The sequence below is a fragment of the Populus nigra genome, chromosome 3, assembly GCF_951802175.1.
Source record: "Populus nigra chromosome 3, ddPopNigr1.1, whole genome shotgun sequence".
Classification (NCBI taxonomy): Eukaryota; Viridiplantae; Streptophyta; class Magnoliopsida; order Malpighiales; family Salicaceae; genus Populus; species Populus nigra.
In genome coordinates, this window is record NC_084854.1 from 6,009,672 (window position 1) to 6,153,850 (window position 144,179).

At 31.4% G+C, this 144,179-nt stretch overlaps 8 protein-coding genes across 11 annotated transcripts; 5 read left to right on the forward strand and 3 right to left on the reverse strand.

Moving 5' to 3' along the window:
- Positions 1-1,345: 1,345 nt before the first annotated feature.
- On the forward strand, positions 1,346-4,631 carry LOC133687987 (2-Cys peroxiredoxin BAS1, chloroplastic-like). The gene is made up of 7 exons (XM_062107350.1): positions 1,346-1,717; positions 1,866-1,940; positions 2,296-2,377; positions 2,471-2,550; positions 3,336-3,461; positions 4,033-4,146; positions 4,311-4,631. Exons 1-7 carry the CDS (start codon positions 1,520-1,522, stop codon positions 4,425-4,427), a joined length of 792 nt encoding a protein of 263 aa, XP_061963334.1. The 5' UTR covers positions 1,346-1,519; the 3' UTR covers positions 4,428-4,631.
- Positions 4,632-7,276: 2,645 nt separating this feature from the next.
- Positions 7,277-12,586, reverse strand: LOC133690295 (cytokinin riboside 5'-monophosphate phosphoribohydrolase LOG7-like). Its single transcript, XM_062110535.1, has 7 exons — positions 12,363-12,586; positions 11,149-11,246; positions 10,213-10,243; positions 9,765-9,864; positions 9,510-9,580; positions 8,074-8,217; positions 7,277-7,749 (listed from the first exon to the last, which is right to left on the reverse strand). Exons 1-7 carry the CDS (start codon positions 12,468-12,470, stop codon positions 7,654-7,656), a joined length of 648 nt encoding a protein of 215 aa, XP_061966519.1. The 5' UTR covers positions 12,471-12,586; the 3' UTR covers positions 7,277-7,653.
- A 36,562-nt stretch (positions 12,587-49,148) lies between these two features.
- Positions 49,149-51,507, forward strand: LOC133689971 (probable aspartyl protease At4g16563). The gene has a single exon (XM_062110091.1). It carries the CDS (start codon positions 49,304-49,306, stop codon positions 50,705-50,707), a length of 1,404 nt encoding a protein of 467 aa, XP_061966075.1. The 5' UTR covers positions 49,149-49,303; the 3' UTR covers positions 50,708-51,507.
- Positions 51,508-66,318: 14,811 nt separating this feature from the next.
- On the forward strand, positions 66,319-75,121 carry LOC133689262 (protein TRANSPARENT TESTA 9-like). 4 transcript variants are annotated; one of them, XM_062109064.1, is made up of 20 exons: positions 66,319-66,539; positions 66,926-66,977; positions 67,188-67,264; positions 67,348-67,481; positions 67,671-67,767; positions 67,962-68,019; positions 68,643-68,751; positions 68,834-68,954; positions 69,057-69,246; positions 69,812-70,071; positions 70,528-70,616; positions 70,721-70,776; positions 71,540-71,578; positions 71,802-71,942; positions 72,135-72,240; positions 72,357-72,428; positions 72,538-72,590; positions 73,000-73,156; positions 73,239-73,405; positions 74,606-75,121. In XM_062109064.1, the coding sequence occupies exons 1-20, from the start codon at positions 66,487-66,489 to the stop codon at positions 74,897-74,899; spliced, it is 2,325 nt and encodes a 774-aa protein (XP_061965048.1). In that variant the 5' UTR covers positions 66,319-66,486; the 3' UTR covers positions 74,900-75,121. The 4 variants fall into 4 exon arrangements, with proteins under 4 accessions (XP_061965048.1, XP_061965051.1, XP_061965049.1 ...); XM_062109067.1 differs by having other exon boundaries at positions 73,000-73,117; XM_062109065.1 differs by having other exon boundaries at positions 72,562-72,590.
- A 12,190-nt stretch (positions 75,122-87,311) lies between these two features.
- LOC133688136 (protein SMAX1-LIKE 3-like) lies at positions 87,312-91,145 on the forward strand. Its single transcript, XM_062107524.1, has 3 exons — positions 87,312-88,880; positions 89,412-89,649; positions 89,776-91,145. The coding sequence occupies exons 1-3, from the start codon at positions 87,688-87,690 to the stop codon at positions 90,943-90,945; spliced, it is 2,601 nt and encodes an 866-aa protein (XP_061963508.1). The 5' UTR covers positions 87,312-87,687; the 3' UTR covers positions 90,946-91,145.
- An 18,409-nt stretch (positions 91,146-109,554) lies between these two features.
- Positions 109,555-110,606, forward strand: LOC133689165 (uncharacterized). The gene has a single exon (XM_062108944.1). The coding sequence runs from the start codon at positions 109,778-109,780 to the stop codon at positions 110,441-110,443; it is 666 nt and encodes a 221-aa protein (XP_061964928.1). The 5' UTR covers positions 109,555-109,777; the 3' UTR covers positions 110,444-110,606.
- Positions 110,607-117,253: 6,647 nt separating this feature from the next.
- Positions 117,254-118,349, reverse strand: LOC133689020 (NDR1/HIN1-like protein 10). The gene has a single exon (XM_062108722.1). The coding sequence runs from the start codon at positions 118,104-118,106 to the stop codon at positions 117,441-117,443; it is 666 nt and encodes a 221-aa protein (XP_061964706.1). The 5' UTR covers positions 118,107-118,349; the 3' UTR covers positions 117,254-117,440.
- A 5,314-nt stretch (positions 118,350-123,663) lies between these two features.
- On the reverse strand, positions 123,664-124,741 carry LOC133688611 (NDR1/HIN1-like protein 1). The gene has a single exon (XM_062108152.1). The coding sequence runs from the start codon at positions 124,577-124,579 to the stop codon at positions 123,947-123,949; it is 633 nt and encodes a 210-aa protein (XP_061964136.1). The 5' UTR covers positions 124,580-124,741; the 3' UTR covers positions 123,664-123,946.
- Positions 124,742-144,179: the final 19,438 nt, after the last annotated feature.

Below are 144,179 nucleotides of genomic sequence, written 5' to 3' on the forward strand. Positions count from 1 at the left end.
TTAAGGGATGTTTAGGACTATGGTTATTATTATTTTTAAAAATAATTTTTACTTGAAAATATATTAAAAAAAATTATTTTTGACATCAATGCATCAAAATAATCTTAAAATATCAAAAAATATTAATTTTAAATAAAAAATAATTAATTTTTTTTTTTAAAATATAAAAATAAACAAATTGTTAGAGATATTTAATACGATAGGGTTTAAGAATTGCATTGTCAATAGGAATTCAAAAGCTAATTCTAGAGTAAGATTCATCTCCAGTAATAGATTTTATTTCAAAAAAGATCCATAAAAACTGTCAGACGAGTATTTATTATTTATTAATATTTTATTATATTTAGATTAACATAGATATTTAGATTAGTTTGTACGTATCTCAACTAATTTCATGAGTTTTAAAATTAACAATTATAAGCTTTTAATGACTCTAAATTTATGAAACTTAAACTAGTAATTTTTATAAAATAAATTTAAAATCTAACTAATTAAATTATATCTCGAGACTAGTAATGTTCTTTTTTGTTTTGAGCAGGAGTTATTATGCTTAACATGCTTATGATTTTATAAGATATTTTAACAATCTTTTAATAGATTTTAGAAAGCTTACCCTGACTGGTGGTTGATAAGTGAGTTTATTTTTTTTTTTAACGTTATTGTTTAATTAGGGTTTTAGAAAAGCACGGGAACTATTCTTTGCGATGTTGAAAACTGGTTTAACAATATCTGAATTTGTTTTTTAAATAATAATAATAAAAAAAGAGGGAGAACAAAATGAAAAGGTAAAATATATGAAAGGTGAGATGACAAAATTAGTTAATGTTTAGTATTATGATAGCAGTTGTTTTTTAAAATATTTTTTATTTAAAAATATATTAAAATAATATATTATTTATTTTTATATTAGTACATCAAAATAATTTAAAATTATTAAAAATATTAATTAAAAAATTTAAAATTTTTTAAAAATATTTTTTAAATATAAAAACAAACGCAGACATCATACCAACAATTACAATAACTTGCATTATATATTCCACCTCTATTTAGGAGTGCGGCCTAAATGAAGGTCAGTCAAAATTTATTTATTTTTATTAAAATTTTTTTTTTATGTTTTTTAAATTATTATTAAAAAATTAAAAAATATTATTTTAAAATTAAAATATTTTAAAAAATATTTTTTACTACAGTTTCAAATGCTTTCCGCATTTCAGATGGCCCAAAATGTGTGAAACGGGTAACCCACTTGCCCTACCCTGTGCAGTCCACAATGTACATAATAATAATAATAATAATAATAATAATAAATAGCATCTATTATTCCATTGGGTTTACTCTCTCATCTCATCTCATCTCTCTACTATAACTTAGTTGTAGTTTTTATCAAATCACTCATCATTTTTCCACCTTATACTTGCTTGCTGGCTTGCTTCTACCCGCACTCACACACCAAGTACAACTACAAGAGAAGGAGCCCTCCGCTCCGCTCCCTCCACCCCAAAAATAAAATAAAAAAATGGCCTGCTCGGCAACTTCTACCTCTTTCATCTCCTCTATCGCCGCCGCCAAATCCATGGCCACTCCTCTCTCTAAAACCCTAAATCTCCCCAACTCCTTCTCTGGTACACGGAAATCTATCCAATCTCCCGTCCTCCGCTCCATTTCCCTGACCCGCGGCTCTCATTCTGCAAAGTCCTTCGTTGTCAAAGCCTCTGTAAGTTCAAACATAAATAAATAATTCAGACTGGATCAATGATTTTTATGCCTTCAATTTGCGTTTCTATAGTAATTCTTTGTAAATGCTTCTCTTGTGTTTGATAATTAGTCTCTAACTAGGTTTGCTTTCGTTTTCATCTGTGTAGAGTGAACTTCCATTGGTTGGAAACGTAGCACCGGATTTCGAGGCTGAGGCTGTTTTCGATCAAGAGTTTATGAAGGTAGTTTGTGCTTACAATGCTGTTGAATATAAGGAGTTATTGTCATTTCTTTTTTAACCGACTTTTTTAATTAAATTTCTTAATGTACATTGAAGTATTGTTTGGTGAAATTTGGACTTGGAAAAACAGTTAATTGCTGCTTTGATCGTTGTAAAATCTTAACTGGTTAATTGTTAACTTGATTAACGATGATAATGTGTCAATCAAGCTAGTGGAGATATGTTTTATTCAGGTTTCTTTCTGAAAATCGTATTCTTTTAATGAATGTGAATTGATTTTGTTACCACCTTGCAATTGTGGTCATGTTTTGTTGTTTATTTTAAACTCTAGTTTGATTTGGTAATTTTGGTTTCAGGTTAAACTATCTGAATATATCGGGAAGAAATATGTGGTTCTATTTTTCTATCCATTGGACTTCACATTTGTTTGTCCCACAGGTTTGTTTTGAGCTTAGCAAATGTAATTTGAAGTTTCAATGAGTTGTGGATGCTAATTGTTCTTCAATTTTTTTTTGTCCCACTTGTGTGCAGAAATCACTGCTTTTAGTGACCGTTATGAGGAATTCAAGCAGATAAACACAGAAGTATTCGGTGTTTCAGTCGACAGTGTGGTATGTTCTTTTGTTTTTTCAAAATCAAGAAATAAAATCCTAGGAGTTGTATGACTTCGGCCTGAAACTTTGGTGGTTTTTATGTCTTCACTTGAAGTTTTCAACTTTATTTGATGATCTGGCTCTCACACAACACACATTTAGATAATGTCTGTAGATAATCTCATTGAAAGCTTGCTTGGATTAAAGCTTGGTTGCAGTGATTTTGCATGTATTTATATGTATTGGTTTCCTTAACAGAAATAATGCGGGCCTTGCTTACTAGAACAACTGAGAAAATTGCATGGCCTTTGCGTGTATTTTGAAACTGTATGACTCAAATCACAGCATTCTGAGTTGCTCAGCTGAAGTGAATATTGTGATGGACAAAACTTGGACTTGGTTGAAGAAGAAAATAGGAAGTGATATTTAGTGTAAAGAATCTCAATTTTGGTTCCTGTCATAAATCTATTGAATTTGGCTATAGAAGTTATAGTCTTCATATAATGCAATTGCAACCCTTTTGGTAGCAAGTTGGGTCATTACTGCTCAGTGGCTACTATTCCATAAGCTTTTGTCTGTTCTAGTAATACATAAACATTTGCGTTAATAACTGGAATTGTTTATTGATATTGATCACAGCTGATTTTCTGGACAAAATTAGTTCTAAGTTTGTTTATTGATATTGATCACAGCAAATGGAAGTATCCACTATCCATTTGCTGTATCACAGCTGATTTTGGTCTTGGACTGAAAATCGGAAATTGTTTATTGATATTGATTATGTCATGATACTTTCTGTGCAGTTCTCGCACCTTGCCTGGGTCCAAACAGATAGAAAGTCTGGTGGGCTTGGAGATTTGAAGTATCCTTTGATTTCTGATGTCACCAAATCCATTTCAAAATCTTATGGAGTGTTAATCCCTGATCAGGTATGAGGAGCTCTTTTTTTTTATTGTCATTCTAAAAGAACACAGTAATCCCCTTAGATTCTTTTAATGTGTGTACATGCACACATCCATGCATTAGTTGTGTTCTATTTATTACTGGCATGAATCAGTATGAAGCTAAACTATTGTGACTTGGGTCTAATGCACATTTAGTTCTCTATTGAACAGGAATCAGACTGTCTTGTTCATTCTCTTAGTGGTCCTATGGATCCTGAAGTTAATGCAGTGTGTAACTACATGCATGTACAGGCACACATCCGTGCATTAGTTGTCTTCTGTTTATTACTGGCACGATTCAGTACGAAGCTAAACTACTGTGACATAGGTCTCATGCACATTTAGTTCTCTAATGAATATTGAATGGGAATCAGACTGTCTTGTTCATTCTCTTAGTGGTCCTATGGATCCTGAAGTCAATGCCCATTGTCTGATAATGTTGGGAAAAGGGTTCTCATATTAAACACTATGGCCACTCAGCCTCTGCACGCTGCTTGGAGGATGAGCCCTTGCCTCTGCATTCCTTTTATTTATTTAGTTATGGTTTTAATTTCAGGGAGTTGCTCTGAGAGGACTTTTTATCATTGATAAAGAAGGAGTCATCCAACACTCCACCATTAACAACCTTGCCATTGGGCGTAGTGTTGACGAGACAAAGAGAACACTCCAGGTGATTTCACAAATACAGGGCAACAATATTCTAAAATCGGAAGATTTTGTAAATTAAGACTTGGTTTTATTAAAGATCTAAAGTGCCTTTGGGCATGCATATGTTCTCCTTCCATTCTGATTGATTTCTGTTTAATCGTTTTTTGCTTTTGCATTTTCGTGCAGGCCTTGCAGTATGTGCAAGAAAATCCAGATGAAGTTTGCCCAGCTGGGTGGAAGCCTGGTGACAAGTCCATGAAACCTGACCCAAGACTGAGCAAGGATTACTTTGCCGCATTATAGAGGGGGTTGCATTTACATTGCGAATTTCGTATCACTGTGAAGTGTGAATTAGGGAGATGTAAACGATTTTTACATATCATGTAATGTCTTTTTAGACATGCGAGTTTTTAGTATCAATTTTCGGAATAAGCGCCTCTCTGTGTTCTTCTTTTTCCTTGTAATGGAATGATATTGCAAAAACAATGGCTTCATTTCAATCCCCAATTCTAGTGTGCTTGGGTAGTATAATCAGCTTCTATCTCAATTCAACACACAATCACAACAGAATGAATCACAAAAGCATGAAGAATGGGGATGCTTTTCAGTGGGTTGAGATTTGGTTGTGCATGAGCTGACCCGCCGAACTCCAAGAACTCCGTTGGTTTTCATTTTCAGTCGACTGAGATTTGGGTGGGCTTAGCCAGCTTGCCATTGCCGAAGTCCTTTGCAACAGCCTTGGCAAACTTTGGAGTAAAATAGCTGTAAGGAATCTGCATGGAAACACACCTCAAGGCAATGCCATTTTTGTAATCTGGGTGTTATGTGTTAGGTTTTCTCCATATTATCATCGCAATGTCACCATCAATTGTTGCTTGGTTGATTGTCTATTTTTCATTGTCTGTCCTCTGTAATTAACAATACCAAGTGCCTTCAATTAGGTGGCCATACAATGGTTGACTGCTGGTGGTGTTTCGAAATCTGCTGTGTTTGTTTTTTAAAATAATTTTTTTTAAATATATTAAAATAATTTTTTTTATTTTAATATTAATATATTAAAATATTTGGAAATATAAAAAGAAAAATTAATTTAAAATAAAAAATTAGTTTTTTTTAAAAATATTTTTAAAATATAAAAACAAACCGTGAATAACGAAGATTGTAATAGACACAAGCAATTAAATGCAATCACACATTAACAAAAGAAGATCATGTGCCTCTCACTTGTAGACACAAGCTTGAATCACGGCTTCCTTAAATATATTTCTTTAGCTTTCAATCTCCCACAAAAACGGAGGGAACTACTCAATTTCCATGCTTAACTGAAATTAAAGAGAAACGGCTGGGGAATATTATTTAATCCAAATTTCAAGTGTTAGCTTAAGCTGAGAGTGAATTTAATTGCACCTCATTATATATCATTTCGATTTCAAATCCAGAAAAAAAAAAAATATTGCAAAGAAGACTTGGAATCTTAAAATGGGTTTCGTGTTATGAAGGATGTTGTATTTTTTAAATGGCTGTTAAAAAAAGATGGAAAACTCCATGAACAAGAAGCCGTTCCCTCTCAGACATTATCTGGTTTATCATGACCTAAAAGATCAAATATCCTAAAAGATACTCTGATAATGTGTCACTTAACGTCTTCAAATAATCCGAATCATTCTAGAGGATTGTTAATTGTTGGGAGAAACTCTTGGAGAGTAGTAAATTAATGCCCAGACATGAAGACATGCGAGATGCACTGCCTTGCAGAAAACTTCAAATTAGTCTCCCTTGTGTCGTAATGTTCTGATCTTCCACAAACTGATTATAAAATGAAAGAGAGTACTTTCTCAATATCTCTGGTTGGGAACTAGGGAGGGGGTGTTTCAACTATTTAAACTTTGATGATTCCATGTGATATAAACTAAATCATAGGAGAAGAAGAAAATTATTTGCAGAAGTAAACGGATGTAGTCGGGCTAGCGATAACAGGTGACTAGTTAGATGTGAGTGTGCCACAACTAAATAAGAATCTGTTCCAGACAGATTATATGGATGACCCGACAGATGTATTTATGGACTAGTAGAACATGTCTAAGCAAAAAAAAAAAAGATCTGGTCGCGCTAGACCATAATAATAGCTCAAAAAAATTATAACATTTTATTTGACAGTTGGAATATTATGCTCAAATTTTTATAGGAGTTTCTTGAAGTCGTTTTCCTTTTAGCAGCCACCACATTACTAAGCATACCGTCATATATTTAGATATTAAAAATCTCGTTGAGACCTTCAATTTTAACCGTTTTTGTGATTTTCTTTTTTATTTTTAGATTTTATATTTCTTTTATTTGTAATTCTAGATTAACTCGGTTACGAATTTCTGGTCTAGACATTGTAAATCTCATAAAGAGACAAATTTTTATTTTTATTTTTTTATTATTATTTAGAGAGAATAAAGTTGTGAATTTAAGGTTGATATTTAAATCCTATTTTGCCTATAAAAAATACATGTTTTTTTTAATTGTTATTTTAAACTTTTACCTACATCATAAATCCTAATCAGTGATCGGGATTGCATTCTTTCTTATGTGGGACAAAGGCTATATACATATAAGCCTTGGAAGAGAAAAGAAAACAATTGTTCACCAACATGGGACAAATCTTTATGATTGAATTTTGGTTTTTTTTCCCAACTCCATCAAAGAATTCTTAAGATTAATTTTGTATTCATTCATAATTGATTTTATAAATTTTAATATTTTAACGTATAGCACTCATCTAGAAAATAATATTTTTCAACAAAGTGTTTAACATAAAAATAAATAAATCTTATTTTTAATTAGTCCTTGAACATGCACCAATTATTTTCAACGTCACCTAATTCCCTCCGCAAAATGACAGTCTTGTTCCTTTCAGTCATGTCTAATATCAGGAGCCGCATGCATTTGCTCATAATTAAAACCTGAAGCATTATAGTGGAAAACGTGGGGTGGCAAGGAAAGAAGGTTCAGATAATCTGGCCACTTGGATGCCAGAAGCACTAGCCATTGGAGGGACCTTGATCCGATGCTTAAAAATGGTTAAAACGTGATCGTCCGTGTTCTGTTAATTTACTTTACAAACAGGAAAACAAATTGTATTGGTTCAGCTTTAATGGATTCTACTGTAGATAAAATGGCTTTTTTTCTTCTTTTAATTACTCGATCTGGTCAGTTTGACACTTTGACTACATAAAATACATAATACCATCCTTGTCGTCTAAAGATGGAAACAGAATTATAAAAAAGCCTGAATTGATTCCATTTCTTCCTTCCAAGTTTTCACAAAAGGGAAAAGGGGAGGAGCTCCTTTTCCATTACATTATATATATTGGATTTCGAGACATCAGAGCTGACTCAATGCCAAAAAGAAACCCAAAAAGCTCTTCTTCTCAAAGCTTGCTGACTTGTTGTCTACGGTATACAAGACCGTATATACCTGTATCACGCCGAGCAAGCAGGCAAAACCGAAGTCCATGTTGTATATACCCAAGCAAAGAGATTACTAGGCAACCCCAGATTCAGGCACGCAAGTCAGTCTGTCATCAACCTCCCCCCACACCAACTTGGCTGTTATTTCATCATGTTCTGGCACATAATCCTGAAGTAACAAAAAGTTACCCAAAAAACAATGAGATATGTATACAGAATCAGGATATGTGAATCCACCAAGTAATAAAAAATTACAGTGCCATTTATTTATTCATTTATCATATATATAGCACCCATTCTCGCGCACAAGCTGGGGCACCCTACCTCCCTTTCTTTTTTTTTCTTTCTTTCTTAAGATGTGATTTGAGTGGAACTTGACTCCTAAGACAGCAAATCACACTTAAACAAATATATATTGGAATGTTTAAGGAAGTCACCCTTCTGAATTGTCATGCAAAAAACCATGTTTTATGCAAGAGAAGGGAGCGTTTACCTCTAGCTGTCTGAACAATTGTTTAGCTGTGGACGCAGACACGATAATGCGACGTGCGGCAGGCGATATAAAGCCTTCATCAACGGCCTTGTCAATAAAAGACAGCAGCGAATTATAGTATCCATCTACATTCAAGAGGCCCACCTGCAAAAATAACATGAAAGACCCACCTGCTTAATTCCCTAATAAACTACATTTCACGATACCGAAACATCTTAATTTAAATACCAAATTAACCTAACCTTCTATTAAAGAACCCTTGTTTTGACCATCAGACCTTCACATTTTTTAAGTCTCTATTAGGAACTTTCTCCCATTCAGACGGACATCCTACCAATGAACACGCCATACAAAATTATATTGTTTGAAGATGGCATATCTTAAGCTAATCTTCCCATGTGAATCCATTGAAGGGCCACATGATTTGATTCAAAGCTACATTACTTCTCTATCACAATCCATAACATTTATTGACCAAGATGGCGTCAGGTTAGCTTTAGAAGCGTATGCAACAACCAGACAGCCGTGAACTCGAGAAACATGACATATCTGACACATTCCAAGCTTCCAGGCGAGCTAAAATATTTTAAGATATACAAAGAGTTGTAGAACTGGAAACATGTGACGCAACAATAACGGTTGCTGCTATGTTATGGGGAAATGATCTAAAGAATAAGAGAAAGTTGCTGGTCAGGGCATACTACTGTCTTAAATTCCCATCATTTTAGTTTGATAATTTTCTAGTAACATAAAAGTACAGCACCTTGAACTCCTTTCTTCATAAACAAGATATCTTTACGTTGTGGTTCATTGTTAACGAATTTCTATGAAATTTTAATCCTTCTTTATGCTGTACAAATATTAAATGGATTATCATGCTTGTTCATTGTTAACGAAGTTCAAAGAATTCTTTTTTATCCCTGGTTAAAAAGACACATGCCGCGCAGATGTTGGATACTTTCTGAAAATAGCCATCTAAATGTCCAATAAAAGCTAATGAACCTGACACATGGGCGATAATCATAGCATGTCATCTTAAACTGCGAATCAATGATTGTTCTAGTAAAATTCAGTTTGTTACCCATCCTTTTGTCTCTGCTAGTTTCTTAATCAAGCGAAGAAAAATGTTAATAAAAGCAATTAAAGATGAAACAGTGCATGTACTTTCAGATAGGTTTTTCTTGCAAGAGACAATTGCTAATAAAATGGAATCATTAAAATTTTGATGCCTTCGGAAAAGCATAATTGTAGCTCGCGCGTGTTAATCATTGTTGTTCTTGGATAAGAGAGTGTTGATCATTTTAACCAATCTTTTCTTCATAATGATTTCATGGTTTGACTTTCTGTTATGCAACGACAAAGGACGTTAATTATTTGGATCCGTCCCCGCAAATGATCATACTCGATAAAAAAAAAAGTAGGAGAAAAAATCTTACAGGTTTGTGATGGATATTAAGTTGAGCCCATGTAATTACTTCAAGTAATTCTTCTAGTGTCCCATAGCCCCCTGGCATTAACAAAGATCACAGTTATGAACATTGTGAAAAATTAATGTAATGCATGAATATATACAAGTCCAATTGCATGGGAATTCTGTCTTGATGCTTAATTTGTGATTGTGAGAACCTCTTAACACATTGCATATACTGTTCATCACATCCCATAAAATAGTCTACGTATCAAATCCTTACCAGGGAGGGCAATGAAGGCATCCGCTTGGCGAGCCATTTCAGCTTTCCTTTGATGCATATCAGATACAGCTCTAACCTCCCCGACAGGCTCTCCTGTTACCTGCAAAAAGATTGTATATATTACAAAATATTTAATACTTGTCATTAATCAATGCCTCGTTTAGTTTCACAGTACTGTTAGACTTCTTTTAAAAGCCAACAAACACACATCTACTTCTTAATATTTAAGTGTGTTAATAAACAACTGAGGAGCTTGGCTGAATGGACAGATGGGTCACGAAATGCAAAGACAGTGGCAGAACAAAACATACTAAATGTATCCAATGACATCATATTGTCTTATCATTGCATAATTTTACTGCCATTAACGAAGACAAAGCACATGATCATGTAAAACAAAACTGAGGTTTTGCTTTATACTAGGGTGTTTTAGTGTTTGTTTACATACCTCTCTGGGCATTAGGGACCTTGGGATAACTCTGCAAGATGAAAACAACCCAAAAACTGCAAGTCAGGAACAATATCCAAGCAACACAGGTTCAAAGAGAATAATGCATGTGAAGATTTTTTTGAAGGTCAGTGAGTTTTATTGATGTTAAGGAAGCAATTTAGTGGCCCCCAGGCAAGGTCATTTGACAACCTAAACAGGCCTTCAATCTTGTAACACTACTTACTACAGGGGTAGCGAGGTCTTTCTAAGAATCAAAATTGCAACTGCTTTCCTATTCATGAAAAAGAAGGGTGCTCCAATCACTGCCTTAAAGTTTGCATACTTTCTACCAACCTTTTCAGTCTCTTTCTCTCTAACAGGAAGACATGGTAGCATTACACTGACATTGCAAGGACCAAAACAGATCCACTTTATCCAACTCATGATCAAGGCTGCTCAAAAGGCTTCCCAAACATTAGTTAAACACTCGCTTTTACTGAATAGAACTCTAGCCATGGTCATAATAAGCACAAACCAATAATAATAAATTCAGGACCACGTCCACAGTTACTAGCTACAAAATTAACGTGTTCGAAACACAACTTTTTCATTCAAAAGAAGAAATTAAGAAAAGAAATTGTTAAATTCCTCATTTCTGTCTGGACCAGCATTTGATCCAATGATGTCTGGCTTTGAGTAGGTTTGAGAAATGGGAATTCCAATTCATTGGAAATTAGGAAATCTGCATGGCTCAAGAGGAAAAACTGACAGTAATAAACAAATAAGCAAAAGAATGTCTGTCAAACCCCATTTCAATGCACCAAAGGGGAAGGTAACTATTATAATGAGAAAAAATGATGCTTGTCTTGTGAAGCAGACTTCTTTTACTTGACATCCAAAGATGTAAAGATCGAGTAGAGAGAGAGAGGGGGGGAGGGAGAGGGAGGGACTAACCCTAGAACATGGCGCCCACCATCATGAACCGCCTGAGAAACAAGGCCCATTAACCCCACGCTCCCACCTCCATAGACCAAATCAATTCTTCTCTCAACCTTCAAGACTCATAGAAAACCAAACCCAGTTAACACGTGTCACAAATAACAATCATCAACACCACAAGATATTCATTAGTATGATTCAATAAATTAACCATGGAATTCATTATATGACAATAATAATCATAAGCTTCTAGTGGAACAAATAAAAACTATAAAGACCAGTGAGTGAAAAAAAAAATACAGGCAGGGAACCCCATAAACAAAAATCATGGAGTTTGAGTTTGTGAAGTAGTGCCCAAAGGGAACACGCTTAAAAGAGTCATGATATCAAGGCAGCACGTTTGGTTCCCCAGGGGATTAACCAAAGAATATTCATCTTGTTTTTATTTAGATTTTAATATTTTCTTTTTCTTGAAATTAAATTTACAGAACCAAAAAAAAAAAAAACAAAGGATCATGCAAGAAGGCTGCTCAACTGACAGGCAGGTTACAGCTAGCAGTCTCTCATGCCTAACATAAACCCTAAACCTTCTCTCCCCCAGCTAACTTCTCTAACAATCATAAGCCCACGTTGAAAGCTTGTTTTGTGGCAACTTGCAGACACAACACCACCACCACCACCACCACTCCCACACCCAGTACTTGAAGAAGGGGAAAAAACAAAGAAGTATATTTGCAGAAACATGAAGCAAAATCATTCAGGCTAATGGAATCAATAAATATACAAACTTTTTTTTCAAAAACAAAAGAAATAGACGATGAAAATATTGAAGAATCTAAAAGAGGGTGTCTTGTTGCGCACTAAAAGCCAAAACCAAGACCATAAAAAAAGATAATAACTTCAACCAAATTGCACGTTGAATGAAGGATTACCATTGAAATATTTTTATATATTCACCCAAAAGATTGAAGGAAAATTTTAGAATCTCTCCTTCAATGAGCAAAGTTGAATTTCTAAGACCCAGAAAGAGATAAGGGCGAAAAAAGAACACAAAAAAGAGGTGCAAAAAAGAAGAAATCGTCCCAAGTTGGGAATGGTCTAAAGAAAAGCTATTCGAAAGAAATGTTGAATGGTAGGGATGAATATGTGAAAAGAACCAGGAGAAATCCATTGTATCTGTGAGCTGATATGAAGTGTGAGTGTATATATACATATATAAATACAATTACCAGTTCCTTGGCCAACTCAACAGCAGCTTCCTGGTAGCTGGCTTTCTTGCCTGAACTACTCCCACAAAACACGCAAACCCTCTTAAACTTCGATTCAGTATCCTCCATCTCCCTCCCTCTCTCTCTCTCTCTCTCTCTCTGAGCTCTGGCTTTCTTAGTTTTCTCTCTCTCAATGATGGTGTGTTTGAAGAATGAGAGGGTTGAGAACGAGAACAAAGTGAATATTTGTTTAAATATAGAAAATTCCTCCCAAACTCACGTTAACCCCTTTAGCCGTGTTATTGGTAGGTATTTTTATTTTTATAATTTTCTTCTTGGAGAATAGGGAAAATTATATACTTGTAAGGGGTTACTTATTTGTTTAGCGAAATTTACGACTTGTATACCTTCTTCTTTCTTAATTTTAATATTGTTGTGTTTCTTTTAGAGATTATGACGATTCATAGTTATTAATTTAAATTCAATGATATAGATTAGGTGAAAAAACTAAATAATAATAAAAAATTATTAACTATATATTTATTTAATTTTAATTTAATAATTTATATTTCATAAAAATGATTATTAGATTTATTAAAAAAAAAACATGAGAGGATACAAAAATATTAATTGTCAAGAGGTTTTGAATTGTAGAATAACGTATGAACAAATCATATTGGTTGGGAGGTCAATATATCTATCTAAAAATGAGATTTGATAAAAATAACACTTCTTTTTGATAAATTAGTAAAAAAAAAAAAGAAAGACAAAATACCAAGCATTTAAATTTCTCTGGTTAAGGGGTGCAGTAAAAAATTGTTAAATAATATTAATTTCTCCAGAAATACTCTTTCAAGATCACTTTTCAACAAATCATGTTAATTAGTTGATTAGTGCAGCCTGACGATGGGATTATAAATCTAGTACGTTACTCAATTGATTAGTGATTTCAGGCAAAGATTTTGGTAATTTAAAATTGCATAGAATTGTTTTTTTTTTCTTTTTTATCTAGGGGCATGGTATATCTGATTTTGTTTCCTTATAAACTTTCGGTACATAATTTCTTTTTTATCAGTAGTATATAAGAACACAAAATTAAATTTTGTATGTGGAAATTTAATACTCTCATTTTTCGTTTATTTATTGAGAAATTCCTTTTTTTTATCATTTATATTTAAAAATTGTTAAAATTATTTTCAATCATTTCAAGTTTTTATGTTCATTTCCTTTCCAAATTTGGTTTTAATTTCTAGTGTTAATAAATAAAAAAGGGAAAGACTTGATATATCCAAAATAATCAACTTCTCTATAACACAAAGAATGCTAAGGACTTAGATGTGTCTTAATATATGCGCACCTAAAACATAAAATAAATAGTTAGTAAATGGATAAATAATTGTTTTAGAAAATTCGATGGACAATTCCAAGTTCAAAATAATAATAATAATAATTAAAAAATCTATAATACAAGCAAAATTGCATGATTTTCTTTCCAGCAATCTACGGGTAGCTTTACAATGAACTTCAAGAAAACCCTCGTCTAATTGAACTTTTTCGGGCAATAGGTTTTTACTATCCAACACAAAAAATTAAACATTGAAGAACCCCATGAAAATATAAAACAAACAAAATAAACATTGAATGAAAACAATGCTCAAAACTATATAAACATTAGATAAACTAAAAAAACATGAAAAAAAACAACACATCTATTATATTATTGCAGATACTAAATCTAGAATAATAAAATCATAATAGATAAATAAATAATTTTTTTGGTTAATAAAAAATCATTTGCTTATAAAAAAAACACTCTAATGAGAAAGTGGACAAGATTTTATTTATAAAATGTATTAATATTAACAAAACATTAAAAATGTTGCTAAATTATCACTATAGTTATACCGACAAAACATTATTTATTGAAATATTTTTTCTGTTTTTTAATTTATTCCTTTAAGAATTCAATTTTTTTAATTAAATTTCATCCTTCAATATTACATTATTTTGGAAATTGTGCTTTATAATTGTTTTCTATTTTTTTCTATTGAGTTATATACTAGTCACATGAGTTTAGTTTTTTTCCTTCTTAATTTCATCATTTAACATTAGATTTGTTGGAAATGGGGTCTTATAATTTTTTTATTTTCTTTTTTGGAATTTATCCTGATCTCATGACCCAGATTGTGGATTTAATAGGTTAACTTGGGATGGTTCATGTAATTGTTTTTTTTGTTGCTTTTTCTAATTGATTTTTTTTCGGATTCATCCTTCAACATTGAATTTGTTAGAAATTGAACTTTATAATTTTTTTTATTTTATTTCTATAGAATTATCATGATCTCATAAATCGATTCACATGTTTGGCAATTTGACCTTGTTATTTTTTAATTGGGCTTTATAATTTTTTTTAATTTTCTTTTCATGGAGTTTTCTTGATTTCATGAATCGGGTCGCGGGTTTAGGAGGTTGACCCGGATAGAGTCGGTTTATTTTTTTTATCATTTTTTAATTGAATATATTTTTTTAATCAATTTCATCCTCTAACAACTCAATCTTTTTTTTATTTAGTTTTTATTTTAATTTTCTCTTTCAACATTAGATTATATAGGGATTGAGTTTCATAATTGTTTTTTTAATTGCTTTATATAGAGTTATCTTAGTCTCATAAATTTATTTTTTTCTCAATTTCAAATTCATTTATAATCTATGTTCAACCTTAAAAAATATCATTAGTAAATATGAGCAAATAATTTCTTTTGTTTCTATAAAAAATAGAACTTTCTATTTTTTTTACCATTGTTATATATTAAATGCAAGATAAGAAAATGCAAGTCTACTCCATATCAAAATAAATAATGAAGCTTAATTACCAATCGACATAGTGTTGAATAATAAAATTGAAAAAAAAATCAATTAAAAAAAGGACACAAAAAATAACTCGAGCCAACTTAGGTTAACCCGTTAAGTATTATTCTCAAGTCACGAGGCTGAAATAACATAATAAAAAGTACACAAAATGCTTTCTATGGGATATCCTGATCTCACGATCAAGGTTGCATGTTTTGGTCTTTTAACCTTGGTTAAATCAAGTCGTTTTTTTATTTTTTTTTCTAAAATGTTATCTCAGTCTCATGACTCGGGTCACATGTCATTCAACATTAGATTTGATTTTTATTTGTTGTCCCCGTCTTATGTTCGGGTTGCAAGTTTGACGGATTAACCCAATTGACTTAGTTGTTTTTTCTCAGTTGACTCTTTCCCTTTAATTTCATCATTTAATATTGTGTTTGATTGTGAATTAGACTTCATAATTTGTTTTGATTTATTTTATATTAAATTGTCTCAGCTTCATAATCTAGGAATAATGTTCAATGAGTTAACTTAGGTTGACCTGACTTATTTTTTGTGTTATTTTTTATTGAAACTTTTACAAATTTCATCGTTCAACATTAAGTCCGATATAGGTTATTGAGAATTGAGTTTCATAATTTATTTTGATTTACTCTTTATGGGTTATCTCATTTCATGATCAAATCATGAATTTGACAGGTCAACTTAAGTTAAATCAAGTCATTTTTTATAAGGTTATATTAGTTTGATGACTCGAGTTATGAGTTTAATGGATTGACTTAGATCATTTTTATGTTATTTTTAATTGATTTTTTTTAAATCTTATCCTTAAATATTAGGTTGATTGATGATTGAAATTCATAATTTATTTTGATTTATTTTCCATTGTGTTATCTTAGTTTTATGACCAGGATCGTGAGTTTGACATGTTAACTCGAATCGTTTTTTTAAGTTTTTTTAATTAGTTTTATTTTTTAATTTTATCTTTCAACACTAGGTTGATTGGAAATTAGACTTCATAATTTAATTTGATTTGTTTTCTATTAGGTTGTCATAATCTCACAACTTGAGTCATGGATTTGATATGTTAACCCATGTTGATCAAATTCAATCAAATATGTTATTATCTTAATATTAGAAAAAGATGTCATCTTAAAATTATTTTTAATTAAATTATTTTTTACAGGTCTTATGAGTTGTTTTTGGTCCTATGCATAAAATCAATCAGGTTATATAAGATCAATCTCCACACAATTTATTTTTTTTTGCTAGAAAAAATATTAATAATATCTTAATATTTTTTTATATTTTTAAGAAATTTAATCCAACCCAGAGGACATCACAAATAAAAAATATAGATGAGTACTAAATAAAAGAAAATTTATAAAAGAACAATCACACTTCTACCGGGTGTTACCTACGAAGCTGAAAATATTGTTGATGGAGATCACCCCGTAAATAAATGGTTAAATATTTCCACGCGGCAAGTGAAAAAAGTTTCCTCATTGGATGAACCATCCACGTGATTGCGAGTCAACTTCTACCCCGACAAGTGGCTTATAATGGACCCGAGGTCTAAAAACAATGTCCGGAGACAATTTTATTATATTTGTCTCTCCTCCATGTAAACGCAAGATGAATTCAAAGAATTACAAACAAATCTTTCTTTGATATCTTGATACCATTTATTTTCTTTTAAATTGTGGCCCTACGTACCTCCATTGTTTTTTTAAAAAAAAACACACAAGAACATGCTTTTTATAAAGATTATGTTACGTGGATAGTTTTTTTTCCTCCAATTATAAGGGTATTTTCAAATCAATTTACAATGTCAATTGAAGCTAAATACATCTTGCACATTGATATAATGCATTTTAAAATTTTTAATAAACTTTGGTGGAGAATTATCTCAAGATTTGAATCCACGAAAATTATGGAGCAAAATTCCTTAGTCACAAACAACTTTTTAAAATTCTTTAGGCATTCTTTTCAAAAAAAATTAATTTGAAATTAATTTTTTTATATAATTTGAAATTATTTTGAAGTGCTAATATCAAAAATAAATTTTAAAAAAATAAAAAATATTATTTTAAAGCATTTTCAAATAAAAATCATTTTAAAAAAAAACCGCTACTACAGTTTAAAAAACTACCCTTATAAATGCAAAACCTTTAGTTGTATATTGTGATTTTTAATAAATACATATTCCAGGACATCCTTGTTCCTCTTTTTATATTGGCACTGATTATCCAGCTTGAATCTGAACGGTCAGATTTGCTACTTAAATTGTTTGATTGGCAAGTAAAATTCAATCCTTGACTGAAAGTTTCAGTATTTTACCTTCTTTTACGCTAAACTTTAGAAAACAAAGCACAGAAAGGCGTTTAAACAATTCTTTAGCCTTCGCCGCTTGTCTTATTAAGAAAGCATGCTGCTCACGTGTAAACTCCAGTTTTTTTGGGTTCGCCTACCACTTGATGAAAGCTTGCAAAATAAAATAAACAGGGGCAAATGGTTGGCATATTTAATCATTGTAGTGAATAAAAAATAGTAAGGTCTTGCAAAAGAAACCACGAGGCTTTAAAATTCTTACAATATGAGTCACTATTGAACCAAGCATAGTCTATTGTAGACGACAAAAGGATTTCTTGTTATCCTTTCAAGTCGGCTTTGAGTAATGGTGTTTAGAACGAGAAAAATTGCAAGCTTGTGTACCTAGTTTACAACGGTACGTTGCCCTTGAGTCATGCAAAACTATATATATATATATATATATATATATATATATATATATATATATATATATATATATATATATATATATATATATATCTTAAGCATCATTAATTAGTTTTATTTTAACAATATACAAAATTAATATTATATACATAATTAGTTTTATTCTAAAATGATGTTTTTTTAGGGGGGGATTAAAAACAAAAAAATAATAATTAATGGGTTAACTCGTCAAACTCATGATCTAAACCTTTAGCCGAGTCATGGCTAGGCCGGGTTTCAAAACATTATGGTTGCTACCTAATTTTTTAGCCAATATTTGATAAATTTTTGAAAAAAAAAAAAACAATGAGGGTTTTTTTCAAAGGAAGGGGGGCTATTTTTTTCAGTAAAGATAGATTTTTAGGGTTCCCTCCTTTTCCTTTAGCCGAGTCATGGCTAGGCCGAGTTTCAAAACACCATTACCTACCATAGTTTTTCAATTTATGTGTTGATAAAAATTGGACGAAAGCTTTTCAATAGAGATAGAAAAGAAAACAAAAAAATAATTAAACTTTTATAAAGATAACTAGATTTTTGCAACCATTTACCTCCTTTTGTTTTGAATATTGAAATAAAATTGAAAACAAAAAAGATGAAGGTTAACCATTCAACTAGATTTTTGGTTAAAAAGAAAAGAAAGATATGGATTGGAAGAATTGAAAATTTCAAGAAAGTAAGGATATGAGATATTCTTTCTATCACTTCTTGGATCCATCCCTCAATCCTTGCATGCCGAGAGTTCTTTCAATATGCTATATTGATGATTTATTTTCAAGCATTAATTTACATTAAACAAGGAAATTAAGTTGAAATATTTTAAATTATTTCATGAGTAAATATCAATATTTATTTATTTGATTTACCATAAACATCTACAAATGTGAAAAAGAAATCGAATTGCTTATTTATTCAGCTCACTATGATATTGCAATTCAATGACATCTTTTAACTTCTCATAGCAGTCAACTTTAAACTTATTAGAAATCAATCTCTTAACACAAATCTCAATATTATATGTCTTTCTATCCTGACCATACTCTTCAATATAAAACACATGTCAATTTATAAAATACTCGTTATAGCACTTCACCTTTCTTTCAGGATCTAAACTTAATAAATTTAAAGTAACACTACCATTTTCTCCCAATTGATAAACCTGATACATGAATTACAAATATTAACAATTAATGAGAAATGTATAACGAAATTAAGTATCCCAAGTGATAAGAATAATTAAATAGTCCTTACATGTATTCTAAACCACGTGAAAAATTATTCATTTTATAATTGAAAGATTTGAGTTTCAGTTAGCTGTGAGTTTTTAGACAATAAAAATTGATAATGTTGCCTATAAAGAATTCAACAACATATTAGTTTCTGATAGTATAAGAGATTATTTTTTCAAAAGAAATGACATGTTAAGTATTATACTCACTGAATAAAAGGTCTCAGTTCATCGCAGTTAAATAACATATAATTATGTGTTTGTCTGAATTCTATTTCTATCAAATATCTTCCATTCATAACATTTTTTAGGTACGGGTCATCCAGGATGGGAGAGTATTGACAAGTTCCCGCTCGAAGGCACTTCCCCACTGTCATCATGCCTTGGAACGTGGTTGATTCGTGTTCTTAAGTGATGCTCGAAATAGTATGATATAAATATTGAGATCTCATCAACAATATAAGCCTTGCATATCGAAGGCTCAACATGTGTCCTGGTTTTTACTTTTCTCTTAAGATTGAACAAGTACTTAAATAGAAATAAATAAATGTTTTAAATTAAAAAAAAAGATAATAGAATTTTAATTACGATGCATGTATAATCTCTAATGTCTTGAATGGATACATCCATTTATATTCGGTCGGGCCTTCAAATTTTTTCTCAAATGATAAATGTATAGGTAGATGTTCCATTGAGTTTAAAAACAATAGAGGAAATATAATTTTAAATTTGTAGATTGTCTGGATGATATTTCTTTCAAGCCTCTTCATGTGTTGTATTTGCAACTTATTGGAGCATATATCTCTAAAGAAATGACTAATCTCCATGAGTGCACCCCATATCCCATTTAGTAATAAATCCTGGTAAAATAATGGAATGAATATTTGCATAAATATGTGGCAGTCATGACTCTTCATTCCATATAATCTGCAATCCTCTAAGCTCACCAATCTAGATATGTTCGAAGCATATCCATCAAGAAAACACAGACTCTTAAGCCATTGGTAGACAAGTAATTATGCATTCTTGTTTAAGACGAAGCTTGCTTTGAGCTTTGTAATCCATGACCCATTATAAACCAACACCATGTTTTTACAGTGACAAAACATATATCCATTCTAGCCTTCATGTTATCCTTTGACTTCCCTTTCATGTTCATAACCGTGTTAAAAATGTTTTCAAACACGTTCTTTTCAATGTGCATGACATCAAGGTTATGATGAAAAATATTGGTTTTCCAATAAGAAAGTTTCTAGAAAATTCTTCACTTTACCCTATTATGAGTTATACCAAAACCAGGAAACTTCTGCTTACCATTGAAAACCAAACACAATGTCATTATATTACGACACCACGTCATACAATTCTTCATTCGATAGTAGCGACAGTGCAAAATTTCTTTCAACTCTACCAACAAATAAGTTATTTTTGTACTTGTGATTTGTTGGTGGCAATAAAAAAAAGTTGTTTTACCACCATTTGTTATTATGAAGGCCTTTGTTATTTTATATACAATATGGACATGCTAATTTTTCATGCGTGATCCAACTAGAAACCGTTCCATACACAGGAAAATCATTAATAGTCTACATCAAAGTTGCCTTCATCTGAAAATTATGTTTCCTCGATACATCATAAGTAAAAACCTTGCATGCATACAACTGTTTCAACTCATCAATCAACAATCATAGAAAAAAATCTATATTTCAACCTGGATTATTAGGATCGGGTATGACCATAAGTAAAAACATGAACTCTAGCTTTATACACATCTCTAGTGGCAAGTTGTAAATCGTAAGTATCGTCAGCCAATAGAAATAAGGAGCATCAAATGACTCGAATGGATTGAACCTGTCTGTACATAACTCAAGACGTATGTTCCTTGATTCCACTGAAAACCAAGAATGCAACCTATTAAAATGTTTCCAAACTTCACCATTAAAACGGTGCACCATCATTCCATCCACCACATCATGTGAATGATGTCATGCCATGTGTTCAGCAATCTTTGGAGACATGAATAACTATTGCAGTCTAGGTGTGATTGAGAAGTATCTAAGTTTTCTATGTGTGATAAGAATCCTTCTCCTGTTAGTTCTAGGTTTATAACGAGCATGCATACATGTTCTACACTCGGTCAACTCTGTATTTTCAAGGTAGTACAACATGCAGAAGTTTAGGCACATGTTAATTTTTTGGTATCCTAGGTTAAGGTATTTCATCATAGATATAACAACATAAAAGTTCTCTTTTAGCCTATTCCTTTAAGGTAAAATGCTCTCTTTCATTTTACAATTCTATCATAACCAGTCTCACTCAACTTATGATCTGACTTGATAGTGAACACCTATGCAACGACCGATAATTTACTGTGATTTATGCACTAATTCCATAATGGTTCGTAAAAATATTTTAAAAGATAAAAACATGGTAGCGTCTACATTAGGTTCTTTATCTATGATTGGATATTCATCGGCATGACCCTGATTCATTCTCATTCCATCCATTGTCATATTCCTATAAGGATTATGATTATCATTTACAACTTCATGTACATTTCTAGAATTAGAATTGACCTAATCATCATTTCTACTATGATCTCGTAAGGAACATATGGTTCTCTATGTGCAAACCAACACAAGTATTTCTCCATGAAGTTTTTTTTTGTAGAAGATGCATCATTACAACATTTGGATCAAGAAACTTTTTATTTTTACACTTCTTATATGAACTTCTAATACCGTCTCCAGTAATATTTCAAGGATTAAATAGTGCGTGATTAATAAAATTCTGAACCCCATTACAATAATCCATCCTAATCAACCCTTTAGGTGAATTTCGATACATCAATGAACAATCTACCGACATACTTTTTCTGTTGATGTTTTCCTTTATATTTGTCAATTTTTTGGTAGTGTTATTTATGTTAACTCTCTCCTTTTCTTCTATTTTTTAATTTTATTTTTGTCTATATTTTATTTTTTTATAGAGTAAATAATGAAAAATAGTTTCAGAATACTTTAAAATTTCTCAATTAAGCTTAATTTATTTACAAATTCATAAATTAATTTAAATTTCTAAGATTGATAGACCCACGGTATCCCATTAGTATTCATTCTCGTGGCCTCTCTTGTCTACGTGCTCACCTTCAATTCTCAAATTTTAAGAGAACAAAATCAACGAAGCAAAGGGGTGTCATCTAATCACTGGCACGGGGCGTCTTGAAAGAGCAAAATGAAGGTGAATTCTTTTTGCTGGCGAAACTATCAAGTTGTAAAGATTGCAGGCTCAGGACAGATATTTGCATAGGAAAACGCAAATGCTTCTTCGAGATAGATATGGGTTTTTTCCGCGTGACATTATAATCATTACCCTTTTGCTTGAATTATGCATTTTGATTGATTGACGTGCTCTTTTTTTTGTTTTGAAAGAAATATGAATTAATTTAATCAATAGCAAATAATGTCAGTTGATTTTATTTTTTTTCAAATAAAAAATGCAAAATATACAAGTTTTGTATTTCTGTGTTAAAATTCTAAAGTAGATACTGAAAATGATATCACACCCTTTAGTATTCTAATATTGTTTACAAAACTATAAAATTTAAGCTATTTGATGTGGTTTTGAATTGAAGTTGAATCTATTTTTTTTTAAAAAAATTATTTTTAGTGTTTTTAAATTATTTAGATGTATTGATATTAAAAATAATTTGTTTTAATAAAAATATATTTTTAAATAAAAAATACTTTAAAAAACAACATTCATCACATTTTCAAACACTTATAATTAATTAAAATATGCATGTACTCCTGCAATGAGAAAGAGAAAAGAATTCTATTCTATACTCAATGATAAAGGGAAGAAATTACTTTGTTTATAAAATTAGTGGAGCTGTTGTATTTATTTTCTTCAAAATAATCATTTTATTACTTAATTTCATAAAATAAATTTTCAATTGTAGTTGACAATCAAATTAAAAGAGAAATGATCACAATTTGAGAAATTTAAGATAATTTTAAATAAATTAATTAAAAATAAATTTTTTAATCCAAAAAACTACCGCTCGACTCTCCAACTACATCTTCAATGATTGAAATTTGAGAAGCAGGTTACACATCATTAACCTTTTTAAGTGTGTCATTTTCCACAACTATATTGAATGGTTACATTTTGTACGCCCAACAAACTTGTTCATAAAAAAAAAAAACCTTTCAAAGGATTGAAGAAGGAAAAAAAAACCTCCAAAATACATTAATTGCGATGGTGGTTCTCAAACATCACATGATCCCACATCAAGAAGTATTTGGAGAGGTGAAACCGAGAGATCATGTCTTTCGAAAACAGAAGAAAAGACGACATGTGGGGTCTCGCTCTCGCGTATCTTCCCTTGCCAAAATCTTGACTTGGGGCAAAACGAAAGATTGATTGGCTGTTTTAGTAGAATTGACTGTCCTTGTTCACTTGCTTCTAATTAAACCATGGCGGTTTTCCCACGGCATAATATGCTTGATCACATACATGTCCATTGTACCTAGATTTTCATCTGAAAATGATTAGCACACGTCGACAAATACAACTCCTAAATCCTCATATACTCAATAATTTTCCATATCTCATGAATATAGTCGCACTCAACTCTCCCCCTTTAAGGCCGATCGAGTCAAGTGCCTCTACTTTTAGCACGGATGCACGCATGTAAAACACCGACTGACCATCATTATATAGTAGCCTGGTTATAATTTATTACATGACTCTATATTAAAACAAAAATGTAACCTAACTAACTAATTACGTGTAGAATCGAAATTGAGAATCAGCACAAAACTTTAAATGAATTCCGAACCCAAATAGTAAATTTAATATAACAACATAGTTTTTCAATAATAATCTTGAAGACCAACAATTCCACGACCTAATTAAGAGATGAGATGCAAATAAAGATTAAAATCATGGAAGCCAGACTTTCTCATGCGTGAGATTTAATACTAGAAACGTGCCTGAATTTCTCTACTCAGGAGCTGGGTCCTGAATGCTGCTCTTCTTTGTTAACACCAGACGCAGGAGGAGAAATAAAGTCTGAGCTTTCATTGATGTGATGAGCAACTCCGACAATTGCATCCAAAGGATCACGTCCAGGGCCTGAGCTCTTATGCTGTTTACTAGCTTTTTTGCCGACACTGGCCTTCAAGGACTGCCACGTTTAATCCTTAATCAAAACTATCAGCGACGTGGAGAAATCTTTATCGTTTGAAGGCATTTTAATTGAGGGGGGAAAAAGAACGTGAAAAATAAAGATACGTGGGGCCCGAAGTGAAGTGGACACACGTGCTACCAGCCGCCGGCAAAATAACCGACGTGACCAGTGAGGGCCACCAGAGAATGCGTGTGAGAGTGTTGTCATTTTGTGGATCCTCTCGAATTTTAGTTTTTAACGAGTAGAGTTGAAGATATTGAGTATTTTCGTTTTCTCCACCGCAGCAGTAGCGGACATATCATAAACAGAAAAGTCCTGTCTGAAATTTTATTATTATTGTTGCTGTGTCAGTGTCATTGTGTTGTGTCTGTCAATTTCTCATATCTTTTTTTGATGGATGATCTCGAGATCTTCAATATCTTGGAACCTGACAGCTCCATCTTGACGGTTTAGGCGGTTGAAGTTTGAACACTTCTCTCTCTTACCTTGCCAGATCAGAATTATAGGCTGAACTCTGAAGGACTCTGCTTTGTGGAGACTGGAGTAACAAATATATTGCATTAGTGCTCTTTTTTTCTCTTTATCAAATAAATTAGTAAATCCCCTCCCGTTCTTGCGCAAATGTTTGGAAACTTTTATGGTGAAAATGAGCTTTACTGCGATATTTTATTTGTTTTTTTAGATTTATTTTGAAGAAAGATATTGATATAAACAAAGGAGAGAAAATAAAATCTTTTATAAAAAATAATAAATATATATTCATTTAAATTTTTTCACTCTTGATTGTATTTATTTTAAAAAAATAATAAGTCTAGAAAATAACTACTATGATACTACTGATTACTCCCTCCATAAACATCGTAAAGTTTATATACTTGTTATCAACTTTTACTATTTTTTTAATTAAGAGCTGTTTGACAACTTATCTATGTAAAAGTATCAAAGTTAGTGATAAATTAGTCTTGATGCCTGCGCTTTGCCATGGAGATAGACTATTTTTTTTAAAAAAATATGATATTCACATGCTCAAATGCTCAAATGTGGTAAAAACTAATAAAAAAATATTAAAAAATTAGTCATTAAAAATATGTAACCGCAATAATAATGACTAAATCAATCTAAGATATCTTGCCAATCTTGCGGTCCAAATCATAATATTAAAATAACTTAATAAAAAAAAAATATACAATTTTTTTAACTTTTTAAACCTCTAACCCAAGTTACTTGACTTAATGCATCCAATATGGACAAATCATGATATCAAATTCTCAATCAATTAAATGTTAAAAAATAAAATTATAAAAAAATTTCAATTATACAAGATAATTAAAAAAAATAGCATTGAAAAAAATAAGAATCAAAATCAAAATACAAAATAAATTTTATACTTGATTGAATGGTGAAATTAAAAAAATCAATTTAGTAAAGAAGGACAACAAAAAAATCAAAAGAATGATAGTCATAATTGATATATATATATATATATATATATATATATATATATATATATATATATATATATATATTGAAGGGTAAAATTAAAAAGAATAATAACTCTTACAAAATAACTAAGAAAAAATATTAGAAATCAAAATAATGACGATCAAATTAAAAATACAATACCATTATTTTAAATTGAAGGATGAAATTAAAACCAATAAAACTTTTACAAAATGACCAAGGTGAAAAATTAAAAATCCAAAAAATAAGAAACAAATTAGAATATATAATATTTGGTAAATTGGGATTGAAGAATAAAAAAAAAATCAAATTTCTAAAAAAGGGCCAATATAAAAAAATTAAAAATAAAAATAATAAGAATTGAAGTTAAAATACCAATAATCAAGAGGGTCAAGTTGTAATTTTCAAAGAAAAAAAAAGAAAAAAAGGTTTATTAGCAACAAACTAAACTACCACTAGAGACACACACCACATTAATAGAAAAAGGATATGGCAACTTTTCCAACAATACAACAAAAAAGTATTTTTAAATGCCGGGAGATGCAACACATCCTTTTTTTTCTTTAGCTAAATATCAAAGATTTTATAACTATAACAGAACCATTGTGAAAAGACTAGGAAGCTCCTTGACTCCAGTCTTGAGATTTCTGTTTTTAAGGGTATTTTAATCATATCATTATGAATTTTAACTGTTTATCATTTTTATATTTGATTGAATATCAAATTTTCTCTCAGTTAATATTATAATAACAAAAAAATTGTAAAAATATAAAAATACAACATGACACTAGATTTAAGTTTTTTTTTATTCCAAAGATATTTTTATTGTTTCACTTCACAATCAAAAAGAAAAAAAAACTTATTTGTTCAATCAATTTGATAATAATAAATGCAAACCTCTGAAAAATCTTTAATGTCATTGAAAGCTGATGAAATAGTAAAAGCACTGTTACACTCTTCCAGTAAACAATGATAATGGACCCGGGGGTTACAATACTTTTCCAATGAATTTTGGCTCCTTTTAATTATTGAGTACAAAATGTTATAAAAAAAACACACACAATAACTTTCAAACAAATACTATGCATATATATAAATCATACGAGGACAAATCGTATAATTGTTTTTTCATATAATAAATGATCTTTTTATTTTTAACTATTCATCTAATATTTTTAAGAACTGTATGGAATATTAATTACATGACACATCAATTTGTATGAGAATATATACATGTTTTATTTGAATGCACTATGTATTGTTCTTAATTTTTTAATTTTATTTTTTATCAAGACAAATTATAATTCTAATTAATTTATTCATATAATTTAGGCTTTTATATACAAAGTCTATAATTAATAAAAAAACTTATAAATTATAGTTATATCTTTTAAACAAAGAACAAATCTAGATTCTAAACTTTACATGTAAACTCAGCATCCTGCATTCTTGAAGGGAATTCTTGAAACCTTCGTAAATATATTTACTTTTAAGCTAACATTTGTTTTTAATTTATGCTTAAATTATTCAAATTCAATTTTGTTTTGACTCTAAGCCTTTTGAATTCAAAACCACCACAAACATCGAAGATTCATCATAACGAGCTCTAGTTGAGGAGGCCTGTCATGGTAATTCAGGATGGAAACAAAAATAAAAGAAAAATAAAAGTGGTTTAAAGTATCAATCCATCATTACACTCACTTATTTAGTTATTACATAAACTCTTTGAAGGGATTGTTTCTTTCTAACGCGAGGCAAACTTCCTTCGTCCCATTCAATACAGACAACTCCAATAGGACCACGTTTGACATTAGCTAAAGCACCTCCAATAGTAGTCTGATTTTTCTTGCTTTTCTTTTGAATTCTAATCAAAGGTATTTTGGTAGTTTAGGAAATAAAATTCAAGGACAAATTAGCGATTATCGTTACAAGCCTGATGTTTTCTTTTTATATATGATATTTAGAGAATAATTGTGTGTAAAATATTTTACACGAAAAAGATTTTAAGATGTTTGTTAAATAATAAATTTTAAAAATATAATAGTATTAAAATGATAATGATGTGTTGTGATAGCAATGATAAAGTAGTGGTGGAGTTGGAGGTGGTTGAGAGGTGATGACAATGAAAATAAGATGATGAATATGATTTGGTAGCGTGGGTGGGATGTGTTAGAGTATATGTTATTTAGCTAATCAAATTATTATATATGATATTAACTTTATTCATGTAATGAATATATTTTATTTATAATTTTATAAATTCATTTTTTATTTTTAATATTCTTTAAGTTTGATTAATGAGTCAAAAGTAAAAATGAGTTGTTCTCATAAGTTGAGTTATGAAGATTATCTAAAATTAATAAGTAGTTACTTGTTAAATGATAAGTACACTGAATTGATCAATATAAAAATTTTATATGGAGATATTATTTATGTCAACGAAAAAATTCAATTAATAGCTGTTTAAGTATGCGTTTGATATAATGGTAGCTTTTGCATTTGTAGTTTGAAAAAATAGATTTAAGAAAGTTATAAATTGTAATTTTTTCATAATCAAGGTTTCAAGCTAAAGTTTTTAGTGAAACTCATGCAAAACCGTAATGTTTGTTGATTAATTAAATATTTTAAAAAATATAAAAAAAACATAATTTCAAGCAAATGATCCCTAAATTTAAAATGATCGTGACTGCATGTAAAGTCAACATTTTGCCTTTTTCAAGGCAGTTCTTGCAACCTTTTTAAATATATTTTTAAGCTAAGATTTGTTTTTAACTTATGCTTAAGCTATTCAAATTCAATTTTTTATTAGTTCTAAACCTTTTGAATTCAAAAGCACCACAAACATGGGAGATTTAGATAAATAACTATAAATCTATCAAAATGAGCTCCACTCTAGTTGAGTGGACTTGTTAGAATAATGTAGGATGGAAATAAAGAAATAACAATTTTAACTTAATTTGATATTTTAGTAAAATAAACATAATTTCGAATCTAATTATTAGAATACATTGAAATTTTAACAAATAATTATAAAGATCCTATTATATATATAGGGTGAAGGTTTTATATCCATTAGAGGTTGGGAAACCTTCAAATAAGATATCTAATTTCCAGTTTGATATTTTTCTTCTTTGTTGTTTATAGATTTTTGTTCTATTTAGATTATGAATTTTAATTTAATTAATGTTTTATTAATTAAGATGTTTTTCTTTTCCTTAAACAACCTTGGAGGCTGTTTTATGGATTGAAAATTATTGTTAAAACTTATTTTATAAAATATCATAGATTTTCACTATTTCTATGCAGTGTTATAGTACTATAATTTATTTTGGAGCTTGAGAATCTTACTTTCTATACACACTATATGTCACTTCACTTCTATATCCCCAATCAATATATTGATTTGATTTGATTTTTGTAGACTAGATTCATATAATAATCAAACTTTGAAGCTGAAGTACAATAGTTGGTGTGGGTATGCATATTTCATTGGTATAATTAGTTGAGCCTATTTAGATATACAAACGGTGTGCTTGATTACAAATCTAGTAAAGTGATAAAAAGCAAACAAAACAAAAGTTGATTATTTATTTATTTATGAATCATCAAACGGGAAGTTACAAATCTACGCTGTTCACTTCGACTCACCATCGGTAACTTGATTATTTATTTATTTATTTTTGTGCTAAGAGGGTTAGTGGACAGCCAGATCTTAACTTAGATTTCATAATAAATAAAGATCAATTACAATGTTTCCTATTCTTGGCCAGATCTACGAAGGATTCTCTTGAGAGAAGATAATCCCGTGTATATAATTAAATAGAGATAACGGTAACGCAATTTACTTGAAAAAAACAAGATCAGCTGCTGCCAATGAAAATTCTATTCTTATCCATCAATGTAGGAATGTCAGACTAACATAATCAGATCGATTTCATTAAAATAAAAAATAAAAAATTCCACAATTGTTCTTTCAGACTAGCTAGATGGAAGCCCTGCTATCAGCTCGTACGTGGTTTGGCAGTTTAATTTGTTTAGCAACAATCATTTTGTATGTATTTACCGTGGCTAAAATTGTTTGCCATGTCTTCAAGAACATAGGTTCAAAGATTAATTTGTATGTAGGTACTAGCTATATGAGTTGATGAATATTACATTTTTCAAAAGTGGAGCTCTTAGTTTCGTATCCCCACTGCCACAAGAGCTTTTATTAAGATTAACAAAACCAGAATATTACTGAATATAAATAGAAATATCGATAGAAAAATTTCATCATTAAATTATGATAATCTTTATCGACTGAATTTTTCATTTTTATATCTATCTGTAAACACCGACATAAATATTTTCTTGGTATATATTGAGTGAATGACGAAGAGTATCACAGTAGGATTCAAAAAGACAAATTATACAGTAACGTGATATTTTTAACGACATAATGACCGATAAAATTACTGACAATTGAATGATTGCAATCGATTTCGAGCATTCAAACTCTGGAGTATGCGGTGATATTAGACCAACAGGTACAAGATCAGACAACCCATATTAATGATAAATAGGGCGGGATGCGCGACGTCGAGAATGACAAGTTTGCCTCCTGAGATGTGTTGAAAGGAAGGGGTTTTGAGTATAATCATAAATTTATGATTATAAGGTTCAAGAGTCGTCACCTAGTATTATGGTTACTAGGAAACCTATAATCTGCGAGATTTCGGGTAAGGGACGAGGTTAAGCAAAGAGAAGACACATCACTACCAACGCACCCTATCTGAGGTAAGATGTATTGTTATTTGATTGTTATTCTAAGTCACATTTTTTTCCATTAGTCTTATCTAAGTTTCAAAGCAGATCTCCCTTCGTGAGGAAGTCTTTACCTTATCGAGTTAAATCTTAATCATTCTAAGGTCTAAATTTTAGCATCGTATTTATTTTGCACTTTGTATCTTTAATACTTGAGGATCTACTTTACAATGTAATTTAATACCCCTAAATATTAAAATCTACATCTAAATCCCAACACTTTAAATATAAAGTGAACAAAATGATTAGGGAAGGATTTTTGATATTTTGGCTAAACCCTAACGTATAATCATAAACGGGTTATGATATCCATTTTATATTTTAAAACATAAGAAAGATGCAATTTTTTATATGAAAATATGCTTGGAAAAATTTTAGGATTCGACCTTATACATGAAAACAAAATATTTTTGTTTTTTTTCTTGAAATGAAAATTTGTTTTTAAAATTTTTGATTTTTTTGAAGTTTCGGAGGAAATCATGTATTTTTAATATTGGGTCTGTATCTTACATTGTAAATCTGCAACTTGATATTATACAAAATTGTTGGAAAAACATGTGAGGGAGCCCACAATATATATATATGGTATCTACCTAACCCAACCATCTAGGCTAGACCTATCAGGTTGGATCAGGCCAATAGGCGGCCCAACAAACTTGACCTCCCTCTCTTTATTTTTTTTTAATGGCCCAGGCTGAAACGGGTCCAGTCTAACCTAGCAACCATGTTAATTAATATGCCTTATACATGTAGAACCAACGTTCTGCATGCAATTGGTTGCCAATTTTGCAGCCAAAGAGGAAATAAGAAGGTTACTTGCCGTGAGGGGTGGCTAGCTGGTAGTTTTAGGAAGTCTGACGTGTCGGCAGTGGTAACGTTGGTGGTGAAGGCGTGATAAAAGAAAAGGGGGGAGACTGGCCGAGATAGGAGGAAAAAATCTGGGGGGGAAAGACTGATGTTTTCCCAACTTTATCCTTATATTTCTTGATGCTTAATACATGGAATCCACCCCTATTGATAGGGGATGGAAGAGGGATATTTTGTCTCTTTTAGGGATAAATCTTGGCCCTTGATTCATCTAGGAAGGATCTCAACCGTTGGCTCAAAGGTGCCGTCATGGCTTGAAAAAGTTGTTATAAAAAGACTAATTGGGCTGGCTACTTTGGGGCGGTGTCGTTGTGATTGCAGTGTCAATCAGCAGGAAAAAACCATACCAGAGTATAGTATAATGTTAGGCTATCATGGTGGTGTATGGTTTGTTCAATTTTGGTGAGAGATGAAATATTAAATGCCCCTAAAAAGTAGTCATTCAAGCAGCTTTTGCAGGTCAAAAGATGGGGGATAATGAACAATAACTAGAAGAGGCGTCATTTTGGACTTTTTAGGGTTTTAATTTGGGGGTTTGGTTAAAGTTCAATTTGACGTCTTTTTCAGAATTGTCTTTGAATGAGAGTTTCTTCAATTTAACCCCTAATTGACTTTAGAACTTTGATTTTCTTGTAATTTCACCTCTGATTTGAACCAATTGACTTTGTAAAAATTAAGTTTGGTCCTCTTAAATTCTAAAATTCTAAATTAAGCCCAATTTGGGCTGTCAAACTTAATTTTTCATCAATTAAGTCTCAAATAAAATAATTTGATCCATTTATAGTATAATTAAGTCCTTGCACCTAATTAAATCCTTTAAATGGACCTAAATTAATTGTTAAACACAATTAAATTCTTAATTTGATTCATGATTAAATCTAATTAGCTTATTAAAAATCTAATTATGTCTCTAGACTTAATTGTTATGTAGATTCGTCCAAAAATCATTTAATTTGACTTTAAATCTACATTGTTTCTCCAGTTTTAGTATAAAGGGGTAGGATTAGACTCCTAATTTGTCTAAATTTTTAGCTTGATTCTTCTGTATATTTGGAATCCTTGTTAGTCTGCTTCGGCCAAGTTACTAGTCTTCTTACTATTATTATTTATTATTTATTTTAAAAGAAAAAAGGGGGTAAATTTTAGGGAAATAACCCAAAAATAGGTTATAACAATAAATATGAACAACTTACTGCTACTTATGAGAAACTCCACTGATTGGTAATGAAGATGAAATCATAGATGGATGGTTCATCCACACCCCTCAATTGGGCCCACAGTCCCGGCAACGACCAACCTCCTTATCCTCCTCTAGTGTCGCCTCTATATTTATTATATTTCAATGTATAAATGTTTAAATTTTTAATAAATACTTTATTTTTATACTAATTTATTTTATTTTAATAATTTTTCTACTTCAATATATTTTTTTCAAAAAAAATATTTTTAAAATATTACTAACGGGGTTACCGACAACACAACTCTGTCGTTATATTTAAGAGAGTTGAAAAAGAATTATTACAAATGCCACTATTATTGATAGGGTTACCGATGGAACTAGACCGTTGGTATATTCTAAAGAGTTGGAAAAGAATTACTACAAATATCACTTCCACTATTAACGCACCAATAGAATTACATATGATATTCTGTCGGTGATATGTTATATTTATCAATGGATATATTGACATAATAAAGCGAGTAATTTTTTTTTTGATGAGTTTTGTCCATTTGTAAATTCATCAGTATATTTATTATCGACAGGCTCACTGACAGTTCAAAAATTATCAAAGAGAGTTGTTTTTATCCGTGAGTCTGTCAGTAACATATGTATTGATAACCTACTAGTGTAAATACCATCAGAAATTCCTATCGATAAAACTTTTAAATCTAGTTGTATAATAAAGGTAAAATAGAAAAAAAAATGAATTGTCAACCCATTTTATAATAATTAAGAATCCTAGTTGTTTTTTTAGAGGTTCTGAATAAAAGGTTGACTATGCTTAAAAAGAGAAAAAAATCACTTTAAAACATCATATTAAAGATAAGCGTCTTAGTGTTTGCTTTTAACTATAAAATGTACATATTGTGCTTAGATGCTAAGAGTTTGTCTAAACTAAAGAGTGGATTTGTTATTGATGTTAAAGGACCATATGGACCTAGAACAATGAATTTAGACATGAGCTTAGTTATAAGGCCTACTCCATATTTTTGAAGTATAAATGTTGGACACGAGAGGATGATGATAGTTAATTAGGCTTTAAGGCCTACTCCATCTTAGTGTCCTTTTTTTTCTTTCAAGATGAGCTTTAAGGCCATCACCCATATTTGGTAGGCTTTGACAGGGTCATGTTGACCCAACCCAAGTCCATTCACAACATCAAGGAGAAGTGATGCAGGAGGATTCTTTAGGAAAGTAGTTTGTTTTTTTAGTTATTTTTATTCCTATTTATTTTAGGATAATATTTTTCTTGTGGTGTTTTTGTTCTTCCTATTTAGTTTATGAATTCTTCTTATTCAGTTTAAGCCTAGGACTAATATAAATATGGTTGTTTCGTTTGTTTTTTAGGAGACTACTTGAAAATAAATATCCAATAATATAATTCCAAATTAATATTTTTGTGTGATGAACCTATTCGGTTGAATTCTATATTGCTTGTGTTAGCTATCTTTCTTATGATATTTTTGCTAACGTTAGTTAGTATCAAAACTCTATATTAATTGATATTAAAGTCCAACAATTCCTGGTGATTTTGGTTGGAGATCTTAGAGGACTTGAATTAGAGCTCAATAATTTCTTGTGTTATTGAATAATCATGGTTGTAAGAGATAGCAGAATGAAATGTGCTTGTGTATAAGGGGGGTGAAATGGTTCTCCCTAAAAAAAGAGACATTCAAGAACTAGTGATAGAAGATATGCATAGACATATTGCATAATTAACCTATCAGTTCGTGGATGTAAGTAGCCTAAGAGATCATGAAGATAGTGATCACAGATCCATGACCAGTTTTAAGAACTTGTTTCACAGGCACAAGCAGTGAAAACAACTTCTTGATTAGGATGAGTATCATTAAGATTTTGGTTATCTTATTTATGATGATATAGATATGGATTGATATTCTTTATCAATTTCTGATGTTTGTTATGTTGATAATGATAACATAAATAATGACAACAATAGTAGTTGTCATAACCTAATTCTCGGTTATTTCTTAAAATTCACTTTTATTTTCAAAATAAAAATAAAATAAAGGTTGGCAACATGAAGAAAGCAGACATAGAAGGATTCCAAAAAATACATAAAAACCAAGCTACAATTTTGGTGGAAATTCAAGGCCTAATTGTACCCGATCATGCTAAAAAATGAAGAAACAATGCAAATTGAAGGTCAAATTAAATAACTATTGGATGAATTTGCAAAAAAATTAAGTCCAATGACACAATTAAATTTTTAATAGGTCAATTTGATTTAATCATGAGCCAAATTGAATTTTAATTATGTTTAAGAATTAATTTGGATCCAATTGAAGGATTTAATGAAGTACAAGGACTTAATTATACTTTAAATGGGTCAAATTAATTTTATTTGGGGCTTAATTAGTGAAAACTTAACTTTAGGGTCCTAATTTAGGCTTAATTTAGAAGATTAGAATTTTAAGAGACCAAATTTAATTTTTACCAAGTTAATTGATTGAAAACAAAGGCTAAATTGCAAGAAAATTGAAGTTTTGGGGTCAATTATGGGTTAAATTGAAAAAATACACAACCAAAGACCAATCTGTAAAAGACCCAAACTATAGGGGCTTAATTGACAAAAACCATGGGTGAAATTGAAGAAATTGAGAGTTTAATGGTCAATTAGGGGTTAAATTGCATAAATCCGAGACCAAGGACCAAATGGCAATAGGCGTGGAACTTCGGGGTTCAAATTGAAGTTCATCAGGGGTACAATTGCACAAAAGTATAAGTTGATGGACTCAATTGAAGTAGGATAAAAATCCTTTATTTAACAAAAAATGGCGTCGTTTTTGCATTTAAAAAAATAAAAAAAATAAAGAGGACTAGACGACGCGTTGTCTGGTCACTGTTCATTGTCTTCCTCGAGAATGCTGCTCTGGTAACTACTTTGCAGGTACGTTTAATGCCTCGTATGACCATCAAAATAGACCACACATGAACTAAGATGGTCACCTGCAATCCCTCTATCTTCTAGTATGGTCCGTTCAGGCTTATTATCATCACAACTGCTTCGATGTCGGCCTAAAGAGGCCAACTCGGGCAGCCTTTCCTGCATATTTGACAACTCACGATGCACACTTTGAACCAACGGTTGGGATCCTTACCAGCTGAACCAAAGGCCAATATTTGTTACCATTAAAGACAAAATATTCCTCTTCCGCCTCTTATAAATAGGGGTGCATTTCATGGCCTGGGCCAGAAGAAAATTAGGTCCAAAGTCGGCAAAAAAAATCAACCATTTTCCCCGGTTTCTCTAATTTTTCTCTCTTTCCTCTCCCTCTCTCTCTACCATGGCCTTCGACCCCACCATTCCTACCAACTTCGTTTCATCATCGTCTCCATTACTAGCGGTCGCCTAAACTCCTCACTAGCGACAAAGCAGACACCGCTGGTCCCTCTCTCTCTCTCCTGCAGATTTTCTTCTCCTTTTTTCTTCCAGCTCTGCCACCTGTAACCAGTTCTAACCGCCGGCCTAACCACTATGCCCGGTACTCTTGTCCTCCGCCTGTCTCCAACTTCTGTAACCATTTGGTTTGCATGCAGAACGTGAATAGTAAATGTTCACGTTCTGCAAAATAATTAACTTTGAATGTGGGTCGAACTCGATTTGACCTAGCCTATATGTATGGGTCGGGTCCGACCACCTCCAAAAAAAGAAGAAGAGATATTACATTGGGCTGAGATCGGCCCAACCATTTTTACGCCTGCATTGGCGCATCCTTTTTCTGGGCTGAGTTCGGCCCAGCTATTTGGGCCAGCCCAACCTATATATTTTTTGTAATATATTATTATTATATTAAAAAAACAAAAAAAATCCAAAAAATCCAAAAAATTTCAAGTTGTGTTTTTAAAAAATTCAAGAAAAATTTCAAAAAAATCTGAAATATTTTAAATTAATTGCCCCTTTAAAAGAAACAAAAAAAATATTTTGTTTTCATGCATACAACCAATTCCTAAAACTTTTCCGAGCATATTTTCATTAAAAAATTGCATCTTTCTCATGTTTTGAAAATTCAAAAACAAGAATATCATAATCGATTTATGATCATCCATTAGGGTTTGATCAAAATATCAAAAACCTTTTTCTAATCTTCTTTTAGAATCCAGATGTAGACTTTAATATTTGTGTGGTGTAAAATTTCATGATAAAGTACACTCTCAGGTATTAAAGATACAAGGTGTAAATAAATGCGATACTAAAATTCAAACTTTAGAACGGTTAGGATTTAACCCAATAAGGTATAGACTTTCTCATTGTTGTTACCCATTTTTTTAAGCCATACGTGCTAATGGAGATATCCCTTTTAAATCGAAGGCAGGAGTTTAGTTCAAGGTTGCTGGGAAATTGACAAAGGCAAAGAAGAAAGAAATGTTCTTCAAATACAGCCAATACGGCCGTATTTGTAATCAAAATATAAAAATGTTTTCGTGTGTTGCATACGGCCAATACCCTAATATATTTTTAAATTACTTTTTTTTTCAAAAAAAGCAAATATTCAAGGTTTAAAAAAAAGTGTTTTAGCATGAATTTCTTAAATACAAAAAATTATTTTCTTGCATCTTGGATTTTACAACATGTTTGTAAATTCCAAAGGGTGTTGGCCAATATTCCAAAAATATAAAAATCTTATTTTTGGGAATTCGTCTATATTCACTATTAATGTTTGGATAAAGAAATCCCAAAGGGGTAAATATCCAAAATATTATTAGGAATAATTTGTTATTATTCACTACAAATGTTTGGATAAAGAAACCCCAAAGGGATTAATATTCAAAATATTATTGGAAATAATTCGCCATTGTCCACTGTTAATATTCGGATAAAGAAACCCCAGGTGGTTAATATCAAAAAAATATTTTTCTAGGAGTAACAAGCCAATATCCCTTAATAATATAATGGCAAAAAACCTATGAAAGGTAAATGTCCAGAATATTGTTAATAGGAATACATCTTGTTTATTTTTAACATAAGGGCAGTTTTATGCCTAAAATTTTATTTAGAACAATTTAATCACACATCCTTGAAAGAAGCCTCAATTATAATTGGGGACATTTCAAATTTGATTCCATAGTTTATGAGTCATGAAAATATAAAATACTAAGGCAAAAATGGGCTTCTAAAGCACTTTGAATTTCCTTAGATTTCTAACTTGGTTTTTGTTTCTCTTCCTTGCGATTTACAAGTTGCGAACACTTGAAATACTAAGGGAAAAATGAGCTTTTAAGCACATTGAATCTCCTTATATTTCTATCTTGGTTGTCTCTAAGTTCATAAATTCTAAATTTATTTCAAATCGAACATAGACTTCAAGAGATCTGTACCGTTTCTCTTTGGCACTCTATAGACATATCTAAAGGTATGATCCGTATTGGCCAAGGGTTCTTTCCCTTAGACTTTGAACTCAAGTTCGTTCATCAGAGCAGACTTATCCTAGAAAACTATTAGGATTAGAGAACATCAACACCACAGCAATTATAAGGCAAACCAAACACCAAGCAGCTTACCTTAGGTAGGGCGTACTAGAGGTGCTAAAACCTTCTCTTTACGCAACCAGTCCCTTGCCTTAGAATCTCTGAAAGACCAGTTAGGTTTTCTAGTGACCATAATACTAAGTGGCGACTCCCTTTTTCACAAAACAAAGACCCCAACATCAATCCCTGCTACTAGAAAGGGTCGCCTCGAAGTTGAGCTCTCGAGAGGGTACGACATTCATAAAGAAAGATCTACCTTGAACCTTAGAAAAGACCAACGAATAGAAACCTAACTTAGAAAAAACAATCAAACAATATTGCAGCTTATTTTATGTAGGGTGCACTGGGGGTGATGCGTCTTTCCTTTTCACAACTAGTCCCTTACCCAGACTCTTGCAAACCATAGGTTCCTAGTGACCATAATACTAGGTAGCGACTCCTAAACATTAATCATAATTTTATGATTTAATCTAAAAACCCTTCCCAACACACAACACCTCATACATGAAGCACGATAAAAGCCTCTGCCGTCGCCATACGATGTCGCGAAGCGTGCACTCGCGACAGTAGTAATGATGTTATTAATAGTGTCTTAATTGATAAGTTAGAGATTTTTTTGTAAAGATTAAAAGGTGTTTAATAAAAAAAAATTATTGTTATTATTATTATTATTATTATTATTATATAAAATAATAAAGACTCAACATCTAAAAAAAAAATAATCTCTACGAAGGATCTTACTTCTCATAGGTTTGATGCTTCTATATAAATAACAATCAACATATACAACCACGTATGTACAATAAAAAATGCATACAATCACATCATTTTAATACAATAAAAGCATAAATTTTACAGTCATGCATCCACCTATGAAATTCTATAACATAAACTTTATTATACCTTAAAAACTAAATCTCCAACGACTGCATACATCTATGGTTGCCATGCATAGGCATGGATAACAACACTCTAAATATTATAATACATATAAAAATTAGAAAATACATCCAAAATTATTCGAAAATACGCAAAAATTCATTCAAGGTAATTGGTCGAAAGCTACTGAAAGTGGATTGGACAGTGGTGGTGTATGGTCTTAATACCCTATCGCGATTGATGACACGTGAATTTACGCGCCAATAAGTATTGGGAGTGTGATTTGATGGATTAGTTGTGCCTTCTTCCCCCCCTCCTTCCTACGCTAGCAGTGAAGTTGAGAGAGATAGGGGTAGGAGAAGCTTCGGTCTGTTTTCTTTTCTTCTCTGATTTTTCTTTGGTTGTAATTGCTATTGATGGTGTTATGGTGGTTAAGCTGGGTGTGTTGCTGTGTTGCGGTGCATATTGAGAGAGCGGGCTGTTGTTGTGGCGTTTGATGGCCTAGAAAAATGGGATTTAGCTGTCTCAGCTAGTGTTTTGTATGCATGAGAGAGGGTTGCTGCTTTGATTAGCGTGGTCTATTGGTTATGGATTACGATGGGAGTGAAGGGAAGACAGTGGTAGTGTGTGGCTATGGTCGACAAGAGATGAAAGACGGTCAAAGTTTTTACCAGATTCTAATGAGAGAAAACAAACATGGTGGCTAAGGTTGGTTGGTTGGTTTTTTTTTTTTTTTTTTTTTTTTTTTTTAGTGTAGGGTTTTTCTGATGTCTCTCTCTTCCCGGGTCTTTAATTTATAGCGTGGGTTTCCCGTCGAAACTTGAAAAAATTAAAAGATTTTATATTCTTTCTTTCTTTCTTGGAGAGGATCTCTAATTGGAAAAATTATATTATCAAAGATCAATTAAATTTTCCTTTTCTTAAGTGTTTGTGTTTAGAATCTTTTCCTACAATTCTCTAGTTATATTTAGATCTTTATTTTATAAAAGATAATTTAAAGATTTTATATTCTTTCTTTCTTAAACGAGAATCTCTAATTGAGAAATTATATGGTTAAAGATTAATTAATTTTACTTTATGAAAGGTAATCTCTATTTATTGTATTTTCTCATTTATTTGATCCTCAATTATATTAGTCCTTTTCTTTTCCTTGCTCATCATTTCATTCCCTTATTTTTAATTATAAAAACTTACATGCAATAAATGAAAATTCCAAAAAATTATGAAATATGTGTATTGAAAAGATATTTTTTGATATTTTTTGATATTTTTTAAAGTATAGAAATAAAAATAGGTTATGACTAAGAAAAGTTAAACTTACGAAGTTGATTAATAACTTAAGCATTAATCTTTGCAGAAGACAATGCTTCTTGAATTAAAACCCCACAATGCATAGTGGACTTGAAAATGGATTTGACGATTGATCACAAAAATTTTATGATAGCATTTTGTTTAAATTAACTTGTCTAAGTATTCGATTCAACGTGGACTTCTTAAATCAATTTCCTTGTAAAATAACCGAATGGGTTTTAGGTGAACTCCTTGTATTTCAAATCCCAACGAATCTTTGTGTGATCCTGCGTGAACTGTTCAACTAGCTGAATGGCTCTTCACTGTCTATTGAAGAAGACAGTACATCTACTAGCTTGGTCTCCAGTCCAGTACATAGGCTACCTAGAAGAGGACGGTGCAAACTGATTGAACCTGATCAAAACCAACAATTGGTTTGGATCCAAAATGAAACCTAATATGGTCGAGCCCAGATGGTTCTTGGGCGTTCTCTCAGCACATTTGTGCAACATTTGTAGTTCACAAGGCAGGCCCATGACAATCTCCCTTTCGATAGAGGGGCAACCGAGAAGGGCAACCGACAGTCACGTATAGAGTCCCTTTTGCTTTCTACTACAACAGAGCTTTGATGGGTGACCCATCTTATACGAAATATATTAGAGTGGACATTTGCAAGGAACTTGGCCCCTCTTTCCTTGTCTTTGATGGAAAGACAAGACTTCAGTATCCAGTAGACTGCAGCTGTTCTGAAGTAATTTACCAATATATTCCACTTCCAGGTTGGAGGTGGTTTGCAATTGATTCATGTCACCATCTTGTTGCCTCCGCCTTAACGTGGACTAGGAAATTCATGGAAAGCATTGACGTGTGCCGCATAAGAGAGGACGTAATATCATCTCGTTTTAAATTGTCACCCTTCAATTAAAATGAGTTATGATTATAAATTATAATTAATTAGTTCTCCTTGTTTCAAAAACTATGTATAATGTAGATAAATTAGTCTTTTTAGGTTTGAGAAACAAATTAATTAGTTCTCCTTGTTTCAAAATCTATTTCTTCAAAAAAAATTGTCTTACTTTATATTCTTTTTCTATTTAAAAAAACAAAACAAAAAATAGATATTAATTATGAAAATTGACAAGAAAAGAAGAGATTTTTAAATAAAGTAATATTAAAATAAGCATGAATAACCCTAAACAAGAGACTGAATATTTATTTTTGAAACAAAGGGGATTAATTAATTTTTTTTTTCTTAAATTAAAGGGTCAAATTTATAATTTACTTAGGAAAACCAAGTAATGAATAGGTTGGTTTAATGATAATCAAAATAAACAAGTAGACAAGCTCTTTAAAACGAAGAATCTCATGGTGCTAGAAACTGCAAATTGTTGGTGTAAATATATACAGTGTTAGTTACATGAGAATGAGAAAAATATAAATTTGTATCCAATCTTTTATTAGTTCTTTATTTGAATATCCAACCTTAAATGTTATTTATTTAAGTTTTTTATCTTTATTTTTTTTCCAAGTATAGTATTCATTACGAGTTTCGACAGTTAATTCGGAACATGCATGGGCGTTATTACCACCAGCTTTGCAATACTTACGACAAGAACCTTTCAGTTCACACGAGTCAAAGGTGTGAAAAAAGATTCGAAGTTTCTTTCTCCTACAATCCAAAGTAACAATGAATTAGCATAAAAAAAGAATATTTAGTACCTAATATTTTGTTGAACTTTTATTTGACTACAGAAGCATCAATTCTATCTATTTGATTACTTTGAATCTTACTTTTTCTAATTTGCTACCTTGAGTTAGACAAGTGATGATATGAACGTGATTCCATGTCATATATGGCAAGAAAGGGTATTGAAATCATAAAGTTAATTAAGAAAATGAAATAGTACTCTCAAAAAAGTTATTCAAGGTGAAATTACAAATAAATAAGATATTGGTAAATTATTAGAGACGGGAGGCCATTTCAAAATTTTAATTTTTTTAATTTTATATTTTAAAATTTTTAAAAATAAATTTCTACATTTTTGTTATCATATATTTAGGTAAAAGATAAATCTAAAAAAAAAATATTTAACCTAATGGAGTTCATGACCTAAGTCGCGAGCTTAGCGGGTTAAGCCACGAAATAAAATTCAATCCAATATATTATCGTCACAATATTTTTTAAAAAATATTTTGATTTTTTTCTCATTATATATATATATATATATATATATATTGTACTAAAAAAAATCTAAATGTTCAACAAATATATCTATATAATATAAATATATATTTCGTGTTAGGTTTGTGTGGTTTTTGGGTTTGTTTTGATAATATACAACATTGAAAAATTTGATAGTGTATTTTCGATTGATGAAGGCTCTATTGGTGAATAAAATTCAATTTAAGAAGAAAATTTCAAAATTAGATGTTGAAGGACTCAAATATTTTTTTTTCAAGGTTTAATTGAATTTATTAAGGAAATAGCAAGAAACAAATATTTTTGAAGTCAATCTAGGCTTTAATTGGAAGAAATTAAAGTCTGGGGTCGAATTGTAATTTTTAGAAGTTAATTTGGCCAAATTAAGGGCTTAATTGCATAACTATTAAAGTTTGATGGGCAATTAGGGACTTGATTGAAGAAATTCAAAATCAATGACCAAACTGAAAAAAAAGAGTAAATATAGGGGGTGAAATTGACTAAATTAGAGCTCAAATTAAAGAAATTGAAAGTTTGTTAGTCAATTGAGAGTTAAAATGCATAAATTTAAATTCAAGAACCAAAATGAAAAAGGTGGTCAATTTAGGAGCTGACAATTAAGTTTAACATGGGTTAAATTGCATGAAATTAAAAGTTTAGAGACAATTATAGATGTAATTAAAAGAAATTAAAAGAATATGGACTCAATTGAAAATTGTCAATCCTAAATTAAAAATCCTAAAAGACGCGTCATTCAATTTTAATAAAGAGAATGTGAGTGACACGTCATTCGCTAGACTGACCTTTGTTTTGATAATTTTGGTTGATCGAGTTGACAATTTCAAATGAATGAATACGGAGCTATATATCTCTAAATTGAGCAAGGTTTGATCCAAATAAGAGATGTACATACCTTATACCAACTTTAAGTGGTCTTAAGAGACGATGACGTTAGAATTGCTCCGAAGAGGCTTTGAAAATGGACAACTCAGTCAGTCATGACTAAAACACCATTTTACAAGAACCTATCTTATTTTTTCATGTGTTTATACATAAAGGCTCTTAAATAGATTCTTATCAAGGGTTTACAACACTTACATTAAGATCAAGATGTCAGAAAAGGATTTAAGACCTCATAAACCCTAGCAAAACCCTTAAAATATCCCTTAAAGAGAGCTAAAAAATAGAGAGGGGCTGGGAGGGGAGAAAAAAAAGAAAAATATTAATAATAAACCTAAGTGTAAGAGTTTAACGACTTAACACAAAGATTTTCTAAGCTTTGAAATGTTAATAAATTTATGAGAGGCAAAACTTTCTAAAGAAAAGCAAAAAAGAGAGAGTAGATGTTCTAGGTATATTTTTTAATCCAAAAGTAGGTTTTTATGGCCTGCTTATGTCTTTTTTTATTTTTTTTATACATTTATATTTAAAAGCATAGAAAAGAGGTTGAGAATTCTCAACAAGTGATATTGAATTCACTTCTTTGTTACCGTGTTTTTATTTATTTATTGAAGTTCTTTTGAAGTTTTTTAATGTTTTTTATGTAATAAGGTTAATGTTTAAGTTGTTTTTTTTATATATGATGTTGTTTTAATTTTTGTTTAACTTAAGTAATGCATGTTAAAGTAAGGATGTTTATCTTGGGTTTGCTAGGTCTGTTCATAACCAAAATGAGTTTAAAAAACCAATTTTAAGTCCATATTATATGTACATGTAGTCTGTTTTAAGTGGTAGTTTTTTAGATTTGTCACCCCATGCATGATTTTAATGTTTCGATGTTATTTGTTAGCTTTTTAGATTCAAATATGTTTGTGTGTGATACTGTGACATGTTGAAATAAAGAAAGTATTTTTAGAAGCAAAAAATGTCTATTTCTGGGGCTTAGCAGTGATAGGCAGTAGCTGAGTTATTGCTGGGTTTCTAGGCATGTTCGTTTTGTTCTTAGGAAGAATATTTTCTTAGCCCCATGATTCAAACCAGTTTTGGTCCATTTATTTGTACTAAACCCTTCAAACAACTTGATTAGTCAATAATTTATGATTTATTTGCATAGATAACAAGTTTTTGATAGAATTTAATCATAAGGTTTTGATTTTGAACTGAAACCCATTTTGATAAATTGTGTTTATTCTTTGATAATTAAAGTGAATAAATGCTAGATTGGTGACCCTTGCATGATTTTCGACATGCATGTGCCCTTTTTTGGATTGTATTAAGTCTAATTTGTAACCCATGTTGTTAGGTTTAAGATTGATGTTCTTTGTGTTCTTAATTTTTTTTATTTGATCCATTTTGTTTAAGAATTTTTTAGTTTTTTTTTGCTTTGGTTTTGTTGATAGGTTGTTTTTTTTGTCAAACCATTATTTTTTGTTCGGTTTATGGTCGAACAAAAAATTTTAAGTTAACCCAATTGGATCAACCTGATCAGGTCAACACGATTGGGTCAACCTAATCGAGTCAAAATTAGGTCAAGGGTTTAAGATTCTGTTTGATTTGCCAAGTTTTTGTGAAAGAGTTTTTTTGTTTAACGGTGTGTTTGGCAAACATCTCTTAAGCCTATTTTGGTAGTTTTATTACAATGACAAATGAGTTTTTACCAAACAAAACTTAAAAAATAACAAAAAAAATATTTTCTTTTTTTCTTGCATATGAAAAAATTCTAAAATTTTCATATATTATTTATTTATTTTTATAAAAACAAATTGTATTTTTATCATACTTTGAAAAACAAATGCAAGAATCAATCAAAGGATATCATAATTAGTTTATTATATTATCCGTTAGAACTTGGTTTCCATTTCAAAAATACCAAAAAAATTATTTTATTTCTTTTAATAGATTATAAACTTATACGTAAGACGTATTCTCTATATTAAATAAACAAATAGTTTATTTTATTTTTTATTTTTTTGTATTAGAATGGTTATGGTTTAATCTGATAAGATAAGAATCTTCTTATTGAAAAAGACTTTTCTTAAACTCTAGATAGAACAATGGTTAGAAAACACAACGGTACCTTAATTTATATCAGACAAATAAACAATGGAGCTTACCTCAGGTAAGAAATACTAGGGGTACTAATGCCTTTCATTTACCCAATCAATTCCTTTACCCAAACTCTGTGAACAATTAGAGTTTTTAGTGACCAAAATACTTGATGACTACTTCTATTCTCTCTTTTTTTTTTAACTAATAAAGGACAAAATTCATTGTCATTTCCACCCACATCACCAACAAAGATCTCTATTCAGAATGATGATTGTCGTGACGCCACACACGTACAACACATATATGTGTGTTTTATATCAATATCAAGATATGTATATGTCACATTGTTGTAAGAAAAATCTAATTGTTCTACCAATATATTTATATAATATAACTATACATTTTGGATTATGTTCGGGCTGGTTTTGGATGTGCTTTAATGATATTCATACCCTATTCATTACTCAATGGGAGGTAACCATCATAAAAAAACCCATTTATTAGGGTCGGGTCGTGCGGTATCTATTTGGTTCAGGTTAAATTGACATTCTTAATATTGAAGGATTAAATTGAAAACAAAATTTTATTAGAAAAAGGATACAAATAAAATAAATAGCAATCAAAATAATAAGGAATAAATTCAAAATAAAAATTAAATAAAATCAAATGATGAAGGATGAAATTGAAAACAAAATTTAATTAGGAAAATGATGAAAATGAAATAAATAGCAATAAAAAAAATTGTTGATCAAATTTGAAATAATAATTAAATGAAATCAAATGATAATGGATGAAATTGAAAATTTTTTTTATAAAAGATTAAAAAAATAGATAGAATTAAAACAATAAGGACTAAATTGTATAAAAAAACAAATGAAAGGAGACTTGTGCGAGCACTATCAACCTTTATATATATATATATATATATATATATATCAAAAGACTCAATTGCTTCTAACTCTAATTGATAAGCACATAAAAGCCAATTTGAAATAACAAAAACACCCCTGAAATCAAGTTCAAGAAAAATAAAGTTACAAGGGTAGTTAATTAATTATATTGTTCAAAAACAATTAAAAAACCAAAAAAACCCCTTGCCCCAATTTTTTTTTATATAAAGGATGATTAATAATTGTATTATGCAATAAAAATATGAAGAGACTAATTTACCCTCATATAAATTAATAATACTAATTGAATCACATGAGAAGACTATTTTACCCAAAAAAATTTAGCCCTTTCCCTGTAATTATTGAGAGCAAAAACATGTGTAATGTAGCAATATATTGTGCATTGAATCTTACTCTATAATAAATGTATGAGTTAGTGTAGTGTTTTTTTTTAAATAACTTTGCAGGCTTGTGTAATAGTCAAAACTAAAAGTGAAGGCGAAAGTTTTCATCAAATTTTGTAGTCTAGCTAATTTTGTAGTTTTCTCACACGATGATTCTTGTGATTGAAGGGTATATATGCAGATGTACATGTTAAACACAGTATAACAATCGCATAGTGCGGAGCTGATTGTCACTGCCACCTATATTTTGCTCTTATCAAGGTAACCAAATGAACAATTGCCAATTGTTTTACGATCACAAGACGTTATAATCAAATTTGTGTGGTAATTTTAGTTTTTATTTTCTTTTTTAATTGGTGCCTTTCTCGTTATCAAATCTCAATCTCACCTTTCTTATTTAAGTTAAACTTGAGATCACCTACATAAATGTTATGGAATTTAAAAGTATTAGTGTCTAGAGAATAAATATTATGAATTATTTACCCAGGTAATACAAGAAGTATTTATAGCCCATGAACATTATCGTTTTACTAGAGTAAAGAGGTATTTTCTCTTGATAACATTAATAAAAGATAAATATTCCTTACTCAACATTAATGAGATGGAAATATGGTATGACATTGAAAGATTTTTAATACATTTAGGGGTGTAAGGAGACAAACATCCCTAACATTAATATTTTTGTTAAAAGTCATAAAAATAAACAAACATAGCCTTATAGCCCAACATGGGGCTAATGATCTCCAAACCTTTATCCCTTCACATTTGGCACATTTCCAAGACCATGATTAATGGTTATGGAAGCGAGCCTAATTCATACCCATTTGATTTGACATGCATTTAAGCTCAAGGTCAATGGGTCGAAAGGGTCATCAAATCCATGCTCAAATAGGATTGGCGTACAGCCAATCCTAAAAATAATGGGTCTGATAGTTCGTTTGACTTATACCTAGTTGGGCTCAATGCATAGCCAAGCCCTAGGGCGCTGGGTCCTGCGACTCGCCAAACCCATACCCACTTAGACTTAGCACAATTCTAAGCCCATGGGCGACGAGTCTGATAGCTTGTCAAATCCATATCCACGATTCCAAGTATAAATGGTCTTGGCATGCAACCAAGCCTAAAAATGACGAGTTTGACAATTCGCTAAACTTGTGTCTAGCTAGGCTCAACGCGTAGCCAAGCCCAAAGACACTAGGTCTGGCGACTCGCTAAACCTATACCCATTTGGGCTCAGCATGATTCCAAGCCCATGGACGACGAGTCTAACAGCTTGTCAGATCCATGTTTACTTGGGCTCGGCACGTAGCTAAGCCTAAAGGTGTTAAGTCTGGCTGCTTGCCAGACCCATGTCCACTTGGATTCAACAAGTAGCTGAACCTAGGGACATTGAGTATGACAGCTCGTGAGACTCATCTCCTCTTGAGCTCAACACATAGATAAGGTTAAAGACATTGAGTCTGACATCTCACCACACTTATGTCCATTTAAGCTCAGTATGTAGTTAAACTCAAGGACATTAGGTCTGACAGCTTCCTAGACAAACATTCGATTAAGCTCAATACGTAGTTAAGCCTAAAAACGTTAGGTCTAGCAATTCACCAAACTCATGTCTGCTTAGGCTCTACATATAACTGAATCTAAGTACGTTGGATCTGGCAACTCATCAGACCTATGCGTACTTGGGTTTGGCTCGTAGCCACGTCAAAGAGTGTTGGGTTTGGAAACGAGCTAGACCCATGTCATTTAGGTCTAACATTATACCAAGCCTAAAGATGTTGTAAATAAATGCAAGCCCCACCCACTTATTATTAGATTATCACCTTGCTTTTAAACCTTTTAAATAAGGACTCGGGCTCAAAATTTATTTTTTATAAATCCAAAAAATATTATTCCATCAATTACTTCTCAGCTCGTTAATTTCTTTCAATTGATGTTAAATTGTCATGTAGATATTTGACTAATTCAAACTAATTAAAATATAAAATTCAGCGCTTGGATGTGGAAATCATACTCCAAAGTCCAAAGTTCAAATCATGAAATGAGAAATACTACTGTTAAATATAAATAGAATTTGTGAAGAAAAGAGCTACAATTTACTTGTGAACTTTTGTAGAAGTAATTAAACAAAGTTCAATACTGGTGGGCGGTGGTTAGTGGGAGCATGAGACAAGAAGCACCCAAGGACACGATGGCGTTCTTGGTTATTTCTGCACATGATATGATAGAAGACAATTCCGTCATCACTGTCGAACTTGATTCCCGTCTACCGATGCTCTCCCTTTTTGGTTTCTTCCTCTATAAACAAACCACCACTCTTAGCAAACAACAAAATTTTCTACTCTTCTTATCTTTACCGATTCCCTCAATACCATAACCAAGAAGAAGAAGTAGAAAATAGTAAAATACAACACCTCAATGGCTTCTTCTCGGTTTCTCCTTCTCCTCTCTTTTCTCATCTTAATTTCATCATCAACACCAACACCAACACCAACACCAACATCAACCATCACCATCCCTCTATCAGCTCCTAGCTCCACCAAGCTGATCATATCCTCAAAAAATCCCTGGGGAGCACTCAATCACCTCGCTTCTCTATCTCTTTCAAGAGCCCACCACATCAAGTCCCCAAAAACCAAATTTTCTCTCCTCAAGACCCCTCTTTTTCCACGTAGCTATGGTGGCTACTCCATCTCTCTCAACTTTGGTACGCCTCCACAGACAACCAAATTTGTCATGGACACCGGTTCTAGTCTTGTTTGGTTTCCTTGTACTTCTCGCTATCTTTGCTCAAGATGTGACTTCCCAAACATTGAAGTAACAGGAATCCCAACATTTATACCTAAACAATCATCCTCTTCAAATCTTATTGGTTGCAAAAACCACAAATGCTCATGGCTTTTTGGCCCTAAAGTTCAGTCTAAATGCCAAGAATGTGACCCCACTACTCAAAACTGCACTCAATCCTGTCCACCTTATGTAATTCAATATGGTTCAGGCTCCACAGCTGGACTTCTACTATCTGAAACTCTCGATTTCCCAGATAAGAAAACCATACCCGGTTTTCTTGTCGGGTGCTCCCTTTTCTCCATCAGACAACCCGAAGGGATTGCCGGGTTCGGTCGGAGCCCCGAATCACTCCCTTCACAACTGGGTCTCAAGAAATTCTCTTACTGCTTAGTATCTCACGCTTTTGATGACACTCCAGCAAGCAGTGATCTTGTTTTGGATACCGGGTCAGGTTCGGATGATACCAAGACCCCAGGGCTTCGCTACACACCCTTTCAAAAGAATCCAACCGCTGCATTTCGGGATTATTACTATGTATTGCTGCGTAACATTGTCATAGGGGACACACATGTTAAAGTGCCTTACAAATTTCTGGTCCCTGGATCAGATGGTAATGGAGGGACGATTGTGGACTCAGGGACAACATTCACATTCATGGAGAAGCCAGTTTATGAGTTAGTAGCTAAGGAATTTGAGAAGCAAGTGGCCCATTATACAGTAGCCACTGAAGTTCAAAATCAGACTGGTTTAAGGCCTTGTTTCAATATTTCTGGCGAGAAATCAGTTTCTGTCCCGGAATTCATTTTTCACTTTAAGGGTGGTGCTAAGATGGCATTACCTTTGGCAAATTATTTTTCATTTGTTGATTCTGGAGTTATATGCTTGACAATTGTGAGTGACAATATGAGTGGTTCGGGAATTGGAGGTGGACCGGCCATTATTTTGGGGAATTATCAGCAGAGGAACTTTCATGTAGAGTTTGATTTGAAGAATGAGAGATTCGGTTTTAAGCAACAAAATTGTGTATCGTGAAATGGTTCATTTGTCCTATGATATAATATAGTTTGGAAAAGAGAAATAATTAGCATTGGCTCATCTTTGCTAGATGTTTAATTCTTAGGTGCATGGTAAGGATGGTGGTGATGGATGGTGGTGGCTGCAGCACTGGAAGCACTAGAGGCCGCTGTGATGGTGGTTCCGGTGAAATTGTTAATTGTCGGTCAGCAAGCAACGGTTGGTTGACAAGGTTTACTTTTTCGTACAATCACTGTTACAAAGGTTGAAATTATATAGAAGAGATTTTGAAGAAAATTGTTCTTATACGGGTTTTCCTTCTTTGTTTTTTCCCCTTTCCTTTTCGTTTTCTCTATGTGCCTGTTCACGCATGGTAGCCGTTATACCTTCGTAGCACTATGGGATATCTCTCCAGCCTAATCTTTTGGTGGTGCACAAGGCAAATTAATTCGTCCTTTTGTTCAACGGTCACTAATCTATTTTGTATTCATGTAGGAGACATCTGCTCCAGCGCGTGCTTACTGTTGAATTGTCGATGTTCATGTTGGTCCGTGCTCCTTTATATGTGTGTCATGAAGTGTCAACAACGTATTTCTTTTTTCGTATCTTTTCATGTAGGGAAGCGTCTTCTCTTTCTTTTACTGTGTAAATATGACAGAAAAGGTTGTCTGATGGTTGCAAAGCCCATATGTAAGAGTAGGATAAATTTGGCCCCCATGTTGTAATGGTTAATACTCAATTATGGGTGTGAGTTTCTAGAGTTAATAAACATATGTTAGGAGGACTTTTTTATTTGAATATATGAACTTTTATTCTTACTTTTGAGTGTGTGGATTTTCAATTTTTTTATAATCAAATAATTCTATTAAACTGTTCATAAGTCTAGACTACTTGAGGGTGTGGTCTTGGTTCAGCTAATTTTGAAATTTGTAAGCAACGGATGTTAATCTAGTTTCGCTCCCATAGTTCTGGTTTAGTTATTTACTAGTTTTGTACCCATAGTTTTCTACCCATGTTTTCCTTGTGGGGTGGTTGTTTTAACAATTATGTTTCATTTAGTGAAATATGTTTTTTCTTTATTATATGACAATATAGAGTATGATAATTTTTTTTATGGGATATATTTTTTAAAAGTAAAATAAAAATGTGATAGGCACGTGGTGCCGAGATAGCAAAGATAGATTATTGATAACAAAGGATGAAATTGTATTCTTTAAGATTTGAATCAAATAAAAAAATTGATCATCAATAACAAATGATGAAATTGTATTATTTTTAAATCGATAGACAAAAAAAGCATGGAAAAAAAACAAATAATAGCCCATAAGCAGTTGATTAACTTGTTAAATCTGTGATCCGACTAATGGACTTGATTGAGTTTAATGATTTGTTTTATCAAATTTTTTAAACCAAATATAAAATAGCAAAAAAAAACACAAAAACAAAAAACAAAGAACAGAAGGAGTCTAGTCGCATGAGTTTGGGCATTAATCAATAAAAACAACCTAGGTGCTTTGCCCTTCCACTCATCCTGAGCGCCTTGACCTGTCTTATTTTTTAATTTTTAAAGAGGCAAATGATATGTCGTTCTCCCCATATCTTTTTTTTTTAAGATAATAAACAATGTGTCATCTACCTTTTGAAAAATTAGGGGATAATATTTTTTTCAATTAAAAACCCATTTTTGATCTTAAATACTAAAAAAAACACCATAAACATCTTAATAAATCTATCCATAGCCATAAAAAAAACTCAAAAAACATAAATCAACCTGAAACCCAAATTATTCATGTAGCTAGATTTACCTCCTCGGGCAAAGAGAAGGAAAACAAACCACCTAGGTCAAAATCCCTTTATGAAATGAAACTTATTGACGTAAAAATAAACTATTTTATGGCTGGAATCGTCGACAATAACAAATTTCTCTCTCTACGCTAGAATCTGGCGAGCCTCTCACTCTCCTTTCAAAAAAAAAGAAATTAAAAAATATGAAAAATAAAGTTTAGTACTAAAATTGAATTTTAGAAAACTAAAGGGATTGGTTACCTAATAGCTAAAAATGATAAGGGACTAAAATGAACTTTTCAAATGAAATTCTAAGATGCTAATTTTCACCGTCCTTTACACTTTAGTTCTTTATCTTTCAATTTAACCCTTCTTTCAAAAAAAAAAAACACATGCAATTGGATGCTAACTTGGACTCAAAATGGCTCGATTATACAAAAACAAAGTTCTAGGACCAAATTAAAATTTTTTAAAAGTCACTATTCCAATCCACAATAATTTGCAAGGGGATGAACAATGAAAAATGCTACAACGGTTTCCCCACAAGGCTTAGTTTCTACTAGTTGTTTGACCTGCGTTCCATCGTGGGCTAGATATTTTTTTCCCTACAAAAAAATTGTATATATTGAATTTTTTCGATGCATTCTTATACATTAAAAAAATTGTGTAAATTGAAAAGTTCATACATACACGTAATCAAATAAATTAAGAATTATGTGTTAATAAATGGAGAAAAAAGTCATTAACAATAACTAAAAATAAAATCAGAAAAATCAAGAGATAGGTATAGATCAAGATATTTAATCTCGCAAGATAAGATATTTACCCTGTTATGGATGTTGGATTTATTTATTAAAATTATTTTTTTATTCAATCAAATGATGATAGAAATAGACACACCCTAAAAAGTATTATGTAAGATTGCATATATTAGAAATATTCTATGAAATAAATATTTTTTTATTTTAAAAAAAGTTCGTCTATATAAAAGATTAAAAGAAATTATAGATGAATGAGAATAATCTTTCCAAAAACTAAATACTCACAACACCATTAAAAAAAAAAAATCTTTATCCAGAAAAAGGTTAAATAAGAAAAAAATCACAAATGAGAGATATTAATTAATCGAGCCATAAATTTAAAAATCATTTAAGAAAAAATAAATTCAAAGAAGATATCAATTAAAAAAAAGTAAAATTAGAAAAACAATCTTGGATGTTGTGGCTTAATTCTTCAAACATATGCTCTAGGTCATGGACTCAACTAGGTTCAACAATATTTTTTTTCTTTAATTTATGTCTAACCCTTAAATCAAAGATGAAAAAACAGCCTAGGTTTTCGGGCCCATTTCAAGGAAAAGCTCAAGCGTATGGTGGGCCTTCAAGCCTAGGGTCACAGACTTGGGCTTGGTTATATATTTTTATTTTTTAAAGGGTCGGACAATTTTTTTGAGAAAAAAAATACTCATGCAACACATCACCTACTAAGACAGAAGACATATGTCTGCGAAGCTATATTCCCACTATGGTGACCAGAAAATTGAAGCAGCGCCTCTTTTGGTAAAAAAAAAACTCATTTTTAATATATTTTTATCCCTAAAATACCTCACCAACACCGTCATTACACCCAAAAATAATTTTATCAACTCCAAATATCCAAAAAATTGCCTATAATCTCGAAATCAAACCAGGTTAGTTATGACTTTCTTGGCTTAGATCTGGTTTTTTATGCAACATTAAGGCTCCAAACAACCCAATAAAGCCCCTCTCATCTTTAGGAACCTGTGGACACCAATAAAACTCATTTTGGTGGCTGGAAATGGAATGAATGATGACTTTTTCTCTTATCACCAGAATCTGGCAACTTCTCTCTCTTCTTCTCTAACAATAGACTGAAAAATAACACAAATGAATTTGTTTATCAAAAATGATTTTTTAAGATTTCAAGGATCTAAATTTTATAAATTATATTATTTTTAAAGATCAATGACCTAAGTATATTTTGCATGAAAACTCAAGTACGGCAATCATGTTTGATGTTTTTTTTCATTTTAATCTCTATTTTTTTTTTAATTTCACTATTAACTAAAAAATCAATAGAAATTAGTATTTAATTAGAATCAAATTGTACAAAATAAAACTTTTAAAGACCAAAATATATTATTATAAAATGAATAATAAGTACACAATGAACAATGCCATCTACAATAAAAAAAGACACAAGGTTTAGAGTTTCTTATAATTAATTAATGCTTTGTAATAGGATCTGCCTACTCGTTGCCTTTTTTTATGAATTTTTTACTTATCAATGGACGTGTACATTAAAAATACAGAAATAGCACTTTTTGCGGGTCCATTTTGTCAAATTTATCAGAAATAAGTTAAGAAAAAATATTTTTGACATTTAAGAATATAAACAGTGAGATTTATTTACAAAAAAAAAATAAACTTAGAGACTTAAAATTGCAAAAACAAAAGAAAAACAACTTCGATCCACACACACCACCTGAATCGATCCTCCCTTCGGACGGATATCGACAGAGTGGAGGGATGTGGCAATTCGATGCTTTATGGATGTATGTATGGAGAAATTTCACGAAAGAGTAGAGGGAATTCAAGAGGGAGATCAGATTGAGAGGATGTGGCAATAATGGTACTGAAGCAGAGGAAGAGTGTGGAGAGCACTACAATTTTGCGGAAGAGTGTGGAGAGCACTACAATTTTGAGGAAGAGGTATGGAATGTCGGAGTTACAGTATTTCGAATAGTCACTGTTCTTGCTTGCAAATCCTGCCATTGCTAAAGAAATAACGATAATGATAGCGGCAGTGGCGACGGTTCTTCTTCTACAGTCATAGCTGTGCTACTACGAACGTACTGTCCTTGTTAAGATTTTTGCTAGGCAATCCAAGAAGAAGTATACTATTTCATTTCTTCTGTTCTTGTATTTTTGTTTATTTCTTGGTATATAAATCTCATTTTACTATATATATTTTAAATGTTAAAATGTTTTTTCTTGATTTATTTCTGGTGCTGCGATATTGGAATGAACTTACAAAGCAATGCCATGCGTGCATTTAACGGGTACATCATCAGTCAAGTAACAGAATTTAATATAATTACTTGATTAAAAAAATTAAAATCCAAACATTCAAATATAAGAAATCGAAGAGTTCACACATTAAACAAAGAATTAACTCTTCTACGTCGTCCTTTATGGCTCCTTCGAAACTAAATTCATTAAGGTTGTTCAAAATTAATGACATGAAAAACATATTATAACTTGTTTGGTAGCCAAAGCCATGATTGTAAGACCGACCACACACCCCAGATTATAAAATGGCAGGGATTTTTGAAAACTTTTACTTGCTCATTTTTTTACATGCACTTTAACATGATAGTTTGCGTGCAATAATTTGCATTGCTAAAGAAACTATCCTACATTGAATAAATATATATATATATATATATAAATAAAGTAATATGAAACATTGAAAAAGGGTCACCCACCACAAGGTTTTTTGTTTTATTTTAATGGAACCAATTTTAACTATGGTCTCTTAGCCCATCACAAATCTTAAAGCTCAAGTAACTTGATAAACCCTAAAAAAATGAATTGCAAATAAAGAAGAGTGTAGAAGAAGTAACTCAATCTAACAAACATAACTTTGTTGTAGTGTAGAAGAAGTAACTCAATCTAACAAACATAACTTTGTTGTCTCGGTGTTTAGCATTTTGAGACTTGTGATGAACTCAAAAGCTAAGTACCCCACCTAAGTGCTGTAGAGTCATCCAGAGTCTTGATAACTCCAGTCGAGAGTTCTTGTCTCCACATTAAAGGGTTCAAGTTTTTGTTGACCTGTCAATTTATCGGTCCATCAATTGATCGAGACAAGCTTTGGAAATTATTTTCATGGACTTAGTTTCCACACGAGATGTGCCTCTGTTCGTCTATTTCACACGAAAGTATCCATTGTTGAGTGGAAACGTGAGGTAGAGGTCATTTTAACTAGTGGGGTTAAAGCTTATCTCATTGGATGGGCTCGCCACAGTTAGGACAAGTTACTATAAAAACAAAACTTTTCATGATCGGTAGAGCGTAGGCTTTCTCTGTTTGTTATCCAATACACTTAGGTCCGTCCTAATTTACTTGCTAATAATCCATGCCCATATAGGAAATAATTTTCGGTATAATAACGTATGTGCTTTTATACTACCAAGTGCCCTACACAACAAAGAGAGAGATGAAAGTGCTCTTACAGTTTCTTTCTGTGGATTTATGGTGAGAACTCGGCCTTTTCTTCACCAAGAAGGAACAAGGCACGGACAGAAAGGAAACCATTCTTTGATCTATCACAAAAGCTAGAAAAGTAAGCCATGAAATTTACGTTCCACGAACATGGCACTCGCTGATTTGGAAGAACTTGCACAATAAGTTACAGGAGAAAAAAAAAAGAAGAAGAAGAAATGGGTTTTGAACTTGTTGCTGGGATCGATGATGTCATGTGAGAAGAACAAGAACAAAGAAATGAGTACTAGCTAGGAGCCTAGGGCACATGGTTAGGAATTGGAAAATAATGGGTTTTGATTGCATTTGGAATCTCTACTCACTGCCCATTATTAGACTTAAGTCAAGTAATCACTGCTTGTTGAGTCAAGATGAGATAGGAACTGGGATTTGGCAAATATGGATAGCAGTCGTATGGGTGATTTTTTTAGCAAATTCCTAGCAACCAACTCATTATATTCGAAATACAGTCCACATCCGCACTATATAGACCAGAAACTAGTTTTATAACATGCGTTTGAGAGTATCATGGATTTTTTTATTTGAAATTACAAAACCTGCGGGGAAAGCGCCGTAGATATGCCGTGATTTATTATAGATTATAACAGTAAAATTACAGTTTTTTTTTAATAAAAAAATCAAATGAATTAGATTTAAAGGATAAAAGAATCTTTTCACCAGGTTGAATTTTAATTTGTTTATAGGCAAAACTTCTTCTTCTTTTTTTAATTTTTTTGTAAATGTAAAATTATTGCATTACTCTTAAAAGTTAAAAATATTGATTTTAGATCTAGGGGTTTTATAGGAATTTCATTTGACTATATAGCATGATGACTACGTTGCCCTTGCCATAAAATTTTTTTAACTGAAGTCAAGAGTTTACATGTAATTTTAAAATGAATTTTTTTGTTATTGTCATTTAATACTAGAGTCAATTTTGTCTTTGTGAAATAAAGTTAAAAGGAAAAAAAAAAGTTATTTATACGTGTTGCACATATCAGCCGCTAAGTAGTATTTGGATAGCACGTGTAGCTAAATCTAGTGGTTAAAGTAGTGCTACCTCCATATCATTTTATTCATCTCGACATCTTCTTTCTCTTTATAATTTGATCCGATTTGGTGCTGGATCACTTTTTATTTTTTTCTTATTCTCCTTTACCTTGATTTGTGCACTACCCCTTGAAAAACTCACATCAACCCTTCAATTTCTTTCCTTTTCAGATTTAATATTTGTTCTTCTAATTGTAATTTTTTTTATTTGAAAACATTATTTCAAATTGAGAATTATTTTGAATTTCATCATTCTTTAATTTTTTCATCTCTCATAATTGGTTCTTATTTTTTTAATTGTTATTTTATTATTTCATGTGATTTATAAAATCGATTTCTTTTTGTGATTTCATCCTCTTTTGTTTTTTTTTAATTAAGTTTGATCTTCATTCATTTTATCGCTATTTTTCTTCCTTGAAAAGTTTTTTCGATTGATTTTTTTTTAGTTTTATCATTTAACATTAAATTGATTGAGAATTAGCTTTATTGATTAAGTTTAGGTATGAGATTTCATTGTTTATAATTTTTAAATATTAACTCAAATTTAGGAGAGTAACTTGGATTCGCTTTGTTTTTCATGTTATGAAATTAAAGTTGCCTTTTTTATATCATTAAATTAACTAAAATTATCCTTTTCTTCTTTAAAAATCATAGCGTCGCCTTAACATTTTTCTTTTTACATCCAGAAAAATTTATCTTAGCTCACCCCATTGCATCCACCGTCGATATATGTTTACTCAAGTCATTTTTTTTCTTTTTTAATTTTATATTTTTTTTTCTGCTTTCAACTTTTAATATTTGGTTCATTATAATTGAATTTCCTAATTTATTTCAGTATAGGTTTTATGGTTTTATCACAATCTCATATCCCAAATTGTAGGCTTCACAAATTAATTATGGTTGGCCCAAGTCAATCTGATGTGTCGCTATCTCAATAATTTTTTTAAAAAAAATATAATGTCCAACATGTTATTATTTAAGTATTTTTAAAGTGTTTCGACTAGTATGAATTAAATACTTCTTAATGACTTTACATTTGTCAAAGGTTGAACAAAAATATATTACGTGTTGCATGGTGCTGGTCAAAAAACTAGTAATATCTATACTTAATAAAATAAATTTTAAAAATATAATTGATATATAAAAAAACATTGTTAACGATAATTAAATACTAAAATGATAAGTTGATATTTTTAATAAAAATAAAGATAGATATACATGCAAATATTTTACATTAATTATCTTTTTTTTTATTTTATATATTTTGTTTATTTAATCTTAGATGTTAATTTTAGTTACTAAAAACAAATGGTTTTTGTTAATACAACTTATTTATATAAAATATAAGTGAAAATTTTTGAAGATAAATTATTATAACTTTTTTCAAGTATTATAAATTTAAAAAATAATTACTATTTAAAAAAATTAAAAACAATTTTTTAAAAAATACAATAAAGGGTGTTAACTATTTAAAAAAAAAGTAAAAACAAAATATGGTACTGTTCGTACCATCCCAATCATTTCAGTATATTAGTTAATAATAATTTTCCTCGTAGAATAATAGATAATAGACAATAGAACTAAATTAATTATGGCCGATCTTGTTGCTTCCGGAATCTAGACTATAAAGCTAACGGCAATTTTTTATCCAATTTTGCATAATTTGCCTTGTCTTCGCATGGTTTGGTCTTTTGAATATCTGGATTTGGTACTTAAACTTCACAAGCTTTGCAATTTATCCAATTGCTAAAGACTAATTTAAAAAATATTGTTTTGAGCCTTACATTATGGTGAAGGACATGTTTTTGAGTTTGGTACGGAAACTTAAGTTGACTCGCGTAGTTTTTTAGTGTTTTTTTTTTAATTTTTTTTTAGTTTTGTTATTAAACATTGAGTTGATTGTAAATTAAACTTTATAATTTGTTATAATTTTTTTTATACGGTTATCTCAGTTTTATAACTCAGGTTTGACAAATTAACTCGAGTTGATCCGACTCATTTGTTCAATTAAATTTTATTTTCAATTGCATCTTGTAATATTAGCTTAATTGAGAATTAGGTTTAATATGTATATATTATTTTGTTTTCTATCGAGTTATCGGGGTCTCATGATCTAAGTTTGAGATTTAACAAGTTAACCTAAGTTAATCCAAATAAATCTGAGTTAATTCGAGTAAATACAATATATTGTCGTTTTAATATTTTAAAAAATTATTATTTTAATTTTTTAAATCAAATTATATTTTTACTAATTATTCAAGTTATTTTTAAATTTATAAAATTAATTATATCACTTTAAATTAACTTTTATATAATTTAATTTTTTTCATTTAAAAAAACATATTAATAACATCATAATTTTTTTTTCACAGAATCTCACCCGAACAGCAGCAGCATACCGCAGACAATTAATTATCCAGTGAAAATATTAAAAATGCTAAACCTTCTAATTCACTATTCATTCCCTGTAAATGCTCAGACCAACCGTCAAATCTCTGCATAACTATCTTTTCTACACAAAACAGCCCACTAAAAAGGACATCGACTACTAAACCATCGGTCCATCACCAAATAATACTAGCTGTAATTAAAGGATGATTATTTTTTTTACTTAAAAATATATTAAATTAATATTTTTTAAAAAAATATTATTTTGGACATTAATAAATAAAAACAATCTAAAATACTAAAAAAAATTAATATAAAACAAAAAGGAAAAAAATCAAAAATTTTAAAATCTTGAGCTGAAATCCTATCCTAGACACCCACTTACTTTTAGGATTCGACCCTATAAACATACCAAGGATCATCTGTTTGTGCTACCAAGCCCAGCACCTGCAAACCCTGCACCTGATGAGACCAAAGCAGCATACCCACCACCGATAAAAGCAACACCAGCAAACCCGCCATGTGTAAAGATATTGGCTGGATGTTGTTGGTCTTGCCGATGAGTGAAATGGGATGGTGAGTGGGCGGAGAATTTAAGGGGAAGGAGGGATTGAGGCGGGGAATTGACGAGAAAATTTGAGAATTCAAGGTTAGGGTTAATATTTACAAATTGAGAATGAGATTATGCAGTTCTTTATTACATTATTAACTAATACTCTAAATCACGTGAGAAAGTAATGTGGTTTTCTCTATATGTTTTTAGTTTTTTATTTTTTTCTATTTTTTTTTGTTTTACATGTTTTTTTTTTCAAGATTGTCTTCTTCTTATTTTTTTTTTGTTTTTTATTCTTTTTTTTTTTAAATTATCTTTATTAAATTTGTTTTTAATATTGAACTGGTTGAAAATTTAGTTTTATAATTTTTTAAAAAAATATTATGGATTACTACAATGTTTTCCTATATGATTTTTTTATAAATTTTTTATGAATTTTTTTCTTCTTCTTTTTCAAAATGGTTTATGTCAATTTTTTATATATATTGAACAAGTTGATAATTTTGCTTCGTAGTTTTTTTCTTTAAAACATTATTGATTGTTACAATGTTTCCTCACATGGTTTTTGTTTTGCTACAGTATTTCCCCACATGTTTTTTTCCAAAACTATCTTTGTCAATTTTTTTTTTAATATTGGGCTAATTGAGAATTTAGCTTTAACTTTCCCCACATGTTTTTTTTTCATTTTTTTTTTGCTTTTTTTTCCTAAAATTGTCTTCTTCTTTTTTCTATTTTTTTTTCATGTTTTTTTTTTTGCAAAATTGTTTTTGCTGATTTTATTTTTTTAATATGGAGTTGGTTGAGAATTTACCTTTGTAGTTTTTTTTTCTTTAAAACATTGTAGATTGCTACAGTGTTTCCCCACATGGTTTTTTTTCCTTTTTTTATGATTTGTTTTCTAGAATTGTCTTTGTCGATTTTATTTTTTTCATATTAAACTAGTTGAGAATTTAGCTCTGTAGTTTTAAAAAAAAAACATTGTGGATTGCTACATTGTTCCCCGCATGAATTTTTTTTTGTTATGAATTTTTTCAAAATTATCTTTATTGATTTTATTATTTTTAATATTAAGCTGATTAAGAATTATAACTGTAGATTTCCTCATGAAACACTATAGATTGCTACAGTGTTTCCCTGCATAGTTTTTTTTCTTTTATTTTTTTTTGTTATGATTTTTTCCAAAATTTTCTTTGTTCATTTTATTTTTTAAATATTAAGCTATTTAAGAATTTAGTTTTGTAGTTTTTCCTTGAAAACATTGTAGATGACAACAATTTTTCTTCATATATATATATATATATATATATATATATATATATATATATATATATATTTTTTTTTATTTTTTCCACAAACCTATGACCACGCATAAGAATGCCACAACCCGCAACATCGCGTAGGCATGGCTTCTAGTTATAAAGCTAAAACACGTGGGTTGTTTTCAATGTATTAATTTTTACTATGCATTCTTTCACAAATTACTAAGACCGAAAAAGTTGATTTAAAAAAAAATTAATTTGGTTCTCAATCTTTTTTTGCACAATTAATCATTTTAAACTCAAATTTGCATCCAATTACATATTTTTTTAGGATGAAGGGTAGGATTGAAAGTCAGAGAACCAAAGTAAAAATAACAGATAACATAGGTAGTGGCTTTGAATTCATACAAAAAGTTTAATTTAGCACCCTATCCTTTTTTTATTTATAGGTGATTGTTCCTTTTAGTTTTTAGATATTCAATTTTGGTATCAAAGTTCATTTCTCTCATTTTTCACTCTTTTTTTGGTTAGAAGAGAGAAAGAAAGTTGTTGAATTCCAGTTTAAAAAGAGAAAATCATCGTTTATACTTATTTTGACTATTAGAATGGTTGAAATTGGTGTTAATAGGTTATATTCAATGAGGGGAATCTTATAGTGATTGTTTTAAACCTCAATTTTGTCTCATAAAATAAATCTAAGTCGAGGAAGAAAAAAATTATTCGGTTTAATTTTGTGATTTGAACTGTTGTTTTTTTTTTGTTTATTGGGTTGCTAAATTGGTTTCTACATGTTCTATAACATGTTTTTTTTTTCTTTAAATGGGTTGAAAAATAGGTTTGGTGGGTTAGAAACCCTCTGCTATGATTTTTTAGCCACGACAATGGTGGCTGAAATCCAGGTTTGGAGACGACATGTCATCAACCTTGACGGGCGACGTGTCATCTTTGGGTTTTAAAAGAAAGAAATAAAAAAAGATGGACAACAAGTCATCTGCCCCTTTAAATAAAATAAAATAAAAAAAGAAGCAAGCCCCTGAGTTGTTCTTTCTAGAAGCCAAGTGCACTAGGCCATAGTCCAGTGTTGCTAGGCTTTTTTTGGCTTTGTTTTTTAGATAAAGAAAAAAAATTAACCTAATTAGTTCTATGACCCATATCGCAAGTTTGATAAGTTAAACCACAACATCCAATCTATTGTTTTCCTTTTTTTAGTTTTTTTTGTTTAATGCATTTTTGGTACCTCATTTTTTTAAAAAAATAATGTAATTTCACCATTTATTATCGATGATCTATTTTTTTAATTAGCTTAAAATTTCAAAAAATATCATTTCACTCTTTGTTATTAACGATTTGCTTTTGCTATCTCAGTCCCACGTGTTTGTCATTTTTTTCTTTTCAAAAACTATTCCATTAGAAAATATTGCATTCACTTTATTGTCATATAAATCTATTAAATGAAAAATAATTTATGAAATAAAAAATTTATTGAATTCAATGACGTGCATGACTTGCATCGAGAGTTTAGTTGGTTGACTCAAGTTTATTTAGTTTTTTTAAAAAAAATATTTTTTTGCCAGTTTTATTTTTCAATATTGAATTAATTTGAGATTTAGGTTCCCGTTTTGTTTTTTTCAAGATTATACTTGCAACTTTCACATGTCAACCTAAAATGACCTAGATTTAACTAGTATGTTTCACTCTCAATGTTAAATAAAAATATCATATAATATGCAATTGATTTTAAATTCATGGATAAACTATTTTCATTTCTTTAAAAGACACGTTACAAATACCTAGATTTTTTTTTGTTTGGTCATATTTAGTTTTTTGTGTAACGTCGCCCAACGGGCTAGCCTAGGTGTCGTTTTGGTGTCAATGGATGTTTACAATGTTTTTTGGGTCAAGAATGAGTTTTAAATTGAAAAAAACCGAACCCTCAATTTTTCAGCAAATTGCAGAAAGCAGGCGACATGTTATCTTTCTTTTTTTTTTTAAAAAAAAAGAAGAGGTTCATCCCTTTATGAAATAAAAAAATAAGATAGGCTCAAGTGCGCTAGCTAGGTTGGAAGACCCACGTGACTGGGCTTTTTTTAAATACCCAAACCCTCACAACCGGGTTCCATTTTTTTTTTCCTGTTTTATATGTTGTTTTAAAAAATTGATAAAACATATCATCGAAACCAATTAAGTCTATTATCCGGGTAGCAATTTGACGAGTTAATCCACAACATCCAGAGCATTATTTGTTTTTATTTTGTTTTTGTTCATTGCTTTTTCTATCTCTCAATTTAAAAAAAGAAAAACAATTTCACCCTTTGTTATCGATGATCTATTATTCTTATTTAATTCAAACATAAAAGAATGCAATTTCACCTTCTATTGTCAATGATATACCTTTGCTATATTTTAGCTCCATATGTCTGTCATGATTTTTTTTTTTACTTTTAAAAAATATATATTTTTTCACACAAAAAAATATCATGTGCTTTATTTTCATGTAATTAAATGAAAAATAATCTCTGTGATAAAACATCTATTGAATTTGGTGACATGTATAATTTTCATCGCAGACTTGCTTGGTTGACTCAAGTTCACTCTGGTTTTTTAATTAAATGTTATTTTCATGATTTAACCCTTCAACATCGATTTATTTCGGGATTAAGCTTTTCATTTTTTTTAAGATTATTTTTATGAGTTTTGCAGGTCAACCTAAGTTAACTTAGGTGGATTAAATATTTTTCCATATCAATATTAGTTCAAAATGTCAATGCCTATACTTTTTTTAGAATCAATTTTTTTTTAAAGACACATTACCAATGCCTATATTTTAAAGTGAGATCAATATTATACACGCGAGGATAAATTTGTTTTTTCTTTGAAGTTTAAAAGTTATGTTGATTGAGGAAGTAAATTAAAAAATGACTAAACTACATAAAAGTCCTTGATAAAAGGATTGTAAAAATAACTTGATCTCACTTTATGATATTTTTGTTTGTTTAAATATAGTTTTTATTTTATTTTTTTCAGTTTTCAATATTTAGTTGATTAGAATTGAGCTTCCTATTTCATTACATTTTAAATTTTATAGAATTATCACAATATTATATTCAAGATCACGGGTTAACTATCGTTGACCTAGTCAAGCCAATGTGATGTTGTTTTAATATTTTTAAAAAAATATATTGTTCAATATGTTATCATCTCAATATTATATTTAAAAATTATTTCATTTAGTAAGTTTTTAATTTTTTATTTCCCAACGCTTTTAGATATTTTTTTAAGAATAAAAATAAATAATTTGACCACTGCGTGGTGTGAATGAAGAATCTAAATGTATAGTAAATAAGGTATGAATAACATTGCCTTTATTGAAAAGGAATAATGTAAAAAGATTAGGCTTTATTTGTTTGCTAGAAAATATTTTTGTTTTAGAAAATGGTTTTTATGAAAAGTAAATTATTTTATGATATATGGCAGTTTTATAAAAATTGAGTTGGAAAATACTTTTAGGGGTTTAGCTATATCATGGAAAATGAGTTGAAAAATAATTTATTAATATTTATTTTCAAGTTTATTAAAAGAATAAAGATCAAAGCTAACAGATAAAAAAAATTTAAAGAAATGTGAAATTGAAAAAAAATCTTTAATTTCATAAATTATTTTAAATATAACAAATAGAAATAAAAAAGAAAGGATATCAAATTTGATAGATAAAAAAATTTGAAAAGAATGAAATTGAAAAAAAAATCAATTTCATAAATTATTTCAAAAAAATTAATAGCAATTAAAAGAACGAGGACTAAATCTGATAGATAAATAATCTTAAATAAAAAAAAAATATGAGTAAAACAAATAATAACTAAAAAAATAATGACCAGAATTAATATAAAAATCAAATTAAATCAAGTTATAAGAGATGAAATTGAAAAAAATCCAAAACAAAATATATAACAGTTAAAAGATTAAGGATTAAATTTGATATGATTAATAAATAATAAGATATTTATATATTTTTGTAATTTTTAAAAAGTATTATTAGCAAAAATAAGAGAAAAATACTTTTTAAACATAAAAAAATATAGAAAATAGTTTATGAAATCACTTTCTATTAACACGCTGTTCGTTTTTGTTGTTGGACAATGCTTTGTAAAAATATTTTTTTTTTTATGTTTTCAGAATTTATATGATTTCAAAAATAAATTTTTAAAAGTTAAAAAATTATTTAAACATATTTTTAAATAAAAAATAAAAAATATTTTAAACGTGCTACTGCTCTAAACAAAAGGGACTAAAAAGAAATTCGTTAACACTAACAAGTAACACAACGTTGAAAGTTGGTTGTCACCAAACGGACAAACCGAAGTAAAAGCCCAGCCAGAATAGCTGGTGCCGAAAACCATCAATTCCACTCTCAAAAATCTAACTGCCTAGATCTACCAAAATTTCGTTTTCTTGAATCGCTCAGTTTGATCCTTCACAATGTGGCGTTCGCTTTGGCGATCCATCGATCGCTTCTCTCTGCAATACTTCAAGTAACTCCTTTTGTTTTATTCAGCTTAATTTCAATTTTATGTGGCCAATTTGGAAATGCTGTAATGTTTTTGTTATTACGAGTTCCTTTTTATCATCTTCATAATTTAGGGTTTTAGTCTATGATTGTGTTTATTAATTGTATAAGAATTTTTTTTATATATAATTTCTAGGCAAACCGGAGAATTTAGTTATTTTGTTGGGTGGTCATCTATAGTGTGTGTTTGCGCTTTTTTTTTTTGTGTAGCAAAACTGAAAGGGGTTTTTGATTTTAGAACTTACGATGACATGAATGCTTCATTTGTTATTTCCTGAGGATGCCCTTATTCCCATAGTTTATACTTGTTGTCAATTTGTTATTGATATTTGAATATGTTTTTGAATGTAGACATGTAATTAATGAATTGCAGAAGATCAAAGTTGTAGATATGCACAACAGGGTGAGTAAAATCCAATTCCTGTGTGTAATTTCTAGGTAGGAGCTGTTATCACTCAGCTTGATACACTACACTTTTATAGAGGGAGAAGTTGACTGCCGTTAACACTGGATAGAGTGCTAATAGCCCCTCCTGATTCTCGGAGATAGTTTTGTGTAATCCTTGAAATCTTTCTCTTAACATCAACTTGTCATTCTTGTTTTTCACTTCCAGGAATTAGTTGTGGATCTCCTGCAGTCTATAGTAGAGATAGTTACATATGGCGACAGACAAGATTCACAGATTTTTGAGTACGAAATTCTTGGATACATCCTTTTCTGTATCGTGTTTGATTTTGGTGATATTCAAGAGTTACTTTTTCTGGTTTCTGCAGGTGTTTTATGGAACACCAGGTTTTGGCAGAGTTTGTTCGTGTACTAAAAATTAGTAAAAATTCAAGAATTGAGGCACCGTTACTTCAGTATCTAAGTATAATGATTCAAAACATGGATAGCGAATATGCAATCTGTAAGAGCTAATTCTCATTCATTTTGTATTTCTAGAATGTGTAGCACATGACATAATTATTTGTCCATCCCTCCTCACGGTGTTTTTTTATGTTTCATGTATTCATTTCAATGATGGAGAACAGGCTTGAATTTTCTTCCTTATTGCTGAAACAAGTTTAGTGATTCATTTGGTAATTCTGTAATGCAGACTACTGTTTAAGCAATGACTATGTCAACAATATTATAACACATCCGTACAAATTTGATGGTGGAGATCTAGCTCAGTATTATATATCTTTCCTAAGGTTGTGAATCTCTCTCTCTCTTCCCCCCCCCCCCCCTCTCTCTCACACACACACAACCTCTTTAACATTGTGACTTTCATTGGCATTTTCTTAAATATTGGTTCTCTGTGGTTTGAATTTATCAATAAAAATGGTGGTACATTTTTTCTAACCCCTTTCCGTGACCTATTTTTGAAATTATTTTATTAAATCAGATCAGTGAGCAACAAAATAAATGGAGACACTCTTTGCCTTCTTGTAAAGGTTCACGGGGTAAAAGTTCGCCACCTATTCTTTCTATTTTTCATGCATTATTTGTTTCTACGGCCTCTGAGTTATGAGTGGAATGCTTCCACACAGCCATAGTGTTATCAAGCACATATTTGTTTCTTTATGAAGGCTTGAGAAAAAAAATTAAGAGGTCAAAGTCTTTCATAAGTTCCCTTTGTGTAATGTTATGCTAATTAAATCAAATTAGAAAATTGGTTTAATTAAACTACAGCTAAAATAGATTCGCTTCCCAGTCCCCTTTGTTATAATACTTGTCAGATAAGGATGCTGTGTGTGGTTGATCTGATGTTCTATGAAATATCAGGGGTCATCATTTTGATTAAATTGAAGGTTTATGATTCATTTTTTCCCCCTTTGTCATAATAAATAAATGATAGACCCAGCTCCATGGGCTGAATTCACTTAGCAGAAGAGCAGGGGTTCAAACATGCACATGTACATTTTAATTGGAACCAGAATGTATTGGAGCTACTATCAGTTTTTCCAGCACTCTTGCTTGCATGCATTCAACATTATTGTGTTTTTTCTGTGTTTTTGTACCAATAAGATTTACTTTTTTCGAGGCCTGACCTAAGTCTATCTATTATGTATTTATCCTACTGCAGGATGCTGTTGTCTCTTTCCCCCTATACAGCGAGGCTCTTAAATTTGCTCAGCACGGGGAAAAGATGATTCAGACTGCTATACGTGCATTGACTCTCAATATATATAATGGTATTTTATTATTTTCTTTGTTTCCTTATGAATGTTGAATAGATCATCGATAGCTTGCAACATTACTCTTTTAATTTTGCAGTTAGCGATGATATGGTTTATCAGTTCATAACAACTCCTCCAGTTTCAAGTTACTTCTCAGATTTGATTCATAACTTGAAAGAGCAATTTACCCATCTAGACAACCTTGTCCATGCTTTAGAGTATGTTCCCTCAATTTCTCAGGAATATTATATCATTTGAACAATCCTACTCTGTTAGCTGTTTAGAACTATCTATATGAAGAATGTTTCCCTTTTATGTAGGGAGATGGATGTTAATCAAAGAAGAAAGGAGCTACTTTTAAAAACTGAGAGAATTGTTGATGATCTGTACTACTTAAAGGATATTCTTTGTGTTGGTGAATCTCGTTTGAATAAAGTGGTCACGCAGAATGTTCTCAACTTGCTTCTCATTCCCATATTGCATCCTTTGCTTCATTCAAGGCAGAGTGATGTAAGATGTCTTTCCTCTTAATTCCTTAGGACTATTTTTTTTTTTGAATTTTATCAAACAATTTCTGATATCTTTTAAGATCATGTTTTCTTGTGTGTCAGTCTTTGTTTGCATGCTTGTGTTTCTTTAAGCCTGCAATTCATCAGAAAGCATGCTCAAATGTGCTTTCAGATTTGCAGTCTGATGAAAATACCTTAGGCAAGGAACACTTGCACAGTCTTTCTCATTATTTGTCATCTGCATTACTGCAATGAATGTTGAGGCTAAAGTCTCTTAGAAAGAACTTCCACATGTGCACATCTCCATTGCATCCTTTTTTTGGTTCACTCTTTCATGTTCCTCTCTCTGTTTCACTGATAGTCTGACTGGTTGTGGTACTTAGCTTTGCCCTCATGTGTACTCAGAATCTTGACTCTGTCTTTTCTCATTTACCTTCTATCTCTAGTAGAACCAGCTACCTACTGAACTATAAGAACCCAAATCATCGCATTGTAATCTTATGCATTGTAACTTTTCTTTTGAAGCTTTTGTGCATCAAGTAAGTAACACATTGTTTTTGTTTTAGGGTTCAAATCTATCTCCAATCACTTCTCTGTATATAGTTTCTTGTCTTATTCAAGTCATTGGTGGAAAAAGTATTGTTAACTATGTGGCTGGAGTTCTTCTATACCCTTATATGTCCTTAAGTGTGAGAGAAGCTCGGGAAGCGTGTTTGAGCAGTGCTTTTTTCAGTAATTATAATGATATGGAAAAATCATCATGTTCTACCGAGTCTGAAGGTGCTGAAAGTGTCAATGGGAGCCCTCTTCACAGGCATTTGCCAGAGTATGTATCATCTCTATCATCTTGTAAGCTTCTCTGTTGATGATACCATATGACCACAAAGGTTTACAGAAGTAACATTATATGGATTTTGCTTCACTGATGCAAATAAGAGAGAATTTTGTATAGCTAAGGGAGAGCTGTTTTATACCAAGTGTAGGTTCCAATTACCTATGTTCTCTTGCACTTGATAACTTTCAATGGGATCATTGAATCCTGGCTGATCCTACTCGAGACTAAACTTAATGGAATTTTGGCTAGATTTTAGCTTTTGGATATAAGACATTGTACAGCATGATACCTGGAAATTTAGGCTGCTCATGTAGCTGGATATGATGTCTAAGGCATGTTGGATTCACGAGCTGTGTTTGACAACTAGATGAAATAATTTTGTTCTGTATTATGATCTTTGCAATCATGTTTTCCTTTGTACTCACCACAAAAATTTTCCAATTGCAGAGGCAGAATACTGGATTTCATTTTGTCTGACAATCACAGCCTCTCACTTGCGTCTCTGTTTTTATTACTTACTTTAGCAGAAAGCAAAGGTATCTTATATTATCTGCTTCTTAAATTATGCGGACTAAAGATAGAGCATAATGGATCAACATCATTGTTTATTTGTCTTTCTGCTATTCTGTTGTGCTCTCAGATCTTGAGGATTTACTGGCTTCAATGGTTAGCCTAAGTGCAATGCAGCATGGTATGGTAAATATCAACAAAAATGGATCTTTTTTATGTTCTTTCTGGTACTAGAGATGCACATATGTGGTCCCCTTTGATTTCTGTTCTGTTTCTTCAACCTTCCCTCTCTTCAACTAATTTGTATTTAGATATTTGAAAAATTGTTTCTTTTTGTCTAGCGATGCATGATCACCATGCATAGTAACCAGTGCAGCAGAGGTGTGTCATTTGTGTGTGCTGTAGTCATGTGCGTGTGGGATGGGGGAGTACTTGAGATCACAACTTGAGTTCCTGACTAGATAAAGTGGTTTGCTACACGAATTCTGTAGTGCCATTGTTTTTTGGACATGTCTATATTAAACATTCAGTTCCAGTGAGTGTAGCTGGCATTGTGCTTTTAGGGTTCAGTGAAACTTTCATGCTTTCTGTCTTGCTATCCAATCAAACACTTACATCTACCTGGGTATTTGACTTACTGTAATGTGTTCATATTTCTCCCAGCCACCATTTGACTCTATGCATCCTTGAAAAACATTTTGGATGTGATGAATTTTTTTTTGGCTTCTGAGACAGGAAGAACAGCTCCTCATCACATAAATTACTAGAAATATGGAAGCTGGCATTGAGGTCTGATACCAACAGCAATGTTTAACCAATGAATTTAATAATTCATTGAGAAAAAGAGAGATCATTAAATTAACATGACCAGTTGTCAACAGTTTCTCTGGTCTTTAATCTATATTATTGAAAAAATCACTTTTAGAATTAATACATCTCATCTCCACAGGTAATGGAGGAAAGTATACTTGTGAAGTTTATGCCTCAGGTATATTTCCAACGTAGTGTTTCCTTAAAACTTCCATTTTAGGCCTGAATAAAATGTATGCTCTATGCTCAACACTTCCCTTTGTGCTCTCCACCTGATTAATATCTAATCATTTATAGCTTGGTGCCTTTTGACCTTTATTTTCATCATGAACTTACCATCATTGCTATCTTATTATTATTGTTGTTGTTGTTTTTTTTTTTTTTTGTTTCAAATTCTTCAGATTTTAAGTGCATTATTGAATGTTTTAGCAAGCGAACCACCAACCACTGTGCAAGTAAAGTGGCATACTGGATGGTTCTTGCGAAAGCTACTGGTTTTTCAAGGAATCAGGCTTGATGAACACAATTTCCATCTATTTAATGTAAGAAGACTGAATTACCTCAAATACATAGCAGTGTAGTATCCTTGTTTACTGTTATCCATTCTTGAATTTATTTGTGTGCTTATTGAAGGGGTAACATCCTCTGAACTTAGAGTAAGTGTTTCTTGGAGTTTCTTTATAATCATGTCTCAAACTTTCTAAAATTTTATATCTTCTAGTTCTCATTAACAGACCTCATATGAGCGGTCCTGCATATGTGTCGAGAAAGAACTTGATGGATGCTGGTTTGATCATATCATGGATGTGTTGAGAAATGAATGGGCAAGCTGTAAAACAGGTAGCTGTATGTTAATTTGACAACGGACAAGAGCTGCTTCATACAGCAGGGCTCTTATGGGATGTGATAGTCTATTTTGGTGGAACTCATTTGATCTATTTTGATGATCTATACAGCTCTTGAGGAATCATCACAATCCAAAGACCCCCTTTTCCTTCTAGAGTTCACAATCTGCCAGATCGCTGATGGTAAAATGCACTTTTGTGTTCCTTTTCTCTTTGGTTTGATTGAAAATTTTCATTTATATTTAGTTCTATCCCATGCTTAAAGGGAAAATAAAGTAATTACACATTGCAGGTGATGCAACCTCTTCCCATGTAGCTTGGCAAAGAATGGTGGATGTAGTGAAGGTTTTTTTCCATTTATTCTTATCAAATTCTTGGCAAGAGATGCTGCATTGCAACCTTTCTTCATGTTCTTGGGAATCTTTCGTGCAGCCTCTTCAAGTTCAGAGCTAGAACATTATGTTTTAGCCATGTGTTTAGCATGTTTTCCTCTGCTTTTACTCTAGATTTCTGAACTTAAATGCTTTTATGTTTGGCTTCAGTTCAGTTTTTGTCTACTCAACAGTTTTGCAAGAGAGAAATCTCTACCACAAACATCTTTTGCTTTTTTTGCTACCTTTTGCTTTCCGTTTGCCTATTGAGCCCTTTTTGACATTTTGCAAGCATTGGGAAACTGTTTACATTTCCTCATAACTGTACATTTAACATTAAATTTTCTGGGATGTTAGAGACCACATAACAATAATACATGCAGGTCTTCATTCTGCATCTTCAGTTGAAGGCTTTTATTTCCAAAGGAGAGTTTCTCGAGAAGTCCTCACTGGACTCCATAGTGGTCCTTCCCTTTGATTCTGCGAAGAACCTAGCTTCAGGTCTTTCATCTGCTAGCTTTGGGTCGGAGGTTTCCTTAGGTTGGGAGTCATTAACCTTCCACTCCCCGTTCAACATATTCTCCAACATGTCTTCATTTTTTCACTTGTGAAACATTTGCAGGCTCAGGAATCCCTTGCAGGATTGCCTTCTCAAATGCAGGAATCAGAGATATTTACCTGATACCTGTGGCAAGGGGAATATCTGGGAAATTGCTTCTTGTGGAGAAACATCCCTTCCGCAGTCAAAGAGGGGTTGTAATTGCCATTGCTCCATTGGCAGGATTGAGTGTAAGTCCAGACACTGTCAAACTTTAGTTCTGCAGGGCAAAATATTGCTGCGATGATAATGAACCTTGCATGGATGTTTAGAACTTGGTATGATTAGACTAATCAATGAAATTGCTTTGCACTGTTGCCAACCAAGGCTGGTGTTGGCCTTCTTGATTGGCTTTGGCAAATACTTGTCTCGTTGTTGAGCAAATTTCATTTAGATTATTTGCCTAGACTGCCTTCATAACGATTAAAATTTCAGTGGACTGGAGTGATGCCACTCTTTAAGAGTAAACCAGTGACAAATTGAATGCAGGATAAGCAAGATGTAAACACTTTACTAGCTTTTTTCTGAAATTTGACACAGGCAGTTGTCATGATGTTAGTTGGGTTCTGGAAAGAGCTATCTCTTCTTGGTCATGCTTCTTGTATCAGAGAGTTAAATGGTGTTAAAATACACTTTTCTAGAAAGTGTACAAGATCTTTTGTACTTTCTTAAATCTCAGTATCATCCGAAGCTCTTCCATTAATCTACAACATTTTTCAATTTCTAATTGTGCATGTTTTGCAATAAAACACATGTAGATTATTATATATGGTCTCTAACTTGGGCTTAACCTATGGATTTAATTTTGCATTTCTTTACATAGAAATTTCCTGAATATAAACCATTTATATTGTTAGGTGTTAAAATTTACATTTCAAGAGTTTAAGGGAGATGCCAAATGTACATGAACGAAGGAGATACAAAGCTTTTCTTGCGTGTTAACAACCAATTTACATCAGGGAAACTGGTTTTTGTGAGGTTTATGACTTGGACTTAGGGAAGGAGATACAAGTTTTGACAAGGAGAATCAAAACCTTGAAGTTATTTGCAATAAGTTTTGAATGAGTTGGGGTTGAAATTAGGATATCATCAGCTCCCTTAGCTTTGTTTCTTATGATAGTAGTTGAGGCAAGCTTCCTCTGAGTACTTATTTTCTATACTCTGAAAAGCATCATTATTTATTTCCTGACATCTCCTTGATAGTCTCTTACCATCTTTACCCATGTGTCAGTTATTCTCCTTTTTGTGCCATGTTTATGTTTCCATTATTAACTTCTGCATTTTGCCTGTTTTAAGATTTTTAACTTCTGAGCAAGTTAATCTGGTTACTGGTTTTAATTTCTCTGTTATCAACAATATATACTGCTCTGACTTTTTCCCCTACCTGGCAGCCAAAGATAGACGAGGATCAGCCCACATGGCTGCATCTCAGGATAAGAGAGTTTGAACCCAGAATAAATGGGGGTAAAAATAAAAGCTACAACACGAAGGAATTCATTCAAGTTGCAGATGGGCGATGGACAATCGGTTTCCCAAATGCAAAAGCTTGTGGCACTGCTCGATCGGCAATACTTGAGGAGACTAGTAAGCAGAGATCCTCTGTTAGGAACGCACTTGGTCCTCTTTTTCAGAATGATTATGGTGGAGGGTCTTCAGATCGTCAAGATGGGCGAGCTCTAGTGTGAGAGATTGTAGAAGACAGGTTAAACTAACAATCTCTCCTTCTTTCTTTTATTTCTTTCATTTTTCCTTTGTCGTTTGACTATACATGGATGATCTGGATAGCAATAATGTACAATATTCTTCTGTGTAACTATTAGACCCGAAGCTTCAGAGTCTTCTGTTCTTTGTTTGTTAAAAAGAGTATAGGGGCCACCTGATTAATGCTAGTTCTTGCGTTCTGCTTTTATTTCCTCCAAAATAGTTAATTTTTTCTTGAATTTATAATTTTTTGTACTCATAACACAGTCATTGATCTCTGTTTCTACTAGCGCATACTTTGTCTATCATTGGCATGCGTTTGCATTCGTACATCCCCCCCCCCCTCCATCCCCCCCCTCCCTCCCTCCCTCCCTCCCTCCCTCCCTCTCTCTCTCTCTCTCTCTCTCTATATATATATATATATATATATATATATATATATATCTGCTTCCATGAATATTGTGATCATGCGTGAACTGTGCTTGTTGACAATTAACCAGTGCAAAATTTATCGGGATCATTTGGATTTTAGTTTGACAGGTATTTCCAAGAAGTCAAATAGTTTAGCACGGTACTGGGCCAGTTTGCCAGTACTCCTGACCCTTTCCTGTGCATTTATCTCAAGTATACATGTATATGCGTAGAATTGGTTTGGTGACATTACTAGAAGTGGACAGTAGACTGTATCCATGTCACGGGGTTATTCCTCGGTATATAATTTACCAAATAATGTCTAAGAACCTCATGAGGTAGGAAGTAGTTTCAATCTCAAGAAATTTTGGCATTTGCGTGCTTGTGATCAAAGGGTAGGATGTTGAAATGCATTAGAAGATGAGAGAGGGAGCATATTGTAAGTGTAATATTGGAGCTGGGATGTGAAATACTATGATGTGGCTGCGGATTGTGAAAGAATTAATACCATCTTTTAATTATTTGGACGGCACTTTCAAACCCAGCTAGAAGCTCCTACCAAGTAACTCTTCCATAGAATTGTGAAACATAGTCCATTAAACTCAACCAAGGTAATAAGTTTCAGGGCCGATTATGATTCAAATGCTATAAATAGCTAGCTTTATTATTGATAAAATTCAAACCCAGCTGTCAGGTGACTAATAAAATCCCCTTCTTCCATAAAAATAGCATTAATATTGTGTAGCCCCAGTTACAGTTAGGATCTCCCTAGCTAGCCATCCTCTACATGACCGGTAATGAATCAAAGCTTCCCCTCGTTTGCTCGAGATTATGATATAAAAAGTACAGAAGCTTGGGCGAAACTACCTATCAAGAGCAACCATTGATTAATATATAGCAATAAAACCTACACCATTGGCTTCAATCTAGTGCATTGGATTTAGGCTAAACTACGAAACTAAATCTTCATCATGCCGGGCTTTCCAAGTTAATGAAACATCATTAGCTAGTCGTTTATATATATAAATATATATGGCAGATGCTAAGCATAAAGTAAGACTACGTAATATAAACATAAGATAATGCAAACTTTTAGGAAAAGGAGTGTGTGGTACGTAATTCCATCACCTTTACATTAACAAGGCTGTCATGTCAAAATTAGAGCAACTTTTTCTCCATGAAACCTTTAAAGTCTGGCCGCCTAGTAGAAAAAAAAAAACTAAACTAATAACTATGCTCTCCATCTCTCTCTCGGAGTTCTGTTCCCTGCCTTGGATATTGCTTTCATCCACATGGCCACGTATTACTCCAAAGATGCTTATTTGAAGCTTAAAAGCATAAAATGAGCGACCCTTTTGAGTAGATAATGCCATATTTTACTTTTATTAATATATGCTTTATGAGAGAGTGCTTTACTTTAAGCAAAAGAGAAAAGAAGCAAGTATAAGGGTCTCTAATGCAATGTGTTCCCTCAAGAATTAAAGGTTTCGATGGTGAAAGAAGAGAAAAGATATCGCCCTAACTTTCACTTTGACAAACTTCTTTTGGTTTGCCCAAAACGTATGTAGATTTAGCAAGAAGTAAACAGTTGTGAATGGCTTTTGTTACACTTATCATCCTTACTTTGACAAACTTCTTTTGGTTTGCCCAAAACGTATGTAGATTTAGCAAGAAGTAAACAGTTGTGAATGGCTTTTTGTTACACTTATCATCCTTTATTTAAAACAAAGTTAACTGTTATTGGCGAGGGATAGAAAGGGTTATAAGCTAGCTAGGGTGTGTTCTAAGCAACTATATATATTCCTTTCTTTCATTCAAACTCTCCTTTTATAGTATTGCCGTATGCTTTGTTGTTCAAATTATTTGGTGCGCTTTGTATGTCTTTTTAGGCCAACAAAGAGAGAAGCTTTTTGACTGGTGACCGTGAGACTCACTGAGAAAGAATAAACAGTCAGAAGTTTAGGTTATTTGTTATATATTAAGCATGGACTATTTGAGGTTCTTATACAGCTATATTCAAAAAGAAACTGGCTGTGCCTCATCATGTTCCACACAGAGATTTCATTTTTATGCATGTTAGAGCTTCTCTTTAATGGATGATTGGTTCGAAGGTTTTCAGTTTAAATCCTATTCTTGTCGTTCAAACGACAACAACAATAAAAAATTTCTTTTCATGGTTTAGTTGGAAATACCTATACATAAATTGGTGGTAGAATCTAAAAAAAGCTTTGCTTGCTAGAATATGTGACGGTACCCCCTAGTATTCCTGACCCAAGTATGGACATAATAGCTTCTAATATATTTGTTGACAAAAAGGGTAAGAAACAACAAAATATGAGAATATCTACAAGGAACCGTGTCGCATTTACAGAGGCAGTGGAATTTGAAACATTCCCAACGATGACAAACTCTTGTTATTACTCGTGTCATGTCTTGTCCTGTCAAGTGAATGGTATTTCCTTCTTGCCAGTTCCTGGCCCTATAAGCGAAACATAACGCTCTTCGATCTGTGATGGTTTGGAACTTGCTGGCTAGACTATAGTTCTTCATGGAAATGACCTTATAAAGATGCAGTACTAGTTTGCATCAGCATTACCTTTTATTATATGATTGTTATAAGTTAGATCACCCTCTCTTTCTCCTTCTGGATTTCTCAAACATTTTCTTTTTTGACCTACTTTTCTTGCAAGGAGACAATATATAGACTGAAAGTATTACCAGTACTAAACACTAATTTTCCAAGGGTATTTCTATGAAATGAAACAGGTAAAAGTCGAAGATGATTGAGGAATGAAAGGGAGATCTCTCGTTTGCCGTGTAAACAAAATATGTTTTGATTTGTTAATTTATATTTGAAATGCATGTTGTAGATATGGTGGGAGTAGTAGTGTAGCTCTCCTTTCTATGCCAAGGCACGCTAGCTAGGAGTAAGACCATACAAACCCAACTCACCCGCGCGCGCACAAGCTACGCTAATCACCAACAGAGCAGGAAAATTAACCTAAGTTCATGTACACATTAATGCCTTTATTCTAAGATTATAAAATTTGCACTTTGTGCTTGATAACCATTATAAATCTTAATCAAACACCTATTATTTGTTATTGGTTATGTCTAAACATGAGGCTCTGAGATATTCTTTTTAGCTATTCTGAATTTGTTAATTGACTCTATATTACCGAATTCATATACAACATGCATGAAGTGAATCTCGTAGTGCGCGATATATTGTTATATAATCATATAATATATAGTAAGCTAGCTAGCTAGCTAGCTAGCTAGCTAGGGCTATCTTTTTTTTTTTTTAATAGTCGAGGTCTTTTATAGTCCAAACCGACATGATATTTCAAAAATCAATTTGTTAATTTTTTGCACTTCAAATATTTCATAAAATACCATAAAATAACATCGTAAGTGCTCTTCACTGTAACCAGACTTTAACAAGAACACTCTATTGCAAAAAAAAAAAACCACTATATAGGATACGAGAGGGTGGTCCTTCAAGTCGAATTCATATTAGATTTAAAGGAAATATATATCGTCAAAAGGGAATGGACAATTAGAAGATTAAATTCAGTACTGTAAGTTGGTGTTTGATACTAGATTAAAAAAGAGAGAGTAAATGATTATAAGAAGGTAAAACTTAGTTTTTCAATGATATTTGGTATATTAATAAAATTGAAGGGTAAATTATAAATAAAAATAAAGAGGATAAAATCAAATTATTAGTAATAGTTGATGAGAGATAAATAAAAATTATTTGGTGTGAATATTGAAATAAATAAAAAAAATTGAATTATTAGCTTGTTTTCTTCCTTCACCATAAGTTGTACCATGCACAAGTTTTTTTTTTTTTAGGACAAGTACTCATGATCATTCATAGAATATTAATACACACACACACACGCTATTATGCGGACGCCATATATCTTCAAAATGGAACATTTTTTTAAGGAGGGGCGGCCGATCGCCCGTCTAGCTCCCCTCGGCTCCACCATAGGCTAAAGACGAAATGAAGAGATGTAAAAGAAATCTAACCAAACTCATCGAACATTGCCCTTGCACCCGGATGAGATCACAAGTTTTTTCCATTGATGATTTAATTTGTTCATTTTTGAATCAAAGGGGGAATCATAAAGCTCCAACTTTATGAAATAATGGAGAGAGAGAGAGAGAAGATAAAACGAGGGAATGTTTGTGTGAGTTCTAACAATCCCCATGCAATATATATATATATATATATATATATATATATATATATATATCATTAAAAGCTTCAAGTTTTGTGAATATAATTGCAAATGTGCCATAATTAAATATATTCAACTAATGGATACACTTTATTCCTTGTCTTCGAGTCCGGAAGAAAATCGTACACACTTCCCGATTCCTTCAGACACACAGTCCCCCACTCTCTTTTCAGGTCTTCGTCTTTGAAGCATGGTGAAAAAGATGTCACATTCCCTCTTTAGCCACCAATTTTCGAAGCCAATTTTTCAAGTGAAATTGAGGTGCAATTCCAAAATGCCCACCCTTTTTAATTTCTTTTTTAATGAGAGTGGCTTATTAATCAAGTCTTAAAGTACTATAAAATATGAAATCAAAGAGATGTAACTGATATATCTAATCACCGAGAATAACAAGTATTTAAAAACTGAAAATAAAGTCTAGTAAGAGTATAACAACTAATGAACTGATTAGTCTTTATAACCCTAATATTCTATTATGTTAACATGACATAGCGTATAGCTTGAATAATGTTCTTTAATCCTTAAAATCTCACGTTCCTAAAATGTAGAAAATAAACTAGGATTCTCTAGTCTAAAGTTATAGCACTTGATTGTAGAGAAAATTATAGAGAAAACTTTAATGTGTTTAGAAAAATCTTTTTTTTTTTTTTGCATAAATTCTCTTTAAAAAAAAAAACCCTACAAGATTGTTTAAACACAAGAAAAAAAAGTCATAATTAGTAAGAATTCTAACTAAATTAAAAGTCATAATCTGAATAGGAAAAACAATTACAAAAACAAGAAAAATAAAGAAAATTCAAAAATAGTACTTTCCAAGCCTAATTTGGATCTAAAAACAAAAATAGTTATCAAAGCCAGTTGATCCTATATAATTAATCCTTTATAATATTTTGATAAATTCACAGCTTTATCCAACAATCAGATAAAAAATTATGCTTGTTTTTATCAAATTATGCATTGGACTTGTATAGAACTCCTCAAAACCTAGAAAATCTTGACAAATAAAAAAGTAATACAATAAAAGAATCAGTGCCAAAAATCATGGCAAGCCTTAATTCCCTCTTAGGCTTTAATCTCTTCCATTTGAAGTGAAATTCAATTTGAATTTATTTGAAAATACAAATTTATTTTTTGAATTATATTAGTCAACATTAATTCATATAGTACACATAAATAGTTGTTGCTTAAAGGATTTTTCTATATCTATAAACTAGCCTTTATATAATGCATAAGTGAGTCTATATTATGATTACATGAGATTAAATTGCCATATGGCATAACATAACTAGTCATCATAAAAATAAATAAACATAAGAAAATGTAATTATATACAGTAAATACTCTAACATGCCTCTTTAAGTTAAACATAGATAGGAAATGTTAATCTTGTCTCGAAGGTTAGTGGAACATGCAATAAAAAGATATTTAGGTAAAATATCAACAACCTAGTTCTCAATACAAATGTATCGAATGAAGAAAGTATCATGTGAAGCTTTCTAAAATATAAAATAAAAATCAATATCCAAGTGCTTTGTATGAGCATGATAAATAGGATTAAAGGTGGAACAAGTGGTACTCATATTGCTATAAAACAATACTAGTGGAGAAGAAGTGACAACCCCTGGATCACAAAAAAAAAAAAAGATTCCAAAGATAAACCACGTCAACCATAATAGATGAAACAATATGATATTCAACCTAAGTGTTGGACTGAGAGATAATATGTTACTTGCTAAAGGACCAAGAAACTGAAGTGTCGACATAATATATGACTGAGTTGGTGGTGAATCAATAAGTATTTTTTGGGTAGTCAACCTAATCAGTATTGGAATAAACTATGAGAAAGAATGAAGAAGATGAAACAAAAAAAGATAAGCTATACTTGAGAGTGCTATCAATATATTGCAAAATTCGCTTTGCAAATTTAAAATGAATTGTAGTATGAGCACTAAGGGCTAAGAAAGATTAAATTTCAACAGGATTCAATCAAAACCTAGAAAGCCTTTCGTTCAAAGTTAAGCAAGTTTTTTTGGTCAACACTAATTCAATCCGAGATCTTGGAATCAAAGATATAAAGCTAAAAAGAGGGTCAAAAAAGGATCTTTTATGTATAGACTTGTATAATCTTGAATGTTATTAGTTTGGCGTGTAGAACAAATAATACAATACAAGCAAAAGTTTCTAGATTCATGGAGATACAAAAGAACATATAAGTTATTGTGTTTGCATATCCATCATTTGAGTCTACAATAGTTATTCCACCAATTGCATATCTAATTTGATTTATGAATGAATATCCAAGTATACTTTTCATGCTTGTTAATTGAGTAATAACAATGAAATTTCCCACTATTAAGCTTAGAATAACTAGGATTTCTATAATACTCTATCCAAGAGTTATCAATATTTATCAAATATATTCCTGTTTTATAGAAGGCTATTAGATTAAATGATAAATGCATTGTTGAGAAAAAAATAGCTTTTCACGGATGAAATGAAATTTGGATTCATGTAACAAAGGAAATATTTCCCATTTCTTAGCCTTAAAGATATATAGCCATGCAAATAAAATTAAATGGAACATAATTGACTAGGTGGTAGATTAAAATATAAAACTTAAACCTTAAGTCCTAAATCTAAACCTAAACCTTGAGCTCTAAGGTAATGAACTGGTTATGCTAAATGACAATAATCATCATCCTAAATCATTGTACTGAAGGTAAGATGCATTGCTACTCTTGTCTTTCATTTCTAATAGTCTATTATGCTTAATCTACCAATGGTCTATTTATATGAATGATAATGAGTGTATTGCAATAAGTTAAACCCTAAGATGTTTATTTTTTCCTCTCCTAATTATTATCTTTCGATAACAACTATTGAATTGAATTGTCTATAATTGGTTACTCGTGATAATGACATGTGACTAATAGTTTACTAAGTCATACCAATGAATAATCAATGGACTTATATTGGATTTCTTGAACCCAACCTAGATCCCAGGAAGGGTGTATGAATAATGCCTTGTTAAGGTTCATTATTCCTATAGTACCTAAGATTCACTCATAGTATTTGCTAAATGAATGAAGATTGTATGCTCCAGTCCTCTCCAAGCAATGACCATCATGAGCTCATCCACTTGAAATAGGATCTAGTGATATGAAAGTCTATTATAATCTAAGTTTTGATGAATAACCTTTTTGGGGTTCACTTATCTTTAAGATGTGTTATTTAAAAATCATCTTCTTTTAATTTAATTTTTATTAGTTTCCCCTCATGAGTTGTGTATACACCGATGTTATAACTTATATATGTATAATCATAGTAAGTGGATAACTGATTATCATCAATATTTGAGATTTTTTAAGAGGCCAATACCCCCAATCTCTTGGTGAATATTGGACTTTTTCTAGTTCTAAGACTTGTTTTTAAAATTAAAGAAATAGGTTACTCATCTTAATATCTAAAGCAATGCTCCATGTTAAGTCTGTTTACCTTAAGGCCCTGTTTGTTTGCAGGAAAGTGGTTTTCTTAGAAAGTGAATTCCTGAAAAGTGAATTACTTTCCGATGTTTGGTAGTGTTATGGAAAATGAACTGGAAAACACTTTCCAGCGTTTGGTTATGTTATGGAAAATGAATTGGAAAATAATGTGTAGATTAATTTTAACTTTAATCGATTTAAACAAAGAAGAAATGTTTTAAGTGGAGCCCATATAAATTTTTCATACCTGCAGCATGGGCTGAATGTCCTATCCACTTTCATCTGCCCTGAATTTTGATTGACCTATAAAAATAAAAAAAACACATTTGCAGATAAAAGCAGCATGGGCTGTCATAGTCGCTGCCCCCACCAAATTAATCCCTTACAGTCGTTACTGGTCAGTGCACGTTTTGAAAAAAGGAAAGTGTTTTCCTTAGAATAAGGAAAGGAAAACACTTTCCTAGCATGAAGGCTTTTTTTTTCTTTGACTGGAATTCAGTTTCATTTGACAAATTTTCCTTATGTTTACCAAATATGAAAAAGTGGGGAAAATGGTTTCCAGAAAAATGAATTTCTAGAAACAAACAAGACCAAAATACCAAAAGTTGATAACAAAGATATTTTGGATATGATTTTTAAAAACAAAGATGGATTGTTTTGAAAAATTTTGAATGTCAACCTATTTGGTTTTTTAGGATGGGCCAAAACTCGACAAGCCTTGTAAACTTGTTTCAAGGTCCAACATGCATGAATGAGTGACTTTGATACGATTGAAACTCAGAGCAAACAAACTAGAAAAATGGTAATGTTCTTATGCAAATTCCATTTTTAAACAAAAGCTTAATGTAGTACGTAACAATATATAGATGATCAAAGACTCATCAAATACAATATGAGAAAAAACTATCAAAGGGTCCCAACCAAAACATAGTTTTTTAAATGAAAGAAAATAATTTGTAAAACACAACACTTGAGAAATGCATAAATCTTTTAAAAGATGTACTTTGGTTGGTTTATACTGATTTTAAAGAACATGAAAAAGGACTATACCAAATCTATAATATAGGAAATATCAACAAAAAAAAAACCATGCATAAGTTTCTCCATAATTGCACACAGTTAAAGTCCAACAAAGGATAAACAAACACAAAACAACCTTTACAAGTAGTATAAAATTCTAGGATACTTCCCATCCTCTATTTTTTAATGTCAATAGATTTTATCATTTAGCAATTTTTTATACCAAGTAACTATCAAAGCTAGCATATATCTAATCCTAAGATTCCAATTTTATAAGCTTATAAAAGTGAATGAAACCATCTGTACCAAAATAGTAACTTAGAATAATTTAGAATCCAACCCCATAGTTCAAAAGTTTATCAACATTCTCTGTTAACAGTTATAGTGATGTCTTTGAGTTTCATATACATAGACAATTGCATATTGTAATATTAATGATATTTTAAGATTTATGAACACAAACAACTTCATATCACAATAGGACTTACAGATAATTACATATCACAAAAAGAATTATTACAAACATCTAAACTAAGGAAATATACCTAAGCTAGATGACAATCAGAGGTTAAATTAAACCGAACTATAAACTAGGACCCCTTGGTTTCTTGTTTTGAAAACTGAATTTCTTAATTTTCCACACTAAAATATTCAAGACTATCTCACCCAAAAATCTCATAGTCACAAAGATCTAATCTTTCACTTTTCAAAATTAGTTTTTCCTATATTTTTCTTTAAGGATCCGTATCTCTTACTGTTCTCTTCTGACTCTTATTCTAACCATGGCTCCCCTCACCCCCCCCAAAACCACAGTCTAATTATAATGAGGATGGGGACCATCTCAACTTGGGAGTCTTAGAAAAAAACATAGCCATAGAATTATCAATAACCAAATCTAATTATTCACAAAGTAAAGACAAGAAAAAGACATACAAAGCTAGTTATGGTAGTATAAGAGCAAAACACTCTCGGTCAATACCAAAATGTAGCGATAAAATCACAAGGATACTAGAACCAAAAATAGATGCACAACCCAAATATTCTCTCAATATAAGAAAAAATAATACCAAATCCTAGACGAGATGGTTTTTAAATTGATCAAGGTGACACCTAAAATTAGCAAAACAACACTGGTTATGAGACTACGTTTGAGAGAAGATAAGAGGTACAATTAGGGTTTGAAATTGTTTTTTTACTAGAAGAAGACACAATTATATATGAGCTACCAAAACAAAATAAATGCAAATATAGACTAAAATGTAATTTTTCTTGAATTCAGGAGTAAAATTATAATTTTACAAAATTATAGACTAAACTATAATTATCTCATCTTCAATCTCAACATATATTTCCCAAAATGCAATGCTAGTTTCCTCTACACATATCTTTCATATTTTCTTTCTAATATTAAAGTTCTTTAAATACATATTAATTTATTCATACTCTATTTTAATTCATATCCATACACATATATTATTCCATATATGAATCAATTCAAACAAAACCATATACATATCAATCAACATCACATAAACCCTAAATTTTCAACAAACTTATGTAAAGGAAAGAACCTATAACTATACTATATAACAAGATAGAAGAAACCTTGCTCAAATATAAGGGATAATATGATTGATTTGTAAGCTATAATTTGTGTAGAAATATGCAGTTGAGAGAAGGGAAAGAGCATGCATAAGAAAAATGGGGAAATGAAGAAAAAAGTTGTTGGATATTTGTGTATGTATTAAGGTTTTTGGGCTAAACTAATGGACTAACAAATGGGCTTTAGTTATTGGGCCATCAACTTAACATAGTATCTGGTCCTTAAAGTAAAGGCTTTTGCTCTGTTTCATTTTTAATTTGAATTTATTAAATATTTTTATGACTATATCAACAAGCGCTCTTTCTTTACAACTCTTTATGATTTTTTATTAAACTTTATACATTTTTCTTTTCTCTGCATGCTTTTGAAAAAGGATTACAAAAAATCCCCTATGATAATGCATGAGTGGTGTGTCCTTATATTTTTTTAATATGCCCATGTTAATAAAAGATATTTTGTTAATGATTTATGTAGTAACCAATACTCTGAAAAAAGATCTTGGTTCTTCAGAAATTTTCAAAAAGAAGATTAGAAATACAAAAAAATAATTATGATTTTGTTGCATTACATAAAATACAAATCTTGTTGCTTGATTGATTTGAGTTATATTATGTTTTTGGAAACCATATTGCATACCCTTTTATAAAAAGATGCATGTCCCATTACAATAAGAAACAAAACCCCTGTTTGGGAACTAGCAAATGGTTCTCCCATTGAATTTGACATCCTACTTTGATTGTTTAAGATAAATATATTAATAGGAAAAGGAGAAATTATATCGCAAAATTATTTTTTCATTGTAGCTTATATTATTACTTTTCTTAAAATGAAAAGCTTTGTTGTTGCGTGGTTAAAAAAAAAATCAAAAGTGGCTCGTATCATAAAGATTAAATATTTTAACATACATCTTTTTCTTAACTTCTCGACGCAATATTTAGATAGCGTTAAAGCTTTTTTTAACATTTGCTAGTACATGTAGTTTATTTATTTATTTTTATCAAACACACTATAATTTTTAGTTGAGAACTAAACTTTTTCTTGATTTAAAAACCATGCTAACAATATTTACAAATTTTCTCTTGTTGAAAATAAATATTTTTATCTGGTTCGCGTGGAAGCACGAGCACCCTATCTAAGTTATTTATATATTGTATATACTCTAACAGTTGCCATGGAATTAAAAAGAAAAGGAAAATAAAGAAGTGATAGATAGGGTTGAGATTGTCTTTCAACTTACCCTTCTATATTAAATAGCAGAAAGGGCACTAAGTACTATAATGTAGGCTTTCATTTATTGATATGTTGCTTTCATCATATGGGTAAATGAGTTACTATATATAATATATGTGCTCAAAGGTGAGATTAATTTGTTGGCTACGGGTGGTATATGGCTGTTGATTTTTGGTTAATGGCTTAACTAATTTGTTATTTAATGGTTGCATAAAAGAGAGAGACCCACTTAGCGAAACCATATCTTTATCAAATTTGAGAGATCTAGAGAAAGAAAGAGAGAGGTGTACATAGGGCAAAAGCTGAGTTGCCTTTGATACTGGTGCATTTGTCCTGCTTGTCAGCACATGCATTCCACTTTCCACTACAAAATCGACTTTGGACCCTAAATTTTACCTCACCTACAAGAAAAGCATACCTCAATTTCAATATATTTCACACACTCCCCCTCTATATCTCTCCAGCTAGTCGACCAACATCTTCCATAGGAATTAATTACTTGCATACTAGAAATAGATGCAAATATATATGATCACACCCTCTCTGCCAAACCCTAAAAGAAAAAAAGAACTCTTAAACCTGCACAAACCATTCAAATATATCTCTTTCCTTCTTAATTGATGAGTTTTAATTTCCTAAAGAATTAGCTCAGATCATACAAAGCAGATGATACTAGAATCCCTGGCCAATAAACCTTTCTTGATCTCACTCTATTCTTAAACTTCTTTCGGTTTCATATTTTATTTGTGGATCATAACAAGAACCTGGGATAGAAGATGAGAGCAGGAGGTTGTACAGTGCAACAAGCTCTGACGGCAGACGCAGCAAGTGTTATTAAACAAGCAGTAACCCTTGCTAGAAGGCGAGGCCATGCCCAAGTCACTCCTCTCCATGTTGCTAACACCATGCTTTCTGCCTCCACTGGCCTATTTAGAACAGCTTGCCTTCAGTCACACTCTCATCCTCTTCAGTGCAAAGCCCTGGAGCTTTGCTTCAACGTCGCGCTTAATCGGCTCCCAGCTTCAACTTCAAGCCCCATATTAGGTACTCACTCTCAGCAGTTCCCTTCAATCTCTAATGCCTTGGTAGCAGCTTTTAAGCGCGCTCAGGCTCACCAACGGCGTGGCTCTATTGAAAACCAGCAGCAGCCACTCCTTGCAGTGAAAATAGAGTTAGAGCAGCTCATAATATCCATTTTAGACGATCCTAGTGTTAGTAGAGTCATGAGAGAAGCTGGTTTCTCTAGTACTCAAGTGAAAAGCAATGTTGAGCAAGCTGTTTCTTTAGAAATATGTTCACAAAGTGCTCCATCTGTGAGTAGCAAGTCCAAGGAAAGCAATGGTTTGGTCCTTTCACAGTCTCCAACTTCAAGTCAAGTTAGAGCAAAAGCAACAGTTTTAGATCCAATTAAAAACGAAGATGTGATGTGTGTCATAGAGAATTTAGTGAACAAAAGGAGGAGAAGTTTTGTTATTGTTGGAGAGTCTCTGGCCAGTATAGAAGTTGTGGTGAAAGGAGTCATTGATAAGATTCAAAAGGGAGATGTTCCTGAGGCTTTGAGGGAAGTGAAGTTTTTAACAATCCCAGTTTCTTCTTTTGGCCATTTCTCTAGGGTAGAGGTAGAACATAAACTTGAAGAGCTTAAAATCCATGTGAGAAGCTACATGGGCAAAGGAGTTGTTTTGAATTTGGGAGATCTCAAATGGGCTATTGAGAATAGGGCTAGTAGTTCATCAAGTGAGCAAGGAAGGTGCTTTTTCTGTCCAATGGAATACATGATCATAGAGCTTGGCAAATTAGCTTGTGGAATTGGAGAGAATATTAATGGAAGATTTTGGCTTATGGGGATTGCCACTTTCCAAACTTACATGAAGTGTAATTCAGGCCATCCATCAGGAGGTACTGTGTTGGGCCTCCATCCACTTACAATTCCTGCAGGCAGCTTGCGCTTGAGTCTCATCAGTGACAGGTAAACAGTTGCTAAAGTTGCATGTAATTGTATGCATTATCGGGGTCTATATTCTTGCTTTCTATTATTTGAATTTCTTCTGAACTAAGTAAATGAGTTTTCTTTTTCAAACTGCTTTTAGAAAAGAAAAAAGAAATAGATGTCGGACCAGTGAAAAGAAATGAATTTCCTACTCCATTTTCCTTCTCTTTTGGAAACTCAAAATTCAAGTTAGGGGAAAGAAAAGCTATATACGCAGAGTTTTAATGTGATTTATAATATGCTAAAATGTCAAAAATTCATCACTTTTTTCTTTGGCAACGAGAAAGGAAGGAGAGGTATTTAGGCTTCTTTTTTTTCTTCTTTTTTTTTTGTCTTTTAGCTTTTATTAATGGGCAGTACCATACAAGTTACACTTTTAAAAATCCAAGGAGTTTCAAAGCAGTGAAAAATATCAATTGTAGCTTCATCAACTTCATCATTTACCTTTTTCTATAAATGATCAACAAAGTCTAATAACATCCTCATTTACCTTCTTTTTTTATTTTTCAGTGATCTACGATGTCAGTCCACAAGCAACAGAGCTGGAAATGGGTCTAGCAGCTGGATTATACATGAAGGTGGGGAAGATAAACAGCTCACTTGCTGTGCTGATTGTTCAGCCAAGTTTGAGTCAGAAGCTCGAAGCTTACCAACTAGCACCTGTGACAGTGATTCCACAACTTCTGGCCTTCCTGCATGGCTTCAACAATGCAAAAATGAGAAAAACTTACAAAATAGTGATAATCAGGTAATTATAACTAGTTAATCGCATTTGATTCTTCAATAATTCAAAATTGTATACTCGTAGTCAGAAGCTCGAAGCTTACGTCTTGAGCGATGACAGTTCTCTAATTTCTCGGTTTCTCTTTTCCAGAACTCTATGTCAATCAAAGATCTTTGCAGAAAATGGAACTCATTTTGCAGTTCAATCCACCGACAACACTACTTTTCTGAGAAAACCCTCACATTTTCTTCTGTATCACCTTCTTCTTCTACTTCATATGACCAGCAATACCCTATTTTTCAACAAACCCACATTGAGTGGCCCATAGTTGAACCCAAGCAGTCATTGAGGGACCACCCTTTCTGGCTTGGTACAGGGACTCTCAACAAGTGTAGCATTAATGAACCAAGTTTGAGAATGTACATTCCAGAACATAAAGATCATACCAAACAATTACCATTTTCATCAAATCCTAATTCTACTCCAAACTCAACTTCATCAAGTGATGTCATGGAAGTGGTGTATCTCCACAAGTTCAAGGAGCTAAATGCTGAGAACTTGAAAATCCTATCCATTGCATTGGAGAAAAAAGTGCCATGGCAGAGAGATATAATCCCTGAAATAGCAAGCACTATCTTGCAATGCCGGTCTGGCATGATAAGAAGAAAGGGGAAGATGAAAAACAGTGAATCCAAAGAAGAAACTTGGTTGTTTTTTCAAGGAGTTGATGTGGAAGCTAAAGAGAAGATAGCTAAAGAATTGGCCAGGGTAGTTTTTGGCTCCAATGACAGCTTCATTTCAATTTCTTTAAGCAGTTTTTCTTCTACAAGAGCAGACTCGACCGAAGATTGTAGAAATAAAAGATCAAGAGATGAACAAAATTGCAGCTATATCGAGAGATTTTCTGAGGCAGCATCAAACAATCCACGTAGAGTTTTCTTAGTGGAAGACGTTGAGCAAGCAGATTATTGCTCTCAAATTGGTTTTAAAAGAGCTATTGAAAGTGGAAGAATAACCAATTCCAATGGTCAAGAAGTTGGCCTTAGTGATGCTATCATCATTTTGAGCTGTGAAAGCTTCAGCTCAAGATCTAGAGCCTGCTCTCCTCCAATCAAGCAGAGAACAGATGGGTCTTATGAAGAAGAAAACAATATTGCTGGTTCCGGTGCTGCATTAATGGAGGACACAACCCCATGCATATCCCTGGATTTGAATATTTCCGTTGACGATGACAACATATTGGAAGATCAATCGATTGATGACATTGGCCTCCTTGAATCCGTCGATAGACGGATTATATTCAAAATTCAAGAGTTTTGATGGATAGAAAATAAAAAATCAATCATGTAATATCAGTTCTTATTTTTATTTTCTATTTATTGTTGTTTGATAAGTTTTTAGCTTCTCGTAGAGTTCTTAGGGAGATTATGTAAAATCACAATGTACATTATCCTCCTTTCATACTTCTTGACCAGAAAATATTCCTATTTCAATACATATCGTTTTCCTCCTTTTCAGAAGCACACGGCTTAAATTTTTGAATTAAATGCTTCATTTACACCAAGAAGCTAGATAACTAATTAATTATATATTCAAACATAATTGCACATCGCAATTCATATGAATATGTTCAATTTTAGTTTGGTGCGATGTCTAAGATCCAAGCGAAATTTATTTCATAAGTCTAGAGGCATTCAATTCCCCTTTGAAAAATTGAAGTGATTCCATAGCAAATTACGTTAATTATGTTTTCATTTAACCAAGTGAAGGGTTGGTACAGCACAATAACTTCATCATTATATGCGCCAATAAGAAAAAGGAAGAACATTATCAATTAAACATAGCTGCCACTGATCATTGGCCTTCCTTTAACTAATAGTTAATGAGCATATATATAAAAACATTCAGGTATACCCAGCCAATTATCCCACCATGATTGTCTGCATCTATTATATTGTTCATGATTAATGGGACAATGAAAGTGGCTTCTCACTTGAGATAGCACCGTGCTAAGCCATCCCATCATGATTAATCTAATTTGCAAATCATAGAGAATCAAACAATAACACCTTTCCTAGTAAATCCGCTAAGGCTTTTGTGGGTGGGGAACCAGGGCCTGTGCCTTTGTTGTTCCTTGAATTAATCAAACTGCTCTTAATCTAAAAATGGCAGTAGATTATTGGATGCTTCCAACTAGTATAGTTTCTGACTACCACTTGAACTGGGAATCATTTCTTCGTACCAAAAGTTCTAGGATATTGAAGGTACTGTATATGGATGAAAAGATGGTTTCTACGTAGAAAACACATAGTGAGATCACTAGATGTTCCAATTACTTGCGGTTCATCTGTATAGAACTTAATAGAAGGGATGAAAATCCAAACACCTTATAGTTTAGCTGTTAGATAGGTGGTTCATGTTTCGCCTCAAGTTGAATTGATTTTTTTTAACTTAAAAAAAAATGTTTAAGCACTACTGGTATGTTTTAAAACATAAAAAGAATTCTGTGATTTGAGTCATGGGTCCAGTAAGATGATATAATTTAGTTATTTTATATATAAAAAAAGTAATTACAGTAAATGTACCAATCTCAATCCAGGTTAATATTTTATACCTTTAACCTGGGTCATGAGACCAAAATCACTACATAGAAAAAAAAATTACGAAACCTAAGTCTCAATAATTCAAACTTAAAGGATGAAAAAAATCAATTAAAAAAATAAAGATTAAATTTGACATAAAAATAAAATGATATAAAATCCATAAGTCAATCTAAGTTGGAATGATAAACCCACAACACGAATAATGAGGCCGAACTATCCTCATAATAAGCAAAATGAAAAAAATGAAAAAAAGTTGAATCTTTTATAAATCATCTAGTTTTAAAGGATAAAATCGAAAAAATAATCAGTGTAAAACAAAGACCAAAAACAATTCAAAGTAACATTTCATACACATGATGTGGGTTATGAAACTGAGATCACTGGATCAAAACAAATCACGAAATCTAATTCTTGACAATCTAATGTTAAATAATAAGATTGGAAAAAGAAAATCAATCTAAAAAGCATATCCAAAGCAACAAAAAAAAATAAGGAAAAAAGTTGACACAAAAACAAAAACAAAATGATTGAAAAGCCTAACCCAATTCAAGTGAACATGAAAAATCCACAATTCGGGTTCTGAAGATGAGTTTTCCTCATAGAAAAAAAAAATAAAGAAGCTCAATTTTTAATGAATCCAATATTAAAGGATGAATTTTTTTAAAAAAAATGGTGTTAATAAACAAGAGAAAAAAAAGAAATCAATATCAATTCGGGTTAACATTTCATACCCATTATTACTTGGGTCATGAGACCGGGATCACCACACTAAAGAAAAACTATGAAGCCTAATTCTCAACTAATCTATTGTTGAGAAATGAAATTAAAAAAAAAACAATTTTAAAAAAGGATCCAAAGCAAAATGAAAAAAATAAAGACCAAGTTTGACATAAAAATAAAATGAATTAAAATGATGAGGGATGAAATTTAAAAAATAAATTCAATTAAGAAAATAATATATAAAAAGGAAAAAAATAGCAATAAAAAATAATGAGGATCATATTTGATATAAAAATCAAATGAAACCAAATGGTAATGGATGATATTGAAAACAATAATAAAAAAAGGGATTAAAAACAAATAAAGAGCAATAAAAAGAATGAGGACCACAAATAAAATAAAAACAAATGGGAGGACAACCTTTTATTTTAGTTAGACCAACACGAATCCCGAGATGAGGAGGGAAAAAAAAGGAGAAAAAAAATTTCATCGTTGCCAAATTATCATTCATATAGCCACACGCGCCACCCCATTAGATATGGTGACATTCTACCCTTTAGATGACATGGTGGTTAAAAGGTTTTAATCGGTAGGAAGCCGCATGTGCAGCCCTAAAGGCACAAATGACCCTTACCTACTAACACGTGCCTTGTACTTGTCAACCATCTTTTTGTTAAAATAATATTTATATTTGAGAAAATATCAAATCCCCCCCCCCCCAAATCAACATGATTATAACAAAAAAAAACTTATGGAAAAGATGAAAAAGCCCATAGATGTCCGTTTAAATTTTTTATGAATCCAAAGGGTAATTAAGTGGTTTTATTTGGCTTAGAATAAGAAAAATACTAAAAATCTCTAGAAGGAAGTTTTATATATTTTTGTTTAAGGCTAAATAAGTTATTTATTTTGCTATGAAAAAAAAAGATATGAAGTCCAATTTATCCCTAATCAATTTAACAATGATCAATGAACCATGAAAAAAAGACCATATTACCTATAAAGCAAGTTAATGGATTTTGTTTGAAAATGACAAAATGATCATTTTGTTGTGAAAATCCATAATGTACTCACATACACGATGAAAATTTAAGCTTGTTTTGTAATAATTTTTTTTTTAAAATCAAATAGTGTAAATCTAAACAATTCATAGTTAAGGGGATATTTATACATGCTAGACTTAGACCAACCCGCTCAAACATACCTAATCAAAAAGGGTTTAGTTTGTGTAAATACATTTTTCTAAATATTTAATTTAAATTCTGAACTACTCTTAATTTTATTTATAAAAAAACACTATGAGTTAAATCACTTGCTTAAAAAAAGGGTTTAGGTGAAAGAAATACATAATTGAATTCTTATACCATCATTAAAACAATTAAACAACTCAATAGATCAATCTTTATATAGGTTGATCTAGGATGCAAATTCCATTCCAGCTACTGCAAGCTTATTAGGATTCCAATAAGGCAATAATGAAAACTATAGAGGAGCATTCCAAAAGGAAGCAAGATGACCCCTAAACACTTTTCAGAAACCACCATCCCCACAACAACCTTACCTCTTCCCAAATCTTCAGATCACCCTGTTATCTATACACACAACCCTCTCGCTCCTCTTGTTACATCCTCTGCATCTACCCCTAAAAACCTTGGCCCCACACCTTTTACCACCACCCCCATCAATCCAAACCATGCTAAGTTGTTCTTTAAGAGATTTCCTTCATGGGTGGAATATCAAGATCTGAAAAAGGCCTTCTTTAAGCTTGGCCAAGTTACCAAACTCTTTGTATCCAAGAGAAAAACTGTTTATGAAAGACGCTTTGGTTTTGTGTCATCATATCCCCTTTATATGTTTCTGATCTTTGTGACGAAGCTAGTAACATCTGGTTTGACACTTATAAGATGAGGGTGAATCTAGCTAAACACTATCCTTTCAAACCTTTTTCTCTAGCCCTAAAACCCATACACAAGCCTGTCACATCTCATAACCTAAGTTCTTATTGAGAGATGATAGATCATTTACTAAGGTACTCACAACCACAAAATCCTAAATAGCCACTAAGAAAAGGAGAATGGTATAGTATGACTCCACAGATGAGGATAAAGAATGGTTATATCAGAGTTTGGTAAGAAATATTTTGTCAAATGTAGATGTAGCAACTCTAGAGGCATCGATCTTAAAATCAGCTGATAAAGCTGTGAGCTTTAGATTTTTAAGGGCCAGTTAGACGATTATTACCTTTGTGGACCAGATAGCTTTGAAGAAAGAACAAGAGAATGAGGGGTCTTTTTTGAAATCACCATTCAATAACCTCAGGCATTGGGAAGGAAGGATTAAAGTTTATGATAGATTTGCTTGGATAGCCATCTTTGGTTTACTAATGGAAGGTTGGAATAGAAACTATTTCGATATTCTTTTAGAAGGCTTGTGCAATATTTTTAGCTATGACACAATATGTGTTAGCCAGGGATCTACATCTGGTATTATGGTTCTTATTAGCACCATAAAGTTGGAACCTTTGTATGACCAAGTTATTCTTAAGCTTGATGGAATACAAGTTGAGGTCATATTGAAAGAGATAAAGGGTGAGTTCATCCCTTCCCTTACAGCAGTAAAACAATTTATGGATGTCTTATTCTACACAGAATTTGTGTTCTCTGATGATGAAGAAGAAAAAGGTTTTCCAAAAACTGATTTTGCAACATCAAGCCCCAGGACTACAAGACAAAATGTTAAGTTTTAATCCAATTTTAATTGTGCATTGGGCAGCCAAAATCAGATTAAAAGATGCTTCAATCCAGTCATACCACCTTTGTACTTGTTTCCAGAAATTATGAAATTATACAGATATGCAGTTTTATCTAGTGAGCTTATGTACCATACCGGTAACCACTTGGCCATGGTGCTTTATGACTATGATGAGGTGGCTACAACTGCTTGTAGAGATGTAGATATGTCATAAGTAGCTTACTTTATTGAGGGAGATGGGCTGGACCTAAAGAAAGGCTACAATAATGGAGAATTGAATAAGATAGGCTGGAAAAAACAGTAGAAGACTTCCAGTATGGGTCAGTTAACAAGTGTTAACTCAAACATTGGGCCATCTTTTACTAATTTCATCACCCTCATTGCTGATCTGAGTGAACTATATAATCTAGAATTCAAAAGCAGGAAATCTCAAAGAAAGAAAGTTAAGATTCTTACACGCAAAGCACCCTCACTTAAGAGAAGAAAACCACACAAAATGGGAGGTCAAGGTTCTAAGCAAGCCGAGATAAGGGTTGTTGAGTATTCAGTTTCTGATAATGGAATCATGAATAGAAATGAAAACAAAAAAAATTGCATGGGTTTTCTAGAATTAAAAAAAAATTGCACTTTTATCCACTTATTCTTCGTTGACTTATCTTTTGGTCCTTTAATTTTAACATTTTATGTTTTGGTCCAAAATTTCATTTTATTCACATTTTAGTCCTTATGTTTGGGAGCTAAGAAAGAGTCACTAAAAAATAGAGGCAAGGAGAGAAAGTGGTTGGTTGAACACATTCTAGCAAAAACAAAATCATTCTTGGTATAAATGGGTTTCATTTGATGACAGGAGTTCCATTGAGATTTTTTTACCCGTCATCTTGTCAAAAAAGAAAAATAGATTGGAGATTAGGATTTTTTTTAATTAAGGTGATTTCTTAGTTTTTTGACCAATCAAAGGTTAGTTTAAGGTTATATACAAGTTTATTAAGGTTTATGAGGTGTTTTCAGGTAGAAAAAAAATTATCCGAATCAATTTATGTTGGCTTTCCAACGACCTAAGATGGCCAGAGTCACACTAGCAAATGATGCGTCATCCACCAATTCAAAAAAAAAAATAGGAGAGTAAAGCATATAGGCGTAGCCTTGCCTTGCAAGCTCGTGCAAGTCTAGCCTTCTTTTTATAAACCACGCATATTGGCCCATCCAAGCCTAAATGTCTTGCCTCTTTTGGCTTTCATTTTTTTATTTGTTCCTGCAATTTTAATTGAATTTCATTCAAAATAAAACTAATTAAAAATAAATTTAGGATATTAATTTATTAAATACCATTTAATTTTTAATTTTTTAATAAGATTATAGCATACTTTTTTATAGCAATAGCAAGTGTTCTTTTTGTATAGTTCTTCATTATGTTTTTAATGTTTTATTCTGACACTTTCATGTACATGTCTATTTTTATTATCGTATGATTAAATAAAAAAATTCTAAAAATTAAAGTCATTAAACCTAACCGAGTTCATGACTCAAGTCATGGATAGGTGGGTTAACCCGGGTCAATACGAAACATTGTAGCGCCAATATTTGAAAAACAAATATAAAGACATCATCTCGAAAATATTGTTTAAAGTCAAATAAGATTTTAACCAGATTAATTGGGCAGTGTTTGGACCTGCCATGTTGAACACATCAAGTCAGTTCCAAACCAATTTAATTTGAAATAGGGTTGTGCAAGGGCCCGACCCGGCAAGTTTTTAGTTTTAATTGAAATTCATTACAATAAATTAATTTAAAATATATTTGTTATAATATTTTATTAAATGTAGTTTAATTTTTACTTTGTTTTCGAATAATATTTTAGCATTTCTTACAATATTAGCAACCACTATTTCTATACAATCCTTTATGATTTTTTTCTTTAAATATTTTTTGGTTGTTTTCTTGCTTGTGTTTGTTTTTTATCATTTAATTAAATAAAAATAGATTCTAATAAACAAAGTTATTAAACATAACAAAATTTATGTCTTGGATAGTGAATTTGACGGGTTAACTCATATCGATCCAAAACACTATCTTCTCAATATTATTTTTTTTAAAATTCAAACAATGCCATCTTGAATTATTTTTTTAAGTCACACCGTGTTATAATTGGTCTCACCATGTCAACCGGGTCACATCATGTCAAATACAACCTGATTTAATTTTAAAGTCGGGTCTAGCAAGGGGCTACGTCAAAGGATCTCTACGTAGACCCGCTAGGCCAAACCAAATTTAATAACACAGCCAAAATGTTTCCTGCATCAATGCGCGAACTGTGTATTATTCTTATTTTTTTAATACATTTGTGTTAAAATAATCATAAAATATTTTTTTTCTATTTAAACTTGCTCTTATAATTTTCTAAATTAATTTATTTTAAAAAAATTAAAATTATTACTTTTTTAAAAAAAAATTGAAATATAATTGAATAAAAGAATCGAATGGCGCCTTGCGGTATAAGATCAGGTCTTTTAATATGTGTTTATCTCTCAGTTTTTTTATTTAGTCTTTGGTTATCGTCATCTCTTTTTAATATTTTTTTCAGCATAAAATTATCGATTTATTTTATTAAACACACCCATCAAATTCTGAGTTCACAAATAATTTTTTTAATTAAAAAAAGTAACAACACTTGTATATTTTATTGTATTTTTAGTTAAAAATTAATTTTTGATTTGACTCAAAGTAGAGTGTGATTAAGTTGGCTAATAATTAATTAAATCATTTCTTTGAATTTTTTCATATCATCTCTTTGAAAAAAAGAACTTATCGTATACATAATGTTACTAATAGTCTCCCCATTGATTGGGCAAAAGCTTCAATTAAATCCCCAAATGCTAAATTCTGCAAAAGTTCTAGAGCATTGCAAAATTAATTATCAATTCTTGTTTTACATTCTCATTTCGAAAAAAGAGAACGATAAGAAAATGAAATATAAAATCATATCTAAACATATAAAAAATAAAAATATTTTAACCTAGGCTAATTTTTCTCTCTCTCTCTCTCTCCGTGTTGGTAATAACTTTTAGAGTACTCTAAGATTTCTCCTAAATTCAAATTTCTAAACTGAATATTTATTTAAATGGAAGCTTAATTTCTTCTTTCTGTACCGTTTTCTTTCCTTTTCAATACCGACATGTGATAAGCAAGAAAATATTCTACCTTATTAAACAAATTAAAATCATTAGACTATACATGCTTAAATGTCTAATTATAATAATTTCCTGATGGCATTCTATAAACCATAATCGAACTATGATTTAAAAAAAAAAGGGGTTGGAAACCTCAAAAAAAAAAAAAAACATAGTTTGATTATGGTTTATAGAATGCCATCAGGAACGTTAGGAATGCATAAAGTAAGGTTAAGAGTATGATCCATAACGTAAGGGTTGTGCAAAGGAGAAGCAACTTTTTTCTGCTTTAGAAGGAAAAAGCAAAATCTTCGCTAAGAAATATCGAAAGAGCACAACTTTTCATGCTTTGTGATGCGTTTTGTAAGAAAAGAAAATAACTTTACTTACTTCGATTTTCGTAACCAAACATTCTCATCATCTTTGGAAAGCATAGAAAAGTTACGGTATGAGGGTTCAAAATAAATGAATTAAAGTGAAAGTAGAAAAATAAAGGATTGAGAATAATAATAATAAATAAATAAATAACATAGATAAGCATCTCTTCTTTAAACCATAAAGATATTGCTACTTTAGAATCACAAAAAGATCATTATCTTGACAACTTTAAATCAAAACTCCTAAGCATAAGAAGGGAATTTGTCGCTTCTTGCTTTAGCAAAGATTAAGGGTTTTGGGAACAGATGCATTCTTTTGGAGGACAAAAGTGGGTTTGATGAGTTGCAAACTCTCATCGCTCTTCTTTTGAACTAAATCCAACTTATTTATATTAATATTCTCTTCTTCTTTTCATTTATCTCTTTATGCACTTTTCTTTGATTTCTTAAAGGAAGAAGCCACCATCTTAGACTTCTTCTTTTTCTCCTTACTTTCCTACCAAATATTTTTGTTTTTTTGTTTGTGTTTAACGTGGTGGCAACATTCGTTACTCTTGTTAAGAATATAGAAAGTTATAGAATATATCTTGTGCATTATGACTAGATTCATATTGAAACAGCTTGATTGGCTAGTACTGTAATGTGTATTGTACTCTTAATACTGATATATTATCCGAGGTATATTGATGCGAGCAGAAGCTAAAGACAATAAAAATTAAAGAAAAAACATGAAAATTTTAATGAGCGAAAATTATTGCAAATATAAATTTGAAATTCGCAGGTTTTATTTTCTCTAGAATAATAACTCTCCAAGAGGTTTACAAAGCTTTAAATAAACAAGAAATCTTGTCTCAACTAGAAAATAAAATAAAAATATGAAATTACAAAGCTTTAAGTAGACCAGAAACTCTACCTAAACTAGAAAGCAAAATAAAAATATGAAATTACAAAAGAAAGAAACATAAAATCTAAAAATAATAAAAACTACCAAAATTGGGGTCTTGTGGTGAGATTTTGAAAATCTAACGATCCAACAGTCAGAATAGCAATCCTGAAAAGTTATAGCCCTTTTAAGTTGTTATTCTGGTTTGGCGCGACCAGACCTTCTGTTAAATCTAAACTTATCTTAATGATCCATAAATATATTTACTAAGCCATCTATGTAATCTGTCTAGGGTAGATCCTCATTTAGTTGTGGCAGACCCACATTTAGTTGCCCAGAATTACTCGTTATCACAATCCCAAGTTCATCATATACTATAATTAGTTTTTTGTAATAACATTGATATTAACATTTGACTATGTTAATGTTATAATTTCTCAATATAAATTCATATGGGAGCTTTATTAATCATGGTGAAATAAAAACTAAGATCAATGATTTTATTTGTTGAGATAATTTGTTAATCAATCTTTAATGGAGTCAATTTTATCCTTAAATATATGTTAAATTTTTAATTTATCACTCTGGTAAGATTTTTAAGCCCAACCACACGAATTAGTAACATGATTTATATATGATTATTTTTTATTTCTAAAATATTACATGAATAATTATGATGATTTAGACTAAAAAGTAAAAACTAACATATATTTAAGGTGTTAGAGAATAATATAAATCATATCCTGAAACCTCACCTAACAGCTTAAGCTATTGGGTTGAGATGGTTCTTTGACATGGTATCAGAGCCTTGATGACCAAGTGGTCACGAGTTCGAATCTCACCATCCCCATTTATTTGATAAAAATTAAGCATAAGGTAAAGTGGGTCTGTGCAAGTTTCAAGCCCAAAGGGCTTTCACTTGAGGGGGTGTGTTAGAGAATAATATAAATCATATCCTGGGACCTCACCTAACAGCTTAAGCTTTTAGGTTGAGATGGTTCCTTGACATAAGGATGCAAGGATAGATTAGAGAACCACGTACAATCAGATTGAGCTATTACCCTTAAAAACTAATGATGTTGTTAATCTGTCCAGCGTACGTAGTGATAAATTTATTGGTTATATTGACTTGTTATCAATTTCAACTCTAATTATTCTCAAAGAATTCCACTATAATTAATCAGGAATCAACGAGGAACTCAGGTCTTAAAACACTTCCAGAGCATGGAGTGATATTTCTATTGGATTCAAAAAAATCAAATCGCTCCGTTCGTGTGTAGAGAAAACCTTTTGTTTAATAATCCTTGTCTAAGATTTGTTAGCAATTATATATCTGGTTAATGCACCCAGCAAGAAACGCTGGGTTATGTAACCAAAGATATGCGAGTGTATGGAATCTGATTTTCCCTCAAAAGCAGGAAGATATAGCTGGTCTGTGTGTATGATTTAGAAAAAATGTATGGTTTTATAATTATAAATTGCAGAAAGTGGGTGTCCCTTTTAAAGCAATTAAAGCTCCTCTCTTTTTTTCAATCCTTGTGGCTAGAATTTAACCTTTCTTCACCGGGCTAACTTTTATCTATTCAACTTTCTGTACATTCACCTTTTTCACATAGGATACGTTATTATAACGTAAATGGAAAAGGTGGGTGCATTAATTTGTAGCCAATGAGCAATGTATCTATAATGGGTGGAAAGGTGACATAGAATTAAGAAGGAGACTAGTTTAGAGTTCGTTTCATTCAAAAGTTATATTTTACAAGTAACTTGGATTTAAGTTAATATATAGTATGTTTGATAATAATTATTTAAAGTGATTTCTTGAAAAAACAACGTAAAATAAATTATAAGTTAGAAGTTAGAAGTTAGATTTTTTTTAATTCTTTAAATAAAAGATTTAACTAGATTTTGTAACAAACTATTGACATAGCATATTTATTATTATTTTTAACAAATAATTAAAAATAACTTAAATTTATTTATAAAATTCATACCAAATATAACCTTGATTTGATTTGATTAGATTAATATTGCATGTGGTTATGAAACGTATACGTGGCACTTTCCATTCATCCCTTCAGTTTCAGCATGATCCACAAAGACTCTTATCTTCTTTATCCACAAGAAAAGAAAATCCCATGATCGATTCTACAATGTGTGTGTGTGTGTGTCTCAATTAAGGCCACGATTATAGGATGTGGGTTTCACGCTGCTAACAACAGCGTTGAGAAACACATCAGCAAGTCCACAGATAAGCTTGCAATCAAGAAATCAATACAACAACTGCTAGATTAATTACATTATCACAAGCCATATATCATCATCATCATCACATCATCAGCAAAAAAGAGGTGAGGGCGCAGGTCCAGCAGGAGAGGTCTTCACGGGTTTCCATTTTCATTACGATTAACCTTCCTCTCAGTTAAAAGAGAGAGCTTCCCCCTCATTTACCTCTCAATGATGGTGCTCCAAAAGTGGAGACTAACGGTGAGAGGTTGGTGGAAGAGCGTTTATGTCTGTGGCGGAGAGAGTATAAGAGGAAACGAAATGCTATTGCTGTCTAGCACTATTGAAAAAGTAGTGATGACTAAGTGACCAATTAGACTGAAAAGAAATTAGAAAAGAAATAATGAAGTACTAATTAATTTTAAATGAACAGAACCAATTGAAGTACAGCAAATTAGCAAGAAAGGATAAAAATAGTTGATAAAATGTTTGATATACATGTCATTTCACCAGAACACGAATAGCGGCACTCGAATATGAGAACTAAGCCGAACTAATGAGTTTGCTCATAAAGATTTTTATTGAAAAGGAACAAAGAAAGCTTATCCAGAAACTGCACCAACTAGGAAACCTTTTGAACGAGGATTCTTGTGCGTGTGAGATTTGAAACACACATGAAATTAATTCCCTGTTCTAAGGTCACTTAGACTATGGCCCAATGCCCATAAACTAATGGTTAGCCAGAGTGGAGCCTTGTCGCACGAAGTCTCAAGGTCCTCGAGCATTGTCTCAACAAGGGGGATAATAAAGGGGTTTACGTCACTAGAGGGTCCTAAAGTTGCCGAAACTTGAGTCGTGAGCCTTACGGGATAAGAGACATACTCATTAAGGTAAACCACCTTCGTGCTTTCTTTGAGCCAATGGAGTTATTCCTCCCTTCTTTTCTTTTCCCCATCTTTAACACCCATTGTTTCTTTTACTTTGGAAACCTTTTCAATCCCACCATAAATATGAATACCTAAATAACTTTTGAACACTAATCATATAGTTTTATATATCTTTCTTAAGATATGGGTTTCATCTTCAATTCTTTTCCTCTACAAATAATGGTGATTCTTTTCCAGATCTGCGATCACTTTCTTTATGAGATTTTAAAACATATTTCCTTAATGGGCCTAGTGCTTTTGCTTCGACAAGTGGTAGTGCTATTTTCCAACGTTCTGGAGGTGATCAATCCCACGGACCAAGTGGTTAAGTCTCAGGCATGCATCGCTCCATAGTGCTAGCTGTTGCCTGGACTGGATCTAAGCATATCATGCATGGAATTAGCCAGGCCATATTAATGTTTGGTTTTAATTGCGGGGCATTTAATAAATAATTTATTTTATTTTCTTGAATTTGAGCCTGTATATTTATACATGCGGTGGAAGTTATGTCCTAATTATAGGGCATTTTAATTAGTTTATAAGACTAAGATGCTGTCTTAGCAAAGCAGTATGGATCCTGTGATGAAAACGAGTTTGATCATCGAAAGCCCAACAATATTAGTATCTTTTCTAATCGGAATATAATATTAGGCTGGGAAGCCTCATATAACTTGATATGAACTCCATATATACGAATTCTTGAGAAGAAGTGCGTAGTAGTAAGAATTGTTATGTTAATTTTACTTAAAAGGATGTCGTTTAAAGATGTCTGTACTATTACCTGAAATTCACATCCCTTTTTTTGTTTTTCTGCCCACGCTAAAATTCAAACACTACCTTTTTTTATTCTTTTTCTGGGTGGATTAAATACTACCTGTAATGTTTTCTACCGAGAAGTTTGAGGGCATGATAATTTTACAGTAATTAAAGAGTGTTTTAGCCTAAACCTTGGTATAAATATAGAAATTCAATTAGATCACCGAACAATTCCTTGACATGGTGGTGAAGAGGATCGAGTTAAAAGAAAAGAAATTAATCAAGCGTGGAATCTTCAATCAACATCTCGACAGCAAAACAAAGCACAGCACATGAAAGAAAGAACATCATGGAATTCTTTCCAGTTCTAATCAATGTACATTGTACAACTTTTAATTAAAGTGATCCTTCAGCAGAACAAATTAAATTATATAGGAAAGTTAACATTAATGGGATTGCACCCCTTTCCTTGCACCGAATACCAAGTGGGTTTTTTGAACAAGCAAGACAAGCTAAGAGAGCCCTCTCCCCTCAAAAGACCCACCAAGAGAGAAGGATTCAAGTGTTTTGCATCTACAAAAGACAACAAAGGCATGGAGACAAAGTTTCCACACACCTTAAGTCCTTTTGCAGTCTTTAAGAAAAGGGGAGCTAACAAATGGTTCTTTTCCACGAGGTCACTGTCTATGGCCTTCTCTTTCTGTCTCTTTCTTTTCTTTCTTTAACCTTATACTATGAGTGATTTTCTTTTTGCATGAAAGTAAGGGAAGTCTGGGATCTGAAAGTGCTTACAATCTATAGACAGATAATTTTATACATATTCCAGTTATTCAAAATTGAATCATCACCTCCTTTCTCTCCTTTCTATTTTGGACGGATTTAATTATCATTTGAAAGTGATGAGTGAGGGATCCGAGGAGAGTGGGAGGAAGTACTTCATGACATGCTGTATTCATCTACGGGAAAGATAGAGTGAGGGAGGGAGGGAGGGAGGCAAGGTACCACCACCTGGTTATATAGTGTGTTTGTGCGTATTAATCTTTACGTTGTGGTCTCTCTTTGTAGTAAGACTCGGTCAAAAAGAGAGAGGCGCATACGGGAATAAACCAGAAACGTGAGAGATGTTCGATTTTGGAGCTGATGATGCTTTTGATGATTGATGGGTCGTTTTCCATGAATCATTCTTATTTCGAGAGACAAATTGAGAGAGCGCTTTTTATGCATAAGGCAATGTTCCTAGCTAGAGTTTCGACTGACCATTGATGTGTGCGGATCAACGTGCACCAAAGCATGCATAAGTATCATCCAAGTTCCCAAGGCCACTTATTTTGGAATTACTTGGCTCCTGGGCCATGGAGTCCCAGACATACCTTTGTATGGTTTGACCCATTCAGGATGTTTTATGGATTCAGCACATTACTGCCCTGGCCTGGGTAAACTAGAGGATTATTATGTGCTAAGGTTTGAGTCTCACAGACAATGTTATTTAAAGGAGTTGTCATTGCACAATGATATCAGACTTTGCAGCCGCCGCCGCCGCCCCGGTTTTTTGAAACACGCGATTGATATCCAAGCAGCTTCGAACGCTTTTTCTCCTCAGAATGGAGGCTTGAGATAACGGACGATCTAGGTCCAGCATTGTTTTCTAAAGGCCCAGATAGTCTTGGACTCTGTAGTTTCGGCTATCAGATGTTGACATTGAAATATTGACCTTTCAATTGATAGACTTAACCTTATAAGCCCAATTCAACCTGACTTATATGGATTTCATAGCAGAACTCATTCTAAGCAGGGATGCTGCTGGACACAGCTTCTACCCATCCCGAATCACCTGAAAAACACCAAGGAGGTATTTGTTTTTGTGATAAAAATTGTGTTTATAAAATTTTAATTTTTTTTAATTTTTTTTGATATTTTTAAATTATTTTGATGTACTAATAATAAAAATAAATTTTAAAAAAATATTATTTTCATGTATTTCCGAGTAAAGAGCACTTTGAAAAGTAACTGCTATCACAACATCAAACACTACCTAAATGTTTACATGACCTGTCGATAACCAGTAAACTTATATGCACTCTATCACCTGTCAAATCAAGAATTAATTAAGAATTGCACTTAAGGTTGTGGTCCAGCGGTGGAAGGAATTTGTTCCTTTCCTCTACACCAGGGTTCAAGCCTCACTGTGCACGTCTGTCAATCCCGCGGTGCCTTAAATGCTCACTGGGCTTGCAGGATGTTCAATGGGTCTGGAGATTAGTTGTAGTGCACGTAACCTAACCTGGACACCCCGGGTTACCAAAAAAAAAAAAGAATTAATCAAGAATTTAATGTGGCCAATGTTAAAAGTTTGGGATCAAGGGGTTTGCTCCCTTGTGGTCTCAAGTTCAAGCCTTGTAGTTGCTAATATGATGATTATTGGAGGCTTACATGGTTGTTAACTTCAAGGTTCGTAGGATTAGTCAAGGTGCGCGCAAGCTCACCCGGACACTCACGTTAATAAAAAAAATTAAATTTTAACACAAAAAATATTTGTAGATGCTGTTAGTATTTTTTTTATATCAAAAAATATTTTAATTATGAAATGAAAATTGAACAAGTGTTTAATAAAATAACTTGATAATTACATGCATCAATAAATGTAAAAAAACAGTTATTAACATTAATAAAAAAAATTAAAAAAAATGAAAGATAGATACAAATTAAGATATTTAATCTTGTTCAGGAAGGGTGTAGTTTTATTTTTTTTCTTTTAATTATGTCTATATTTTTAAACAAAATTAATCATTTATAATCTATTGAAACAAAATAATATGCTAACATAATCCCTCCTTTCTTATTAAGTTTTTTTTTCACAAACAAATATAATTTTTTTTTTCTATATTCTTTATTTAATAAAAAACAATTAGAATCAATATCACCAAAAAAAATTGACGATTTGAAATCAAAATGAAAAAAATATCCCTTTAATTAACCTCATTTACCTCATTAACAGATACACTTTTTATCCCATTTTTTTTCAATCATAATATTTTTTTAGACAACATCCTATCATAATTATAAAAACAGAAATCAAAATAAAAAATATTCCTCTAATTAAAACTCATTTACCTTATTAACGCATACCCTTTTTATCCAACTTTTTTCAATCATAATATTTTTTTAGACAACATCTTATCATAATTATAAAAGCAAATATAAATGAAAATAAAATAATAATATTTTAATAATTTTGATGCAAATATATTAAGAAAAATATAAAAATAATATGCCCCTTGCGAGTTGTCATGGAGAGTTTTGCAGCAATATTATTAAACTTAGCTCTACATGTCGAGTCAACCTGGAGCCCTCTTTTCTCAACCCTTGTTTGGTTTGATTTTGAAATTAAATCTTATATGAGTTGATCTCGTGTGACTCAATTAACTGTACAGATCCAAATGCGACTCAAATGAGCTTCTCAATCCTTGGTTTGACCTGTAAAAAAATAAAAAAAAATAAATAAAGTTGTTTCAGTCTTGTTTTTTTAGTATTGTTTGATTAATTATAAGTCTGGTCAACTGATACAGACACTGTACTTAATAGTATCATTATAAATTTAAATGATGTTGTTGAGTGAAATGCCATTGTAATCAACGCTTGGAATTTGACTTGGCGGATAACCTCGACCATATCCATTTCTGTATCTACGAAACCTGTAGCCGAGCTGTCCGCATTGGGTCTTGCCAGGTTGCACTAAGATGGATCCAACACTTGCCTGGCCTCAGCCAGCATGATATTTAAATATTCAAAATTTAATTATTTTTTTTGTTTTCAGATTATTTGATGTGTTAATGTTAAAAATAATATTTTAAAAAATAAAAATAAAAAATATTATTTTTATATATTTTTAAATAAAAAACACTTTAAAAAATAATCATTATTATATTTTCAAACACTCTTAATGAAGCAGAGATACATAAGTTAGCGTTCACCTGTATTCCGAAAGGAAAATGAAAGAGAAATTGCTGTTTTGAAGTGCCCATCACGATACAAGAACAAGTTTATATAGACATAAAAAAACCAACAAAATCAGAATGCAAATGGACTGTAACCCCACTTATAATTTTCTATTTATCATTACATTGTAATGATTCTTTTACCCTTTCTAAAAGTTTTTTTTTGGGTTTTTGAATCAAGGGTATTTTTATTTTTTCATGTACCATATAAGTCATTATAAACTTGTTTGAAAGTATTATCTGTTTTTCCATATATTGGTGAACAGTTATATAGCAAAAAAAAACTCTAAAAAAAACACAAAACTAACATTTTTAGGAAGAGGTATTTTTGCCATTTTCTTTTTTGTATACAGAAAATTTACACTCAAGCTCTTAGAATAAAAAAAATTCAACACAAGAATCAAGAGTACTAGGGTTTTTTTATCTCGGGTTTTTTTTTAATTATTGATTTGACCAAGTATAGTAACGTCATTCATCATTTAATTAATATTTTTAAAATTAAAAAAGCTGCTAGAACGTGTTATAATAGGTCATTGTATCAAAATTTTATAATTTTTAATATGATTTTTTTTTAATAATAATAAAAATAATGATGGTACCAGTGACTCATTTGTTTTAATTAATTATTATCAAGTGTTTTTGTACAGTTTGTTTGTTATTATTGTCTACCATTTAAATTTGACTATTAAATTATTCAATCATATTGGATGTAATAAGTTAATAACCTGAGTGTCATGTTTTCTTACTTTATTTTTTTAAAAAAATACCATGGTGGCTTAAGCATTACTTTTATACACTAAAAAGTTTTGGATCCCACGGTATACCGCAAGTCATCCATCAAGAATGGTAGAATAATGCACTTGAGGGCTCAGCTGCTGTGGTCAATTGTGTGACTTGTTCCGTCCCCGTCCCGGGTTCGACCCTCAATGTGCACGTCTATCACCCCCGCGGTGCCTAACCTGCCCCTGGACTTGCAGGATGTCCAGTGAGCCGTGGGGAATAGTCGTGGTGCGCGCAAGCTGGCCCGGACACCCCACGGTAAAAAAAAAAAAAAAAAAAAGCTAGTATAATTTCCATAATTATATTAAATAAGCTAGTGCCTTAACCTATCCGCTATATTACATAGTCTCGGTTTGTCTCCTTGCATGCAGAACCTTTGCACCGTCTCTCACGGAGCTACGAATTAATTAAAGTTTATTATTAACCCCTTACTTTCGGTAAATTGAATTCTCACCCGCCCAACTAAATTCAAAACTAATTTCTTTGTCTTTTCTTTTTTTCAAGGCAAGTCTCGCCCGTCGTCTATCCTTCCCTCGACATCCCCGTCATCGTTACATCTTCATTCCCCTTGTAAAAGTTGTTTTAAAATTATTTTTTATTTAAAAATATATTAAAATAATATTTTTTATTTTTAATATTACCATTTAATTCAAAAACTTTAAAAGAATTAATTTAAAAAAGATTTCAGAAAATCAAAAACACTTGACTGCACCCCCATTAACAAACAGGCTCTCGAGAGTAATTAAACATCCAAAGACCAAACCTCCTCTCCTCAGTCCTCACCTTTATCCACTCTTAACACCGGCAACTTGCATTACCATGCCCTTCTAACCCCTAGCCTCTCTCTTCATTCCCAAACACTCACCGGCTAAACCCGTAAAAACGTAGCCACATCCAACAAAATAAATTACATAATCTAGTATGCTGCGCAGTTACTGTTGCTGTTGTTTCGTTCCTAGCTGTCAACTATGAATGCTCTAAACAATCTAGGAACAGTGCTCACAGTTCTCTTCTCGGTCTGTCTTGCCGCCCTGGTCTTCGAGATCCTCTACGTTCTATGGCGCTGGAGAAGATTCCACCGACGTAGTGTTACAAGCTCCGGTGCTGATGGGGAGTTCAGTAGTAGCAGCGAATCACTCTACACGACGCCGTCTAAAGAGCTTCTCTACTTCTTCTGCTGGAAAAGCCAAATGACTCGCATCGAACCTGACTCGACAACACCACCAGCGGCCTCCACGGCGGTTACGACAGTTCCTGCCGATGGTGAAGATGAGTTGGTGGAGGAGATGTTGAAGTTGCAAGGAATGTACGGACCGTCGAGAGTTTTGTTTACGATCAAGGAAGAGGACAGGGAGGAGATGGAGATAACTGAGAACGACGAATCGTCTATAGAGAATGTTCTTGTTGAAAGTAAGGAGAGAGAGATGAGCAGCAGTGATGTTTGTTTTGAAGAGATAGCCGTTGCTAATGATGTGGTTGTTGATGTCGAGGTCGAGGATGTGACGACGCCGTTCTGGACGCCATGTGCGTCTCCTCAGAATTATTGTTCTCCTTCACCTTCTCCTCCTCGTGTCGTTTTAGGTGATTCTGTTGAGAACACGATGTCGTTTGCTAGCATAGATATTCATGGTTAGAAAGTAGTTCGAGCCACAAAAAAAGTGGAGCCGGCCGGTTATTGGGTTGCCGGAGTAATTATTATAAAATGGTTTCTCCATGTATTTTGTTTTAGAAAAATAGCTGTTCTCTTTTACTTGTATATTTTATTTTGAGGTCAACAAAATGCTTCTGATCTTGCCACGTCCGCACTAGGTAAATTCAACATGGAGATGATCGGTTGTTTGGAAGATAATGGCTTTTGTTTTTTAAAATATTTTTGGTTATATATATTAAAAAAATATTTTTAATATTATCATATAAAAAAATAAAAAAAATAAATTTTAAATAAAAAAACAAATTTCAACTGCCCTTTTTTTGGACTGCAGTTGATATGACGTGGCAAGATCGAGAGGAGGCTGACATAACATTGAGGTTGCTGGAAGGAGGCGGAGAGCGCGGTGGTCAATTTACTACTCATTTAATTTTTGGCGTGCTAAAAAGGGCTGCAAAGTAAGAGATGAGAAGTAAATTTTCAGGACCGTTCACAGCAATAATATGATGCGTGTGCGTGGACTGATTTTTTAATGACTGCATTAATTACTTTTCGCCTAGTTATTGGCAATATTTAAGGATTATAATGAATATTTACTAGTGGTTTCGATAATATTTATATTTAAACTTGAACCTAAAATAATTATTCATATCTGACTTATTATTCTATAAATATAAATTTTGCATAGTAAAATCTGATTCATTTGGGTTTTAGATATCCATTACACAATCTTATTTTTCAAAATAAAACGAACAGAAAATTAAATTCAAACATGCTGACTTTCTTAGAAAACAAATAGAAATAAGAAGAGAAAATGTGGGGAAATAAGAAATAATCCACTCATAGTCTCTTCGTTTGTCATTGATGGGAAGCGTCATGAGGTTGAGAAGGTTCACTCATCATCTCAGATGACAAATGATTTGAGAAAGACTAACACGACATCTCAAGAACAATAAATAAAATATAAACTTTTTGAGGTGTAGTTTAATTTTTCATGTAAATTTGTTTTATAAAAATTAATAGTTCAAGTTTTACTCAGAACTATTAAAAGTTTAAATAGTTGTTAATTTTAGGGTTCATAAAATTAGTTAAGGTATATACAAACTGATCCGAACATCTACATTAATAAAAAAAAATAATAAAAAATACAATACAATAATAATTCATAAAATAAATGCAAAACCTAACAAAATATTTTCTTTATTAATAACTCCTCCATTGATGGAATCACAATATTGCTTCATTCATTGCATAAACTCCAAGTTACCATCACCTCATCTGTATTTTTTTAAAAAAAAAAATTTCCAAGAAACTATTTGAGCCCAAGAAGTCATAATAACCACCATTGGAGTCTCAATAGACCGATTTCTCTAACTCAAGCTTCTTATTAGGCTTGCTTTACGGGCATTTTACATAATCTCAAATTCTATCAAACAAAGCAATATATTGATTGACCTTCGATGCATATCGCCAAAATAAGCATCTGCTAGCGTTATCTGTGGTTTGAACATAAACTAAGAATTGCTTTCAATTTAATCCTTGTAAAATGGTTGCATGCTTTCTGATAGTTCTTGAAGAACTAACAGGCTAAATTTTGTTCCCTTTTACAGTTGAAGCCATTAACCATGTCGCTTCCACAGACATAAAAATCCACTGTCAAATGGTGAACTTGCTTATCCATCAACCTTACCCTTCAGAAATGCGGTGCAAACTACAATCTATACAAGATTAATTTATTTTGCTAAAGAGTAATATTTTTTTGTATATTTTAAATTGTTTTGATGCACTAATTTTATAAAAATAAAAAAAATATTATTTTGATGCATTTCAGCACGTAAAATACTTTAAAAAACCACACTCTCAATCAGACATAGTGCTGACCATCTTCAAGCTACATATAGAATCATAATGTTTTTTTTTATGTTGTTTTAAGCCTGCACTCTGCCATCCATTTCCCTATATATTTTTTTTTTCAAGTAGATTGTGCATTGGATCAACCTTACATGCTATCAAAGGGCACGACAACCAGCCAGTCAAGTTAGGAGCAGTTCTGTTAATGATAGAAAATGAGATAAAAGCATAATATTCTAAGATGGATTGTAATTGCATCATCAGAAGGCAGAAAAGTTCCAAATGAAGAGAAGATAAAATAAAAAGTTGAAGTATGACCTCCAAGTTTGTAAAATTCATTTTTTTAGAATAATAATTTTTACAAAGATATAAATAGATAAAAATCCTACTTCGACTAGAAAATAAAACAAAAATTTAAAATTACAAAACAAAAGGTATAAAATCCAAAATAATAAAAAAATTCACAAAACTAAAATTTGGATGAGATTTTTAAAATCTAAAGATTTAATAGTAGATTTAATTTTATAACCATTTTAAATTGTTATTCTAGCTTTTCATAACTAGATTTTTTTTTTAAATAGATCTATTTTACCAGTACATAAATATATTTACTGAACCCTTTACATAATCTATCTGAAACAATTCATATCTGGTTGAAAGACCCATCACAATCCGCATTTAACAACGCAAAATCATTAAATATCACCAACCCAACTACATCACCAACCCTCAAGGAGCAGGTGTTGATTGTAAACCAAGTACCACCACGACCCAAGAAGAACACGACATACAATCCCAACCGAAATGACCATAAAAAAGCACGAAGGGACACACCGTGAACCAGTAGAAACAAAAGGTAAAGGAGGAAACCAAAAAGGCCACTTATTTGGTTCAACAACAACTGGACTTGAATAGAGGCAGGAGAGACCACCATGTTAGCAAAACGAACCAAGCATTCCCAGCCAACAACATGTCAAATCCCAACAAACAACAGCCACAAGGTGCATTTAATGCACAATCATGAAATATTTGGCATGTTGCTAAGGGACCCAAACCAGAGCAACGCCATATAACCAAGCCCAGAAGCAGAACCTTTAGCCATACAAACCCTTCTATTGATCATGCCAAAATAATAATAATAATAATAATAATAATATCCCAAGAACAAAAGCAATTGAAGAGATGATCGCAAGGAGACAGAGTCCAGCCAATCCTCTGAAGCAGCTACGAAGCTCTTGATCAGCTAACTCCCAGTAGGAGCAACTCATGTCCTTGAGACCAACCCTAGGAACTATTGAAATTCACGGTGGGTTTCTCTCTCTATATCCACACTACCAATAACACTAAAAACTAAACATGTTTTAGTTTTTTTAATTAATAATTAAGTGTATTTATTTATGTGGATCGAACTATTTCAATTTATTATCTAGCTCGAGTTTTGAATTAAATCATATAAGAATTGATTCAAAGTAAATTATTTAATTTAATGAATCTAAAAACAACTTGGATAACTAATAAAAATATGACATACTGTTTTTTAAAAAAACTTTAAGACAATAATTTTTTTTATATCGAGACAATGCTAGATTGGGTCAACCTCGGTCACTCTACAACTTGTGTCATGGACTTTGAAAGGTTTAATAATTTTGTTATTTTCTATAGGGTTATAATTTCATTATAACCCTATAGAAAATAGAAAAAAAATAAACCATGAATTTTATTTTTCAACCAATCCAATATTAAATAATAGTGAAATAAGAAAAATTAAAAAAAATCAAAGGACCATAAACTAAAAAAAAATCATATCAGGTTTGATAGATAAACCCACTAAACCCGTGAATTGGATAACCCGAGTCAACACATTAAACCCGCAAACTAGGTGATAGATTTTATTGGGATTAATAACTTTTTTTTTCTAAACTATTATTTATTTAACTATATGATAACAAAAATAGACAATCACAAAATCGAGCATCAAATCAATACTGAGATTTTTTTAAGACTATGATAACCTCATAAAAAACAAAATAAAACAAATTATGAAACTCAATTCTCAATCAATCTAATATCAAAGGTTGAAATTAAAAATATAAATTTATAAAAAAAAAAAGAAAAAAGTTAAACTCGCCGTACATGTCAACGAGCTCATGGACTTTCTAAAATTTAATAACATGGTTTTTTTTCAAAACTATTTTTTTACTATATGATAAAAAAAAAATAGACAATCACATAATCGAGTTTAATTAGAAAAAAGAAAAAGAAAAAGCACCCCGCTAAACCCACAAACAGGGGCAATTAGGATTGTCTCATCAAACTCACAAACCAGGTTATTGACTCCATAAAGTTTAATAACCTAATTTTTTTAAAAAAATATTTTTTATTTAACTAATTTTTTTAAAAAACAAACCATATGACGATGCTGAGATATTTTTCTGATATCCGATGCTGAGATATTTTTTATATATTGTAACAACCATATAAAGGCAAATGAAAATAAATTATCTACTATAAATGTCCATAAACACATTATACAAGGATCAAATTTAAAAAAATCAATAACTAAAAAAAAAAGAGATTCAAAATGCAAAAAAAAAAAAACCAACACTATAGATTACTATTTTAATCCATGATGATAATGGTTATGGGAAACAGTGTCCCCCTCTTCACACCTTTTAGCTTTATTTATAATAATAATAATAATAATAATTTAATTTAATATAATTGTATATAATATTTTATATGATATCATACAGAAAGTAATCTTAAAAAAATAAGTAGCCTGAAAATAATAATACAGAACCACTTAAAATGTAAGAATATATCCAAATATCCAACTAAATTATAAAATCGGTTGTCAAAAATACTTTTTTGACACGACACAAAAAATATAATATAAATTCGGATCGTAAACTCGAATTGTAAAATCATAAAATTATAAGTAATTTTTTAAACTAATTATATATTGATAATTCTAGCCAAGAAATTAATTTACATTAAAATCTGATAAAATGAGTCAACATTATTATAATTAATGAGTGATCTAAATAAAATGAGAGAGAGAGATATATGAATCAATAAATTAATGATAATGAGAAATAAAAAGTCTCAAAACAAAATTTTTTAATACAAGGGAATCATTGAAAGGTAAGAAGCACACATAAATCTAATGATAACCTGGTTGTTCCCATCACAATAAGTCTTGATAGACCCCTTTTGAGTTACAAGCTAATGAGTTTAAGTTAGTAATTAACTAACATAAATTCAATAATGAAATAAACTTCTAAACAATGTCTAATGCGCTAGAAAAAAATTCAAACTAAAAATAATTATTTAAAAATAAATACATAAAATAGAATAATAAAAAAGTCTTCATGTTAAAATTCCTCCATGTATCCTGAATCTCTAATTTTTGCATATTCTTGGCAGATTTGAGTCTTGATTTCAAACATGTTGTTCTTTTCTGATTTCAAACATGTCGTTCTCTCTCGTTTGGATGAATTATTGGGCTTATGATTTATAGTTAGAAAGTTTCAGATGTCTAGTTTATATCCCAACTTTAATTGAAGCAAAATTCCACCGATAACTCTAGATATGTCCTAAACAGTACACGAATGTCTTGTTTGATAATATTAGTTTACTAATTGTGACCATATGAAATATTATGTTTCCTATCTCCATTTGACTTGAAAATTTACCACAATATATTTTCATGTATTTAATATTTCTCTGTAAAATTTCAGTTTTATCCAATATACAGTTTGAAAGATATGCTCAATCTCGTAAAATTAGACATCAGATATATTAATGTCAAATTTGGAACTGACTTGGTTCATATCATAAATTTAGTAAACTCGTAAAATCGGACCGAGTTAATCGATTTTGCACAAGTTAAGTCCGATTTTACTTGTTTCGAGTTTTTATTCCGATTTCGCACGTTAGATACATGTTGACTTGTAAAATTGTAAGATTTTAAGAGTTAACTCGCGATTTTAACAACCTTGTAATCCCCTCCTCTCCACACCTTTTAGCTTTATTTATAATAATAATAATAATATAGTTTAATATAATTGTATATAGTATTTTAAACGATATCATGAGAAAGTAATCTTAAAAAAATAAGAAGTCCGAAAATAATAATACAGAACCAACTGAAATGTAAGAATATATCCAACTAAATCATAAAAGAAAAGAAGAAGAAGAATGCGTACAACTATAGAAGCAAGAAGTCATCATGTGTATTTATTTATTGAGAAAGAGGAAGGGTGAGTATTAAAAGAGGATCTGCTCTCCCTGATTGTGCTCAGCAAGATAATTGATTCTTTATTATTCTAGTACACCTTAATTAATTCTAGGATAATATTAATGTCTTTTATTGTTTATGTTCAAATTATTTCCTCACAACTACATTCACAACATATAGCAATAAAATCTACCCCTTGTTTATTGTCGCCACCAAACACACGCACCAACCACCCTTACCAAATACGTTATTAAATACCAGCAATAGTTGATTAGAAGCTGGTTTATTCGAAGGACATTTTTGGCATTACACCTGCATAAATTGCTCTATCTTAAAACATTATTTTTGATGAAAAAATAAAAATTAAAGTCTTCGTGAATCTCGTTTCAAATAAAGCCTAGAGGAGAAATCATAAAATCTTGATGATCTCTCTTGTACAACCTTACTGATTACTCTCTGGCACATAATCTTTGACGCAATGCGGGTTTTTCCTTAACGAGTCTGCTACAAGCAGCACTGATTTGCTGTAGTTTCTTTGTTCGTTCTTTTCCCTTGTCGTTTCTTTTGTGAAATATTGAAGAATCCATGATGGCCGCTCGATCAAGATTCACATCTCTTTGAAATGGCCGATTAGATGGGTTTATTCAGAGCTAATAAGAGGGTGTTTGTTTCTTATGTTATTAGTTTTGATTTTAACAAGAGGTATGCATCACAGAGAAATACTAAATTCATTATCTATTAATTATACACATCAACATAATGAAGAAAAAAAAATCCAATATAGTCTCTGACTATGAACATAAAAGCATGATAAGGGTAAAAAAAATATCAAACAAAACCAATCAAAGATTGAATCAAATATGAAGATGAGGTTTTGCGACCATGATGATCATCAAAACTTGATCTCGCACTTGTTATTACTCCCAGCAACAGGAGATCCGTTCAGAGGAATCTTCAAATCGTCACACTCAACCTTGGGCTTGAACCTTGCAGTCTTGACCTTACCAAGCTTAAATCTAATCCTCAAAGACAACTCCAAGGCAATACTATATAACCCACTTGTTCTTTCTTGATTAAACTGTGTCACCTCTTCACCTTGAAGGGTAACTGCTTGCTGCCCTTTAAAAACTACGTTCAAGACACTTGTGTTCTTGTGTCCTTGATAGAATGGAGTCAAGGCATGATAGCCAAACCTCTGGTCCTCATAAAATGCCCTGGCCTCTATCCTATCATAGTAAATCCCAATCTTTTTGTTAGGGTTGCGGATACTGATGTTGGCAGCAAGGTTGAATTGGAGCATGTTGTTGGTGTAGTTGAACTGAGTTAAAGCAACGTCTGTGACATGGAATTCGACCTTGTTAATGGGACGAAATATGAGCCAGATAATAAGGATGAAAAGCCCAATAAGCATGGCCACGGTGATGATGACTTTGAGGATGAAGGCCAAGAAACAGCAGCAGCCACAGTCAGAACCACGGCCAGGGCGGTGGTAGTGTTGCGGAGGTGGGATTGATGGACCATAAGAGGCGCCATTCAAATGAGCTTGTTTCTCTGCCATTACAGAGTTGTTCTGGTTGGTCAGAAAACAGAAAGAGAGTAGACAAATGTGCTGTAAGAGATAAAACAACTACTCTGAAATTGTTGAGATATGATTTGGTCTGCTATTAATGTGTTCGTGTGTGTTTATATAAGAAGGGATTGTAAGAAGACGATTAGTTGGGTACGTGTGAATTTATCTTAGCACCAAGAGGGACACCGAAGTTGGAGATGTTGGCCGCGTCCATTGACGCGGTTACTTTGTTGGATTGCTCTGTATTTTTTTAGGCAATTTGTAAGTTCAGGTATATCTTGTGTGGGTGGAGACCTCTTTAGATGGAACCTGAAAACTTCTAACGTGTAAATTTTCCCGCGTCCATTGATTGTGCTTGGAAACTTCAGCAGCTTCCATTGACTTACGCGTATATGGTTTCCCTTTCAAACTTGGACACGATGTTTCAGAATAACCAGTTGACTTTTTTCTTAGCATAATCAAGCTGACGAAGCTTGAAATATCTAGCATGCTTCTAATTTGTGAGTAGCATATATCAATTTATCAAATTGCTTAGCCTATAGTTTTAGAACCAAGCATACCGTCTACATACATGTGCCTTCATATAGGCACGTCAGCATTTACGAACACATAGTCAATACTTAGATGGTTTGATGAAGTTTAAACAAACCCACATGAATTATAGTGGGATTGTGTTGAATTTGATTAAATACTTTGATAATTAACTGCCCGAATGAGATGGAAGCGCTTGGAACTTGTTCTTGCTATAAGAACAAAGTGTTCTTATACTGGGAAACCGATGATCATTCTTCGTTGCAGACATTTCATGACGCCATCAAAATCAAACATTATGTGCATACACTAATTTCAGTTCATATACAATTTGAATGTAATGTTGAAGATGTCCTTTGATGCAGTCATTCGCTGCTTAATGTTATGGCCAATTAGTATTATGCAATCAATGATCTGGATTCTAGGGTATCCTTACAAGCTAAGCTAACAAATAAGCAAACAATCTAGCGTTCTACTGCTCAAATTGTTTTGGCACACAGTTTGTCAACAACGCTTTTGAGCTTCGTATGTCAAGTCGTACGGAAGCAATGACTACCTTAGTACATCTTGCATTGCATTGTTTGGTATTATAATAGCGTTATTTTTAAAAATATATTAAAATAATATTTTTTATTAATTTTTTAAAACTTATTTTTGATATAAACACATCAAAATAATCTAAAAATAAAATAATAATTTAAAATAAAAAAATAAAAAAATTAATTCTTTTTAAAAAACATGAAAGATAAAAACATACGGGCTTATAACGAGTTATATAAGGAGGCTTTAAGCCCACATGATGGACGGTGGCTGTAATGGCTTTCGTGTAACTACATGCCTTAGCTCCTCCTAATCTTATTATTCGGTACGAAAGCATAAATTTAAGATGGAGTGTTCGACAGGGTGCGCCGAATTCCAACAATTGTTAGATTTGCAAGGCCACGCACAAGTTTGACATTCAAACCATCATGGAATTTCGGCTCACTCGTTGACTCCTCTTCTGGGAGTTGAAAATATTTCTCTCATTTTTATTTGTATTAACAATCCAGACGGGGTATTTTAATTTATATCTTCTAAGGCATTCAAAGTTCGAGGAAAATTCCATGCAGATGCAACATCTATATTTGTGTATATTTTGAAAATTATTTTGAATTTTAGCTAAAATTTACCCAGTTGTTTGACTATTGGAAAACACGGTTGAATTATATTTTTTAAAAGTTTTAAATTGTTTTTATTTTAATTAATTTTTTTATAAATATTTAAAATAATTTTTTAAAAAATAAAAGATAACAGAATAACATTTAAAGCATACCGACTACCACAATCTCGAATACTCAGTGTAATATAAATTGTTGATGGAACAATTTGTTCTGCCACTGGGCCCTTTTTTCCTCCTCCGTGTGCACGCACGGCGCAGAGAAACTTCAAGTGACTTGGAAATTGGGCTAAAATGATCCAGGCCTCTAGTTTTGAGCGTGGCCTTCGGATTCGGCTTTGCGGGCCCCAGGTCTTCGCCTTTTGCACCAGATGTTTTCAGAGGTGATATTGTGTTGCTGTTATGTTCGGTGTTATAAATTAAAAGCAGTGCTTGATGAATAGTTACTGTATTGTAGCTAGAAATATTTAAAACAATTAAATGGTGTCTATTTAAATCTTATTGTTATGTTTTTGAGATATAAAATAAAAAATAAAGATTATTCTAAAAATATTGAAGCAAATATATTTGATTTATTCTGACTTTTAAGCTTAAATAACACGTAAGAGTATTCTTATAAAATTAAATTTTAAATTTACAGACAAAATATGTTGAAGACAGTGATAGTATATGAAGATACACCACTTCAATAGAACTAATGATATGAAAGAACTTAAATAGAATTATGTAAAACACTAGAAATATGGTTTAGGTTTTGTAATAGCATCCATCCTCGTTTGGTGAACAACGTCTTTCTCCGGCCCAAGTCTGAATTAATTAATTAATTAATTAATTAATGCAGCTAAATATTTCAAGGCAGGCGAAGAAAATCATGAATCGATCCCAATCATGGACTTCCTATCGAAATGTGACCTAAAAAGCCGAAAATGCCTCTGCCGACGAAATTCTTTCTATGCTCGAGTTATTGCGAAATGATTGCCACGTCAACTAAGATAGCACTTAGCCATTTTGCATGTACCTATCTTATCCTCCTATAAATTATTAATAATAATTGATAAGTGGCATCAGGCGGCTATGATTAATATTATTGCCCTTTGCCAATTGATAGAGGCTGTTATAATTTGATGACACAAACAATTAAGCATGTTTTAAATGGATTAGCTTCTGATTAATTGAAAACAAAGTTTTTAAAAAAAAATTAGCACAGTGAATTAAAAGTTATGATAAAATAACATCATTTAAATAGGTTTTGATTAAATAGCATACTTTGAAAGCATGATATGACTTGAAATTTAAACATTTTTCCAGATAAAAAAACACAAAACATATAAGCAGCTCCCTCTCTCTCTACAAATCGATGCCCTCAGCTCATATCTCTCTAGAAAACCCACCAAACAGTTATTCCCCCCTAAAACACTCATAAATCAAATCCACCTTAGTCTCTAAGCATTCTTGGTCATTATTCTGTTCAAAATCCATCATTGCTGCCACAACCAACAGATACCTAGCCTCTTTTCTAGTTCTACAAGCAAGTTAAACATACTACATTGTCATGCATTTGCGTTTGGTTTGATTCAAATGAAATAATTGCTCAGGTTGAATTTAAGGTTTGTTAAATTAATAATAAATTAGTTTAGAATATCATCAATTAGGGTTGATTTGATATAGTTGAATATGAAAATAATTTGAATTAATTATTTGAATTAATTAATGTTGGGTAGGTTGCCAAATTAGAGACTTTATATGGATTGTTGGAATCAACTAATAATATAATTAACCACAATTGATGATTTAATACAATAGAGCATGAATGTGGTAAAATTATGATGAATTATACGTTGCATCGAATTTTTGATAAGTTGATGAATTTGATATTTTCTTTGAATTATTTTAATTTTCTATTAATTTGGGTTTGATTTAATGGAATTGATCATGAAAATATCCATTAAATTTTATATCATGAATTATATTTAATTTTGGTGAAATTGGATTGAATTTATTAAGAATTTTTCCAATTAGAGTTAGGGTAATGCAATTTAGTTAAAATTACATCCAAATGACTATAATTTGATTTTTTTTTGCAAAATATCTTATAATGTATTTATGTTATGTCATTACGATGACAATATTATTCATGACGTGAACATTAATATCATATATAATGATGAGAGCAGTTTGTTGTTAGATTGTAATTTAAACATGTCCTATACAGAAATAAAAGTAATTATTTGTCATAGAATTGGATGGAATTATAATAATATTGATGTTGAAATAACTTTGAGGTGTTAAATTGGTGAACATCAATATTATCTTGTGCCGATTGTGTGTGATGATAATTTTAATACAATGATTAATTCTTTCATCCAAAGTGATTTGAACATAATGACATTATATGCAAGTAGTCGATCAAAATTCATGTTTGTCCCAACTTTTGCTAGTCTTTTAAAGTCAGTTAGTAGAGGTAAAAACAATTTATTATTGAATGATTTGCTGCAAAAGATAAATAATACTATGTTTGATAATCTATTTGCTGATCAATATAGATTTGACTATTCTGAACCTAGTAACAATGAAAATGATTATATATTATACCTAAATATGACATTAAATGTTGATGGTGAAATCATACTTTCTATTTCTAAATTTGAAGATGCTTCTTGGTCTGGTTTTGGTGTTTCTCATTATTGAGTATTTAGTCATAAATACATGTCAGGTGGGTCTGATTTTGAGAATGGATAAACTTTTAGTAGTGAAAATAAATTGATTAATATAGTTAAACGATGATATAGTGCACATTCAATTGAACACCAAGTATAATGGTCGAACTTTATATTTGTTTAATTACAATGCGCACAATCACCCAAATTTAAGTGATGTTTTATGTGGGGAACGTTACAAAAGATAGAATTTATTTGAGATACTAAAGTTAAAAGAATCACATACATGCATTTCAACTTTTTTTTTTCAAAAAGACCATCATTAATTAAATATAATTTTTCTACTACATCCAAAAAAAAATAATACTATTTTATCAAAAAGGAATTTTGGTGCCGGTTAATTCACCATTTCTTTTCATTTTGTATGCTAATTGTTAAATTTATTAAAAAAAGAAAAGAGAAAAGAAATAAAGCCCGTTAATTTGAGAATTGACTTAAAGAAAGTCCTTTCTATGACGCCTTTATTAATTAGCACGTAGAAGCTGGTGATGGGTGAAAAGGACCACCACTAAAGCCGGCCATGTGAGACTTGCGCACCGACTCCCAAAACGCACCACGCTCTCATTTCTTTAAAACTCCACACTGCCTACAGTCTCATGCCAAATTAAGCTACATGTAGAGTACGAGCTCGGAGTCACGAGTACATCCACTTTCTCAAATTAATTAATGCAACAGTTTCGTCACAACACTGGCTCCTCTTCCGTGTAAGAGCGAGGCAAAAGAAGAATCATTTGCATCTCAAAGTCCAGATCAAAGGTATCTCTCTAAAGCAAATTAATTATAGGAATTAGAAAAAAGATGATAGAAGAATCACTTATGGCTGACCGTGATTATAAAGATCCTAGAATTGGACTAGAAAAAAGAGGAAAAAAGAGTATATATACAACAAACAAGCAGCAATAAAGGAATTTGTGTTGAGAAAAAAAACGATCGACAGTGACTCGGCAACCTCCACTAGCTAGCTAGACACTCAATTGTTATCTCTCCATCAAAAAAACTAAAATTTTTTGATTCCACGTTTCATTATCTGCCTAAAAGAAATCAAAATCATATAGCTTGCGCACACAGGGTTTGTAACTTTCCTCTCTGTCTCGACGTCCGTTTCATGATTTTTCTAAAAAAAAATCACTTCAGCAAAATGTACACTTTCAATTTCAAAGTCTTGATTTCATATCGATCTCACGTGTATACACATATAATCGAAGAAACAGAGATAGCCCATCATCAATTGCAGAAGAAGTAACACATCAAATTAAACTAAAAACATTGAAGACTAAAAAAACAAAAAGAAGAAGAAATAATTACTTAAAGGCGGTATAACATGTGACCATCTTCTTCTATATATATATATATATATATATATATATATGGCAACTCCTTACCAGCTGATACTTATATATATATATATATAATCTCCCTCATCTTCAGAGGCTTACATGGCAACTCGTTGCCAGCTGATACTTAACGACGTTGTCACCAACCATAATTCCATTAGTTCTGCTACCAAACTGAATATAAGCAGGACACCTAACATGCAAATTGTATTTCGCAGAAATAAAGGTTCCGACTTTGAATCGAACACGACCATCAATCTTGATCATCAGCATCACAAATCCTGCACCTTGGTCTTGACTTAATGCAGCTGAATTGTACGGAGATACCGGCACGGAGTTGCCGTAAATAAAAGGGGACCAAACATTAATCTCTTTGTGTCCTTGGTAAGAACTAGGTATGGAAGTTCGTAGAGTTATTTGTTGGTTACGGTATGTGGCATATATATCGAGTCTATCATAGTAGATTCCGACTCTATCATCCGGGTTGCGAGAGGATACGGTGACTTGGAAGTTGGAAGTGATGAAATTTGGATATGAAGCGTTAAAGGCGTAAACTGTAGCATCTTGGAGGATGAATTTTGGTTTTGAAGGACGGAGGATGGCCCAAACTAAGAGGATTACGATGAGGACAATGAGGAGGAACGTTAGGATTCCGGCGAATAACACGCGGACGAGTCTTCGGCGTTTATGGCCGTGGTTGCCGCAGTCTTTCTTGGATGTCATGTTGGAGGAGTTGGTGGTGGAGAAGTGGAGAGAGAGAGAGTAGCTTTGCGAGGAAGATTTTCTGAGGGAAGTGTGGAGTTTTAAGAGTTTGAGTGAGTGAGAGAGGATTTTGGGGTTCTATGCTTTATGCGGGAGTTGTATTGACGGTGCCGTGCGATAAACGCGTTGTGTTATGGGCGTGTATTAAGATCTTGTAATAAGATGTGAAATGGTGATTAGTGGTAGGACTTGGGAAGGTTCTAGGCTTCTAGCTTAAAGTTTAATGTGATTAATGTGATTTAATTGTAAAATTGAAATATAAGCAAGATAATACTTGTATTAGCTCCGTATTTGTAATTAACGTTGTGACCAATTTATTTGAGGCTTTTTTAGCACATAATTATGATGAGTAATTTAATAACTTCTACTTTTGAAAATTTTATGTGTATATGAGCCTATGAGAAAAACTTATGTACATGATAATGTTTTCTTTTTCTTTTGAGTGTATGTCATTGTATTAGAAAAGTTCATATTTGCTATTTTTTGGCTAACAAAAATTTGTTATTCTTAAACATATTACAAATTATAAATTACAAAAAAAAAACTCTAAAATTTGTTTTGTATTGTTTTTTACTGGGTTATTATGGTCTTAACAAAACGTTCTTATACTGGATTGATTCTTGATTTTATATAAAAACATATAGTTAAATGTTTGTGAAGAATTAAAAATACGGAGACCAAAACTAAAAACAAGGTGAAATGATAGTCCTTTATTTGAAGAAAAAAATTTCATCCTTCATTTTTTTAATCGGCCTATTGAATCTTTTCCTTTTTAATTTTATCATTTTATATTGAATTTGATTGGTGATTCAGATTAATGATTTGTTAATTTTATATTGTTTTCTATCAGTTTATCGTGGTTTCAAGAAATATCTTGTTAATGAGTTGGTTCTTGATTTTGCAAAGAAAAAATCAATTTTGTTGTTTGCAAAACTTAAAAGATAAAGGGGGGCAAAATTAAAAGTTTGATAAAATAGAAGGCTTTTTCTTTTTAAAAAATATGTCAATAACTTTTTTTTATAAAAAAAATATGCTTATGTTTATGTCCATTTTTTGTATCTTTAGTTTGGAAATTATAGGATTTGATCTAAGACTTTATTTTATTCACATTTCAGTCTCTAGATTAAAGAAATGAGAGATGAAGTCATTGAAAAATAATGAAGAAAAAAGAAAATTAACGGTTGATATCATTTAAATATAAAAAATATATATTTTTGTGTCACTTGATTCAATTCAACAAGAAGAATCCCATTAGAGTGTTATTAAATTTTTTTCTTGTCTGAAAAATGTAGATTAGGGTTGAGAGATAATTGTTTTTTTTTCTCAACTTGATTTTGTGTTTTTGAAATGTTTTTAGAGGTTTTTGAATTGATAGATTGGTTTTGAGGTTCTATTTGTAATGTTTCGAGGTAAAAATAAATTGAAAAATAATTTTTAAAATAATAAAAAAAAACACATCTTGATTTTTTAGTCACATTTATGGTAGCAGAATTTTGAGTGGTAGAGGACTTGTTGGTTACTTTTTAAAAAAAAATTATAATTAGATAAACAATGTGTCGTCCGCTCATTTTTAATAAAAAATAATCTTGTTAGATTCTTAAATTGATTAAAAAAATAAATTTAGATGTTATTTTATTAAATACATTTCAATTTTAACTTTTTTTTAAAAAATTAATTATAATAATGTTTTAATACTACTAGCCAGCATTGTTTTACAGCCTATCCTGATTGCTCTTTTGTTTTCCCCTAAACTTTTTTTCTTGGAAGAACTTGTTTTTTTTTCGTATCATATTGTTTAATAAATTTTTTTAAAAAATTATTAAACTAAGATGAATCTATAAGTTGAGTTATAAGTCTAATAGATTAACTTAAATTGATCAAAGTTTTCTTCATATTTTATCTTGAATTTTTTTCAAAATCAAATGAGATAATACTCGTCATCTAATTTATTTTAGGTCCATTCATATACCATTTAAGTGAAAATACAAGTTATGCAAGAAGTTGGCCAGGAAGATTTTAATGACGTTGGTCTACAGGAAAGGGTCTAGTTACACTGCCAAAGAACTGCTTGGGGCAATACATGAGCGTTGTATTGTTTTTATTGCTTTTGATGTATAAGTTTTTTTAATTAAAATTGTTTTTGAAATAATTAAAAATATTGTTTAAAAACCAAATATTTCAGTGAATAAATAATTCAAACTTGCTATGTGGGAAAAAAACTTTTTAGACTTTTTCTTATCATATTTAATATTAGCATCAAATTTTAAGTTTATAATTAATAGTTTTCTTGTTATTATAAACACAATAATAACACTTATACATTTTTTTTCTTTGATTTAAAAAAAAAACTTCAATTTTAACTCGTATTGTAACACAGGTCAGGCATGTAGTAACATGATATTGTTTGTTTTGCTGTTTAAAATTATATTTGAAAGTATTTTAAAAATATATTTAACTTGAAAACATATTAATTGATGTGTTTTTAGTATTTTAAAATGATTTTAATAAATGAATATTAAAAATTAAAAATAAATCTGAAAAGAATATTTTCAAATAAAAATTATTTTAAAAAAATATCATACAGTAATAAACCAAACACAGCGCAAACTAATCGTCCTCGCCAGGACTAAAAATTAATTGTATTAAATAAGTAGCCAGGGGTGGTTAATTGCTGTCTTCCTTGAGACTGACATGAATCCCTGTCAAGCGGATGCCGAAGAAAAGTCATAGCAATGCACACACCAGTTCTACTGCTACACTTCCATTAAATATCTTATCTACTTTTCAAGCTATATTTACGGGCTAGAATAATTAATTTTTTTTTAGGTTTTTTAGTTTAATATAAATGTCTGAGCTTACTTGCATGCACCTTAATTAATTTCATGAATCTTGAAGTTAACGATCATGTAAGCTTTCAGTGGTCGTCATATGAGTAATCACAAGACTTGAATCTGAGACTATAAAAGAAATAAACATTTTAATTTTAAGTTCTTACCACTACACCAACATCTAAATAGTTAGAATAACTAATTCTTACTAATTAGCCATATTTATTTACGCAATTAAATGTGTCCTTGGAGGTCATATTCATGGGAACAATGAAGGAGATTGGTGCCTTTTCATTTATGTTTGAATATAAATAATGTTGATTTTGTTTTTAAAAAATATTTTTGAAAGAAATTGAATTTTTTTTTATTTTAAATTAATATATTTTTAGTATTTTTAGATTATTTTAATGGGCTAATATAAAAAATAATTAAAAATTAAAAAAATATTATTTTAATATATTTTCAAATAAAAATTAAATATTTTAAAAAACAACCGTAACCATACTTGAAAACTTCGAGAATACGTTTTCCTAAAGTTGGGGCCAATAATGCAAGGAACCGATAGCCCTTTGGCTGTGCTTTCACAAAGGGAAGCTGCTCTTTTCGCTAATCGAACTTTAGAAAGACAAAAAGGCAGCAAAAGAACCCGTCAAGCAAGTAAAACTTGAACAGATGGACTTCCATTAATTCGAGAGTTCTTAGAACAATGATTTCATGTATTATTTGCGTCACGTGTACCATTGTATAATACTTGGCTACTTCTTTCAAGGTCTCAATTTGAACATGTGCATGCTTTGATCAACGTCTGGACTCTAAATTAAGCAAGTTTCTCATGATTAATCAAGGTTAGATAGAAATGATAACATTTGGACTCTAAATTATGCTTGAGATTTCATACAAACTAATGAAAATACCAACATGTTAAAAGCTGATCAAATTAATACCATCTAATTTATTAAAAATAATAAATTTATCTATGGGTTTGATAACGTATTTAGGCTTTTTTTTCTAGGTGTTATGGGTAAAAAAATATGTTGTAAAAATAGATTTTTAAGTGAAAAAAATAAATAGCCAATATTTAAAGAAAAGTTTTTTTAAAACAAATATTATCGTACATTCCAATTGCATTTAAAAGAAAAATTGGGCTCCATGCGGGTCCTTTCTAATTGCAATAGGCCTCTTTCATTTTTCTTTTATAATTTTGCTTTTATTGAAAAAAAATCATGCTTTTTTAATGTGCTTTTTAAATAATCTTATAATTTATATTTAAATTAATTCTTTTTTTCTTTGGTTTTTTAATTTTATTTTAAAATAATGCTACACAATCAGAACTTCTTCCACGCATTCATCCAGTTTCCTGCACCCTACTTTTGGGCAATTACCTACCTTCGGAAAGATATTTGTGTTATCGGATTATTATTTTTTTCTTCATAAAAAGTCATCTCTACAACTGTGCTTATATTTGTGATTGATGTGATTTGTTTTTAAAAAAAGGGAAAAGAAAGAAGGTCGAAGATTCCTTTTCATCTACTTGTTAAGGTTTCTGTTTTTAAAAACCGGAGAAAGAAATCTGATATCCTTTTCTCTTTTTTTTCTTTTGGTAAAAAACTATCGAGGCTGTGTGATCTGGCATACACTCATAGGTTCATTCATAAAAACTTAAAATTAAAAGTTTTTTTTTTTATAATTTCAGGTTTGAGTACTGTGATTGTTAATATGATAACTACTGGAAATTTAGATGATTGTTAACTTCAGGGCTCGTGGATTAGTTGAGGTACACACAAACTGACTCGAACACCCATGTATTGATAAAAAAAAAGAAAAAAAAAGAAATGTACAATTACTAGCTTGCTGACGGGCCATGCAGTTCCTCTGTTTTGTTAATTTTTCTTCGAATTAACAGCACTGCTAACAAGCATGATCCCTTGTGTAAATCTCACGGCTCGTATCATTTCTCATATTGCTATCATTAATTATTAGATACAAACAACCTTTTGAAGTTAGAAAGAACAAGAAACCCATCGATTTAGAGTGCCATCACCGTAATAATAAAGAAGAAATTTTTTTTCCAGGCCTCCTTCTCCTTCTCCTTCGCCATCTCCATTATAAAGAAAGATTTCTTGACGTCTCAACTACCAAATATATTCCGAAAAACACAGTAGCTTTCTCTGTCTTGCAATTTCTTTTTCCCCTTCTTAATCACGATCTTTAAAACCATAGATTGTCAGTTGACTAATTAGTGACTTCATTTTCAAAAAAGAACGGCAAACGTTTGTTTATTTCTCACTCAACGTTCCATAATTTATTTTTGGTTGTACCGGCGTATACTCCGACCTCTTCCGGCCAGGAGACTAATATCATCGTGTTCACTTCACCGGGAAGACCAGCCCCCCTCCGCTGGATCCTCCATAGTCAGGTAGCCAGGACACTCGTATGTCGTATACATTCAAGGCCTTCGACAAATGTTAGAGTGGAAATGATAAAAATGTACCCATGTGAACCCAACCTTCACATTGAGGAGCCACATGTACAACAGCTCAGAAACCTCTGTAACATTAATTACTCTGATCGGACTTTGAAAAAATTATGGGTCTAAAATGTTTTCATGCATGATTCCCTGTTCATTACAGTCTGAAAAACAAAAATTAAAATAACTATGGCTCGACTGCCTCAAAACTTAGAAAATTAAAACGAGTACATTCGATAAAAAAAAATTTAATTACTTTGGCTAGCTGGCTAGGAAATACAGGAAAAAGTTAAAAAAATAAACATAAAATATTGTCATCGAAGAACCAAGTTGTTCTGAGATTTTTGTTTGTTTATGTAAATTATCATACCCTTCTTAATGAACAATGAAGAGCAATTATGTTGATAATTTTACCTAGGGTGATATTAATATTATCAAATATGTTTAAGATCCTGTTTAAAAGTGTAGTTATGATTGCTTTTCAAAGTATTTTTCACTTAAAAATATATCAAAATAATATATATTTTTTATTTTTTTAAATTTTTTTTATATCAGCGTATCAAAATGATCTAAAAATACAAAAAAATATTAATTTGAAGCGAAAAAAAAATTCAAATTTTTTCAAAATATTTTTGAAACGTAAAAACAAATAGGACCTAAAATAAAAGAGTCCATCTATTCAATGAAAGGTTTTTTTTTATTAGAAAAAATTAGCTCACCAAATAACTTGACCTGATAACAATAATTTCAGCTTGATAAACCTTTTTTTTTTTAGTTTAACGTGGATGTCCGGGCCAGCTTGCACGCACCTCGACTAATCCCACGGGCCCTGAAGTTAACGACCATGTAAGCCTCCAGTGGCCATCATATGAGCAACCACAGGGTTTGAACCTGAGACCATAGAGGGAGCAAACCTCTTGGTCCCAAGCTCTTACCACTAGGCCACTACCTAGTAAGTGTTCTATACTTAGTTTTGTTTGAATTTATATAAATACTAATCTATTTTTTGGAATTTATTTTTATTAATATGCACTTGTAATGATAAATTAATTAATCTAGTCTAATTTAGAACAACGTTGACTACAGAAGTTGACCATAAAATTGCATTAATAAACGAGCAGGACATGTGACACGCCATGATTGTGTCTAAAAAGTCACGTGGGTCGGAAACAGGTGCAAAAGGATGGAAAATGACATTATGAAAAAAAAAAGGAGAAAAAAACCCTCTGAATCAAGAAAGAAATTGAAAAGTAAAAGTTCACATTGGGAATAAAGTCTTTTTCCTTGGTCGTGAGCAATCTTCCATCTTAAGGCTGGATAGTCTTACCCTCAAATAAATTACAGACAAATTAAAATATATAGTTATAAATATATAGTTTCTTAAAGTGCGTGTATGCATTATAAATATATATTTTAGATTTTACAAGCTAATGAACATTAATTAATGCTATATATTATTTAATAAGTCAGAGTCAAAATCACAGAGGCAAATTTATAATTGATGCTCCAACCATTAAATCCCACCCAACAAAATAACAATTTTAATCAAACTAAACCCTTTTAGTCATGGATTTACAATTAAACTCAAATAGGGTTTAATTAAATACTAAAGCAATGTGTATATATTGTGTGTGTATATATTTTGTCACTTGATCACTACTAGAAAATTAACAAATATAAATAAAAATATTAATGGAATTTTTCTGTCAATATATTGCAATGACCTTTACCGGTAAAATTTTCCATCCATTTATCCTTCGGTAAATACCAACAGAAAAATTCCCTCGATATATACCAAGAGAATTGAAGGGGGAAAATAAAGAATAAAAAAAAGCCACACAGTATAATGACGTATAACTTTTACATATAGCATTACCAACAAAATTAACTCTACAGTAAAGTACATCCGTAAATATGGTGACAAAAAAATTTTCTTGATATATATCGAGAAAATTATGAAGGCTATTACAATAGGATTAAAAAAGAAGCAAATAATACGGTGACATGATATTTTTACCGACAGAATGATCAATAGAGTTATTGACAAAATAATTTCATCGGCGATGCCATCGTTAATATTTAATTTATGATTTGACGATCAACCCTCCCCTTTCCCTCCCTCATTTCTCCTTTTTTTTTATGTATTTTTTTCTCTAACAAACAATTACCTTCCCCCCAATCTTCACACAATTCAACCTCCCACGATAAATATGATCACCACAACACTCAGTTTGTCAGCATCTGTGTTCTAATCCACAACAAATATGATCACCACAACACTCAGTTTGTCAGCATCTGTGTTCTAATTCAAATTTTATTCAGGATTCTCCACTTTAAGTAAGCAAATCTATCTTTTTTATATATTTGAACTCAATTTTAAAATGTTAATTTTTTTGCATATTTTTGTAGTATACGTTTTTTTTTGTGTTTACTTATTTTATAGTTTTTTCTCATATAAATTTGTTGTATGGATTTATGATTTGTACATGTTAGAGTTTGTTTTCTCACAATACCATGATAGAAAGGATGGTTGGGTCAACTTTTAGTTTTAGCATCATGGTTATGTCAGTCAATGTCCAATCGTAGATGAAGAATCTAATGTAGACACATCTAGGTTTTTTTTTTTAATCTTTTGAAAGATTCTGATGAACCATTATAGGATGGTTGCACAAATCATAGTAAATTATTGGCTGTTATACATGTGTTCACCATCAAGTCAGATCATAGATTAAGTGAGGTCAATTATGAAAGAATTATCGAATGGACAAGAAGCATTTTACCTGAAGGAAACAAACTAAAAGAAAACTTTTATACTACTAAGTCTATGAAAAAACCCATCGATTAGGATACCATAAAATTAGCATGTTTCCAAACTTTTGCATGTTGTACAGCCTTGAAAATGAAGAATTGACCGAGTGCAGAACATGTGGATATTCTCATTATAAACCCAGAACTAGCAAGGGAAGGACTCTTGTTGCATACAAAAAACTTAGATACTTCTTAATCACATTTAGATTGTAGAGATTATTCATGTCACCAAAGACTACTAAGTATATGACATGACATCAATCAAACGATGTGGTGGATAGAGTGATGGTGTACTCTTCTGATGATGAAGCTTGGAAACACTTTAACAGTGTGCATCCTTAGTTTTCAGTGGAGACAAGGAACATGCATCTTAGGTTATGTACAAATGAATTCCATTCGGGTCATTGCTGCTCATTCTTGTTAGCTCATAATACTCATGGTTTACAACTTGACACTTGAAAAGTGTATGAGGTTAAAATTTATATTTTTATCTACGGTCATACCTGATCCGAATAGTTCAGGTTAAAATATAGATGTTTATCTTTGACAATTGATTAATGAGTTGAAGCAATTTGGTCATTTGAGGGTTTGACTCATAATGTATTGAGAAAACATAATTTTCTGATCAAGATAGCTTTGATATGGACTATCAATAATTTTCCAACTTATAAAATGGTTTCTAGTTAGATCATGCATGGAAAACTAGCATGCTCATATTTTATGAAAGATAACAAGGCGTTCAAGCTAACAAATAGTGGTAAAATGTCTTTTTTTACTACCACCAGTGGTTCTTCCTAACGAATCACAAGTTTAGAAAGAACATAAAGAACTTATTTGTAGACAGGGTTAAAAGGGATGTTGCACCACTGCTTTTTTTAGGTGAAGAATTGTATGGAGTGGTATCGAAGTACAGTGACATTGTGTTTGATTTTTAATTTGGTAAGTTGAAGTTTCTTGTTTTTGGTTTGACCCATAATTATATAAAGCGAAGTATTTCATAGGAGCTTTCTTATTGGAAAACCAATCTTCCTTGCCATAACCTTGATATCATACATATAAAAAAAAACATGTTTGAGAATATTTTCAACATGGTTATTGACGTCAAGGGAAAGACAAAGGACAACATCAATGCTAGAATAAATATAGCTTTGTTGTCACTATAAAAGTATAGAGTTGGTTTATGTTGGGTCACGGATCGCAAATCTCTAAGCCATCTTCGTCTTAGACAAGAATGCATAGTTACTTGTTTACCAATGACTTAAAAATCTATGTTTTCTTATGGACATACCTCAAACATATCAAGGTTGGTGAATTTGAAGGATTGCAGATTATATGAAATAAAGTGTCATGACTGCCACGTGTTTATGCAAATACTCATTGCAGTAGCTTACCGGGATTTATTACCAAAAGAGATATGAGATGCACTTATGAAGATCAATCACTTCTTTAGAGATATATGCTCCAACAAGTTGCAGATACAACACATGAAGAGGCCAACCCAACAAAATAACAATTTTAATCAAACTAAACTCTTTTAATCAATCACATGACCAACCCAGCAAAATAACAATTTTAATCAAACTAAACCCTTTTAGTCATATATCATCATAGTCGGCTTTTCTAATAGCTTATTGTGGGCATCCTATCACAAATCATGCAACCTATTACATATATTTGTTTAACAAAAATAAGTTAAGGACATAAAAGAATACAAGTTTATAATAATACAACATTAGTAGATTTGAAATTTACTAGTTGTATTTGGTTTTCACTCTTTTGACAAGAGCCTTGATGCTCTCGTCTTACAAAAAAAATTTCTTAATTGATTTCATACATTAATTAGTTTTTTTAAAATTTAAAAACTTATAACTTAAAGTACAAATTATTTAATTATCTAAACTTAAACTTTCCCAACTAAGCATATATCATATTTGTCCATTCAGGATGCTAATGAAGCTAACTTCATTGAAATAATATTTCTTTGAATGACCACTTCATTATAGAGGTGATCGAACATGAAACTTAAATATTAGTGAACTTAAAAGTCATTTCATCAATACCATTTTCATGTAAAGTGCAACATAAAATAACTTATTACAAATATATAACTGCTATATTGAGACAAAACATTAATTACAAAGAGGGGTTGTCTTTTTATTCTAGAAATAATTTTGCCTACAACGGGTTTTATCGAAGAAAGAATACCTATTTTTTTGACCTCATTGATTGAGCCTTGGTCGATAACGTTTACATTAGGTGGTGCATCTTCATAATCATCACCTTGATAAAGAAGTATCTCTTTTGTTAGATTTAAACTTGTTTCTTCTTGAATGTATGGAACCTAAACAGAAATAATGATATAATGACAATGCACTCTTATGAAATTTAAGTTCAAACAAAATCATATAAGCTAAATTTTCTAATAAACATGTCAAGAAAATTAAAACACACACACACACACACACACACACACAGGGAGAGAGAGAGAGAGAGAGAGAGAGAGAGAGAGAGAGAGAGAGAGAGAGAGAGAGAGAGAGAACCTAGAACAAAAACCAAAGCGCTCAAATATGATCCTAAAACCATTTAAAAATCATGTCACTTCATAAAAAAAACCAATTACTTTACTTCTTTTAAAAAATAACACATCTAAATTAGTACAAGTTGTCGTCTTTTTTTTGTTATCATTTCTACTATTCATAACAAGGACATTTAAGGAATCCAAAAGGAATCTGTTAACAAATTTTGTTTCCTTTTTGTAACCACTCTATCTGCACAAATGCTTTCCAATTGAATGAGCCATCATAAACAAATAAAACTTAAAATGAGATAACAAAAAAACAAACAGTGATGAGGATTAATATCCCATCAAAGGCTATAACAACAATGGCATGCATATTTAGCCATTATAAGTATGCATTATTGCTAACTTGCAGTGAAGGAAAAAATAAATGGATAAGAACCATGTAAACAAAAAATAACAAAAATGATATTATTGACCTAAAAAGGTATTATATGGTTGATAATTAAGAATCAAGGCATGGTTCTAGCATACAGTTAACAACATATTATATAAATAAAAGTTAAATCATGATTACTATGACAAATTGACAACCATTACTATTCTTTGATTTGTATTAAAGTCATTGGAGAAAATGAAGGCACAAACTCTCTCTCTCTCTCTCTCTCTCTCTCTCTCTCTCTCTCTCTCTCTCTCTCTCTCTCTCTCTCAATATTTATCCATCTACTCTCAAATAGAACTATGAGTCCAAACAGAACATCAACTAAGTCAATGGAATATAATTGAAGTGAATTATTTACTAAAAAAGCAATAACATGTAGGTGATGTGAAAATAAAAATTAATATAAAAGAAAAGTAAAAGTAAAACAAAATAAAATTCATAATATTGCAACTACCTAATTGAATTAACAAATAATAAAAACAATAAATTATTCAAGGTAGAGATGCTAAGCTACAAAAAAAAGAGAAGAAGATTATATCCATATATCTCCAATGGCCACCAAATTAACAAAACCCATAAAAACCCAAATAGCAAATAAATCAGCCCTAAATCAAGTAAAAACCCTAACCCTAGTTTAGGATTTAATAATGTCAAACTCTAAATTTATTAAACGAGAAAGAACAAGAAATCAAACCTGAGATGGGTGCTCTCGACATTAGATTTATAAGTGGGGGAGAATGGCTGTCAAATTTAATTGTGAGGAAGGACAATACCATAGTTAGGTAAGAAGAAGAAAAAGAAGAAGTGAGTGAGAGAAAGGGGAATTGTCAGGTTTTGATTCATTTTAAAATCATTGATGGAATTTCTATCAACAATTCTGTCAACAATTTGAAACGCCAACCATTCTAATAGAATTGTCAAAGGAATGTTTTTATTATTTCTATTTTTTTTATTTTGTTGCCATTTCCATAGAAAATTATTGAAAAAAATTTTCATCATAATTTTCATTGGTATATAGTGAACATAATATTTTTCATTGTGTTATCATTGTTTTTTTTATTTTTATTTTCTAGTAGTGATAAGAAATCTCAAACTATAAATTTTGGGCTTTATATGAAAGCCTTCATTATCATTAATTACTATGCATTTTTAACCTAATTGGAAAGGTGTTTAGAATCTTCTAGAAAACTTTCAAGCCAATGCAATGGACAAATCAAAAGTTATGCTCAATAACATAAAATTGTGTATTAAGAAAAAATCTCTGACATAAGTCGCCTCGAGTTTAAAAGAACTTATCCTCAAGTTAAAATTGCTTTTGTCTTGATCTCAAGAATGTCCAATAAAAACTCTATATTTCATTGGATTCTAAAATAATGAATCCCAAACCTTAAATTTGAAATGGGTACTTTCCATTGGTTTATTTTAGAGTACCGATCCATATCTACCTTATCGTAAATAGAATCACTAAATCTCCACAATACACGATACTCACCTCGATCAAGAAGTTGTCTCATTTGCTCATGCTTCTGAAATGAGTTTTTAAAACTAATCATGGAGTCATGATTGCTCTTTTTATAATTCACTAGGCTCCTCACCTCCACCAACTGAAAGGTTAATTTCACAATATATCTTCACATGTCTTCTTTTATCATTAGTTCTTGAATACCTTTTTTAAATTCTGTAATTTATCTTTGCATGTTCTATATCATCAGCTCTTGAATGTTTCTCTATTGATGGGGAACTTTCTTATCCCCACTTATCTAAAAATATTTTGCTTCGCGATCCCTTCTAACTATATTTATTTAACAGCACCCAACAAACAAAATAACTTGGGATTGCAACATACAACAACCACTAACCTGATATCATTAGGCTCTGATACTAACTGACATAGATGAAAACAACACAAGAAAGATAACACCCACATGAACGCAAAATTCTATATAAAAAAGGATTACATAGAAATTTTAATTCAAAATCTTTTTAGTGAATAATATCTATTCAGGTAGTTTGCATGTTTAGGTGTTTACAATTTCTTAAATAAACTTAAAAATTTACCTAAACCAACAAGAGAACTCGAAAAAAAAAATCCTAAACAAACTTGTAAAATTTAGGAAATCTCTAACAATAACTTTAGGGTATTATCAGAAATCCTTTATTGCAAGATTTAAATCTTAGGTCAATTTAACAGTGAGATGGAAAGGTATATTCAATAACATAGAACTACACATTAAAAATAAATTGTTTTAGACTAGGATTTCTACTCTACGAGAAATTCTTCTACTATCTCACCACGATATGCACAATGATTCAAGGAAAGAAACAGAAGAAAGAAGCCAGGGATATCCCTCCATCTATGTGGTAGTTTTATTGCAGAGGGTAGAATATCCTATCCAAGAAAGAAAGGCTTCTTCTACTTTGCAATGCACTGACATTCAGGTTGATTCCTATCCCCATACTGTCGTGCTTAAAAAGTCCCTTCATCAGATCTTATTCGAGCCTCTATAATCCCATTTTTTTAACCTTTTTTCCGATCAACAGTATGTGTGTCTGTTGGCGGCCATGGATTTCAAAACTCTATCTATTAGGATAGAGCTAGCTAACAATTTGATTTGTGCGTGGTGGGCACGGTCCACCTTTGTTTCCAAATTTAACATGAGAATACAGTGTGAACTATGCTTTGCTAATCAATGTGGGCTACTTGGCTGGTGAAAAAGACAAAACCTAAAAGTCAGGATTCATTGATTCAGGAGTAAAGGGCAAGAACCCTTGATTGGTAGGAATTCTCATGGAAGAAAACTCCAAAAACAATAAAGAATGGAAAAAGAAATGGGTTTTTGGATCCCTAAATTATCTGTATTTTAAATATTGAACGCAAACTGAGTTCATCAATCTCATACTTGCTTTTTGACAGTATTCTTTTTTTCTTTCCTTTTTTTTTCGATATTACTTAAAATTTAAACCTTTTTGTTTGATTGAGCTTAGATTTGACAATGGAAGAAATTGACATTTGTAATAATGAAAGGAGCAAACATAGTTAACCGACAATCTAAATACTATATGCATATGAAGATAATATATATATATATATATATATATATATATATATATATATATATATATATTGATGGAAAGAAAATCATAATCAAGCTATCACTTCATTAATTAAAAGATAAAATTGCCCTCGCCACAATTAGCTATAGCTCTTGATAGTCTTTTGATTAGGAATATATATATATATATAAGATGGATAGCAGGGCAACGAAGTTTATTAGTTTTAAAAAAAATTTATAACAAAACAAAGAACATATCTATAAGTATGTAAAAACTCTTAAAACACTCAATTTTTTTATTATTTCAATATCTTCTTCATCTTTTTTTTTTCTCAAAAGGCTACAAGTGCTTAAATGAAAATTTAACAAAATGAATAATAAAATAAAATAAAAATAAAAATAGAATCCTAAAGCACTAATTTTAAGTGATTTTATGATACGTAGTGAATAACTAGTTACATATTATTAATAGTTATTTATGAGGCATACTTTAAAGAAATAAATAGATATAAGTAGAAGAAATAAATTCTAAAAAAAATCTATTTTTATAACTTTTTAATGGATCATGAATTTTATTATTTTTTCTACCGAATAATTGTAAATCTATCTAACATAACTTATATTTTAAAAAATATAGAAGTTGCCAGTGCCATATATAACATACATGCATACATATACATGTGTGTATCTTTCACCTTTCAACTTGAATCACATGCATCACATAGCAGCACAACAATATGAAATCAACAAAATAAAAAAAAAAATTTGTCTATAGAGTATAATATAAAAAGAAAAACTAAACATAAATTATCAAGTTTTATCATCTTAGGATGCATATTCATGATTGCTTGAGCAATAATAGTAAAATTAGTAACAATTGTACGGTTTTCAATGCCAAGTCTAGTACCGAAACAATCTTTGAGTGAGTTCCTCCAATATCCCTCTAGCAGCTTAGAGCAACATTCTGCATCACTGGCACTACAACAACCTAGGGCACTACAACAACCTAGTGCAGCTTCCTTTTGTTTCACTGAACTTTTCAAATCATTGCATGCCTGGAAAACAGCTTATGAGAAGCTTGCCAAAACTTTCTATCTCGGTGCATTATAAGTTTTTTCACTAATTTCCGCTAACACTTGCATAATTAAATATAAGGTAACTAATTCTAGAAAATCTTAACAACTAAATATAAATTACAATGAAAATTAATAAACTAAAAATAAGGTAGTGTTTGGTATGCTGAATAATATTGATTGGACCGGACAAGATTGAACAAATAATTGTCTTGTCTTGTGTTTAATTTTCTTTGAATTGAACTAGACAAATAATTATTTTGTGTTTGGTCAAAACGAGATTGTTTTGGTTTTCTGTATTTGGGTTAACCCAAGTTGACTCTCCCAAACCATGACTCGGGCCTTATTCTAAGTTGACCATCGGGTTTTAAAACTATAATAATAACTATTTTTGTTCTTATATTGCTTTAGGTTAACCCAGGTTGACCATGTTGACCCATGACCTAGGTTGTGTCCTAGGTTGTCCCTTTAATTGAGTTTTAAAATTATGATAATAATCATTTTTATTCTTAAATGGACCCAGGCTAATGGTCAACTTAGCCCATAACCTGAGTCTGGCCCCAGGTCGACTCCCGAGTAAGGTTTTAAAACTGTAATAATAATTATTTTTATTTTTATGTTGCCCGAGTTAATGGTCAACCCGGTCTTAACCCGGGTTGACTGTCGAGTTGAGTTTTAAAACTATGATAATAATTATTTTGTCCCTACGTTAACTCAAGTCAATGGTTAAACAAACTTGTAACCTGAACCTAGCCCCATGTCGACCTCTGAGTTGAGTTTTAAAATTATAATAATAATTTTTTTTATCTTTTCGTTGACTAAGGGCAATGGTCAGCCTAACCAGTGACTCGTTGACTATTGACCCGGTCCTGACCCCGAATCGACCCCCGATTCGAGTTTTAAAACTATGATAGTACTATTTTTTCATTACGTTGATAGGGTCAATAGTCAACCCGACTCGTGACCTGAGCTTAGCTCGAGTCAACCCCAAGTTGGATTTTAAAACTATGATAATAATCACTTTTATCCTTATGTTGACTCAGATCAATGGTTAATTCAACTTGTGACCTAAGCTTGGCCAAGTTGACCCCCGAGTCAAGTTTTAAAACTATGATAATAACCACTTTTATCCTTATGTTAACCTAGGTCGATGGTCTCGGCTCGTGACTTGGGCCTAATCCCGGGCCAACCCTCAAGTTGAGTTTTAAAGCTATAATAATAAATATTTTTATTCTTATATTGACCCAGGTCAATGGTTAACCTGACTCGTGACCCGGTCTGACCCTAGTTCAGCCCTCGAGTTGGGTTTTAAAACTATAATGATAGCTTTTTTATCATTGCATTGACCTGTTCAACAATCAACCTAGCCTGAGACCCAGATCTTACCCCAAGTCGAGTTTTAAAATTATGATAACAACTATTTTTATTCTTATATTGACGTGGATAAACTAGATTAACCTTTATGTAGAGTAGTGAATAAGCTTGTCCTACCCCTTTTTGTGACACATAAATTTCTCTATTAGAACATCCCTGGACAAGAAAAAAGTTAATTTTTGTACTGTCTAAAGATGCACAAAAAAACCTCACAAAAAATTTGTCTTGCCCAATCCATCATTAACTAACATACCAAACATTACCAAAAATATTTATCCAGCATCACCTCCTTGTCTAGAAAAAAAAAAAACTCTTCCTTGAATTTACACATTGAAATTAAGCTCTTTCATGCTATTAAAAATAAGTATTTGGAATAAAATAATTATTTTAACCTACTTCTAGAACATCCATTCATATCTTGGACAACTTGAATGCTCTAGAAATCACCCATTAACTTAGCCACCATACACCATGCTAGCTAATGAATGATTACTCATATGAATAAGTCGATTCACACTAATAAAATCCAAATATTTTGGCTTTATAGATCAAATAGAGTAATTTTAGATTCACCTCCAAATTGACTTGAATCCACCAAAGATTGATTAGTAGCACCTCTAATTTAATTTTTGGGCTTTGCACTCTCTTTTTGGATCCCATCAATCTTCACGGTAAATGCAATGATTTCCTTACCATCCAGCTTATTTCCATCCATATGCCACTTCAAAATATTTAGAGTACAAAATATATTATGGATCTGACATAGGAGATGTATTGATAACTCTAAGAAGAAATTTAGATGTGTCAAATTAGCTTTTTGATAAAAACAACTATAATTTTTAATTCGACTATTGAATTGAACTAAAATTTTGCCAACTTATTCTACAAGCTTAATTTTATAAGGGATAAGCTTCTTGTCCAAACTCAACCCACAAGATTTTTTTTATTTTCCTAGTTATTTAAGATTCCTTTCTTAATTAGGTTTCAAAGTTTTATTTGGTTTAGTTTTTTCTAAGCTAGAGTTGGTTTGACATCTATTTAAATAGTCTTGTGTTTTATTTTTCATTAGAAATTTTATATTACTCAAAATTGAGAAACCCTACTTTCTTTATCTATAGTTTAGGACCCTATTTTTTAGGGTTTGAGAAACAATATCATTAGTTCTTATTATATACGTTGTGTTAAATTGATATTAGAGCATATTGACTCTTTGATGGATAAAGATGACGGTAACATCTTCTCACCCTTGATGCATGAGTTAAAGACATCTAAGACATTATGAGGGATTAAGAGGCACCATAAAGAACCTTATGAAAGAGATTTGATTGGTTGGGTCAACTATCAAAGGGAGATATAAACAAGGATTGCTTTGAGGAGAGAGACGTACCTAAAGACTTTCCTTGGGGAAAATTGAACCCTAAATCTATTCCTACAAACCCATATAAGCATCATGACTATATAAAAAGTTTGTTTATGACATGTAATGTACAAAAAACTTAGCTCGTAGTCAACCTATAGGTCATTATCTTAGGTTTTATTGCTCTAGTATGGTAGAAGCATCTAGGGATATATAAGACGTGAAGGCTACACATAAAAAGTCTCATAATATTATATCAGGTATTGGATCAAAAGTAAAACTCCTAATTTATAACCGAAGAATTTTTTTAATGATTCTCATATAGCATGTTGAGGCATGCCTTAGTTTTAGTTTAAAGAATGTTGTTACAATCCGTACTTACTTCAATGATTTATAAAGCTAAACTTGTAAATCCCGAGAGAAAAAAAAAACCAAGGCTGGATTAAATTAAAGAAAATAAACTAAAATAAAAAGAAGTGGGGGCAAAAACAAATACACTTCAAGAAAATGGGGCCTAAATGCAAATAAGAATAATCATAGAGCATAAATACTCCTATTCTCACCAAAAACAGATCTGCAACTACGTAAAGAAAGAAAAGAGGAAGTTTTTATATCTACTTTTACAAATCCAGAGAGAAACACCAAATTTTTTTTTAAAAAAACCCATCTCAGATTGAGGGTTATAGGTAAAATAAACCCTGGTGGGAAAGGGATTAATAAGAAAAATTGAACAAGAAGAGAAGAGGGGAGGGTCGGCTGTCATTAGAAAGAAAAGGAGGGATCGAAGCCTTGATTCGCATCAGGTAAGATATTCTAAACCTGGTCTTATGAGTCATTTCAAGTCGATTATGAATTGATGCCTGGATGTTAATTTATATATTGAGTTCTTAGACTTGAATTGAGGAAAAAGTAAGAGTTGTTAAAGTAAAGAACTTCATGTGTTGTGTGTCAATGGAAAGGTTGATGAATCTGGCAGTTTCGTCTCTTGACCTTCAAAGAGATTTTGGGTAGGAGAATGAAGGAATTAGGATCAAGTTCCTTCATAGAAATTGTAACAAATTTCGCTTGAATCGGAGTTCTATAACTCCAGATATAGTTAAAAATCTGAGGAGAGGTCACACAGTAACAGTTCAAAAATTGACAGTAACAATTGGACAGTAACAGTACAAATGTTTCTTAATGAGCGATTTTGACTACTTTAGAGGCAGAACTGGGTTCTTCCCAAAACATAGAACTTGTAGCCTCATGTCTTACCTTTCCAATGCCATAAATTTCGCTTGAATCGGAGTTCTATAACACTAGATATAGTTAAAAATCTGAGAAGAGGTCAGATAGTAACAGTTCAAAAATGGACAGTAACAGTCCATGTGTTTGTTAATGAGCGATTTTGACTACCTTAGAGGCAGAACTGGGTTCTTCCCAAAACATAAAACTTGTAGCCTCATGTCTTACCTTTCCAACTCCATAAATTTTGCTTGAATCGGAGTTCTATAACTCCAGATATAGTTAAAAATCTGAGGAGAGGTCAGACAGTAATAGTTCAAAAACGAGGCAATAGCAGTTGGACAGTGATAGTCCAAATATAAAGAAAGGAATGATAACTAGGATTGGACAAAGAATGACAGTAATAATGATTGAAAT

What these genes read in the sequence shown, in the direction of transcription:
- LOC133689020 (XM_062108722.1), bottom strand. Translation starts at nt 118,106, where the DNA reads ATGGCAGAGAAACAAGCTCATTTGAATGGCGCCTCTTATGGTCCATCA.
- LOC133690295 (XM_062110535.1), bottom strand. Translation starts at nt 12,470, where the DNA reads ATGGAGGATACTGAATCGAAGTTTAAGAGGGTTTGCGTGTTTTGTGGG. An exon ending in TTGAGTTGGCCAAGGAACTG is followed by an intron (nt 11,247 to 12,362) that starts GTAATTGTATTT and finishes TGAGTCTTGAAG; the next exon opens with GTTGAGAGAAGAATTGATTT. An exon ending in AATTGTTCAGACAGCTAGAG is followed by an intron (nt 7,750 to 8,073) that starts GTAAACGCTCCC and finishes TTGTTACTTCAG; the next exon opens with GATTATGTGCCAGAACATGA.
- LOC133689971 (XM_062110091.1), top strand. Translation starts at nt 49,304, where the DNA reads ATGGCTTCTTCTCGGTTTCTCCTTCTCCTCTCTTTTCTCATCTTAATT.
- LOC133688611 (XM_062108152.1), bottom strand. Translation starts at nt 124,579, where the DNA reads ATGACATCCAAGAAAGACTGCGGCAACCACGGCCATAAACGCCGAAGA.
- LOC133687987 (XM_062107350.1), top strand. Translation starts at nt 1,520, where the DNA reads ATGGCCTGCTCGGCAACTTCTACCTCTTTCATCTCCTCTATCGCCGCC. An exon ending in CACATTTGTTTGTCCCACAG is followed by an intron (nt 2,378 to 2,470) that starts GTTTGTTTTGAG and finishes ACTTGTGTGCAG; the next exon opens with AAATCACTGCTTTTAGTGAC. An exon ending in GAGTGTTAATCCCTGATCAG is followed by an intron (nt 3,462 to 4,032) that starts GTATGAGGAGCT and finishes TTTTAATTTCAG; the next exon opens with GGAGTTGCTCTGAGAGGACT.
- LOC133689165 (XM_062108944.1), top strand. Translation starts at nt 109,778, where the DNA reads ATGAATGCTCTAAACAATCTAGGAACAGTGCTCACAGTTCTCTTCTCG.
- LOC133688136 (XM_062107524.1), top strand. Translation starts at nt 87,688, where the DNA reads ATGAGAGCAGGAGGTTGTACAGTGCAACAAGCTCTGACGGCAGACGCA. An exon ending in TTGAGTCTCATCAGTGACAG is followed by an intron (nt 88,881 to 89,411) that starts GTAAACAGTTGC and finishes TTTATTTTTCAG; the next exon opens with TGATCTACGATGTCAGTCCA. An exon ending in TACAAAATAGTGATAATCAG is followed by an intron (nt 89,650 to 89,775) that starts GTAATTATAACT and finishes TCTCTTTTCCAG; the next exon opens with AACTCTATGTCAATCAAAGA.
- LOC133689262 (XM_062109064.1), top strand. Translation starts at nt 66,487, where the DNA reads ATGTGGCGTTCGCTTTGGCGATCCATCGATCGCTTCTCTCTGCAATAC. An exon ending in TATTATATATCTTTCCTAAG is followed by an intron (nt 67,768 to 67,961) that starts GTTGTGAATCTC and finishes TTATTAAATCAG; the next exon opens with ATCAGTGAGCAACAAAATAA. An exon ending in TACTTTAGCAGAAAGCAAAG is followed by an intron (nt 70,617 to 70,720) that starts GTATCTTATATT and finishes TTGTGCTCTCAG; the next exon opens with ATCTTGAGGATTTACTGGCT.